Source organism: Coptis chinensis, chromosome 4, assembly GCF_015680905.1.
Source record: "Coptis chinensis isolate HL-2020 chromosome 4, ASM1568090v1, whole genome shotgun sequence".
Lineage (NCBI taxonomy): Eukaryota > Viridiplantae > Streptophyta > Magnoliopsida > Ranunculales > Ranunculaceae > Coptis > Coptis chinensis.
Window position 1 is genome coordinate 105,617,052 of NC_141459.1, and position 144,179 is coordinate 105,761,230.

The 144,179-nt window shown below is 37.5% G+C and overlaps 6 protein-coding genes, 1 long non-coding RNA gene and 3 pseudogenes across 19 annotated transcripts; 2 read left to right on the forward strand and 8 right to left on the reverse strand.

The window, feature by feature from the left end:
• Positions 1–9,515: 9,515 nt before the first annotated feature.
• On the forward strand, positions 9,516–12,934 carry LOC147506631 (uncharacterized). Of its 2 annotated transcripts, XM_086558714.1 has the most exons (5): positions 9,516–9,685; positions 10,153–10,341; positions 10,444–10,556; positions 11,891–11,967; positions 12,558–12,934. In XM_086558714.1, the coding sequence occupies exons 2-5, from the start codon at positions 10,158–10,160 to the stop codon at positions 12,823–12,825; spliced, it is 642 nt and encodes a 213-aa protein (XP_086414840.1). In that variant the 5' UTR covers positions 9,516–9,685; positions 10,153–10,157; the 3' UTR covers positions 12,826–12,934. The 2 variants fall into 2 exon arrangements, with proteins under 2 accessions (XP_086414840.1, XP_086414841.1); XM_086558715.1 differs by lacking the exon at positions 9,516–9,685 and having other exon boundaries at positions 10,076–10,341.
• A 1,000-nt stretch (positions 12,935–13,934) lies between these two features.
• Positions 13,935–20,767, reverse strand: LOC147506632 (uncharacterized). Of its 7 annotated transcripts, none has more exons than XR_015193845.1 (7): positions 20,367–20,749; positions 19,123–19,188; positions 15,893–16,106; positions 15,717–15,809; positions 15,499–15,605; positions 15,061–15,417; positions 13,935–14,162 (listed from the first exon to the last, which is right to left on the reverse strand). XR_015193845.1 is itself a non-coding variant. In XM_086558718.1 (7 exons), the coding sequence occupies exons 4-6, from the start codon at positions 16,046–16,048 to the stop codon at positions 15,325–15,327; spliced, it is 342 nt and encodes a 113-aa protein (XP_086414844.1). In that variant the 5' UTR covers positions 16,049–16,106; positions 19,123–19,188; positions 20,367–20,427; positions 20,632–20,767; the 3' UTR covers positions 13,935–14,162; positions 15,061–15,324. The 7 variants fall into 7 exon arrangements, 6 of the variants coding, with proteins under 6 accessions (XP_086414844.1, XP_086414845.1, XP_086414842.1 ...); XM_086558718.1 differs by lacking the exon at positions 15,499–15,605 and having other exon boundaries at positions 20,367–20,427; positions 20,632–20,767; XM_086558719.1 differs by lacking the exon at positions 15,499–15,605 and having other exon boundaries at positions 20,367–20,427; positions 20,607–20,749.
• Positions 20,768–22,642: 1,875 nt separating this feature from the next.
• Positions 22,643–30,359, reverse strand: LOC147506633 (uncharacterized). The gene is made up of 5 exons (XR_015220840.1): positions 29,843–30,359; positions 29,646–29,705; positions 23,147–23,247; positions 22,880–23,007; positions 22,643–22,773 (listed from the first exon to the last, which is right to left on the reverse strand). It is a non-coding gene; the product is annotated as an uncharacterized LOC147506633 (long non-coding RNA).
• Positions 30,360–42,497: 12,138 nt separating this feature from the next.
• Positions 42,498–46,358, reverse strand: LOC147506634 (26S proteasome non-ATPase regulatory subunit 2 homolog A-like; annotated as a pseudogene). The gene is made up of 13 exons (XR_015221155.1): positions 46,193–46,358; positions 45,677–45,801; positions 45,611–45,635; positions 45,364–45,471; positions 45,184–45,288; positions 44,969–45,097; positions 44,764–44,868; positions 44,368–44,589; positions 44,088–44,201; positions 43,785–44,006; positions 43,298–43,357; positions 43,102–43,215; positions 42,498–43,005 (listed from the first exon to the last, which is right to left on the reverse strand). The product of XR_015221155.1 is annotated as a 26S proteasome non-ATPase regulatory subunit 2 homolog A-like (transcript).
• A 5,018-nt stretch (positions 46,359–51,376) lies between these two features.
• Positions 51,377–85,131, reverse strand: LOC147506635 (uncharacterized). 3 transcript variants are annotated; one of them, XM_086558724.1, is made up of 5 exons: positions 84,904–85,131; positions 57,212–57,344; positions 56,891–57,143; positions 52,163–52,291; positions 51,377–51,672 (listed from the first exon to the last, which is right to left on the reverse strand). In XM_086558724.1, exons 1-5 carry the CDS (start codon positions 84,990–84,992, stop codon positions 51,548–51,550), a joined length of 729 nt encoding a protein of 242 aa, XP_086414850.1. In that variant the 5' UTR covers positions 84,993–85,131; the 3' UTR covers positions 51,377–51,547. The 3 variants fall into 3 exon arrangements, 2 of the variants coding, with proteins under 2 accessions (XP_086414850.1, XP_086414849.1); XM_086558723.1 differs by lacking the exon at positions 84,904–85,131 and adding an exon at positions 57,412–60,257; XR_015193846.1 differs by lacking the exons at positions 51,377–51,672; positions 84,904–85,131 and adding exons at positions 52,575–55,541; positions 57,412–60,263 and having other exon boundaries at positions 52,179–52,291.
• On the forward strand, positions 67,622–72,756 carry LOC147506636 (putative glycosyltransferase STELLO1). Its single transcript, XM_086603715.1, has 7 exons — positions 67,622–67,789; positions 67,930–67,986; positions 68,979–69,019; positions 69,352–69,388; positions 69,592–69,740; positions 71,221–71,347; positions 71,433–72,756. Exons 1-7 carry the CDS (start codon positions 67,622–67,624, stop codon positions 72,051–72,053), a joined length of 1,200 nt encoding a protein of 399 aa, XP_086459841.1. The 3' UTR covers positions 72,054–72,756.
• A 934-nt stretch (positions 85,132–86,065) lies between the features above and the next one.
• On the reverse strand, positions 86,066–90,200 carry LOC147506637 (magnesium transporter MRS2-4-like; annotated as a pseudogene). Its single transcript, XR_015221156.1, has 8 exons — positions 90,071–90,200; positions 89,931–89,983; positions 89,395–89,541; positions 89,257–89,308; positions 88,795–89,038; positions 88,282–88,724; positions 87,523–87,803; positions 86,066–86,566 (listed from the first exon to the last, which is right to left on the reverse strand). The product of XR_015221156.1 is annotated as a magnesium transporter MRS2-4-like (transcript).
• On the reverse strand, positions 89,686–93,281 carry LOC147506638 (putative disease resistance protein RGA1). The gene is made up of 4 exons (XM_086558725.1): positions 90,299–93,281; positions 90,071–90,142; positions 89,799–89,983; positions 89,686–89,713 (listed from the first exon to the last, which is right to left on the reverse strand). The coding sequence occupies exon 1, from the start codon at positions 93,146–93,148 to the stop codon at positions 90,500–90,502; it is 2,649 nt and encodes an 882-aa protein (XP_086414851.1). The 5' UTR covers positions 93,149–93,281; the 3' UTR covers positions 89,686–89,713; positions 89,799–89,983; positions 90,071–90,142; positions 90,299–90,499.
• Positions 93,282–108,932: 15,651 nt separating this feature from the next.
• On the reverse strand, positions 108,933–116,615 carry LOC147506639 (CLIP-associated protein-like; annotated as a pseudogene). The gene is made up of 15 exons (XR_015221157.1): positions 116,594–116,615; positions 116,436–116,527; positions 115,908–115,969; positions 115,552–115,594; positions 115,030–115,048; positions 114,939–114,978; positions 114,737–114,854; positions 114,024–114,122; positions 113,800–113,943; positions 113,564–113,765; positions 111,601–113,400; positions 111,364–111,465; positions 110,323–110,427; positions 110,033–110,101; positions 108,933–108,998 (listed from the first exon to the last, which is right to left on the reverse strand). The product of XR_015221157.1 is annotated as a CLIP-associated protein-like (transcript).
• On the reverse strand, positions 115,369–119,866 carry LOC147506640 (putative disease resistance protein RGA3). Its single transcript, XM_086605803.1, has 7 exons — positions 118,453–119,866; positions 116,698–118,374; positions 116,330–116,527; positions 116,121–116,246; positions 115,908–116,035; positions 115,686–115,812; positions 115,369–115,594 (listed from the first exon to the last, which is right to left on the reverse strand). Exons 1-2 carry the CDS (start codon positions 119,551–119,553, stop codon positions 116,791–116,793), a joined length of 2,685 nt encoding a protein of 894 aa, XP_086461929.1. The 5' UTR covers positions 119,554–119,866; the 3' UTR covers positions 115,369–115,594; positions 115,686–115,812; positions 115,908–116,035; positions 116,121–116,246; positions 116,330–116,527; positions 116,698–116,790.
• Positions 119,867–144,179: the final 24,313 nt, after the last annotated feature.

Here is a 144,179-nt window from a genome sequence, read left to right on the forward strand (position 1 = left end):
TAAAAATAGAACTTAAACCGATAAAAACCGAACCGAAACCGACCCATGAACACCCTTACAAAAGATAACTACTGTGGGGATGAGTTTAATGTAATACCGAGCCACTTCATATATAAAACTATACTAGCAACCAAGCCAATCTTTATTATCCTATCCTCAAAGACACGGTAACACAATTTTGGGTACACATACGATGGACCAAAGTGAAATACTCAATTTTTTTACGTTCCCAATTATTGAAACAAATTTCATGATATGAAAAGTGCGCTTAGAGAAGAAAAAGATCTCAACAAGCGAGGCCCCTACTCCACCACCTCAAACATGACAGTACGAGTAGCTAATGATAGACACAATTCGCCTTTTCTCAGCGCTGACCACCATCTTAAATTTTAAATACTAGTATGGGTTATTTTAACCGCCGACCCTCTCCACTCGATAGCCCGGCCCCTCCCTTATGTTTCATAATTGGAAGTTGTATAGAGGTGTGCCTAATCGCAGACTTTCTCCCCAAATTTTTTCAACCCCCCTATTAATGCGGAGCCATCTATGAGTAGAAATAAAGAAATATTAGATATTTGTTAAATATCCATAGCATTTACTTAATCATTAAGATAAATAACTACAAATGGGATGCTCTAATATTTGGCAATAAGCATATAACATCAAATTAAACAAATAAGATGCAACCTGGAATTTGATGTGTGCCATTTGTTTTGTTGCAGTAGATTGTTCTTAATGACTCAACATGTGGTGAATAATAAGCTATCATTCATAGCATGTTGCAGTTGGGTTACGTTGTGGCATTGGGAATAACATAGCGACATTCACATTGTAACGTTATATCACATGAATTGATTGAATTCCAATCCCTGAATTTTTTTGAGATGTTTTGTTTTGTCTTAGGAAGTCCAGTTCTATGATTGAAAATTATAATTTTTTTGCTAGTTAGTGACACTCTATAATTCACCAATTCAAATATATCTCACTTTATTATACTTTGTATTATGAAGTTAGATACTCCAAAGATTACAGGAAAAATACTACATTAGATTTTTGTGTTCAAGTAATTATGCAGTAAAATAATAGTTTTTTACAGACATAAAATAATGCATCAATTGGATATCTATACATGGCTACTAAATAAGCTCATCTTCTGAATAATGAACTTGATCGGCTTGTAAACTTCTGCCAATTGAGTTCTCATCTTTCTAAACTTCTTCACATGATATGATTTAAGAACAATGACCGTGTACTTCTTTTGAATTCTCAAGGCCATTTCCTAGTTTTGCTTCCCTGAGACACCGTGTAATTGAGGACGTCGACTTCATCTACATCTGAATTCCGAATGTGGTGTACCATATATAGTTCGATATTAAGGACTATTACTTTATTTTTTATGATGCATGAAGCACTTTTTCAACTTGAGTACTAATGTCAAAACACAAAATAGTCATGTAGGCATGAAGAAATCAACTACATACTTGAAAAATTAGGCAAAGAGAAAGCTTAGGAAGGAAATAAACTACATATTTGAGTTCCAATGCACCTTATTAAGGAAAAAAGAAGTTCACATGCTTGAAGTAGTTGCTACATTGTGCAGCATCTTGTGTTCTATTTTTTTTTAAGAATTGAAGAATCCAATTTACAATAGGAGGGAACATGATAAACAATTAATTGATCTTATGCTTTTAAAATATAGACAAAAAAAAACGTGAATAATCTAGGAACGATGCTAAGCAAGTGCACAAACCTGCTCGATATATTATAAGCCTTATGCATAATTAGACCGAGCTCGATTTTAAAGAGATGAAGCTGGGATGACAATTTTATCTTGCTTGTCCTAAAATATTCTCGACTGCTTAATTTTGTCGAGGTCTTGTGTGTAACAAAGCTGATTCAAATGAAGTCATGAACTAATGAATAATAGGGGATGTCCAAAAATTATAATACAGACTAGGTATATGTTAGTGAAAGAAATTCAAAATTCTCTATGAGGCATCTTTTTGAACAATATTGATTTCGCAAGGAAAAATATTGGCAAGTAAATTAAATGTAAACCAAACTAAAGCTATTATAATAATAAAAAAAAATGGATGTGTTACGTTGTAATTCACTGGGTTAGATTTCATAATTGGAAAGTCCATTATTTGTAAATGATGTTCATAAGTTAATTAATACGTTCACTTGAGTCCAGCATTCTAGTAAATATGTTGATCTCAAAACAGGCAAACTAACTTGGTACCCAAAATTCCTCATTCTAAAGAGATTAAGTTTGAAACTAACTTGGTTTCGGTCTTCTCTTCCTAAGTTCGAAACCTGTACACTCTATTTTTTTCTCTTTACCTAAACCTGCAACCATTAACACCTTAAAACTCAATTGCACTACTGCAATTTCCAGCAGTAGCGCCAAAAACTTGATTGGAAATTAAACTAATCTAATTAATTGACTAATATAACCCCGGTGCAAACGCAAGCTATCGTAAAAAAAAAATAGTTGCCACGAACAGGTCAATCCCAGAGAGAATTTGTAGAAAACGAAAAGCTTTGTTGTGTTTGTGTTAATAGAAAGTGAATGATATGATAAATGTGGCAGCAAGACAACAAGAGATATGCATACACACCAATCCACATAAATTATACTATTACCAATCAAGGGGACACTAAAATTAGGCTTAGTGCGGTGCTTCTTATGATGGGGGCATAGGAAGCGGGGCAATATTAAACAGAACAAGCTGAAATATGGAACCACTCAAGTGTCACTAGAACTATGAAACATCAAAATACCCTCATAAACCAAGCATTTTTTTTGTGTGTAGGTAAGCGAGATTTTTGTAGAGGTCCCCTACTTGTTACACTCTTTCATACTCTTTTCCTGATGCATCCTCAGTTACAATACTCCTAAGTTCCTCTGAGAAGGAACTAGACATTAAATTACTTCAATCCAGTTTACATTTGGGATATGTGATGCTAAAGCATCCGCTAACCTATTAGCTTCTCTGAATATATGACTCATAGAGAAAAGCTCCATTTGTGTCTTCATATCTCCAATGCTCTGGCCGCATCATCTTTTTTGCTACCCATGGGTGCTGAACTCCGCTCTGTAGGAAAGATACTGCATTGCTGGAATCTGTTTGTGCTGCCAGCCTTGTTATATTGTACTTCCTTGCCAGTTCCATGCCTTGTTCCACCGCCTGCAATTCAATCATAACAATGATGTGATAGTAAGACTTGCCATTTGCAGCTGCAATTACCACCCCACTGTCATCTCTTATAGCAGCAGCCCATCCTCTTGCATCTCCTTGAAGTGTGCCATCAGTGTTCAAAATGAAAACTCCTCTTTCTATTATTTCCTATTTGCATAACTTAATTTCTCTTGTGCTCACCTTTATATTAAAATTCCATCTTGTCATGAAATCTTGCAGTTCTGCACCTTGTTCCATTTTTAAGTTCAATGAGTGTAGCTTTATCTTTACATCTTGTAGCACTCTCTAGATGATGTGGTCTGCACTATTGTATTTGTTCTGAAAGATTCTTGAATTTATTTCCATCCACACTTGATAGACAAACCCATTCAGCAATAATCTGATAGCATCTTGCTTCCCTCTTTTTCCTGCACTGATTTTGAGTAACTATGCTATTTCCAGGTGCCAATTGATATGCCTCACTCTATCATATCTTGCATACCTTAATAGTTTGGCCCATATGTATCATGTGCAAAAGAACATTAAAAAAAAAACAGATGATCCTCTGTCTCCTTGTGTCGCCAACCTAACACACAAAGGTATGTAGCAACTACCTTATGCTCTTTTAGTTTTTAGCCCACCCTTTAATGCTAATTAACCAAGTAATGAAAGCATGTCTAGGTATTCTGTTGGTGAACCACACTAACTGATGCCAGATTGTTCTTTGCCTTAAACTCCTTATGTTCTCATATGTGTCCTTCAAGCTATAGTTTCCTCTCAAGCAAACAGTCCACACCATTTTATCTTCTCCTCCTACAATATCCACTACTTCCTCCATATGTATGACGATGTGTTGTGTTATTTTGAATAAAACAAGAGGTGAACTTGGGCTTGGGCTCTTTGATCCCTTATCTTCTTTTTGGTAAACCTGTTTTCTAAAACGTAGTATACTAGTAGACTCCAATCCCTATAGGGAAACTGAAGCAGTTCCCTACAAAAGCGGATCTACTAGTGCTCCACATTTCTTGTCTCTACAAAAACCGCCTCTACCAGCAGCCTATACAGTATCTATAAAACTACTTTCTAAACTACATTTTGGACAATCATAAGATCAGTATCGTGGTTCTTCCTTTTCTTCTTTGGTTTATCTGCAGTAAACAAAGGAGAGTATAACTGACTGTTGTATCCTGGAGGTTGACACGCTTTGTCTGCATAAAGAGGAACAGACGCGAAACAACCTTAAAGAAAGCATTTTGATTCGTGCCTCAGCCAGCCTTCTTTATATTCACAGTTTGTTCTTCTTGCAGAAATTATATTCCAATAATTTTAAGGTTGTTTGAACAATGAATACGAAGAAAGAATAAGGCTTGTTTCCTAGTTTTCGTTTATGGGTTAAGGCGATTATGAGGTAGGCAGAGCGATGGTGAAAGAGAATGGAGGATTGGTTGTGGTGGAAGAGGGACTTAATACAAAAGGACCAACCAATCCTATGGTGACACCTCTTCTCACCAATCTTTATCAGTTTACTATGGCTTATGCCTATTGGAGAAACGGCAAACACCTCGAATGTGCCGTGTTTGATTTATTCTTTCGAAAGAACCCCTTTGGTGACGAGGAGATCACATATCTTCATTCAACATTGCCTGCATGTGAGGATGGCTTTTTGATTATCTTAGGAGTATTGACTGTTCTGATGTTGAAGTATATATATGCTGTTACTGAGGGCTCAATGGTGTTCCCAAAGATGCCATTATTAAGAGTTGAAGGACCCGTTGTAGTGAGTAAAATTAGTTGGTTCAACTACTGGAAACTCCTTTTGTGAATCTCATCAAACTATGCTTCTCTGGTTGCAACAAATGCTGCTAGGCATCGATTTGTTGCTGGGAAGTCCAAATCATTACTTGAGTTCGGATTACGACGGTCCTAGGGACCTGATGGTGGAATCAGTGCATCAAGATACTGCTATATTGGTGGTTTTGTCGCAACAATTTTGAGATTTGGAGTTTATCGAAAAAGAAGAAATAGTTCGAAATTTGGAATGGTGGGACAGTTGACGAAAACAGATATAACGTTTTGCTCGATAATCGGATTTAGAATCCGCTTTTTGCGTTAGAAAGATAACTCAGAGATGTTTCCAACGGTGTATGGTGTGAAGTCTAATTCGTCTAGAACTGATTCAATTTTATAGTTCTTTATTGGCCAATTTCTCATCGAATGGCGAAACGTGGTAATCCGATTTTTCAATTGGATAGGTATCACATTCCTTACCAAATCTCTGAAATTTTTTGGTTTATATTGTGAGATGAATTAAAACATAGAATTACATGCTAGGGTTTTTAATTTAAAGGAAATTTAAAACCTAAGTCTATATGTTATAGTTATTTATCTAGTCAATATGTTGTGGCATTGGGTGTTGGTTAACATGCATTGAAAGTTTTTTCATTAACTAGATATATAATTGTTTGAGATTAATTTCTCTTTTGTATATATATGATCACCAAGGTTGGTGTTTTTGTTGGTAAGGGATATGCATATAAGGAGATAATGAAGTTTGTTGATCCCACATCTAGTAGTAATGGAGCTACACTTCTATTGATATAGAACCCCACACCTTAGATGAGGTCCAACTGAGGTTTAGGCTAAGTGATGGCTAAGATTGGATACAATATCAACCTTGGGTGAGACATCTATGAGGGTACCATGGATGGTCCTTAGGATTGGCCCTATTCATGCCTGACTGGTGGGACAAAGCTGATGGTTCGGTTAGACCAGTTTTAGTCCAAGGTGGAGATTGTTAGTTATATGGACCGAATTGGATGTTGTTGATCTTAATAATCTTATATGTCTACTTACATGATTTCTTATTCTGTTAATATTAGCATTGTAGATTATGTCATATTAATAGGAAATATGTTAAGAATATGAGCATATTTGATTTAATTCCTAATTTGAATGATGATGATTTTGAAGAAGATGTCTACATGGACCAGCCAGAGGGGTTTGAGGTCAAAGGCAAGGAACACCTAGTATGCAAGCTGATAAAGAGCTTGTATGGGTTGAAGCAAGCACCGAGACAGTGGTACATAAAGTGTGATTCCTTTATGGCGAAGCAAGGATACAAGAAGTCTGCTTCCGATCATTGTGTGTTTGTTCAGAAATTTCCAAATGGGGATTTCATAGTGCTCTTGTTGTATGTGGATGATATGTTGATAGTTGGCCCAAATATCAACAAGATATCCAAGCTAAAGAAAGACTTGAGTAAATCTTTTGAGATGAAGGATTTGGGTCAAGCAAAGCAGATAGTTGGGATGCGGATCACTCGTGACAGAAAGAGTAGGAAGTTGTGGCTTTCTCAAGAAAGCTACATTGAGAAGGTATTGAAGTGATTCAACATAGATCAAGCGAAGCCAATCAGTTGTCCGCTTGGTGGCCAGTTCCGCATGACCAAAGAGATGTGTCCAAAAGGTGAGCATGAGCAGAGTCAGATGGAAATGATTCCTTATGCATCTGCAGTTGGCAGCTTGGTGTGTACAAGATCGGATATTGCTTTCGCCATTGGTGTTGTAAGTCGATTTTTGTCAAATCCGGGGAAGGAGCATTGGGAAGGTGTTAAGTGGATATTGAGATATCTCAAGGGCACTTCCAAATTGTGTTTGTGCTTTGGTGGAAGTAAACCCTTACTTGAAGGCTACACTGATGCAGACATGGCAGGTGATATTGACTCGATGAAGTCCACCTCAGGTTATCTAGTTACTTTTGCAGGGGGAGTAGTTTCTTGGCAATCTAAGTTGTAAAAGTGTGTTGCCCTCTCCACTACAGAAGCCAAGTATATTGCAGCCACTGAGTGTTGTAAAGAGATGCTATGGATGAAGAGGTTCTTCGACGAACTAGGGCTAAAGCAAAAACAGTTTGTATCGTAGTTCTATGTGATAGTCAGAGCGCCATCCATTTGAGCAAAAATCCGAGCTTTCGTTCTAGATCCAAACACATACATGTGCGTTATCATTAGATTAGAGAAGTACTCGAAGACAAGCATTTGTGTATTGATAAGATCCATACCGACAAGAACGGGTCGGATATGATGACTAAAGTCTTACCGAAAGGTAAGTTTAATATTTGTTGTGCTACCGCCGGAATGGTAGCAGACTCCTCTTGTTGATTTGGAAATTGTATGGAGGTATCCCCCCTCACTGTTCGAGAGGGGGAGATTGTTGGCGTTATCCCTCACATGAGGAGAAAAGGTGTTATGCTTGCGTGCATAAGCCTGAGCGCGACCCGCGCTCAGAATATGCTTGCTCAAGGCGCGACCCGCGCTCATGCCTTGGTTGACCTCCACGCACTTTAGCGCGACCCGCGCTTCGACTTGGTCTTGCCCGAGGCGCGTCCCGCGCCCATGCCTATTTTTCAGAGAATTCTATGTTTGTGGTCCGCAAGTTTGCAATAAGGGTTGGGGTTTTTGGAAAAACCTAACACTTAGAAAACACACGAGAGATAGCACAAAAAAGTCAGAGAAAACCCTATCTTGAAATCTATCAAGATTGAGAGATAACATTTACAGATATACAACCCTGTAAAGAGAGAGGAGTGATTGTAATTTTCCTTCCCACTTTATAAAAGGACTAGCTCTTGTGGAAGTAGGCACCATTGGCCGAACCACGGTATATCTTTGTGTTGTGGTTTGCTTTTACAGTTTTACATTATTATATGTTGTTAATAGTTGTTTAACGAGTTGGGCATGTTAGTTTGGTTGTAGGGAATATTTAGATTATGAATTGGAGTTGAATCGTGTTCAAATACAAACTATCTGTGTGGTGGGGAATCGATTGGTATTGGTATTAACTAGGGGTGACTTCGGATCGGATCGGATTGGATTAACCTCCTTCGGAATTTTTCCAAATTTTTTTCGGAACCTAATATGCTAGCCAAATCCGATCCAATTTTTTTTCGGATTCAAAATATATTTCCAATTTCGGAACTTTCGGAAATTTCAGAATACTTGGTAAATTTTCTAAGATCTCTTTACTTTCAATTATTTTTGGAATATCATACGCCAATGTTCATTGTAGGGAGAGAAAACCATGTCCACAACACCAATATACTAACAGCAATACGCACTTGTTTACTGAGAAAATCCATTTTCATTCAAACAAGTGATCCAAGAAAAAATGAGAAAAATAGCATTCAACCACCAACAACAAGCATTGCATTCTGTTGAGGTTTGGGTATTTGTAATGTTTCAATCTTTTTTCGTGTGTAGAAATTGAAGTGTAAAGTGTCTGCATGAATAATGGATTATGGTCTTGGACTCTAAGTAGCTTTACATAACATTCTATCTATTGGAATTTGGCTTTTGAATTGGTTTGGAAGTCATTGTATGACTCAATGACATTTTTTTTCATATCATTGTTGTTATGGCAGACGGTGTAATGACAGTGGAGTGGTCCAATTCAAGTGGGGAAATAACGGCTAGGTTATGTTTTTGTTTTATTTTTGGAAGTAAAAAACTAGAAAATGAATCAACGGTCGAGATCTGATCAAGATCTAATCAAGTGGATAGTAAGAGAAGTATATATTTTCGGAATAAATTGGCAATAATATCGAAAATTTCAGATCGGCTATATATCGGAACTTTCGGATCGGATCGGTTTTTAGAGTTATATCCGAATCCGATCCAATTTTTTTTCGAAATTTTCGAAAATCGGAAAATCGGCCTATGAAAACTACACCCAAAGCCAGACCAATTTCAGGTCGGATTTCGGAAAAATTGGAAATTCGGCAAAAAGAGACACCCAATTCAATGTGCGTGTTACCTTTGCAAAAGAACAACCTTACATTCTTGAATAAGATGACAACACAGCGGCAACAACAATTTATTAAGTTTTACATTTTCCCTCTTGGTTTTTTCTTCTTCGTTCTGTTGATTGACAAGGGTTTGTGTGCCTTGTGAGTTAGATGAGCGCGATAATAAAAATCTATAATTTCGCAGTGTTTCAATTACGTTTTTACCCTATTTGCAAAACTTTCCAAAACTAATGTAACTGAGTGGACCAGAAACCTGCGCCACCTTAGATTTTGGCATATATTGAAAGTGTTTTAGTATCTCTGAAGAGTCCGGTTCCTCTATAACCGGGACACGAGATTCAATCTCTGTACCACACACACATCTCGAAGTATCTCACCACACACACATCACACGAAGTATTCATCACGGTGAGATATCGAGGCACACATCAACACATCTCGGTTGTAGAATCTCGAACCCATCTGAGATAACATGTTACAAGATCAAATCTTGTAACAACGGTTGTAGAGATATCGAAGTATCACGAAACATGAAACAAGTACAAATACTTGTATGACAAGGACATGAATTCCTTGAATTTTAAGCGGATTCTACTATTTAAGTTCCTCATTAGTTTGTGTGGTAAATACTACTTGTCTACTTTTGGATTCAGTTTTGGAAAGTCTTTGTTTATAGTAAATCTCATATTTCCGCACTAAAGGTATTCTTTTCTTTATTTCCCTGGTTTTATTTTATTTTATTTATTTTTATCAAAAATAGAATAGCAAAGATTAAGGTTAATTAATTTTGGTTGCCGCATGGCAGGAGAGTATTTTTCTTTTGAGTTTGAGGAAGGGTTTTATTTTATTATTATTTGGTGTTTTTTTTTTAAAACATGTGAAAAAGACCAATTAGAATTTATTAAAATTGCAAAATAGACCACCACCAAGGGTAAGTTGGTAAGAAAAAACATGGCGCTTAAGGTTATTAGGTAACTCAGGAGGTACGTGTGTCTGATTTTATTTTATTAAGAGGTGCCACATGGAGGCACTTAGGAGGAGTACAACTGAGAATGAGAGCTGTGGGATGTAAAGCATGAGCAGAATTGATGAATATTAGTAGTTGAAGCATAGAGTTTTGTTTCTTCCATATTATCTTTTTCTTATTATTGTTTGCATGTGTAAACAGACATAATGAGGATGATGGAGATTAGCTTGTCATGTAAGCGAATAGTGAAGCATCAACTAGCTTCCAGTACCAATTCATCTGCTGCAAATCATATCTTATGCCGCCATGGTAACGCATTGTCTTCAAGGTTTCTGGTTAATTCCTCAGGAGGATGGAATGCACACACTCCTTTTCGATACTTTAGCTCTGGTTAGTACTTTTTTTTTTTGTTCATTCTTACATGATTATAATATAATGATGATGATTGATGAAGTACTTGATCTCTTATGCACGTACAATTTATTTAACTAGGAGTTCCTTCCCAACAAGGAGAAGAGGGTTCCGCGAATATGATCAAACTCTGGAAAAAGCAAGAAAGCTTGGAGAGTACGGTTTTGTCATTTCTAAAATCGGAAAAGCAAAAGGTACGACTTTTCAATTAACTTTTCTTCAATCCGGGCCGTTTTATGGTTAATAAGTTCTCTACGTACTCTAGGAAACGTTTCTCTAGATTGTCATCGATGGTTCAAAAAGCATAAATATTTTAAACTGAAATATGAAGATATGCCATTGCATTACTTCGTGCTTTAGAGTTTAGAGCAAAGAGAGGACTTGAGCGCGCAGTTGAGTACAAACTCAGGTTTCCATTGTTAGGAAATAGTCATGTTGTGCATATACAAGCTTGACCTGCAAGAACTTAATTACTGGAAGCAGCAAAATTAATCTCTTATGTGCTCGTTTTTTTTTTTGGCCAAGTGAGCTTGAAATTTTATTTAAGTCAAATGGAAAAGTTAGAGGAGAAGTAGAACACGGACCATGAAAAGTGAGCTTGAAATCTCTTATGTGCTTCAAATGTGTTCTTTTCCGTTTTTTTTTCTTCCCTTTCTTTACTAGTACCTAGCATTGTATACCTGTTTACTACAATTAATGGTTTATCTAAGGCGATTCCATGTCAAGAAGAAAGGACTTGATATTGATGTTCTAAATCTGAGTTGTCACTTGTGTTTCCACCTCTCTCATCTGTTCCGTTCGTCACACCCAACCAGGTATCCCTAGATTAGCTCTTGAAGAGCCATCAGTATCTACTTGGCTACCAATTGGGGTGGTATGGTACTGAATAACAATAGTAATTTAGGGCCTTTTCCAGGTCTGGTATGCAGAAATATGTGCAAAATAGTCATGTACTAAATTACTAAGATCTTCAGTGTTGTAGGCCTTTTGGTGTTCCTCATGGCTTTGTTTACGGGATTTATATTTTGATTACAATAGCCATCTTAAACTACGAGTTACTGTTTTATGTGAAGTGCCTGTACAGACTGTGACGTTGTGTACTATGTTATGGGTTAGAGTTCCAAATGAGTCATTAGATAGGTGGGACAGTACTTTGCCCACCTTAATCCCATGACCCAAATTTTCTTGAGGTTTTCCATATTGTAAATGGACTAATTTTCAAATTTAAATTGTGTGAGAGAAGACCAAAACTAATTAAGCCGTACTCTATTTTCTCCCAAAACTTTTCTCTTTCATTAGCAATAATAAAATTTTACTTTATGCATTGCATTTGTACTTTCGTTTTGCTCTGTGTACACGACTTTGTTATTCTTTTTTTTTTGTAGTAGCTAGTATGTCTTTAATAATGTTTCAAATCTGATTAACTATCACTACGTTTTTTTTTTTGGTACATTATGATTTTGATAATTGATTAACTTATAGTCTAAAGTTAAACTTGAATTGAAGAAGCACTTATTATATACTGCAGGAACACCATTTCACTCATATGCAACGTGAGACTGAGAAGCTTCAGGAGGAGATGAAGAAGATGCGTACTGAACTGAGGTTTGTTGAAATTCCATAACTTCTTTCGTTCTTTCCTGATCAAAGCATAAGTTCCCCGCCCGTTAATTATATGTATGCTAGCATGTAGAACTATCTATTTGTTCTTCAGATCTTTTAAGGCGTGTCATTTGATTTTTTTTTCTTCATACAATTATGATTTTTTTTTAGGCTTGGTAGAGGGTGAAAAAGAAATAGTATTTTTTTTCTTCGACAGAAGGTTGTGCTTGTTTGCCAGTAAAATTTGCCATGTAATTAAACTTGACTAGGAATAGGGATGGGTTTTGAAATGAAGTATGGAGGTCCATATGTTCTTCCTCCGAATTCCTTCCCAAAATTGCAAATGTAGGTTAAAGTCTGATACGTTTTCCACTGGGAGCAAAGTTTTAACTTAATTTGCTCCGTTACAACATGCTTTATTTTAGTTCAACTTGCCATGTTCTAGACTTCTAGGTCAAGTTTCCAAGGAAAACCTTTCAAGCAAATAAGCTTAGCCTTCAATGGCATGAATTTCCTTCAGAAGTGGGTATTAACTTTGATACTGTAAGGTGCCCCCTCCCCTTTTTCCTCTAACTATTTATCAATGTTTACAGGTGCATACAGGAAGCAGAATTAGCAAAACAGAATGGAAAACCCTTCTCAGCTGACAAAGGGAGCCACGCACTGAATGAAGTGAAATCGGTTCTTGATTCTTATATAAAAATATCTGTTAAAATTCTTTTTTTGTGCCTTTTTATGCTTATCCTGCATGAGTCTTTTAATAATTCTTCAAAAGCCTTGTTATCTGCAAAGATGGACGTCCTGCATGAGTCTTTTAATAATTCTTCAAAAGACTTTTTTTCTGAAAAGAGGGACGTCTAGTAGTTGAAGGTGACATTTCCAAAAGTATCTATATATTTCGTTTTGTGGTGATGTATATTTGACTGAGGACATACACTAAACTTTGATTGACAATAAAGAGTAACAGACATGTCTTACCTGGTTTGTGTATATCGAAGTTCATACTGCTAATCTAAACAATCAGAGCAAATTAGCCATTTGAATCACATTAGGCCAGGTCTTGATGCTTCCACGTGTCAAAACACAATTTGTAGATTTTATGAACAAACAGTAGTGATGCAGCTTGTATACGATATCTTCTTCATGGTCACAAAACCCCCACCAACATTGAGTTCCAAACAACGAGGATGACGACACGCCATTTTGGTTGAGGAAGTAATTTGTTAAAGTTTTTGTTTTTTTGGCAAGCCTATTTTCAAACGAGATCAGTAACCCATTGATGTGATGGGGTTTGCACCCGAGACCTCTAGTATCATCACCCATAGAACTACAACAAAATAGATTTTTAGGGACGTAAAAAATCGTTTCTAATCGTCACCAATGGCAAATGATATAGTCGCAAATGATCTAAACCGACAAAATTTGATCGTCAATATAAGTCCACCTCTTGGCACGTTTTTTAATGTCGCCATTGTTGATAAATTCATCGCAAACACTAGTTCCCATTTGCATTTTGAACCGTGGCAAAAACTTAATTAGTTGCGACGTTATGCCAAACGTTGCTTTACTGTTAGCAATAACTACGTGTTTTTACTGTCAAATAAAGTCTTAAACTTCGTCTCTTGGGATTGGTTTACAATGTTTGAAATCGTCGCTAGAGGTCACCTTTAGTCCACGTATTTGTGTATGTAGCAAAAGATGATATATCAACAACGTTTGCCATCGTTGTAAATTGTATGATGTTTTGAAATATAAAATAGTTTTGGCTACGTTTTTTAACGTTGTTATAAGTTTATTATTTCCTATGCTTTTTGTTGTCATTAAAAGCAGGCTTTCTGTGACAGTCCAAAACGTTGCTAAAAGTTCTTAAAATTTTATGTAGCTTTCTGATTTTTTTCCCTGCTTTTGTTCAATCATATAGGTGCCACATGTACCTGCATTTTTACTACATTTTTAACCTACTAGATAGATACAAAGAAACATAAACTTTAACTAACAATATTCCAAATGTCATTTATCCAGTCTTAAACCGTACCGGTAAGCATGAAAGGGAAATATACTACATCCTACATCTAAGCTTTTGCGCCAAGTCAAAAAGATCAATTTGTCCAATTCACAAACAAAAGAAAAACTTAGTTTCTACTAGTCAGACCCACCAATAGCTCCTTCTATATATTGCTAACCGCTCACTCCTGAACCTGCAAAAAAAAGAAAGATAAATAGTACCCATTAACTCGTTATTCTGACACATGCCAACAAAATATATGGCTACATTTCAGTTTTGACCAGGCCATACCATAACTTCTGACTCCGATATCCAAATGCAACAAAAGAGGATTAATTACAAAATAGACATAAAATACTATCTTTTTAATGTAGTTCACTGGAATCTAAATTTGACAAACTATGGCAAAATGCAGCAGGAAATCAGACCAGTGCAGCTATCCTGGGGAGACTACAACACCATGTATTATCTATTTCTAAACAGTAGACTATGTCTCCTTGAACAACTGCGTAGCAGTGATTGGCGTGAGCTGGTTTTTTTTAGGTACAGACCATATCTACTATACGTGCAAAAGAAAATTTTGGCCAAGCATATGGTATAGGTGTGTATCTATTTCTGCTAACACCGTCCAATCAATAATTTCAGCAGCCTTAACTTGCATCATTCCCTCCCTCCAACTCTTAAAATCCAACAAACAACTGCAGCACCCCGACCTCACCCTCTCAAACAAACAGATACACACACACCCAGTCCCACACCCCACCTTCACACAGCCAGCATCACTAATGAGAAATGCAAACTACCCTCATTCAAATAACAAGAATTCCTACACAACTTAAATTATTCCATTACATTTAGAATAAAATCTACAAACCATGATCTATTATTACATTTGAAGTAATCTATAATCTATAGTACTGTCTTAACTTCCCACACACACGTCCATTGCACTCATTCACCTCCCCCCTTGCTGAAACAACACCTCCCCTTAGCACAATCAGACCCCAATAGACATGCAAGACTCCAATAGTATATGAACAATATCTACTTATCAGAAATGATAAAAGGGAGCAAAAGTTGGGAGTTCATACCACAATCAAGGACCACCCTAGAACTTCAACATAAGAAAGTCCAATGCATGTTGTTGCTCATCGATTCTTGCTTGTTGGGCATTCATTGTTTGTTGTTGGGCATCCATCCTCTCTTGTGTTACATTATATAACTCCTCGAGCTGGTTTTCTGCATCTGTTGCCCTCCTCCTTAGTTGTTCCATCTCTGCATTCACAAATCCACCTCCAACTCTGCTTGATGAAGCAGCATGTCCATGACCAAGGCCTCTATGATCGACCTCCGGGTCATACACCCAATACTTTGTTAAATATATCTTGATCTGTCAATGAACTGGAGCCTTCTTCTGGAGGCTGAGATTTGAGTTCACGCATTCTCTCCTGTAGTATTAGTTAGATAAAAAATTAATATAAAATAAATACCAAAACTTAGCATACAAATAGATAAGACAAGTTAATTACATATATAGTTTTCTTCTGCTTGGCGAGAAATCCAGCCTTTCTTCTCACTATAATGGGTGTTTTATATAATTCTATCTGACTAGGCTCTTGTTGGCTCTCGGGATCAGCTTGTACGATTTCCAAAGAGGAACATATTAATATCTTAGTACGGAAACAATACGGAAACAACCACAGACAAAAAAATGTCCATCATTAAAGTACTAAGCAGATGGTTATACCATGTCAGCTCGAATCCGCATAAAAGACTTTGAACCACCACGGTGGCCAGTTGTTAACCACGAGTGACCATACTTGTTTTTGGTACTAACATTCTGTATACAAACAAATACATTTTGTATTAATTATAAATGCACCAATTATCAAAACAAAACAACAATAGATGATTCTTAGTTACCATGAACTTTTCAGTCTCCCAAAAATCACACCAACTCTCCCAAGCCTCTTGTGAAACACTGTTGAATTGGCATTCACGTTTGTTTATATTGTTTGGAAGCTTCTCATAATGTGTGTGAAGCTTACACCTGAAATCTTTAAAGTGATCCCTTTGCATTGTTTCGCACAATCACCATCATAATTTCGTTCTTCACGATTAAAGCGTGTTTCGATATCTTGAAGATACATTGAACAGAACGTTAGGCATTCAGAGTCAATATAGGCTTTAACAATTGAACCTTCTGGGTGTGCTCTATTACAAACATACTGCTTAACATTTTCAAAAACCTATTTTAAGATTATAGGATTAGTGAATTCCAAGTAGTTATCAAAAATATTAAAAAAATTAAGTTATAGCAAACAAACATCACCTTTCAATTGGATACATCTAGCGATAGTGCACAGGTCCGCCAAGCTAGCATCGCTTCATGAGGCAAATGGATTGCTAGGTGGACCATGACATCAAAGAATGTTGGTGGAAATATTAACTCAAGCTTACAAAATATCACATCAATGTCTTTTTCTAATTTCTCCAGTATTTCCAATTTTAATGTCTTGCAAAATAACTCTTAGAAAAACAAACCCAACTCGATTAATGCAATGGATACATCACTAGCCAATAAACCACATAGTGCAACCGGGAGAATTCTTTGTAAAAGTACATGGCAATCATGACTCTTCATTCCATATACTTTGTTGTCTTTGACATTGACACATCGAGAGATATTCGATGCATAGCCATTAGTAAACTTTACTGTTTTCAACCATTTACAGAAACTCTTTCTCTCAGCAAGTGACATCGTATAACAAGCAGGAGGCATAACAAATTTATTACCTCTCTGAATCAAATGTAACTCTGGCCTAATACCCAATAGATTTGAGCTTTTACTGTATCTTTTGTTTTCTCTAGATGTAATAATGTTGCCAAAACACTCTCACAAATATTCTTTTCAATGTGCATGACACCAAGGTTGTGATGCAGCTCAATGGTTCTCAATACGGTAAAGAAAAAATTTGCTCTTCATTGTCCAATTATACTCAATCTCGCTCCGTTTTCAATTTTTTTTTTGTTATTTGGATTTTTTCGAAATATTTGTTATTTAACATGCTCAAGTTGTAAACATATATCTTCCTTAGTTAACTTCTTGGGTTCAGACTTGTTCCCACTAATTCCACCAGGTAATTGCTTAAGACGTTTTCTCAAAGGATGCCTTGGCTTCAAAAACCGACTGTGGTGCATGTAACATTGCTTCTGTCCGTTCTTCAAATACAAAGAAAATGTATCCTTGTTACAATTAGGACAAGCCATTTTGGACCAACCAGACAAATTCCCATATGCTGGAAAGTCATTTATAGTCCACAACATTGTTGCACGCATTACAAACATCTGCTTCATCGCGACATCATGTCTCCACCCATTTTCCCACAAATCAATTAGTTCTTCTATCAACGGTTGTAAATAGACATCAATTTCATTTCAAGGTTTTGTACGTTCAAGTATAAGAAGAGATATGAAAATGAACGACTCTTTCATATATTTCCAAGGTGGCATATTGTACGGTATAAGCATTACTGGCCACATGTTGTAGGCATTGCTCATGTCTCCAAAAGGGTTAAACCCATCACTTGCAAGGCCAAGTCGAACATTGCGAGGATCACTAGCAAAGGACTGATGCTCCTTGTCAAAATCTTCCCAGACTTTTGAATCTGCAGGATGCCTTAGTACATTGTCCTCCTTAACTCGTTTTTCTTTGTGCCATCTCATGTCTTCTGCAGTCATTCTCGACATAAACAATCTCTGCAGCCTAGGCTCAAGTGGAAAGTGTCTCAAAACTTTCTATGGTATTTTTTTACCCTTGCCTTCATTAATTTTGTACCTTGGTTCACCACAAACCCGACAACTTTCGAGATCTTTGTCTTCCTTCCAAAAGAGCATACAATGATGCACAAATGCATGTATAGATACAAAACCAAGTCCCAAGTCCCGTAATAACACCTTGGCCTCATAATGAGACTTTAGGAGTGTTTCACCAACTGGTAATGCAGCCTTAAACTTGAGAACCATATTAAATGATTTATTGCTCCAGCAATTAATTATCTTTAGATGAAACAACTTCACGAGAAAATCCAATGTACTAAATTTCTCGCAACCCAGATACAGAGGCTGACGGGCATCAAACAAGAGTTTATCAAATGGTTTTGAATTGATATCTCTTGTATTAGGATCAATAAATGGTTCTGAATGATGCACTTCCGGCTGCGAAATACCTATATGACTTGGTTTTAAATCTGTGAGCATCTCCTCTACCCCACGATAGAGTCCACTTTCACCACCCAAACCATCATCATCGTCATCATCATCATCACTTACTACTTCAAAAGGTTCATCGTGATGTACCCATCGAGTGTAATCTTTGTCGATACCTGAACTAAATAAATGATCATTTACTTCATTGATGTGCAAGTAGTACCTATTATTGCACTTATTGCACTGACATCGACATCGGCTTTTCTTGTCCAAATGAATTTTGGCAAGCACAATAAAATCTCTAAGGCCTTGTACATATTCAGGCCTATGCGGCATATTCATCAAATTTTTGTCCATATTTGTGCCTATCGACAAAAGGTAATAAAAAATAATTAACATAGTTTTGCTTCTGTTAAAAGCAGTTATCAAGACAGATACTGATTTCAAGTCCAAAACTATCCAATAGTAGAGTAACAATAGGTACAATTTTCATTACCTAAACAGTCTAAGAAGGCATGTACAATGGGATTAGTTTGGCTCAAGTGCACATTAATGCTTCCTCCTTACTAGAAATTCTTTGAAATAAAGAAAGAATTAAGCAATGCAATTTTCCTATCTTTTAGTCCTTCCTTCAACCATTAGGAAATATTCTTTATGATTAATACATAGTCACCTTTAGAAGAATAAAAATATCAAGTAGATTAAAATCCTAGTTCTCCTTGTAACATCCTAAATTTTTTATCCGCTCTTTTACCTTGTAACATCCTAGTTATCTAATTCATGCTTTAAAATGTTTATACAACCCATTGACAATCAACCCATTACATCAGCAAATAATGCTAATGGAACTATTAAATAAAATGGAACTAACACAACAAAACCCAATTTTTTTTCTATCAATTAAAAAAGAAACACGAAAAATATATGTTAAAAAATTGACTTACCTAAAACAGGAGAGCTTGGTCTTCAGCAAAAGAGGAGCACTTGGTCTTTAGCAAACGTTTTTATTCCTGCAAATAAAACGAAATTTGAATCTATTAAGAGCCTCAACTTTAGCAAAAGCGAGATGTTTAAAGACTACCAATAAAGAAGTACTTCAAGACTATGCTTATAACGTGCTTCACATACCAACAATGATACATATATATAAATTAAAACATATCAAACTTCATATAAACAACTGTAGCTCAGCTCCTAGCTAGGAAAAGTAAGAAAAATATATATTGAAGATTTCGTAAACACGAACAACATTATCCAAACTGATTAGCAAACATAAAAGAAAGAAAAAATACTTCTCAAGAAGCGAGTGGTCAACCCAGAATTTATGCAATAGGAAAACAAGAAGTTGGAGGAATTATTGAGGTGTATCCCTCGCTATGCATGCTTACACATCAAACGCTAGGAGAACTACTATACCTTTGAATGATAACCTGTTTTTAATTGGCTCCTTGATTGAATAAGGAAGTAAGTAAATAACACGTAAAAACTCAATCATGAAAAAAAAACTTTCAACAATAATAATAAGATGAAAGACATGAGACCTATAAAACAAATAAAAACTTATATATACAGTTTGCACTAGCATTATCTACAGTTCAATTATCAATGCTAGATACAGAGTCAAAGGCATACACACACATATATTCCTGACATAAAAAGGTTCCTTCTTCTTTTCCATATTGAATAGAAAGGTCATAGGAAGACAAAATAATAATAATAATCATTTCATATTATAACCATATATACTTGTTTTAGAATCTAGAGATCTTGCAATCACCTGGACATGTTTTTTATAAACGAACCAAATCCCTAACCTATCAATACAACTTATACAAGCATGGCTACAATCTTACTTTTACAAAGAAAAAAACTGTATAGGAACATCTCCTTTTATATATCAGGCCAACTCACATTCTAGATAAACTAAAATGAATTTTTGTCTCCAACGAAGAAGGAGATCATGCTATCCATTTGTTATAACAGTCATACCAAACTTAAACTAGATACATCAACAACCCTCAATGGCTCCAAACCTTTTTTTCAAAAATCTCAAAACCACCTCCTTTTCCTCCAAGATTCGGTAAATACAACGTCCCCAAAATAATGAAGAACAGAGAAGAAATTTTAAATGTTGTTCTCTACAAGTATAAAATTCATCGAAACGAAACAAACAAAACGTAGTTAGCACCTTTTTCGAGTTGGGTTGCTTCCGGTTTAGCACTTTTTCCAGTTGGGTAGTTCAAGTTTCCCTGCCAAAGCCAAAATACAATTATAAATCAGAGAAAGAGACGTCAGATGTAAAACTATGGAGGAAATTGGTAGAAAACTATAGAGACATTGCTACTACCAAACAATGTTTCAATAACAGAATTGGTAGAAAAATAAATATTTTAAAAAGAGAGAGAGGTGGGGAAAGTTCGGCAGCTACGGAGGAAGCGGAGAGAGGAAGAGACCGTGATATTTTCTGGAAAATCAAATTAAGCCGCCATGAAACATTTGTGCGGGTTTTAGCAAATACGCGCGGAAAACAATTTGCCACGAAATTCTTGAAAAACGCTGCAATTGGATACCCTTTTTTTTTTCGATAGCCATTTGGCAGGACTTGCCACATATATAGCTAATAAAGTCCACTTGAATAAATAATATATATATATATATATTGATAGCTAATGATTTATTGTTTATATGCTGGCTATATTAATAGTGGATGATCTTATGATTAAGTACATTGCATCCTACCTATATTAATATCCGTTTCTCCCAAGATGCTCATAGTGAGCCACATCAGCAAAGTTTTTAAAATAGTCCCTATTTGAAAAATAATTACTTGCCTTCTTACCAAACTAATCCTGAATTTGGCCTACTCTCTAATTTAATATAAATTAAAATTGTCCTTTCATGTGTTATGCTAAAACAAAAAACAAAGCTACGCATTATTTCATTATTTCAAATATACGCATGAGATAAAAAAAACAAATTCTAAAAAACAATGGATTAGTTAATTGATATGTATTAGTTATTGGATATGGATATGGATATGTATTAGTTAATAGATATGGATATGTATTAGTTACTAGATATGGATATGGATATGGATTACTTATTGGATATGGATATGTTAAACTTCCAAGTGCTATGGGTTTAAGAATAACAGACCCGGCCACAGGTCGGGCTGCATGGCTAGTAATATATGGTGTCACTTTAAGCCTTCAAAAACAACAAAAGGACCAAGTTTCAAAGCTAATAAAGTAACATCACAATACAAAACAATGCAATTATCTACCAACTTCAGAAAGAAAAAGAAGAATAAGAGAAAAAAAAAATCTTATGCTTTACATTCCTAAAATCAAACAATACCCAAATCAATAAAACATCACTATTATCAAATAAATCATACATAAGCTACAAAGCCAAAAACCAAAACTCTCCAAAAAAAAAAAAAAATTGAACCAAATAGTTGCACTGTTCCTTGCACAGATGAAAAAGAGAACAAATAGATACACCCTCACATGGAATCACTTGCTCAAACATATACATGGTAGTGCATTGTTATTACATTGCAAACACATATTTTAAATGTTAAGAAACGAATATAGAACTATAACATTTTATTGGGAACATTTGATCCATATACCTTCTCGAAAAAACTTCAATATAAAAGGAAATAAAATATGGTTTACTTAAGACGGACCTGCTACATTGATATGCTACATTGATAGATGAAAAAGCCCATTAATTTTCACATGCTTAAGTCTCTTATTCATGTGTATTGGGCTTTAAAATTATTTAGGTCCGTCAAGACTTTTGTAGTTGTAAAGCCCATTATTTGATAGTGATTTTCCTACAATTTAACCATATTTTGCATACGGCTAGACTACGTGATTTTTTTTTTCCAATTATATCAGCAATTTGGTCTTTTTCATTTGTACTGATTCCTTTAAGGTGGAATAAGTATATAGAAATTGATCAATTTTTATTTTGGGCATCTCTTGAAAAACCCAAGTCCACTAATCTAATAAGCAAACAACAACTGTTGATGTCAAAACCACTTTCATTTCTCATGCTCCTCGTTTGGTCCATAAGGAGATGAATCAAAGGTCAATTGTTAGCAGTTAGCTACTATGACCACATCACCAAGGAGACCATGCCCTAACAACAAAAAGTCCATTATGGAGTTTTATCTCTTCATGCAAAGTCACTTTACCGAGCAAAAAATAACAAAGGAATATTGTTCTTTTGTTCATAGAAAAACTGAGACATATTTTACGTGAGGTTGAGACACCATTTTGTGATACCATAGAGAAGCATTGTTCCTCCATGTTAGGGTACATGATTTTGCCCACCTTGCGCTTGAGGAGATACTTGGTACTCACTTTGCTCTACTTGACATTGGACATTATTCATATTAACTAATTGTGGCTGCTGGTGCGAGAAGTTATTCTTCTTCTTTGTTGTCTTTAATAAGCCTCAGTGTCCGAACTCTTGGTTTTTCTTCACTTCGGGAAGGTCTGGCTTTATTTTTAAAATGTGTCCTCCAGTAGTTCTTTATCTCATTATCAGTCCTCCCAGGCAAGCATCTTCCAATCATAGACCATCTATAATACAAAAAGTATCTTAGCATTATGTTCGTGTCATTCAAATTAAGAAATACTACATATACATGATCAAGTTCTTCAAATAATACAATAGCTATAGTCTTACTTGTTTCCCCACATGGCATGCAGCTCTGATAATGTTTTCTTCTTCAGGAGTTAGTTGACCCCTTTTAAGGCTAGGCCTCAGGTAGTTAACCCATCTCAGCCTACAACTCTTGCTATTCCTGTTCAAGCCTGAAGACCAAGTACTCAAACGATCAGTACAATGAGTACAAACTCAAATACAACGCTTATTAATCATATTCTAACTTTGGTAAGCAACCATTTTCGTTTGTTGTTTTTTTTTTTCAGATGTTGATTTAAGAGTGATTACCTGCTTACTTAGCCACTATACTCCAGCTTCCTCCCCATACACACTAACATAGCCAATAAGCAATTTATCTTCTTCAGCAGTCCAAGGGCCCTTTCTCCAACCTTGTTATGGAATTCCCCAACCACCAAAACCAACCATTATTGTACTGTTGAGATTGTAAGAATGTTTCCTAGTTATGTGACAATATGACATTGTTGCATAATGGATATATCTCTTGTATTTATATACCTTGAATAAATGTCCTTATCAAATGAACACCTCTGTCTCCACTTCTCTAAAGAATGATGTCCTCAAATCTAAGATCGATTCCAATCTAAAAACTTAAATTTGCATAGATCCATCTCTCATGACAATAACTCTCTCTAAAGTAATTAACTTCCAACCATGTCTTGACCATCCTAGTCACTTAAGATATATATGCCGGATTATGATCATGATTCTTATTGTATACTACCTAATAAGATCAATATATAAGCACGCTACAAAACTGCCATTACTAAGGAAGTGACCCATATCAAATGCACCCCACCTATTTTTTTCTCTCCAATATATATAAAAGTATCACAACCAAAGAGATATTTTCAAAATTGTAAAGGCCTTATTTACATTCATTTATGGTCCCAGTCAATAAGTCCATATTCATTTTATCCTCAATTTTCCTATATCTCAATTCTAACAGCCATAACGGCCGAGACAATTGAAGGCCAATTTAGTTATAGTTCCTTCTCTTGTTTGCAATTTGGTACTCATAGAAAGCGTCTAGTTGTGTCTTTCATACTGCCACACTTTTAAGGAGGTGAAATTTCATGTCAACTTCATTTGTCTTAGTTAAAACAGGAAGATAAAAAAAAAAAAAAAAAAAAAAAAAAGCTCCTCATAGACATACATTCAATCCATGATCCAAAACATTCCAATTAGCACTCCTTGTAGCATGCATCAATAGATTTCCATAAAATGATATTAATTGAGTAAAAAAGAATGGGCTTATACCCAGAATCAGTAGATCAATACTTGAAAAGCTTTCCTTTAGTTGAGAAAACAATCAAAGAAGAATTGAGATCTCATGAGCCTTATTCAGTAACCTAGACCTTCTTTTCGGAAACGTAACTTGTCTGTTAATCTTGTTTTCATTCCTCTTCAACTGAACCCTACCTCTTATGATACTCGTTTTGATTTTCTCTGCAAGAAATAGAGAAATGTAGATTGATTGATTTATAGTACAAAAGGTTTCTTTAGTGATTTTTCTTTTGTTGGACCGAGGTTATTTGAGAGAAAGAAACGATTGTATATTAGAAGAATGGAGGCGAACTCAGGAGGACTTGCTAATGGTAAATGGTTTTGATGTATATGCCATGCCAAGAATATACCACAAATTGCATTGAAATACATGTAGTGGTCACATCCAGATAATAGAAATCCAAGGAGAGTCAAAGCTATTTTGTAATAATGTTTGGTCTTTGGCACGTCCATATTCTTATGATTCCAGCTCCATTGATGAATCAAAACTTAGACGAACACATTTCTATCTATCTAATAAGATAGGGTGTTTTTCCCACTAAAAGACAAAATTATAATAAAGGACGGCCCAGATCATTTCTACCAAAATCCCATGGCTACTGAGTAGTTATTAACCTGACCGTCCAGAAGGTGTTTTGTTTTTTCGAGCATTTTGCACACAAGTCGCGGGTTCGAGCCAAGAGTTTGGTTTTTTTTTTTACTTTAATCTTCTTAAAACACAGTCGACTCCACTACTTACCCTCCACTCCGCCAGAGCTAGAAACACCCTCCGCTCCAAAATGCTTACTGGATAAACAAAGTTTTTCGTCAGAACTGCACCCAGAGGTCATTGTCAGCCCACAAGAAGCCTCTCTCCAGATTCAGAGGCACCAGTAAAGCACCACTTGAAAGTCCAGCAGTTCTAAAGCAGATTATATTGACCGGCTACATTCGCGGGATGCTAGGAGAGTGGCAGGAGGCAGACAATGCACTGCTATAAAGGAGGATAGACGTGATTAAAGTTGCAAAGGTGAATTTTATTGAACCCTCTAGCTTATTTGTTTTTTCTTTTCGAATTAAGAAATTGATATCAAAGAAATGTGTACTATTTTTTAGCTTTGTGCTGGCGTCGTTGCTGGAGGTGGAGACAACTTCCGAGAGATCGAAGCTGCCGTCGTTGCTATTCTACTTGATCACAAAGTATTTTCTTTGTTCGATTCGAGAAATTTAAAGCCGTTTAAGGTGAAATTTATTGAACCCTCTAGCTTATTTGATTTTTTCTTTTTGAATTTTATTAAACCCCCTAGCTTATTTGTTTTTTCTTATTGAATTAAGAAATGAGTATTTGTTAACTTTGTGCTGGTGTCGTTACTTTGTGCTGGTGTACGTGCTATTTTTTTTTTAACTTTGTGCTGGTGTCATTACTAGAGCATTTAATGGGGTTACTTTCGAATTCTTTTTTTTACCATCGATAGTGGAGAATGACAAAAGTTAAAATGTAGACTTAATTAGAATTAGAATTTTCTTTGTTAATTCCTAGAGATATATCAGTAGTGGAGAATAGATGGTTAAAATGTAGACTTAATTAGAATTAGAATTTTCTTTGTTAATTCCTAGATATATCTCGACAACTCAAACTCTTACCAATTTGTTATAATTTAAATATCTAATAGGAAGTGGAGAATCCTTTTATTTAATAGGAAGTGATTTTATTTAAATTGACCGTTCAGAAGTAAGTGAAGGCAATTTCTTACTTCGTTCCACTGGTGGTCTTACTTTAGTGGGAAAAGTCTACAAGCATTGCTGGTTGGTTTCCTTTTTTTTATATTTACATCGATAGTGGAGAATCCACTTCCTGTTATTAATGCAATTTGCATGTTTTTGATGAAATAGTGGAGAATGTAAATAAACTAACGAACTCTTCTTACTTCTTACAAAAGAACAAAAGCTGAAAAAAAGACTTAATTGAATTAGAATTTTATATGTTAATTCCTAAATATATCTGAAAGTTAATGTATTTCAGTGCTTTTCAATTAGGTGTTCTACTATTTACTACTTTGAGTCTTCGCTGTGCTCTTTGATTAGAGCTCCGTTTTGATTCTTTAACTTTGCGTGTTTCCAAATTTTTGTGAATTGACGCTTCCTAGGCAATCATGGTTAAAGAGCGCATTGAAGAGAGAGGAAGGGAATCGTTAGTTCACCCAGACAATTCCATAGCAGAACCTCCCAATCTGGTATATGTGCCTCCACATCGAAGAAATGTTGTGTCTCCTAATCTGGTATATGTGCCTCCTAATCGAATATCAACTGCGACTCCTAATATTTTATTTGTTGTGCCTTCTAATCGAAAATCTCCCGCGGCTCTTAATAGGTTATCTGTCGTGCCTCCTAATAGAAGCTCTCCTACGGCTCTTAATAGGTTATCTGTTGTGCCTCATAATCGACGATCTCCCGCAGCTCCTAATGTGTTATCTGTTATTTCTCATAATCGAAAATCTACTGCGCCTCCCAATCTCTTATTTATTGTGCCTCCCAGTCAAAGCTCTATTGCACCTCCTAATCGGAGATCTATTGCATAACGTCTTCGAAGAGAAAAAGATATCGATCAAAGGACTATAGCACAACAAAATCGGAGACGAAGAGAAAAAGATGTTATGTCTGATTACATATCAGATTCCTTTAAGAAGACGAGGTCAACGTACGAAGTTGGGTCCTCTTCATCTACCACGGAAGATGTCACAATGCAAAGTTGTGAGGATAACACTATGTAACATACCGTAAAACGTGATATATCATAGGTCTATTTTTGCAATGATCATGATATGACTGGATTTGATGAAAGTGAAGAAGAAATTCTTAATCCTCATAAAGATCATGTGCTTCCTGTTCCAAATCGCCGCCACTTTATGGGAAAGATGAATGTTCTCTGTCCATTTTGTTTGGCCCTTCATTGGAAAGATGAATAGTTATCAAAATCAAGGCGCAACCTACCATTATTTAGAGCTTGCTGTTTACAAGAAAAAGTTAAGCTACCGCTTCTTTCTCCACTGCCTCCGGCACTTAAATCTTTATTCGAAGGATCTAATAAACGTGCAAGATTATTCCGTGAGCAGATTCGGCAATACAATGTGTGTAATGCCTTTACCAGTCTTGGTTGTAAATTTAACGATCGTGTGTTACATGGGCGTGGTCCTACCTCATTTACTGTTCATGGGGAGTTGCGGCACCAAATCGGTTCATTGTTGCCTGATCCGGGGATGGAACCTAAGTTTTCACAACTTTATATTTATGATCCCCTAGCTGCTTTGGATCACCGCCATAATCGCAACCCGAATTTGTCAAGGGAAGTGTTGAAAACTGTACAAGAAACTCTTCTGCAGACTCACAAGTTTTGTGATATCTATAAGCAAGCATTTGAGGTTTTAACTGAAAATGCTTATGAGAATAACAATGTTCCGGTCCATCTACACTATGATCCGCGTTCAGATAGACGAAGGTACAATCTTCCGACAACTGATGAGATCGCAGTGATATTGCCTGGAGATGGGAGTAAGGTTGATGCCATAAGTGATATTGTACTTCGTTTGAGAGGAGGGCATAAGTTGGAACGGATAAGCGAATGTCATCCCGCTTATTTGCCTTTGCATTATGTTCTTCTGTTTCCTTATGGGGATTTGGGTTGGTCACCTGATTTGAAGTTGTGGGACGTCAAGAGAAATGCTCCAAGCAATGCAAGACTCACCCAATTATTGTATTACGCCTACCGTTTGTTTGAACGACCCACGGAGTACTCATCTATCTTGCTGGGATGTAAATTGTTGCATGAATTTTTGGTTGATGCTTGGGCTGCATATGAACAGAATCGGCTGCGATACATTAGACTAAATCAAGACACCATCCGTTCGGATGTGTACAAGTGCTTGACAGATGTTGCACTTGAGGGATTAAGTCCTGATCAAATTGGCCAACGGTTCATTTTGCCTTCCTCGCATGTTGGAAGTCCAAGGCACATGTACTAGATTTTTCAGGATTCAATAGCTATCACCCGACACTATAAGCACTCATATATTTTTCTTACGGTGACTGCAAACCCTAATTGGCAGGAAATTAAAGATGCGCTCAAGGAACACCAAACTTCGACACTTCGGCCTGAAATAGTTGCACGGGTATTCGAGCTGAAACGAAAAGCAATTATGAAAGAAATTTTGAAGAATGATATCTTCAGTCGGGTGGTTGCATATGTCTATACCATTGAATTTCAAAAGCGCGGTCTTCCACACATGCATTGGCTTTTATTTCTTGTGCATGATGACAAGATCCGAAACAGTGAGCAAGTTGATAAATTTGTATGTGCTGAATTCCCAAACCCCGACACCCACCCTACATTGTTTGAAACAGTGAATAAGTGCATGCTTCATGGCCCCTGTGGTGATCGAGATCCGAGTGCTTCATGTATGGAAAATGGTCGATGCACCAAAGGCTATCCAAAAGAGTTTGTGGAGGAAACAATTATGGATAAAAAAGGGTACTCCATTTACCGAAGACGCGACACTGACAAGAAATATTTTCTGAAGAGGAAGAATAAAATGGTTAAAGTTGATAATGGAGATGTTGTTTGATATGACAATCAAACATTTCAGACAGATATGCATTGTAGGTATGAGAACTGCAAACTTTTGTCATGATTTGCATCCTGTTTGGTAGGATTTAGGTGGTCGAAATACATACCAAGTCCTTGACCCCAATGTTTGGAAAAACATATAAGACCCTTGAGGCGCTAAGCCTCTTAGAGGCTTAAGGCAAGAAAAAAGCAGAAGAATCCAGAAAATGTAAATAACTAAATAAATTATGAGATACAACATGTCATATGAATAAAAGAAGTAAAACACACTTAAAAACATAAGCCTCTTGCACTAAATGTGAGGTTATAAGCCTCGCCGCTATGTTGGGTGTGAGGCTCTGAGGCAACCCTCAAGGTGTAAGCCTTAATGTGTTTTTTTCAAACACCGATACAACGCAGCTTAAGTACATATAAATCATTGTTTTGTGTTGTGTGTAAATCCAATGCATGTTATGCATTTCTTAGTTTTGCGTACTAATTGCAAATTAACTACCTAGCTCAATAAACTAAAATTTGAAAAAGGAAATAAGAAAAACTAGCTTTCCAGGTTATTCTAGCCATAAAGGGCCTTTTTCGCCATTGGAGCAATGCGTTTGCTATGACCACTTTGTTGCAAGATGCGAGGATATTATGTACAGATCCTTGACTAAGGGGCTTGTAATCTGCAAATTTTGAAGATGTATTTTTCTTTTCCATACTCTTTCGTTTTAATGAAATTATTCACTTCATTAGAAAAAGGAAAGAATGCAGAATCACTTGATTCACTTTTAAGATCCAAAAATAAAAAATAAATCAATCAAAATGTGATAGACAAATAGGGTCCATGCAGCAATGTGATATACGCAAGTGTATTTGTTTAACTAAACAAGAACAAAAAAAAACCTGCTTGTCTATCCTGGAAGGAAGATTGCCAACATATACTCGGCGTGCATGCCTCATATCCTATATAGACAATAGGAAACAAACAGATTCTTACGTATTTAAAGAAAAAAGCAATGAACAAAAAGGACATCAGAAATTCTATTAATCAACACTTCCATGACATAAAACAAGAAAACTAAATCTTTCAACATAAACACCTGAGATGTCATGTTCTTCATTCCTGCTGAACTTGAACTCCTGCAAGTCAAAAATCGATCAACACCAAACATCATCTGACTCTTGCTCTTAGTAAACATTGGGCACAAAAATATGCTTATCTGAATCCATCTGGGATTTCCTTGTTTAATGCATCTTTTGCTACCAAACGCCAATGGCAAAAAGAGAGAAGGGGGTTCATGATGTTGGCAAAGAACTTAAATCCCACAACACAAGTTGGATACATTTTTAGAAAGTCAATAATACTCAAGATCAGTACACGACCAACAAAGAAATAGAATAAGAGCAACTACTTGCTAAGAAATGTCAACTTTGACAGGTCTATTAAAAAAAATATTGTGGAAATATGCTCGTTTATTAAATTTCATGTGCGTATTCATTTAGAAAAGAACTTGACAAAACATTTCAACTTGAAGATGTTAAATAGATTTGCAACTCCAAAACCTATCCCATGCCCCAGCAATGTGCAGTCATCAGAAAGAAAGGTTTGGATGCCACTCAACTTTGAGTAAATCCAACATGTTTCATTTGTAACTCATCTTATATGAGGAAAGGTCAGTTCTTGCATTTACAAAATGTCCCCTTTCCAAATAATTGTCAGTCCGAAAAAAAAACAATAAAGTTGCCTGGAAGAGAAGAGATAGAAATAGCAGCAGTACGGTGACCTTTTCCAGTAGAGCTGATTTATATTTCTATGTGCTTACATTTCCAAGCAATCATAGATATCATAGGCATGTTCCATAAAATAAGAATCAGTTCCATAAACAACAGCATGAAAGTGGCACTCGTTTTCCTCAACACGAAATTTCACGCAAATAATACGAATACCAGGAAAAAGTTGTTCACACATAACCAGGCATAGGTCTTGCTCCCTAGATGAAAGAGAAACCATGCATGATCTGCTTCTGTGGATGTAGGATCAATGAACTTGGTTGGAGTTGTTGCCTCCTCTAAGCAATTGAGGACTGCACTCGTCTAAATTGTAGACAAAGAGTTGTCCAAAGTGTTTATATACGTAGCGCATGTCGTCTACAATGAGAGGTCTCCCAGGAGTGCATGCAAATACGTATTTGAGTATTTCCGCAAAAACATTAAAAACTTAGTCCCACATCGGGCGGTTGGATGTGTTTCTAATCGTATATAATTCAATTATTCACAATATGTATTGCCGAGCTTGGTAACTCTAGCTTGTAACCTAAGTAGGGGCCAAAAATTGGATGTATGGTACACGTAGTTGCCCACTTGAGCACGCACAATATGAGTCCACTGTCACGCACCTAGGGGGAGGACTCTGACCCTGTGATTGCCTTGCCCTTCTGACGAGGGGGCTAGCTTCACCACTGCTGTACGGAGTCTACGCTTAGGCCAGCGGGTGGAAACCTCCCAATATCAGCATCCAACTTTTTATTTGCTTGACTTGAGTACTTACGCGCACTTGCGAAATTGAAGCATTTTGTAGTGTAGTTTTGATAAATTGTAACCAAATTAAGCTTATTTATCGAATATCTTAAGGCCAACTCCATATACGAATGTCCTTGTAGAAAACACTAGTGGACATCACACAAATCTTAAAAGTCTTGAGTTTGATCAACACCTGTTTCGTTGGGTTTTATGTTACAATAGTTTCTCAATACAAAAAGTGGTCAACAACTGTGAGGGAGTAGTATTCACATCCAATAAATATCATAGACATGTCCAATACAATTATAAATATCGCACCGACTTCATATCCAGCTCACTTCATAGCAACTCACATCATCAACTCGCACACCCAATCTAAGGCATTCATCCTCCGAGCTCACTCCAGAGTAGCTCAACTCGCACACCCTCACGCAGAACGTTCCACCTAGATACATCATCCATTATCCAGATGCAATCATTACCAGAGCCGTACTAACACAACCCAACCACTCCCCATCATTGCGGACTTCCTACCACCACCAATCCTACACGCATCCCTGATCTCGACCACACATCTGTACTCGTCAGTACACGTGTAGCGTAGATCTTCACGCTCAACAACTATAAATACCCCCCGCTGGAACTACGTCAGACCTGATTCTTCTCTCTCCCCAAAATCAAGAGAAGATACATAGGCAATTCGCTCAACAACGAACTCGGTCTTTACTCTATTCAATCCCATTCTCCCTCTACCTCCTTGTATGTAAAGGTGAACTAAAATACGCCTTTATATTGGCGCAGTCTGTGGTCTCGATTCCTTGAGAACCATTTCATAAATCCTACCACCAAAAAGAAAAATTCTCAAGCCCACGAAGAATGGAAAGCCTCGAAGCTCAAGTCCAGAGTTTAGTCGGTCAACTAGGCACAATGAACGGGCACTGATCTTAGCACTTTTCAGTGTTTTTAGAAGTTGATTTACTACGTGCTAAAACTCAATAATTCCTTACTCACTGTTTTTTTTTTCTTTGAAAATGTCAATCTAGTTCGAGTAGGGATTTCGTTCCAACTTCTAAGACAAGAATTTAAATTATCACAACTGAAATCTACACTTTGGGGAACTAAGTGAGAAGGATTTTATAGATAGATTTTTTTTTACACAAGTTATCTAAAATTTGTAAGTTTGTTTATAGTTAAATGAAAGAGAGAGAGAGATAGGGAAGGATTAATCCTACTCATGCAAGGCCTAGCTACAAGTCTTTTAGAAACAGGTCACTACCATCTCAAATCCCTAACATAATATACCTATCTCTAAACATATCATGCTAGCATGTAGAATTGAAATGATATTTCATCTCTGAAATATCATTCCAACTCCTAGTTCTACTTTACAACAATTGATCAGATAATTGTCAATCTCTGTCATTTTGGGACAGGATGAAAAATAGAACCTAAGTCTTTTAAGTAGTGATTTTGGAATCGTAAATTTGTAGCATGATCCTCACATGAGCATCATTAACCCTCCCCTTGGGAGAGTTTTAGCTCATGATCCTAGGATTGAATTAAACTACAAGAAGATATGTGAAATGAAAAAAAAAGAGAATGAAATAAGAAAACTACAACTGTTTACCTAAATGAAGAAGAGTTTATTAAAAACTAGAGAGAGTTCCCCATTAACAAGTTACAAGCTTTTTCTCTAAAAACTAAGAACTAAAAAAACAAAATTAAAGACATGGAAGTAAATGAAAAGTAAAAGTCAAGGAAGTAAAAGCTTCCAACTCCCAAAATCAGCCCCCCTTTACATAAGAGAGTCTTTTTCTCCTCTCCCACGTGAAACACTCTCCTCTCATTTATTTTTCACTTATCCACAACTAACCCCCATTTGACACCTTTCATTTTTTTAGATAATCATCACCTAAATCCAACCAACTCATTAACTTCATGCAAGGTGTCAAATTTGCACCAATTATTTGCACCTTTGTCTTGACTTGCATGATGACTCATCAAATCTTATGGGCCCGCCTAGTGGGTCCACGCATAAATGTCCATGGCGATCCGGTCTTTTGGCATTTTTACAACTTTCCGCCTATTTGTAGAGTTCATCGCACTGATCGTCGGAGCAGCTCACTCGTCGCATTTGGAGTCCTGGTTCAAGAGATATGAGCTTCGGAAGTTTGATGCTTTTGTGCATGTAATCCCGTTTCTGACTGGATTATGTACTATTTGAGTCTTTGGGCTTTAGTCCGAATTTGTTGGGCTTCACATGGGCTTGATCGGAAGGCATGTGTATACTCCCTATTCCGTGCTTAAATTTCGGGCTTTATCATAATTTTTACATTAGTTGCTCAAACCTGCAAAAAGCACGAAGATGCGATTATTTCATGATTATTAAGCACAAAATTGACCGAAATGTTATGTCTCTACAGGTTTTTATAATACAGTTTTGGGTGCTTATCAGGCACATTACCCTGCTCCGACGGGAAAAGTTTCCAAATTAACAGTTTTTTGTTCTAATTTCTTTTGGATATTAGTTCGATCTAGTGCAGGTCAATCAAGCTCCAATGCACATTGGGGGCTAGCCAAAACCATCTCCGAACTGGGGCTCATTGTTGCCATCTAAACAAGTTCAATTATGTTATTATGATCCATGCATCTTCAAAATTACTACTGTTAGTAATGAGACATCAACTCAAATTACAATTCATTTCATTAACTTATCTGTTATTACACTTGCTCTTTATATACCAGAGACTTGTAAGTTGTTACAACAGAATCTGTTAGAGCACAACTGAAAACTGTTAGAACTAATAACTGAATTAGTTAGAAGTTAGTTATGCTGATGTGGATAGAATTTAGTTATGCTGACGTGGACTGCTGATGTGGATTATCTCTGATATACCCCCTCAAGCTAATGTTTGGTAAAACACATAGCTTGGCTGAAGTAGAGAAAATCTTACTGAAGAAAGCCCCTTTGTAAAAATGTCAGCAGTTTGATCCTGTGTGTGAATGTAATGCAGTTGTATAGCATTTGAAGTGACTAGTTCTCTGACATAGTGAAAATCTACCTCAATGTGCTTTGTACGTGCATGAAAGACTGGATTCTTGGACAGTGAGATTGCACTTACATTATCACATAATAGAAGTGGTGGTTGCTTGAGAAAAACATGTAAATCCTTCAAAAGTATTAAGAGCCAATAGAGTTCAACTGATGTGTAGGCAAGAGATCTATATTCTGCTTCTGTAGAAGATCTAGAGATTGTTGGTTGCTTCTTAGAACTCCAACTAATAGGATTATTACCAAAGTAAATACAAAAGCCACTTGTAGATCTCCTTGTGTCTGGACAACCAGCCCAATCTAAGTCAGAATAGGTTGTTATCATTGAGAAGCCTTTTGTGAGTTTTAGGCCATGAGTAATAGTACCCTTCAGAAACCTCAGTATTCTTTTCAATGCCAACATGTGTGATGTTCTTGGGGCATGCATAAATTGACAGACTTGATTTACTGCATAAGCTAAATCAGGTCTTGTCCATAAAAGATATTGTAGGGCGCCCACTATTGTTCTAAAAACTGTAGGATCAGGCAATATGTCACCAGAGAAGTTATTTAGCTTTTCTGTTGTGGAACATGGTGTAGAACATGGCTTTGCATTTTCCATAGAGGCTTTCTTAAGTACCTCCAAAGCATATTTACTCTGACACATAAACATTTGATCACTTGTTCTATGTATTTGCATTCCTAGAAAGTAATTAATGAATCTCCCCAAGATCCTTCATTGCAAAATGTTGACTTAAGAATCCAAGCAGAGTGTGACAATATGCATCAGAATTTCCTGTGAGTAATATATCATCCACATAAATCAAAATGAAGGTGATTGTATCATCTACCTTTCTCACAAATAAGGATGTGTCTGCTTTTGCCGGTTCAAAACCATATTCCAGTAAAGCTCTCATGAGTTTTTCATACCAAGCACGAAGTGCTTGTTTCAGACCATATAAGGATTTCTGCAGTTTGCATACATGTGTAGGCTTTTGAGGATCAATAAATCCATGGGGCTGAGTCATGTAAACAGTTTCTTTTAGATCACCATGCAAGAATGCATTTGACACATCAAGTTGTTTCACAGACCAGTTGTAATGTACTGCAAGAGTTAGAATGAGCCTTATGGTGGTTGATTTTGCAACATGATTGAAAGTTTCATTGAAGTCAAGGCCAGCTTGCTGAAGATATCCTTTAGCTACTAGTCGAGCCTTGTGCTTATCTATTGAACCATCTGCTTTCTCTTTCAATCTAAACACATATTTATTATCCACAAGATTCATAGAAGGATCAAAAGGTACTAGTATCCATGTCTTATTTTGAATGAGAGCATTATATTCTGATGCCATTGCTGATCTCCAATTGGAATCCTTCATGGCTTGAGTGTGGCATGTCGGAACTTGAATGTGAGCATTGGCTTTTGAAATGAGAGCAGTAATAGGATGCTTGGTGGCTGAATAAACTTTCTTTTTAAAGATTCCTTGTTTTGCTCTAGTAGTCATAGAATGACTTGGTGGTTGAGGTTTTCTGAGAGTAATGACATTAGGTTGAACATGTACAGGAACATGAGAAGAAAAGACATTTGTGTCAACTGCAGTTGTGATAGCAACTGGAGAGCTAGTTGAAACATTTACAGGTTCAGTTTGAAAGTCATTGGCAGAAAGTTCAGAATTGTGAACATCATTTAATGGACTTGAGTTTGGAGTAACTGCTGGTGAGTATAAGGATGGAACAAGAAGTTTTGTAGTTGATGGAATTGAAGGAATAGAGGTTGGAGTATTAGTTTTAAATGGAAAAGAATGTTCATTGAACAAAACATGCCTAGACACATAAATTATATTTGTAATAGGATCCAAACACTGGTAACCTTTGTGATCATGACTGTAACCAAGGAAGACGCATTCTTTGCTTCTGGCTTGAAGTTTATTTGTGTTGTAAGGTTTCAACCAAGGAAAACATAAGCAACCATATACTTTAAAAAAAGAATAATTTGGAGACTGTCGAAAGAGAATCTGAAGTGGAGACTTGTAGTTTAGAAACTTTGTAGGTGTTCTGTTTATTAGATAAACACAGGTTTGAAAGATGTTGACCCAAAATCGAGGAGGTACATTGCTTTGGGCAATAAGTGTCCTAGCCATTTCTGTAATATGCTTATGCTTCCGCTCGGCCATGCCATTCTGTTCAGGTGTATGTGGACAAGAATATTGAGTAGAAATGCCTTGTGACTGAAGGAAACATTTGAGTCTTTTACTAATGTATTCACCCCCTCCATCAGATCTAAGGATTTTGATTTTGCTATTGAGAAGGTTTTCTACATTTGTTTTAAAAGATTGAAAAATTGTTAAAAAATCAGATTTATGAAACAGAAGAAAAATCCATGTGAGTCTAGACCAATCATCAATAAATGAAACATAATACAGAAAACCATTTGTTGAGGGAATTGAAGATGGACCCCAAAGGTCAGAATGTATTAACTCCAAAGGCTTTGAGCTTACAGATTGTGATAAAGCAAAAGGAAGCTTGGTCATTTTACCAAGTTTACAAGCAGTACAAAAACTGAATTTATTACAAGTGTCAGATGACAACTGAAAATTAGAAATGATTTTATTCAAAACAAAAAAAGATGGATGTCCAGTTCTTTGATGCCAGACAGATGCAGTGGCTTTGGCTCCAAGAAATGTAGTATAAATTACATTGTGAGACTGAGATAAGTTTGAATGAGGTGAAGAAGAGCTTGAGCTAAGCTTGAATGTCAGAGGATAGAGTCCATTCTTATGGTTCCCTTGGAAAATAATCTTGCCTGAATTGTTGTCCTTGACATAAAAAGAGGATGATGTGAATGTGATGGAACAATCATTATCTTTAGTGAATTTGTGGACAGATAACAAGTTTTGTGCAATAGTAGGTACATGTAGAATGTGTTTGAGACTAAATGATGAATATGGTGTATTAAATATAGAGTTACCAATATGAGAGATTGATAGACCTTTACCATCTCCCACAATGACCTTGTCATTTCCAGCATACTCATTTGATATAGAGAGAGTACTCAACTCAGGAGTTAGATGATGTGTTGCTCCAGTGTCAGCTATCCAATGTGACTCATTTGCAGGAGTAGAATTGTTGTCTGAGATGTAAGCATTATAGTTCTGATAATAAGGATTGGAAGAAGAGTTACCATCATAGCTTTGAGAGGACTGTGAATTAGAGCTTTGAGACTTTGAAGAATATTGTGCAGCCATTGCTTGAAGTCTGGAAGGTGGAATTCGCCCTTGGAAAGAGTAATTCATGCGATTGTAGCAATCTATTGCAACATGTCCAGTCTTGCCACAGATTTGATAGACAAGCCTTGAGCTCTTAGTTCCATTTTGTTGCCATTGTGAAGGAACTTGTTCTTTGGTTTGAACATTGGAACTAGAATTAGATCCAGAACCTTGCATAGGGTAGAATACTCTACCAAAATTTGATCCTCTCCCTTGATTAGAGTTCCTTCCTCTTCCTCTGTGATAATAACCTCTTCCACGACTAGTATTGTAGTTTGAACTAGTGTAGTTCATAGCAAATGCTTGTGGAGCAGTTTCAAGTATCACACCTTGTCTATCACTGACATTGATCTCTTCACTTAACAACAGACCATGTAATTCATCAAATGAGACTTCTTCAGTTCTCAAACATATTGAAGTACAAAATGAATCATACTCATGAGTTAGTCCACGAAGAACTTGATCAACCAAATCACCATCAGAAATAACAATTCCAGCTGCCATCAAGTTGTCTGAAATTTGTTTAATTTTCTGTAGATAATCAGACATAGTAGATGATCCTTTCTTTATGGCTTGTAACTTGTTCTTCAGTTGAGAAATGTGAGAACGAGAACAAGCTGAGAATCTTCTTTCAAGAACTAACCAGAGTTCACGAGCAGTAGATGAACCGATAACATATGGTAAAAGACTTTCAGATATTGTGGCATTTAACCATATAAGTAGTGTTTGATCACTCTTTTGCCAAGAAAGATACACGGGGTTTATAGATGTAGTCGCATTTCCAGAATCATCAGTTAGAAACATAGATGGACAAACATTTGATCCATCAACAAAACCAAGTAGAGCATTACTTCGTAGAATTGGAAGAAATAATGATTTCCATAGAAGAAAGTTATCTTTGTTCAGTTTGATAGGAATGAAATGAGTAATATTGATCGATGTCATTGAATGATTGTTTGAAGGTTCCATTAATGGAGATTGATGAAAAAGAACAAGTATTGAAGAAAAAATTGAAGATTTAGTTGCAGAAAGAGAAACTTAACTGAGTCTAATCAGTGAATTTGATTAGTATTTGAAGTAGTGAAGAGAAGAATCACTGTTAACTGAAGCTTTGATGAGCATCAATGGTGGATCGCATAATCGCCATTAAAGCTTGGCTCCGATACCATAATGAGACATCAACTCAAATTACAATTCATTTCATTAACTTCTCTGTTATTACACTTGCTCTTTATATACCAGGTAGTCTCCGCTCCTATTGTCAAGACCCCAGAGGTCGCCTCCGCTTCTGTTATCAAGACCCTAGAGGTCTCCCTGCTCCTGTTATCAAGACCCCAGAGGTCACCCCAGCTCCTGTTGGCAAGACCCCAGAGGTCGCCTCCGCTCTTGTTGTCAAGACCCCAGAGGTCGCACCAACTCCTGTTGCCAAGATCTCCATTCCTCCGGTCGAGAAACAATCACTCGAGACCATCTCCGCTAAGGTCGCTTCATCTTCTACAGCAATTCAGCATGAGGAAACAACTCACAGCTCGTTCTCTACAGAACAAACACTCTCAGGAGTTCAAACGTGCTCAAGCACAAAACGCTCTCTTAAGCTCATAGGCTCTATAGCCTCTCCAATTCTCACTAGTTGAGGACCTATACTTCTAGGATCAACTCAGTGAGAACGCTCTCCGTGAGCCATACGCTTTCTTAAGCTAACACGCTCTCAGCGGGCAACACGATCTCCAGTAGCAACACGCTTTCTTAAGCTAATACGTTCTCCGCGAGCAGCACACTCTCTTGATCTCATAGGCTCCATAGCCTCTCTAATTCTCACTAGTTGAGGACCTATACTTCTAGGATCAACTCAGTGAGAACGCTTTCCGTGAGCCATACGTTTTCTTAAGCTAATACACTCTCCGCGAGCAGCACGCTCTCTTGGGCTCATAGGCTCCATAGCCTCTCCAATTCTCACTAGTTGAGGACTTATACTTCTAGGATCAACTCAGTGAGAACGCTCTCCGTGAGCCATATGCTTTCTTAAGCTAACACGCTCTCAGCGGGCAACACGATCTCCAGGAGCAACACGCTTTCTTAAGCTAATACGCTCTCCGCGAGCAGCACGCTCTCTTGGGCTCATAGGCTCCATAGCCTTTCCAATTCTCACTAGTTGAGGACATATACTTCTAGGATCAACTCATTGAGAACGCTCTCCGTGAGCCATACGCTTTCTTAAGCTAACACGCTCTCAGCGGGCAACACGATCTCCAGGAGCAACAAGCTTTCTTAAGCTAATAAGCTCTCCACGAGCAACACACTCTCTTGAGCTCATAGGCTCCATAGCCTCTCCAATTCTCACTAGTTGAGGACCTATATTTCTAGGATCAACTCAGTGAGAACGCTCTCCGTGAGACATACGTTTTCTTAAGCTAATATGTTCTCCGCAAGCAGCACGCTCTCTTGAGCTCATAGGCTCCATAGCCTCTCCAATTCTCACTAGTTGAGGACCTATACTTCTAGGATCAACTCAGTGAGAACGCTCTTTGTGAGCCATACTCTTTCTTAAGCTAATACGCTCTCCGTGAGCAATACGCTTTCTTCAGCTAACAGGTCTCTTGACCTACGCTCTCTTGAGCTACCAGACTCCATAGCCTCTCCAGTTCTTGCTAGTTGATGACCTACACCTCTAAGATCAACTCAGCGAGAACGCTCTCCATGAGCAGTACGCTTTCTTACGCTAACAGGTCCCTTGACCTACGCTCTCTTGGGGACTACCAAACGGTCACTCGATCTAAAATAAGGAGCAATTTAGCGATGGAGCAGCCACTCAGTCTACTGAAGCACCACTCGACCTACCACACGATCATTCGGCTTACAGAAACGCCACCTGACCAACCAAACGGTCACTTTATCTAAATCAAGGAGCAACTCAACGTTGGAGCGACCACTCAATCTACTGAAACGTCACCCGACCTACCAAACGGTCACTCAGAGAACATCTCTCCAACGAGCTCAAGACAGCTCCACTCTCCCCAACCACACCAAATCATCCCTACATAAACTACGTTTGACTTGATTCAGGTTCCCCCAGAGAGAGCTTGATACGTAGGCAGTTCGTCCGGAATGAATTCAGTCGAAACCCATCACAAACTCTGTAAAACGAGGCAGTTACTATGTCCGTTCACAATTACTCGCTTCCTCACATGTGCTAAACACGTGCTATCGTTCTCTTTCAGCAGATCGCTTCGCTGTACAAAGCAACCTACTGAGAGGGGGATGTGTGAGAGAGTAGTATTCACATCCAATGAATACCACACACGTGTCCAGCACAATTATAAATATCACACCGACCTCATGTCCGCAGCTCGCTTCATAGCGACTCACATCATCAGCTCGCACACCTGATCTAAGGTATTCATCCTCCGAGCTTGCTCCAGAGTAGCTCAACTCGCACACCCTCACACAAAATGTTCCACCTAGATACATCATCCATTATCCAAATGCAATCATTACCAAAGCCGTACTGACACAACCCAACCACTCCCCATCATTGCGGACTTCCTACCACCACCAATCCTACACGCATTCCTGATCTCGACCACACATCGTCTTTCGTCCAAGACACGTGTAAGCATGAGATCTTCACGCTCAACCGCTATAAATACCCTCCACTGGAACTACGTCAGACCTGATTCTTCTCTCCCCCAAAATCAAGAGAAGATCGTGAGGCGATTCGCCGACAACAACGAACTCGGTCTTTACTCTATTCAATCCCATTCTCCCTCTCCCTCCTTGTATATAAAGGTGAACTAAAACACGCCTTTACAACTTTTCTCTTTTTCCTTTTGGGGGGGGGGGGAAGTCGTGCTCCAATCCACCCAAATTCGTTGTGGCTCCCATACCCTCCCATGCATCACCACAGCCAACTTCTTCACCCCTTCCATGTTGCAGTCCCACCAGCCACTTCCATTTGCATTTGAAAAACAAACCGACAGAATAACTATTACGTTTCTGAGATGTAATCAGACAATGTAGACCACAAACTCCACTTTTCTGTGAAGATAACATTGGACAGTTTCTTTTGACCAAATAGTAAGACTTGTTATTCCCGGTAATTGCAAAACATTGGACAGCTTTCGTCGGACGAATTTTGGATTTACATGGTTTCTATCTAAAGTGTCATGCTGCAAGCCTCTTTTTGACAAGGTTACAACACGGTTAAACACCTTTGCAAGTCCAAAATCTGCAACGCGAAGGCAAAAAATTTCATTCAAAATAATATTGTTTGATGAAGATATTTTAGTCCCTGGGCTGGCTGCTCCAACCGTATTGTAACCTCTTAGGCCAATCCAGCAACACCCCACCTTTGTCCCCATGCAAAACTCCTACAAGCTCCCATTCTCCATGTAGTCAATCAAAGTTCTATCACCTTCACCCACGCAGCCAAACAACAATTTCACAATATTGTCCTGGCGAATCATTCACAATATCTCCTCTGATGGAAAAGCACAATTAGTTCAGGCTGCCAACCCCAATCCTTTCAACCACAACTGTTTGACCGGTTTTAAGCCTCCTCTTGTAAACATTACCAAACCTTGAAGACCCAAGACTAAATTCTACTATGTGCATAAAAAATATATACTCTTCATTGAATCCCAATCTATAAAATGATGACAGCTTCCATGCACTACACCAAAACAGCTTTTTTGTAACGCCTATTTGGCGTCACAATTTGCGTCACAAAAATTTATGACGCCATATTGGCGTCAGTAATTTTATGACGGTATTTTGAATTTGTGGCGGCATTATGGCATCACTTATCATATTTTCATTTTGTTTTTTAAAAAAACATAATAATGCACCTGCTGCCATATATTTAGAAACCACCTGCAAGTGCTCTAATCACTACTATACAATTGTTTCCATTCATCCATCCACATCTGATTACCACACAAATAAAAGAAGAAATTTTGCATTAAAAATATTTAATATATATAACATTGTATTCTCAACAAACAATATAATTGTAACCCTGCTACATGTATAGTCCCACATAGTAAATTTCACTCAACAATTGTATTAACACGCCTACACTTACAAAGAACCAGTTCTAACACTTACAAGGAACCAGTGGACAACGACTTATAAAACGACAAGAAAGACTAGCCCACCATAGTTTATCTTCATAGCTTTCTTTTGAACTTCTCTCAGCCAAACTTAATGCAGACTCACTGCAGAATCTAACATTGAAGAATTGACTCTATACATACTGCCTTGTAACAAACTTGAATTGAACCACAGATCGAAGCTTCTCTCCTTTACGGTTGAAGAGTGAGACTGCATCAAAATATCTAGCTTTTTCGCATAAGTGGGCAGAGACCAGCCGTTTTACCTTATTTGCATCGAAAAGCCCTGGATTTGTAAGATGGGTAATCTGGGTCAAGAGACCTTGAGCAATCCGTACCTATACATACAAGATAACAAGAAGCGATCAAATAATTAAAACAACCAAAAAGTAAAATAAATGAACAAACTAATATAGTTTAAAGTAGCATCATACACAAAAGAGGAGACTAGCTTCTTTGTAGTAATAACTAGAGAGGTTGCGAAGCATGCCATCAATTCGAGCATTGTTGGTACCAGCGCCAATTAAACCCAGTGATATGATTGCCGCCTGCAAAATCAACTCTATAGTCAATATTAAATCATTATAAGGTCACAACATGGATGGTGTTTTATGCTACAATAGAACAAACCATGGCTACATCTGAATCTGAGTCATGACTAAGTCTGCTTAGGGTGTCCATAACATTGACCTGATCCAGCACCCATTTAACATGTTAGCAAACCAGAAAACATAAAAAGAGAACGTAAAGGAGTAAAAAACCACATGTTTCTCTACCGCAACTAGAAGTTGGTCCAAGTTAAATTTTTTAAAAAAAAGTAAGAAGTGCTTCGAATATTGAACACCGAGTTGAAAATTTCAAATAACATAGTGAGTAACAACCTTGATCAATTTCTCAACTCAAGCAATGTAGTCCTGTTTGTATTGCTCACCCCAGGCCTTGCTAAGGTGTGCAAGAGAGGGAATGCCTATACCCAGTCTCATTGGTTGTCATGTAATTTCCATTATCAAGTTATCAATGGAATGTCATAATAATAAAACCGATTAAAAAAGAAACAAAACAAAAAATCTGAAAAACAGCCTTAAATGTTAGTCGAAGCAAAAATCATTAAAACCACCTTTGGGTTGGATATGCAAAGTGGTCCAAGAGCCAAAGGAACAGCTCGACGAATATTATGCTCTCCGTACTGCAACAGATGCTCCAGTGAAAGTATCGCCATCTCAAGACCTAGTTCCTCAGCCATAGCAACCATAGCAATCCCAAGCACAGCAGGCCCCTAATGGGTCTCACCCTTATCCTTCTCCAGATGTTGTGCACAGTGTCCGAGAAGATTCTGCACCTGTTTGGATAAAGAAAGGTATCTTGTTAACGAGACTAATGGTAATCTTTAAGAAATACTTGGTTAAACAAGAAGGAATACCTTTAAAACATTGCCAGTTCTAGCATATGCACAAGACAAAAGAGTCATATCACAATATTTCCTAATCTTCTCATTAAATGTCTTCGAAACTTCAGCAGTGGCTTCCACCCTTTCCTGACAGCAACAAAAGTTACGGTGTAAGTGCTCGTAAAAACACCTCGCAGTTCATAATATTTATGTTATATCTTGAGTACATTTTGCACGAAAAAACATGAAGGATAAACTGAGGCAGACAGACTTTCGATAGAACTATTGAAGTGAAAAAAATTTAATTACTTACCTGCTTCCCAAGGTAAAGAAGGCCCAAGCCCAGAGGTAAAAACCTAATGAGCGGCTCGACCAATTCAGCCTCACTCTGGTCCATTAACGAGAAAATAATCGACTGTGCAACCTCTTCGTTGCAGGAGCCCACATATACCAAGCCCAATGAGATTGCAGTAAATGCAATTACGTCTAGTGGTGCTTTGGGGTCGTTAAGAATGGGTGACAACTTCTCGCGTATCTGTAAATACATTTGTAGTCAGTATAACAGGAAAGAGTTAAGCACATGATATTTATCACAAGGGCAAGAATAACACATTACAAGTTATGATAATTGTTCTTCCAAGTAGATCTACCATGCTCATCTAATTAAATGGCACATCCCAAATTGTGAAATTTCCTCATAGTAGCTTACCTGCTCATTCTGGGACCCGGCGTATGCAAGACCCAGTCCCATAATGGCTCCAATACGGACGGTTGAATCTTCTCTATCTATATAATCAGCGAGAAGTGCCAATGCCTAAAAGATGAGATTCAAAGGTCAAAACAACTACAAAAGAATAAGAAAAAAAGGTATCACAAAATATTTTAATGAATATAAGCAGCAGTGAAGTACTAACAGGATCACAATCATTGTTGACGATGCCAACTCCTAGTAATGCACCAGCAATAATATGGTTGTCATTGCTGTGGAAGTACTTGTCAATTTGTGCAAGACAAGAGTCAACATCCCGTAACAAAATCATACCCTACAATCACAAGTATAAACATTTATTAATTTTTTTCGATTAAAAACACAACGATAGGCAAACTAATTGGTGATGAAGCAACATACAAGACTTGCTGCAGCACTAGCTTTCCCATGTTCCTTGTTCTTGAAAAGCCAACTTCCTGCAGAGCCACCACTTGAAGAATCGGAAGGTACTGTCATCAACTTATCCTGGAGAGCAAGGAAAAGAGTCAGCAAAATGTCTATGTAACATTATATTGGCATTCTACTGAGGTCATATCTTACCTGACCAAAACCCGCATTCACAAATGCATTAACAAAAGTTGCTGCCAAGTTTTGTCTGGCTGAATCAACACTAGTACCAGCACTTGCCCTTCCATAAATCTAGTGCACCTAACAAACAAGACCACCAACAAAAAACAATAAATCTCTGACAAACGACATGAATTTAGATTACGGTTTAAATTAGAACTCTTCTTCTAAGAGATTTGGTAAATAGTTTGGAAGAGAAAGATGAGAATGTAAAACCAACTGCAAAATGATTTTTTCTAATAGATCTGAAAAGGATTAATAGTTCCATTCTTTAGAAAACCAATACCTTATAATATAGCGAGCAAGGTTAAGATAGCCTTCACTCAATTTAGCGCTGTTAATAATTTCTTGCATTACCTCCCTCTCATCATAATCCGCAACCATATCTTCATCAAGCACGAAATCAACACCCTGGACCACAAACAAGTGTAAGCCAATACACAACTGAAAACATCCTATAAAGTACAAACTACTAATAAGTGTCCGCTGATGTCATTAAAATGTATGTCTCTACAAAATTAACCAGCTAGAAGGAATATCAGAGGTCCTGGATTACAAACAAGTGTAAACCTACAAGACATCATCAATAAATTTTCTAGCAATGTTTATAAACAGCAGAAGCTTAGTCCACCTTTTGGAATAATATTTGTTAGTTAAACATTTATGTCATACCATTTCTTCAAAATGATATTTATTAGTATTTCAGCATATTGAGGTCAGCACCTAGCAGAAGTATAGTATTTCAAACGCAGTCTTAACTGTGAAGTATTAGCAATAAGTCAATAACAGAGTTAAAACTTACATGTCGAGCAAGAATATAGCAAAACTGCTTCTTCTGTAGCAATCCTATGACAAAATATAGCAGGTTGAAGTTTTGTCCGTGTATTTTTAATCTACTCCCCAATGTGTATAGCATAAAATAATACAGCACAAATGTAACATAGAAAGTAAAACCAATAAATAGTCCAGCCTACCACCAACTCTTGCCCATCAACGTTACATTTGCTTCGCATGCGTAATGCACAAAGAAGACCTTCGGCGGACTCAAACTCACAAAACCCAAAGCCTCTTGGAGCTTCATTGCTTGGATCTTGGGCACGTTTCCAACTCTTTACAGGTCCACAAAGCTACACGAGAAATAGAGACAATAATATTTAACGGCAAAAATCTTCATTACATCCCACCAACCATTACAACATCCTGTCATGGATACCACATGCATCCCTTAGCTAACCCACCAAGAGGACTTTCCACTCCCTCTCCGTATCCTCTCTAATTCAACTTCCATCCCACCAACCATTACAACAATAAAACAACACACCCATTACCCTATTTAAACTTAATTTCACATATATCACAATGTCTAACAATCATATAACACAATATAAACAATAGAATTATTATTAAACTATAATGAGAGGCACGAGGCGAAATGAAAAAACCCACCTGGAGGAGGAATTGGCCCTTGCATATTGGAATAGCCATTGGGCATTTGTCCACCATATTGCATTGTCATCATATTAGGATTGTTCTAATAATAAGTAACACCTCCACCCATAGGTGGCCTTAACGAAACAGTAACAGAACCAGCAATGCCAGGTGGCTGTACTTGAACTTGAAATTAGGGTTTTGAGGATTAATAGGAGTGAATTGAGGAGGATGTGGGAAAGGAGTATTTATGGGACGAAAAGAAGGTGGTTGAATGAAGGAAGGAATTGAGGATTAGGGAAAGGGATTGAGGGTTGTGGAGGTGGGGAATTAGGATCTGGTGGTGCGGGTTGTGAATTTATGATCAGTGGGGTTTCGTTAGTTTCGGTGGATTCGGGTTTTGGTGTTAGGGTGATGGTGATGGTGACACCGCCATTAATTTTTTTTTTTTTTAGAAGAAACAAGGAGGAAGAAAAAACAAACAGGTTTTCTGTAGGTACGTGTGTACGTGGAATTCGAATAGATCGAGAAAGGTGGAGAAGCTCATTTGGTGTTCTTAAGTTGAGGTTGAGAAGAAATCGAAGTCTTCGGACACAGTTTCATGTTGATGCCTCGTCTTGTCGGCACATGCCCAACACGTGCGTTGGTATATTATTGAAATTAAATTCTTTGACACCCCCTTGCCGTCAGTATATTTTCTAAACATTTTTTAAAGAAATTAAATGAATTATTTGAAATTGTGAAGTCTTCGGACACAGTTTGACGCCATAATATGTCACCCCTGACGCCTATTTGGTGTCACAAAACGAAAAAAACCCCTGTCACAAAAAAAACTGTTATGGTGTAGTGATAGAAACTTTCTTTTCCCGTCAATTGTTCTTGTTTTCTTCTTAACAACAAGAAAACCAAAACATGAACTATTAAAGATAAACAAAAAATTACCCCAATCAAAAACCAAGTGCTGCCCTTCGTTTTCAACCATGGAGGGAATGGTTTCAAATCTGGACTACAAAGACCTGCATTTCCAGTTAAACTAGAAACATGCAAACTATGAGTAAAAGCAGGAGGAATTCTTCATTCAAAACTGTAAAAAGAGAAACTATATATTTTCACTTCAAATTCACTAAATTGGTCGGAATCTCTCAAGAAAAGTTCTTAAAATCATCAAGATAGTTTAAAATAGGTAAACTCCTGATTTCACTAGAAATTTCACCAGAAAATCTGTGTCCTGACAAATTCAACCGTGCTAACGCAGTCCTATAGCTCACTCAACCTGGACTCTGTTAACACTCCACAAATATGGAGCAGACTGGTTAACAAACCCACAAGAGGACCGCGGGTCACACACATACGACAACATATCTGCCCCCATCCAAGTACTAATGAAAATGCTAAACTGTATTTGCAAATAAACCCAATTAAAATGCAACTAAATTCATTTGTGAATAAACCCCATGTTTTACTCATACATTTTAAATTCTTATTCAGCAGTTATCGGGCCATTTGGCAACCATTATAATAATAATACATTATATGATTAATAATCCATTATGATCATCATAATTCATGTTGCATGTATACTCGTTTGGTACAAATATTTAGAAACCAATACCTCATTTTCAAAAAGAGATAATTCAGTAAGACATAAACAAAAAAAACTAGCTTAAAGAATGAAAAACAGAAATTGTGGAACTTCCCTCTTGACAGGAGTTACCTTATCTCACTTATATTTTTGTTTTTAGCAGTTTCTCTTTCCAACTTTATCATAGTCAATAATTAAAAACTAATCTAGTATTTCATTGTTTGGTACAATTTATTTCACAAAGATTTATATCAAAATTAACTATATTAAAAATGATTTTGAAAAAATAACTAATAAAAAAAAAACATGAATCTGGGGATTGATTCAAAATAACCAAAAAAAAAAAAAAACAAGTGAAACTGAAGGAAACAATACAAACGAGGTGCCACATAGCATCGTTGGTGAGTTTGTGGTAGGGCGTGTCGTACACATGGGTTAAGATAACAACCCCAAGCACCATAACAAATGACCAAGTGACCAACTCATCACACTAAAGGAATTAAAAAAAAATAGTCAACATATGCAAAACTTACCCTGGGGAGATTGCAATCCTTTAGCCATGAGGAAAACTTTGTTTCCCAAAGTTTGAACCGCAGGAACCAATTTTGGGTTGCAGTCAGTAGGACTACGAAGTTTCAATTGGGCACCCTGTGTAGATAAAAGAACATTAGACTGAACAGCTTTCAAATATCATTCGAGTGACTAAACATTAGTTTGTGGGAGAATCTGACATACTTGCTAATGCTATACTCGAACAGATAGAAAAATAAACAATGTGAACCACAAGGCAATATGGCGCACTTAAAGTGCATGGCGCAAAAATGATGTGGCGCCTTAGTCTGTATGGCTTAAGGGATGAAGAGGTGAAAAAGGAATTAAAAACAACAACAACAAAAGAGCATCATTAGGCAAGGTCACTAAGAAACTTTTGTCATGATTTGCATCCTGTTTGGTAGGATTCAAGTAGTCGAAATGCATACCTAGTCCTTTACCCCAATGTTTGGAAAAACATATAAGACCCTTGAGGCGCTGAGGCTTAAGGCAAGAAAAAAGTGGAAAAATCCAGAAAATGTAAATAACTAAATAAAATATGAGGTACAACATGTCATATGAATAAAAGAAGTAAAACACACTTAAAAACATAAGCCTCTTGCACTAAATGTGAGGTTATAAGCCTCGCCGTTATGTTGAGTGTGAGGCTTTGAGGCAACCCTCAAGGCGTAAGCCTTAGGGTGTGTTTGTTATGATGGAAACACTATGGAAAGGAAAGGAAAATAAGAGTGGTCCACCTTTTCCATAGTTTTTAAGGCGTTTGTTTACCTATGGAAAGGAAATGGGCTTTTCCATATGGAAACAAATGGAAAAGGTTTTGTGTCTTTAGCTAATCCCTGAAAATTTTGTGGAAAGAAAAGGAAATGAAATAAATAAATAGGGACTTACTACTAATACACTCCACTCAACAATACAATTATTCATTTCCATAGCTTTTGTAAACAAACATGATTATTCCTTTCCCCAGTTTTTACTTTCTTTTCCCCAGTTTACCAAACACATACCATTTAAAATTATTTCCTTTCCATTCCATTCCATAGTGGACCACCCATTTTATTTCCTTTCCTTTCCATGAGTTAAAATTTAACAAACACACCCTTAAATGTGTTTTTTTTCAAACACCGATACAACACAGCTTAAGTACATATAAATCATTGTTTTGTGTTGTGCGTAAATCCAATGCATGTTATGCTTTTCTTAGTTTTGTGTACTAATTGCATATTAACTACCTAGCTCAATAAACTAAAATTTGAAAAAGGAAATAAGAAAAACTAGCTTTCCAGGTTATTCTAGCCATAAAGGGCCTTTTTCGCCATTGGAGCAATGTGTTTGCTATGACCACTTTGTTGCAAGATGCGAGGATATTACTTAGAAATAGAATAAGAGCAACTGTGATTTTTCAAAAGTAATTTGCTAAAAAGTAATTACTTAGAAAATTGCTACTTTGGGGGGAAAGAAATAAGGATCTTGATAAAAATAAGTCAGTCTAATCGGTCATATTATTATTTATAAATAACAGAGTTGCACATAGCAGCAGTAGTTAGCAGTAGAAAAGACACAAATGTGTGACAATAGAATTTGACTATTGAAGTCTCTTGTGAAGTGATTTATATTTCTATGTGTACACATATAGAGAGAGGAAGATGAGATGTGCTTACATTTCCAAGCAATCATAGATATCATAGGCATGTTCCATAAAATAAGAATCAGTTCCATAAACAACAGCATGAAAGTGGCCCTCGCTTTCCTCAACACGAAATTTCACGCAAATAATACGAATACCAGCAAAAAGTTGTTCACACATAACCAGGCATAGGTCTTGCTTCCCTAGATGAAAGAGAAACCCCGGTGGCTCCCCATAATCTGCTTCTGTGGATGTAGGATCAATGAACCTTGTTGGAGTTGTTGCCTCCTCTAAGCAATTGTAGACAAAGAGTTGTCCAAAGTGTTTATATACGTAGAGCATGTCTTTTAACAATGAGAGGTCTCCCAGGAGTGCATGCAAACACGTTAGTGGCAGAGGTGCTTTCAATTCGAATGTGTATCCAGGGGGGGCATACGTATTTGAGTATTTCCGCAAATACATACAAAACTTAGTCCCACATCGGGCGGTTGGATGTGTTTCTAATCCTATATAATTCAATTATTCACAATATGTATTGCCGAGCTTGGTAACTCTAGCTTGTAACCTAAGTAGGGGCTAAAAATTGGATGTATGGTTGGGGCGTGCTTTGTACACGTAGTTGCGTAGTGAGCCCAATATGAGTCCACGCACAATATGGGGTCCACTGTCACGTGATTGCCTTTAGCCCTTCTGACGAGGGGGGCTAGCTTCACCAGTGCTGTACGGAGTCTAGGCTTAGGCCAGCGGGTGGAAACCTCCCAATATCAGCATCCAACTTTTTATTTGCTTGACTTGAGTACTTTACGCGCACTTGTGTGTTTCGCACATTCAAATCTTAAAAGTCTTGAGTTTGATCAGCACCTGTTTCGTTGGGTTTTAAGTTACAATAGTTTCTCAATACAAAAAGTGGTCAACAACTTTTTCTCTTTTTCCTTTTCTGTGGGTGGGGGAGAAGTCGTGTTAATTCACAATCAATGCCACTCCAATCCACCCAAATTCGTTGTGGCTCCCATACCCTCCCATGCATCACTACAGCCAATTTCTTCACTATCAACCCCTTCCATGCCGCAGTCCCACCAGCCACTTCCATTTGCATCTGAAAAACAAACCGACAGAATAACTATTACGTTTCTGAGATGTAATCAGACAACGTAGACCACAAACTGCACTTTTCTGTGAAGATAATAACATTGGACAATTTCTGTTGACCAAATAGTTATAAGACTTGTTATTCCTGGTAACTGTAAAACATTGGACAGCTTTCGTCGGACGAATTTTGGATTTACATGGTTTCTATCTAAAGTGTCATGCTGCAAGCCTCTCTTTGACAAGCCTTCTTTACTCTCACATTATCCATCTACATTCAGATATATATACAAACTATCATGCATATATAGGAATGGATCTACTGCAGTAACACTTTTCAAAAGACACAAATTAAAGAACACCAGATGACCTTTTCAATTATTAAACACACTCGAATCATTGGGATATTGCGAAAAGTCCAAGGGTTGTTATATTCTGACGCGATCATAACTATATTTCCAATAGGTTTGGCAAACTGACAGCTAGAGAAATTTACTTACAATGATTATAGAGGGGTTTTTGTTTCTCATCCAGGACAAAAGTAGCATCTCTTCTCCTCTTTGGCTTGGGCTTTGGATCATCTCCAAGAATCAATAAGTGCTTTGAAGCAGCAGGCCTCTGTTCTCCACCTTAAAAGAAAAAAACAGAAAAGGAAGAAAGATAAGTAGATAAATACATGATTTCCATGTAAAGCAAACCAAGTTAGCAAACTCATGTAAAATGAGATGAGATCTTAAGCATTACTTCATCTCAAGCATTACTTTTGATTCAATCAGATAAATTAGGTTTTTTTTATAAGTAATCTTTATTCAGAGGGTGTGCAAAGCACAAAAAAGTAACTGGTGAGTGAGATCCTCACTTGAACATGAAAATAAAGAAAAGAAACTACAATTCTTTACACAATAAACCTACCAGTACACATCACACGCCATTAATTACATCCAGCCAATCTAAAGCAAGGTCTCTAAACTGATAGCTGTCCCTTTGAAAATAAGTGGACATCCAGTACCAAAGCAACCTTTTCACTTCTAACACTGTTTTGAGCAGAGAGGAACTTGTTCTAAAGATGTGGTTATTCCGCGTCTTCCACAGCACCCATATCGTCGCATATGGTGATAGCCTCTATAATTTGGTTCCCTCTCCTTCACAGGCAATGCGATAAGAAGAACTCAACTGAATCAGCTTGAGCAAGCAATGGAAACGCCAGTACCATTGGCTGTAACAGGTGTGCCCATACCTCCAAAGCAAAGGAGCAATGCAAGAAGAGATGGCAGATGTTCTCCTCAAACCAATCACACATTGGGCAAGTTGGAGAAACAATAGTACCCCCGTGTAGTAGCTGATCAGCAGTTAAGATGTGGGCCAATGCACTCTCCCAGTAGAAGATTTTCACCTTCAATGGTACCGAGATTTTTGAAACCAGCTTGGTAGAAAAGGAAATGAGCGTTGAGCCTAATTTTTGTTCAGGTGGTGAGAGAGCTTCATAAAAGGAGCTTATGGAGAACACCCCATTCTTTGTCCAGTGCCACAAACACCTATCGTCTTGGTCAGTTAGGGTCACATTGCTGAGTAGCACTTAAGTTAGCATACTGTTGCACTTCCCAATCGTTACTATATCTTCATAGGAACAAGTTCCACGCCAAGTGACCATTATCACAATGAGCAAACTCCTGAACAAGTCCCCTAGCATTAGTAGAGGCCTGAAATGTTAGAGGGAATTGTTCAGCCAAAGGCTTGTTGCCAACCCAAGTGTCCAGCCAAAAGTGACATTTGTTGCCGCTTCTCACACTAAATTCAACACCATTCTTGAAATTTGGGCAGGGCATTCAGAATACCTTTCCAGAGACTGCAGCCATACGCTCGAGTGGTTGGGTTAGGCCACCGTGTTGATCCACACCATATTTAGCTACAATCACTTCATGCCACAATGAGGCAATGAGCCTTCTTCTGTAAGTATCTCCATAACCACTGACCTAGAAGAGCTTGGTTCATGGTTTCTAGCCTTCAAATCCCAAGTTCACCCTCTAATTTAGCCAAAGAAACTATATCCCAGGAAACAAGATGGTATTTCCTACGATCTTCAGTAGATCCCCAAATTAAATCTCAGATCAATCGCTCAATTGCTTCAGCCACACCCACTAGAATAACAAGCAGAGACATGAAGTAGGTAAACTTGATAAAACACTACTTGCAAGGATCAACCTGGCTCCTTTTGAAAGTAGTTTCATCCTCCACCCTCCTAATCTTCTCTGAACAGTTTCAATGACTGGGTTCCATACTGATTTGTTTTTGTAAGTGTCCCCTAATGGCAGACCCAAATATCGCCATATCGGCAAGGTAGCTGATCAACTGCACACCCCATAGCTTGTGCTAAGGAATCCATGTTATCTACTACGCCTTCTGCAAATAGAGATGTCTTAGACATATATTTGTTTTTAGGCCAGATACAGCTTCAAAGATGAGGAGTATGGCTTTGATAACCAGAACTTGGGAAACTGAAGCTTCGAGCAGAAATAAGGTGTCGTCAGTGAACTGAAGCACTGCCACTTCAGGACCATAAGGCGCTGGTTTAAAATCTCTAATATAACCCAGATCCAGTGCTTTCATAACCAATTTACTAAGAGCTTTGATGACAACATTAAAGAGAAAAGGAGATATGGGGTCGCCTTGGCACAACCCCCTCTGACTATGAAAGTAACCTGCCGGGTCAACTGGTCCTAGCTCAATCTTGGTACGTTTTTTTGCCCCGAACAATTCCATTAGTACAGTTGATTGAAAGAGGATAGGCACTATCCATTGAGTAAAGGGAGGGTTTGGCCCAGTGATTCGGGAGGTTGGTGACCCCTTCGAGGGTTGCAGGTCGAGCAGCAAATATGAAACATATATGGCATCTGGTCAGCAAGATAGAAAGGCACTCTATGGGTACAGTTGGTGCGCAAAAACTTAATAATGAACAGGAACTTCTGGCAGCTCAAAATCCCAAATGACTGTTCTTGGAGCTGAAGGAACACACTCAAAAACAGGAAAGAAGCAACTTATATTGCTACCAGATTGGAGATGGAGGTAACACAAAGCTATGGCTCTCTCCAAATAAGGGATCAAGAGGGCACTAACCAGTCACTAGTTCCAGTAACACAACTCCAAAGACTCTTCTCGGGAATTTACATTGTAACACAGACTCAGGCGCAATATACCCGTAAGAACCAGTGACGCATGACATGGCACTGTCACTACTTCATCTTCATGGTTAAATGCCTTTGCTAGTCCAAAATCTACAACGCGGGGGCTAAAATCATCTTCCAAAATAAATATTGTTTGATGAAGATATGTTAGTCCCTGGCTACTCGAAACACTGTTGTAACCTCTTAGGCCAATCCAACAACACCCCACCTTTGTCTCCATGCAAAACCTCCTACAAGCTCCCATTCTCCATGTACTCAATCAAATTTCTATAACCTTCACCCACACAGCTAACAACGATTTCACAATATTGCCATGGTAAATCATTCCCAATATCTCCTCTAATGGAAAAGCCCAATCAGTTTCAGGCTTCTACCTACCAGCCCCAACCCTTTCAACCACAACCATTTGACCGGCTTTAAGCCTCCCCTTGTAAACATTATCAAACCATCAAGACCCAAAACTAAATTCTACACTGTTAGTGCATAAAATATACACTCTTCATTGATCCCAATCTATGAAATGATGTCAGCTTCCATGGAAGCAGTCTTTTCCCGTCAATTGTTCTTCTTTTAGTCTTAACAAACCAGAAAACAAGAACCGCTAAAGATAAACAGAAAATTGCCCTAATCAAAAACCAAGTGCTGGCCTTCGTTTTCAAACACGGAGGGAATGGTTTCAAATCTGGACTACAAAGACCTGCATTTCCAATTAAACTATAAACATACAAACATAACTAAATGCAGGCGGAATTCTTCTTTCAAAACTGTTAAAAGAGAGCATTATATATATTTTCACTTCAAATTCACTAAATCGCTTGGAATCTCTCCAGAAAAGTTCTTAAAATCATCGAGAAAGTTTAAAACAGGTAAACTCCCGAGTTCACTAGGATTTTCATAAGAAAATATATGTCCTGAGTCCTAACAAATTCAACACAGTTCAATAGCTCACTCTACTAGGAATTTTACCAGAAAACATATTCCCCTGAAGTTTCACAAAGATTGCAAATTTTCATTCCCGTCATATATTGTGTTGTCGCGCACAAAAACTGATTCCTACTTGCATCACAAAGGTTTCATCACAAGACACAAGAAGATCAAATTTTCCATGTGAACTATGAAAGAGTATAATCAGTGCATTTCCAGTCAAAATGAACGTCTTAGAGTAGCTATAGATGTAAACCAGGCTGTAAGATACTCTGACACACCCCGATCCCCCTCCTTAAGGTATCACTGGGTCTTGTACATTGCAAACAGCCAACAGAGCTAGAACCTACAAGAGACCTGTTTCATCAAAGGCAAGGACAAGGTCCAAAAAAGGTCAACAATTCAATTGCATTCTTGAACCACCCTATGCTTATTTCTATTTGGTGATTGGGTACTCATGTTGGTGTGGCTTCAATACAACTATTTCACTGTCCAGTAGGGAGGGAAGGGGGGTGTTTAAGGACGTTTAACTCCAAATAGCAACCTAAACAAGAAAATTTTCGGTGCCCAAGCAAGTCTATTTCTCTCCTTTTACCATTTTCTCCAACCTTCATGAAACTCAAAAATCCAAGCGAGTTCACATAGCAACTGGACCCATTTTTACACTCCTATAGGCACTTATAAAATGTCTAATATCTCCACATCAAACCAACCAAACAACTAATCAGAATCCTAATAGGAAGACATCTCAAGCTTCCATCAAAACCATCCAGAAGCAGCTTATACCTCCTAGTGATGGGCGATGGTTATTGATAGTTCCAATGTATATCGTTTAATCAAAGACCTTGTTAATCGTAATTGAACAAGAACATAGCAGTACTATCAACTCCCTTTTTATTGCTACTCATTCTTACTAAATATTCTTCACATGCTTCCTCTTATATTTCTTCTGCACCCCATCTTCCATTTTAACAACATGGGCATATACTAGTCAATCATCATAAATGGCATTGTAATAATATATTTATCATGGTAACTTTCTTCCTAGAAAAGAAACAATACTCTTAAAGCAGGTAATTGAAACATAGGTAATCAATCAATATAGGTAAGACTAAAACATACCAGTGGACGAAACTCGAAAAGGATTCCATTGTCTCGAATCTTTCTCTTCGGGTGTCGTCTCAGACTCTCCAACTTCATTCCCACTACTTGGACCATCACATTGTTCTTTCTCTATTCTAGAATGTTTAATAAATTGCCGAAAAACAGTTTCGTCAATACAACTATCATTCTTCACTCCTCTTTTCACCCCAATACATTCATCATCAAACACTCCAACTACATCTCTCCCTTCCCCCACCAACGAAAAGGGTTTCTGCATTATAAATGTTTCTTAAAACACGGGGCGTAAAATGAATAGAAAGTTGAAATGAGGGAATATACCTGGACTGTTTTTGGTTGGGTAAAATCTTTTTTTTCCAGTTTACGGTTCAGGAAATCAGACAGAGAAATGCATGAGCTCTTTTTTGGTTGTTGTTTAGTCTTTGACAAGGCTTCCTGGTCAGTGTCCTTGCAACTTTAAAAAAAAACAAATAATTAAGAAATGAAAATGAAGTTGGGTAAGAATGAAGAAAGAAAGTTACCTGTTAATAATGGATGGTTTGAAGATGAAAGATGAAGGAAGAGGAAGCTGGCCAATCTCTCTAACCGCTGCTAGTTTTTTTGACTTCATCTCTTTTTTCGCGCTTCTGTCTTTTGAGTTTTCAGACTACGACTCAATTTGCCTCACTTTTTCAATTACAAAAGCGGTTTTTATCGGCCCACGTATACACGTGCATCCAGATTTGGACCAATGAGAAACTGCTAGGAATAATCTCAATATATCTAACAGATGGAATGTTAGATGCTAATGAGTCCACAAGTCTGTTACTTTCTCTATATATGTGCTGGATAGAGAATAAGTCCATTTGGGCTATCAACTTTCGAATCATTGCTATTACAGTATGCTTTGCCTGCCATGGAAACTCCTTAGACTTGAGAAAGGACGCTACATTAGTGGAATCTGTTTGGGCATTTATTTTTCTAATGTTGTGCGTCACTGCTGGTTGTAACCCCTTTTCAACACCTTGAAGTTCAATGAGAGCTATTGAAGAAAAATCAGATTTCCCCTTTGCTGCACAAATAACCTCACCTTGATCATACCGGATAGTTGCTGCCCATCCTCTTAAGTTGTCTTGTACTTGTAGGGCGCCATCAGTGTTGAGTGCATACGTCCCCAACTCTGGTTTAGCCCAAGTACAACATTGATCCTACTTTTCTTGAAATGGGATAGATGTGAATATTCCATATGTGCATTTGTTGGTCTCTCTCAGGTCCATTTTGCATTTTGTAGTTGACTGTGTGAAGCTTGGTCTTAACATCTTGGAATATCAACCGAGCTAACTGTGCTGCTGTACAATTCTTGTTGCTGAAAATTCTCTCGTTCCCCTCCTTCCACACCCAATACATGAACCCATTAAAGCTCAATCAAAGTGCATCCTTCTTAACTCCTTTCCCATATCCATGATCAGTTACCCATTTCAATTCCTCCAACCAAGTTGCTGCCCTCGACTTGTTATATCCACCCCATGCCAGTAAGATTGCCCACACTGTTTGAGAATAAGAACAACTAAAAAACAGATGTTCTTCAGTTTCCGCGTGCTGCCCACATAGGATACACATATCATCAGTAACCACATGCCATTGCATCAGTTTCTGCCTTGTTTTCAAACCATCCAGTAAAGCCATCCGACATATGAAAGAGTGCCGGGGAATTCTGTTTGGAAACCACACAAGTTTGGACCAATTTACATGAACAATGCTTAGTAAATTTCCTGAATAGTTCTGCCACATGTCGAGCAACAGTGTGTGTAAGGCCATGCTGAAAACTTAAAGCTATCCAAGTGTCTGACCTGAATATTTGGAGCAATCCTGTGAACTCCATAATCTGTCCACCAGGGAGGCACAAAGCACCGCACTTTAAACACTTCACTTCCTAACCATAACTTGCATCACACCCCAATTTGTAAACCTTTAACCATAGATTGTAAACCTCATCCGTAACTTTGAAAATATCCTATCGAAAGAAAAAAAAAATACACTTTGAAGATGATGTTCAGGTAAAAACATCTACTCATCTACATTTGTTTTCACTTCATTACAAACCGTCCTATTCGTTTCCATATCTCAGGCTTTACGTTTGAAAACTAAGTTACCAAAATATTCCCACCACGACTCTAATTGACTGGACGGCGGGGTGTTACTTCCTTGTATATGGTGAGTGCTTGTTCCATGACATGAGCTTGAGCCAAGGAGTTTCCTCGTTCCTCATAAGATGGATAGTAAAGATCTCCTTTTGAAACATCAGGATTACTCAAACTGATAATCTTCCAAAATTCTACTGCAATTCGAGGATTATATCCTGCTGAAGCCATCAATAGTAGCCCAATGTAATCTGCTTCCAATTCTATCTTACATCTACTTACTAACTGTGGGATTTCATTAGGATGTCGAGCTACAATATGCCCAACTTCATGGGCAATGACTGTTGCAATTTCACCATCGGTAATCTCTAGCGTTCCTCTAGAAATACAAATAGTTCCCCCAGCGAAAGAGATTGCATGAATCCCTAACTCATCCACTACTAATATATTCCAATTAAATTTATCATAATGATTAAACCCCGAAGCATTACTATTTGGATTACGCTTCACCTCTCTTTCTAATCCTTGAATAATATTTTTCAGTATCAACTTTGCCCTCACACTATGAGGCTCCTTCTCATCTAAGAGTTTTCCTTTATATTTAGTCTTATACGCTTCCAACCGAAAATTTGCTTGTTTCTCCTTCATAGGGGAACAACGAACGAAATGTTTCCGATTTGTATACGGAACATTTTCAATACGTCCACCAAGATAACAAAAAACATAATATAGAGTACCAATCCAATAAGCAACCAAAATCCCAGAAGCAACCAAAACTACAGAAGCACGATCAGACAAGTAATATCTTTGAAAACTAGTAGTGGAACTGGGAGGCTTACAAGTAGGAATAATAGTCTTACCATAAAGTTGAGTAGTTGAATTAGTGAGATTGCGAAATGAGGTGATTCTGATGTTTAAAACTTGTTTGGGTATTAAGGGTGTGGAGTTGGAGTTGGAGTTGGAGAGAGAGGGTGTTCTAGAACTAGGGTATTTGTTCTAGAAGTAGGAATATTACCATGAAGTTGAGTAGTTGAATTAGTGAGATTGTAAAATGAGGTGATTCCAAGCTTTGTTCTCCTGTACCAACTCATGATTCTGATGTTTAAAACTTGTTTGTGGAGTTGGAGTTGGTGTTTTAGATTTTAGATCTTGGAAAACTACAAGTAGGAATCTTACCATGAAGTGAGATTCCAACTCATGATTCTGATGTTTGTGGTTTGTTGGAGTTGGAGCTGGAGTTGGTGAAAAGTGAAAAGTGAGAGGTGAAACAACTTTTGTTTTTCTTGTTAGACGAGACAACAAGCATTGTGGATCCGTTAGCTCTCTTCGGCCCATATTAGGCCCATACTGTTATTACTAGATAACTACAAGGCAGTGGGGGCGTGAACGGAGGTAGAGAAGAGAAAGGGAGAAATGAGTTTGTGATGGGGGGAGAGAGAGAGAGTTGGGTTTGGTTGAGAAGGATGGAGGGAGAGGAAGAGGGAGAGAAAGACTGAAGGAGGGAGATTGAGGCTGTGTAAATCACTCTTAGATTGTGAGTAGATTGTGAGAACAGTTTAGAGGAGAGATTGGGAGAGGTTGGAGGCGAAGACAAGAGAAAATGAGAGAGGGGTATAACACCCGGCCTTTTCTTTTGTTTTCATATAATAATAATAATAATAATAATAATAATAATAATAATCTTCTATCTTCTTTCTATCTAATAAAACATGGAAGTGTGGGGCCGAAGAATCCAGATCCAATGTACCGCAATTCGGTTTCAACAAAATATGACTGGCGAAAAAGGCGGCTCAAATTTGGTATGTTGCTTCATTCCACAACATCCGGATCCATGCGACTTCGACTTTCTTTTTTTCATCTCACAAGAACACTCGACTTTCTCGACTTTCTTCTTCTTGCTTGAACTTTCGACTTTCTTCTTTGCGCTGAACTTTCGACTTTTCGACTTTCTTCTTGCCCATAACACTTTCGACTTTTCTTATCACAAGATCATCATCTCCCGGTGGTATTTTCCTCTCTCGGTTCTTCACCGGTTTTAGTTCAGCATTAGTCATTTTTTGCCTTTTTATTTTTTGTTTTTTAGTTGGCACATTACTTAGTAGTAGTTTTAAAACTCCAAAGGAACAACCTTTTCCACCATTCCCCATCAACATAATCCACTTTGTGGTAATGGGTAGAGTTTCATAAAGAAGGGGATGGGCCGGATGGTTATGGCCAAGTTGTAAAAACAAACAGAGTCGTGTTTGGCTGCATGGGTTCTATGGTTAAGTACTTAAGTAATGGTGTGGTTGTTAACAATCATTGACTTGAATCATAACACAGATTGTTGTATTCAAATTGTTTGACAAAATGGCTTCTTCCTAAATGTTGAGTGGATGGAAAGCAAGTTGAAATGATTCTTGCATTGCTATAATAGTTTATGTTAGGGTTGCTATCTTTTTAAATTTTGTATGTATTATCTTGTGGTTTAGCTTTTGTACAGGACTTGAGTTTCATAGAACATGCTATCTTTTATCTTTTTTCTTACAGGACTTGTGTTTTTCTTACAGGACTTAAGAAGTTTTTTCCTCACTCACAGCTCTATGAAACCGCTTACTCGAGGCATCACTCCATTTGAGTGTTTGAGAATCGGGACTTCGTAGAAGCTAGGGATCTTGTGGAAACGGGGAAAGTTCGGTTGGCGGTTTTTTTTTTTTGGTGTTTCATCCTCTCGAGCCAATTCGACGATTTTGAACCAAAGCTTTCCTTCTTCAAATGGTGGACATTCGGCGTTTTCTTTGGGACACTCTTTGCTAACACCATCCTACGTATGTACAAGACAATGTGGGTTGGAGCGTCGGCTATGGGCTTACAAAATTTGGGTGACAATTTCAATATTAATCTTTTTAGTTGGAACACCATTCTATAGACACAAGGTACCCTTGGGAGTCCCTTTACCGGTATATGCGGGTGTTGGTTCTTTGCTATAAGGAAATGGATGATACATTCCAAGTGATCCAAAAGAACTTTATGAGCTTGACATGGCTGAATATGCTAAAAAGCGTATACGGGATTGATTCCACACCTTCTTTGAGGTTAGTTTTTCTACTGCCAGGTTTTTTCTTACTAATGGATAACATACCGAACATAATAAAAAGCATAAAATGAATTCAAACTTGGACAAGTCCGACTTGATTCAACTAACTTAGCAACTTGACTTGGTATATCAATTACTAATCGTCGATACTTCTATTATAGATCAAATATAGTGTCGACTAGACTTGACGAATGTGTTTTGTAGATCAAATATAGTGTCAACTTGACTTGGCAATTTAATGTGTCGACAAACTATGAAGTGCACCTTGACGAATGTGTTTTGTATTTTTCAGAGCTTTTCGATATCAAAACAACAGTTAAAGCCGACTTTCTATGGTTCCATGGTAGTGCGTGCCAAGATATCGCCACGCCCATTGCAAAGTCCAAACTTCCATTTCATTTGTTTATCTTTTTATATTTTACAGGATCGCATGGATAAGGGTAAACGCCCAATGGACCCTTCTAAGGATCAATCAAACAAGAAAAACAAATTTTTGTTCGGTCCAAGATAAACTCTTCCTCCAACCACCTACTCCTCGGCGACACGCCGGCTCCCGGGTAATCCTATCACTGGCTCCAATAAATGCTTATGTTGTCCGTTCATTATCATTTCTTTTGAACCGCTTATTTGGTTTATATAGCTTCCGACGCGACCAATTCTCAACAAAGGGAAACGCCCTTTGGACCCTTTTTAACAAAGCAACAAAGAAATAGCCCCCCAAGATAGGCTCAATCTTCAACCGCCTCTTGGCTTTTCGGTATTTCTTGCCGACTATTGTATTTATTTCCCCACTTACGTTCTTTTTGTTTATTACCATTTCTTGCTTTATTCATATCCTTCGGTCCACATTTTTTAAAAATTATGACTACCATTTCTTGCTTTATTCATATCTAATTTATTCCTCTTTCTCCCCATCCGTCTACTTACTTAAGAGAACAACCCCTTTCTCCGACAAAGAGGTAGAACTAACAAAAGCAATACTAGGACAACAGTGCTTTCGAAGGGAAAGAGAAAGGATCACTAAAGAGAAAGGCATTTCAAACTTCGCCAACCGAGGTGTACAAGCACTCACAGCGTCGTCATTAGCCACCGGTGATAGGTTCAAAGATTAAATGCCTCTCCTTCACTTCCACGAACTCCATCTAAATCTAACGGGCGGCGAAAGCACAAAGTACTACTGATTACACCTCATGCGACACCATGCGGGGCGCCTTTCTTCTTCTCGAGTCTCTTCAGAAATCTCTATCGTTCCTTAATCCTCGTCGGGGTTGTTTACGCTCCCGAAGAACATGTCGCATCGAGTGCCCATGTTGATTCAATAAATCAAAACAATGAGATCTTCGTTAACGCAGACTCACCAAAATGCAAAGGTTAGTACGGGGTTCAATGCACCTTTCTCTTGGTTCTTCCGGTTTACATTTTAAAAAAAACTATAATATTCTTCTACATTCTTTGCGGTCTTGTAATTTGCATGTCTACTACCTCATCATTAGTCCATACAATACCACTTCGTCAAATGCACTTCAACTTCGCGATCATCATCAACTACCGAAATTCACGGTATACTTCTTCACATTTATTAAAACAAGAATACAAAAAATTAGCTCCTTTGTCTAAATAATTCTTTCCTCATACGAGACCACAACCATTTGGAGATCCCTCCGATCTTGTGAGGATATTCACCGTAATGGTTTTGACCGTCCATTTACGCTGCTAATAATGCCGACATCGGTGATGATGAAGACGGTCGACAATATTCTGGCGACCGTCCCGATTGAACAAGGAAGACACTCCTTAGGGAGAATGGATGTTCAATGCCCATTTTGTAATGCACTCCATTGGATGGATGAGCGGCTAACCAAATCATCATTATCACATCCTCGATTTGGGACTTGTCGTTTTGCAAGGAAAGTCAAATTGCCTCCACTACGACCATTACCACCGGCTCTTAAAGCTCTATATGATGGAAATGATCGCAAGTCAAAGTCATTTCGCAAAGTACATGAGGCAATACAATCAAGCTTTTGCATTTACGAGCCTTGGAGGAAACGGCGTGTGTTTATTGGACGAGGTCCACGACCTTTACTATCCACGGTCAATTTGCGTCATGGAATTTGGAGCTCTAATTCGACTTTGGTGCATCCAACTTACTCTCAACTTTACATATATGATCCCGTCTGCATTGGAGTTACGTCAACTTCGTAATCGGGTTTGAACACGGATGTTCTTAAAATCATTCATGAAACTATGCTCCGGTATAATCATTTTCTCGCTATTTTCCGCCATGCATACGATGTTCTTAGATCGCCTCTCTTGACCATGGTGATAACTTCAACATCCCTGCGTATTTGCATTCGGATTGCTACTAGAGGCGGACGTCGTTACAATTTGCCAACATGAGATGAGATTCTTTGTCATTTTACGGGGATGGCGTGAACGGGAAGCATGCGAGATATTGTCATCTATCTTAAAGGAGGGCAAGAATTCATGCAAATTAGTGAATGTCATCCAGCTTACTTGCCTTTGCATTATGTGCTAATGTTTCCTTCAGGAGATCTTGGGTGGTCACCTGATATGAGACGTTCAAACAGTTTAACTGCAGCAGCCACTAATGACCGATTGACACAGATGGATTTCTATTCTTATCGGTTGTTTGAGGCATACGGAGAATATTACGCAATCTTATGAGGGCACAAAACTGTTCCCAAGAGTTTGTGGTTGATGGGTGGGCAGTGACTGAACAAAACAAAATGAGATATTACAGGCAACAACAAGACAAGCTTTGGGCCGAACTTTATCAAGGTATCACTGATGTCGCAGCTGAAGCTTTCGACCCAAACCAAATAGGAAGACGAGTGGTCTTACCAGCATCTTGTGTCGGCAGCCCAAGGCACATGTTCGAAATTTTTCAAGATTCCATGGCCATCACGCGTTACAATAAGCATCCTGATATATTTCTCACTATGACTGCAAACCCACACTGGGAGGAAGTTATTGATGCATTGTCTACGCACCAAACCGCAACTCATCGGCTTGAGGTGGTGGCCCGTGTCTTTGAACTAAAGCGAAGGGCCTTGATGAAGGAAATTAAAAAAAAAAAGGTGTGCTTTGGTAATGCGGTTGCACATGTCTACACCATTGAGTTTCAAAAACGGGTTGCCACATATGCATGCACTTATATATCTTCAACATTCGACAAGATCCGCGTACTGCCGGGTTGATCGCATTGTATGTGCAGAGTTTCACGATCCGGAAGTTTAACCCGATTTGTTTGGACCGTCCTCACATGTATGGTTCATGGTCCATGTGGACTAAAAATCCTAACTCTCAGGTGCATGGTAAATGGTCAATGCAAGCATCACTACCGGACTTTTGCGGATGTTACCACCATGGATAAAGATGGATATCCCATCTACCGTCGCATTGACAATGGTAGATCATATATTAATGAGAGGGCATACAGTTGATAATAGGGATGTTGTTCCTTATAATCCTTATCTTTCTAAAATGTTCAACCGCCACATTAATGTCGAAGTTTGTCTTTGGGATCCGTTGTGTTAAATACATTCACAAGTATATATTTAAAGGGCATGACAGACAACAATGGTGTCTGATGACTTGGATGAGATCCAACAATACTTGGATGCGAGATACATTGGACCCCGAAGTTTGTTTGGAGGTTGTTAAGTTTCCATCTGCACGAGGAGATTCCCACGGTTATGCGCTTGGCACTTCATCTCCCCGAATGCACCACGTAGTTTATAAAGCGATTTAATCGGTAAATGATATACTATCAAAGAGTCGAAGCATCGAAGTCAACTTTATTTGCCTTCTTTGAGTGTTGTGCATCAGATCCAAGAGCAAGCAACCTCACTTATCAAGAGTTCCCGGAATACTACGTCTAGAACAAACAATCACAGACTTGGACATACAGAAGACAAGAAGGAAGATTTGCTATTGGTAGAATGTATTTTGCCAGTCCCTAACTCCGGTGGCGATTTTACTTGCGGCTTACTTCTCACGCGGTTGTAAAAGGACCCCATTCATTTGATGATCGAAGAGGATTGGAAATGGTCCGCCACTTCCAACTTTCAAAGATGCCTGTTGTTGCGCGGACTTCTGGAGGATGACAGTGAATGGGTGCAATGTCTACAAGAGGCTGCAATTATGCAAACTGGATATCATCTTCGCCGACTATTTTGTGTTATTCTCGCAGAGTGCAATCCTTTGCAACCCCATACACTGTGGCATGATTTACGGAAAAATATATGTGATGACCTTCCACACAAGCTTTCGCGACACTATTCAACATTCAAGAACCTACCCCCTTCTTTGAAGTGCAAGATTACGGTTTATTTCTCTTAAATGAGATTCTAATAGAGTCGGGTAAATCACTAGCTAATTTCCCTCCGATGCCGATGCCTCGTTAACTACCGGATGGAACTTAGTACATTTGCAAATCGTCTCATATATGACCAACGGCAATTTCAGTTTGACCCCTCAAAATGAAAAAGCACATAGCAATGGGGTACTCCTTAATGCGAGCAAAATTCTCGTGATAAAGCGTTGATAGATTCGGTTTCCAAAGATGAAGGGAAGCTATTTTTTTTAATGGAGCGTGCGGGAACAGGGCAAAACTTTTGTCTACAACACAAATCGCCGCTCAATTGTCGTCTTTGAGGGCATATTGTTATTATGGTTGCTTCATCGGAATAGCTTCATTATTGGCGGGTGGTCGATGACTCACTCAACTTTTCGCGATCCCAATAGATAGTCTTGATACCTCGTTTGTGGGTTCAAGAAGAATTCAATACATGCGAATTATTCGGGGAAGCTAAACTTATTATTTGGGATGAAGTCCCAATGCAAAACAAGTTCTGTGTGGAGGCAGTTGATCGGACACTCCGGGATACTCGCGACAATAATAAACCTTTCGGTGGAATAACAGTGGTGCTTGGTGGTGATTTCCGTCAATGTCTTCCAGTTATACCCAAAGGGGTTCGGGAACAGATTGTGCGTACTTCCTTGCGCTCTTCCTTCCTCTGGAATCACATTCATGTTCTAACTCTTGCCCAGAACATGCGATTGGAAAATGGAAACTCTGCAAATATTGCGTTTGCAAGTTTCTTAATGGAGGTACCAAACTTTGCATTTTCCTTTCTACTATTTTCCTTCATTCTAATATTCATTTGCATCCTTCTGTGTACTATTTTTATTCGTACTAATATCATTACTATTTTCTCCTTGCCACGCTTAGATAGGAACTGACCCAAGCGAGACAGTTGAACTACCCTCCACAATTCGACGATGTGCAAATCTTCAAGATCTTATTTCTACTACATATCCTCAGCTTGATCAAGCTTCCATTGTTACACCTGAATATTTAACTGATCGCACAATTTTATCAGCACGCAATGATGATGTCAACGACATTAATGCAACTGCTTTAAATATGTTCCCAGGGGAAAGCACTCTCTTTCTAGCTGCAGACAAGATGACAGACGAGGATGCAACCAATCCAGCCAATATTAATCAATGACTATAAATAAGTCACAAGGACAATCAGTGAAATATGTGGGAATTGACCTTCGCACTGAAGTTTTCAGTCATGGTCAATTATATGTTGCCCTATCAAGGTGCACTTCTTCAGACAGAATCAGTATTCTGCTCCCTCCAAATTCGGGAAATCATACCCCAAACTTTGTATACCCAGAAGTCTTACTATAATTCGTAAGTTCTTTTCCCATTTACTTTGAGTAGTTTCTCATTTATTTCATGGTCATCAAATTTATATATTTGTATTGGCTCTGACTTGGTTAATGTGCTTCATTCTATTTATGTAGTTCTGCGACTTGGAGTGTATTTCCATTTTGTCCGTTTCTGTGCTGGAGACTTATCCGGTGTGTTCCTTCCCTTTTCTATGTTGAAGTGCCCTTTTTATGTTACTGACTTACTGTTCTTATTTGTCATTCTTTTATTATTGCAGGTTTGACTGTGCAAGATTTTTGAGCAAAAAAATGGAATTTTGGGAGCCTTTCTCATTAGGAAATTTTCCTTTTGGAGATTTATGGTTTTTTTCATCGAGTGACTGAAGTTTTGAATTCTCAGATGATGGAATTTTCTTTATTTTTGGTACTTGAAACTTTTATGCTGCTAGGAATCAATATGTAGTTTGATACTGCTAGGAGTCAATATGTAGTTTGTTTATTTCTGTTGTTTCTACTTTTCTCGATGGAGATTATGATATCCCAAGGTTCACTTTTATTTTTTTTTTGTTGCGGTGAATTTATGATTCCAGAAGTTACCGTGTTTTCATCCAAATAATGAGGTTTTCCTTGATATGCCGCCTAAAGCATAATACTAGCATCTGATGTGATTTCATAAGCTTTACAGGACTTGAGCTTTTACAGGAGGCTTGTGAGTTGTGTCATGCCTAGGAGAAGAAAACCAGGATAGCTATTAAGAAGTTTTTTCCTCACTCACAGCTCTATGAAACCGCTACTCAGGCATCACTCCATTTGAGTGTTTCACGAATCAGGACTTGTAGAAGCTAGGGATCTTGTGGAAACGGGGAAAGTTTGGTTGGCTGAGGTATTTTTTTTTTGTGTTTCATCCTCTCTGAGCCAAGCTAGGGACTTCCCGTAGAGATTTCCTTTTTGTTTTATTAGATAGATTGGTGAATGCTATGTTCTGCTCTGGGAATTGTTTAAGGGAATGCTTAATGGGCTTACACTTTGTCTGGCCATTGCATTTTCCATACCGCAAGTATGCTCTTTCCATATACCCACATTTCATGGTTTCCATTTTCTTTTTCCCTTTTTAAGCATCACTTTTTAGTGCTACCAACACAATAATTTAACTGCTCTGTGCTTCTGTTTGACTGCGGGTGCAGGTTACTGGTTCCATCCATCGAGAGGTTGCAAATTGCTGCCGGTAATTACTATTTATATATTGACTTTTCTCCCTTCTTATATACCCCTTGGTTTCTTTTTCTGTTATCACATATCTGTTGGGTGGATGAGACATCTATTGTTCTTCCTTACCAACTATCTTAGTGGTACCATAATATTTTTTCTGAATTTTCTTTGAAAACTAAGGTCTCATCGTCAATGCAAAAGATTGTCCATTTATTATCTTTTCTGTGCGACTCTTGCATTGACGAGTTTTTTAACTGAAAACATAATGTAGTGAGTAGATCTGGTATTTATAGTGTCTGTAATTTTTTTATGTGCTGAGTGTTGATAATGTAATTTTTCTTTCATTAGGTACCTTGCAATGGTTCTATATCATGCTGGAGACATGGCAAGAGCAATAATGCAGCAGCTCAAAGAACTTATCATAAATGACCGCAGCCTCGGATTGGACCAGCCAGATACTGCTCACATGTACCAATTAATCTGTCAATCCCCTCATAATAATAGTTGTAGAAGGGAAAACTCCTCCATAAAGCAGCACACAAAGAGCTTTCAGATTCCTTATTTAACGTTCACATTGGAATTGGGTAGGCCCCGGGCGACTATTGGTCATGGAGATCGGATACTGCATTAGAGTGGAGACTACTTTATGGCAGGATATTTAAAACTGTGATTATTCTATCTGAGCAGAGCAATTCAGAGCTTGCTGTTGAGCGTGGCCAATTGGAGCAAGCATACAAGTAAGTTCTCACTATAGTACTTGTTCTTTGATGTGTATATACAGTATCAAAATAGTGGCTACACTATTCAGTTAGGTTTAATATAAGTCAAATTCTGGGAAGTTTTGACGTATAACAATCTCTTACATTATTCTTTCAGGATTGTACATTGTAGTGCTCTTATTTCTTGCTGATCTTTTGATTTTGAAAAGTTTAGGTGCTTTTATGTGTTTATTAACCAGCCAATACTCGTCATTCCTCAAAAGCCCAAATAGTCAAAGGAGCAGAATGCTAAATACTTAACCTAGGATCCTAACATTTCATCGTGACTTCCTCGTTGACAGGACTGTATCAACACTAACCTGATGGTAGTCCTATACTCATATGTACTCCTATCAGTACTCATTGACTTAGTGCAAAGGCCATGCATGGTACCAAGCCGTTTTAGTCCAGCCTATAGACCCCCCTCTCAAGACATGAACCTTGAACAAGGGATTGGATCCAATACCAGATGCTAAGATTTAGAAGTTACAGTATAAGCATGACATCTTTTCATAGGGTCCAAAGAAGCTTTACAATCGAATAACATAGAATTAGATTAAGTGAGTCTCCAACTGAAAGTTTATGTAGAGGTCACTTAATAGGCAAACATTGAGGCTTGATTGTCCTTAAGTGGATTGCTGTAGATTTAAACCCATTTTGCACACAGTTGTGGAGGGATTTGGCAAGAAACTGCATTCATAAAAGAGGGAGTACCTATTAAAGAGCACCTACTCCTAGCCTTCTCATCTATTTTTGTTGTTTATGCTTGCCTGAGACATATGTTAAGTTCATTGCAAGTACTTTTTTATGTGGGTTGACTTAACGACCACAAGAGATTCCACCTTTCAGACCGTCTTTCATTCTTGTTAGCGTGCGGTTTAATAGCCTGTTTACTGTAGTGCTGTATGATGTCTAACCTATCAAACCAATTCCAACATGCTTTACTGCTGATACTTGATAGTGATAGAAGTGAAAAGCATAACATAAAATGGCTATGTTATAGTTACTCTTACACATTGAGGATTTCTTGGACGTGTACCTGAATGTAATGCTACTGTTATTTTTTCGAAGGTGGCTTCAGTGTACTGCTTCTTTAGTTTTAGTTTTTTTTTTATTTTTTTCCTTTTGTTCTTTTTCTTTTTTTTGCTGTGTGCTGTTTAGGGTGTGTGTGTGGGACTGTGGGGGGGATCTGGGCCTGTTTTGGGTGTGGTTGAGTGCGTTTGTGGGCGTGTGTGTGTGTAATGCTACTTTATACTTGTTTTCTTGGCTGAAGGTGTGAACAACTCCCTCACCATCTGTTTATTTAGTAATGCACCAAATCTTTAGAAATCTTTACTTCTCGAAAACAAGGCACCTGAGTGATACATAGTGTGGCATAAAGTTGGCAGTTTGACTTGACTTCAGTACTCCACCAATGCTACTTTTCTTCTAATGACATAGTTGTTATTGGATCTTACAGATATCTGCCCAAGAAATTTGACCGGTATACAAGTGCAGAAAGATTCCTATTCCTCCAAGATGACACCATTCTTAACTATTGGAATCTACTACCAGCGGACAAGAATAAGCTATGGATTGCAGACCAGGTATTAAAGTCTTAGACTCTTAGTAAACACTAAATGGTGTGACACATGTGATGAATATTTTTTATCTAACTTTTTGTTCTATCAGGTCTCCAACTCTTGGTTCGCTGTTCCTACAAGAGGGAACGACCCAGCATGGTTTTCAAGTCAGGCAAATAAGATGGTGAAGAAAGTAGTGAATACAATGCCAGCTCATTTTCAGGTCAGTTACAAGGAAAATGGCCCCGCCAAAAACAGCCTAATTCTCTGCAGTTCTGATGTTTTCTATGTTCCCCGACGCTTTTTGGGGGACTTCAAAGATCGGGTTGGTCTGGTGGGAAATTTAGAGATCCATCACAAGTTTGCCATACCCATGTTCTTTTTGGCCATGGATTCACCGCCTCACTTTGACTCCGTGTTCAATAAAATGATCTATCGGACAGATATTCCTTCCAAAAACTCTTCAAGCATTTATTCGGCTCTAGCACCCGCTGTGCATCCATGGAGTGTGGCTAATGAGCCTGATTTCATAAAGCTGGTTAGAATCATGGCAGAAGGTGACCCTTTCAGATTATTGTTGGCTTGTGTATGTGTGTCACTGAATAACTGGTTTCATTGTTACAGCTATGGCAATATGGCTCTCTTCTATCCTGGTCTAAACCAAACGGAGCTCGCTCTACGGCATATGCCCCGTGACATTGCTCCTACAAAGTTTATCATGTGGTCCTGATCATCCTGACGTGGCTGCAACTTTCATAAATGTAGCTATGATGTACAAGGACATAGGAAAGATGAATACAGCTCTTCGTTATTTGCAAGAAGCCTTAAAAAAGAATGAGCGCCTTCTTGGTGAGGAGCATATTCAGACCGCTGTATGCAATCATGCTTTGGCCATGCTATCAGCATATTTATGGTTTTTTTAATCAAGTGACTGAAGTTTTGAATTCTTGGATGATGGAATTTTCTTTATTTATGGTTTTGGCACTTTGTTTATGTAGTCCGAGAAAAATGAGCTTCGTGATGAGAAGCAAAGGCTGAAAGCAGAGAAAGAGAAGCTGGAACAGCAAGTTAAAGCCATGACTTCTCAGCCAAGCTTCATGCCTCACCCTTCTGCCATTCCAACTGCATTTGCTCCCCAAGCTGATGCCATTCATCGGCTACCCTGGAGTTTCCATGTGGCAATTCATGCCACCTGCAGCAGTTGATGCCTCACAGGATCATGTTCTTTGCCCTCGGGTTGCTTAAAATGGCATTCTTCAATGACTATGTTAATTGTTATCTGTGTGACTGTTAATTGTTGACTATGTTAATTGTTTAAAGTCAAATACTTGATTAGTGGATGATGACTGCTATTAAAAATGGTTGAACTCCTATTTTAGTTTTTGGGTTTATGTGGATCATTTGTAAATGCTAATAAGGAGATTTTGACTTCAGTTATTGGGTATTGACATCTTTTGGAATTTTTCAGCAAAAAAGGACATCTTTTGGAACCATCTACAACTAATTTGTTACTGAGTGGTTTTGGAGTAGGCGAGTAGTCTGATACTCAGATGTGTTGCTCCCTTTCTATCTCTGTTTTAGGAGCATCTTCATTTGTATATTTTGGCATAGAGCAGTCTGACATATGCCCTACAGTCACAAAGTTTCCGTATAAACTTCACTTCACAAACATCAGAGAAATGTTTTTATTCCCATATGAACATTATTTTGCTTCACATAACCTTTTCTGCTTGGTACATAACCTTTTGTTGTTTGTGATGACTTGGTACATAGTTCATGAACAATGGAGATCAAGTAATAATGGCAGTGAATGCATATGCATTTGAATTTGCTAAACCGGAATATATAAACCTTCTTTGACAGTCTTCGTTGTCTCACGCCAAAGCCTTTAAAAACATGATTTTATAAGATTGCAAAGAGCATCTACATCGGACTCCAAACAACGAGAATCAAATAGAATGTAAACGATTATGAAACACCTAAACCAAAACATTTTATTCGAAAAGCAATTGCACCTTATCTGTTAGGAACTGACCACTCAAGTCACCTCTGCTTATTCTTCTTTTTCTTTCGATAATCAAGTTACCAAGTAATGTTTTGGTGTAAATATGTACATGGGCATGCAAAGGTACTAGGTAGCGTGCGTTGAAGGCATGGCGAGTTGTTCAGTGCCGTACGGCACGGGCAAACCCTAGTATCTAACAAAACAGGGAGGAGTGGGAGGACATATTCCACGTCATAAGGTGAGACGTGGTCGACACACCCCCTAACCATAACCACTCAAAACTCATAGAGGGTGAATTAAAAAGTTTTTATAGGGTGAGTTAAACAGTTTTTCTCACCTTACCCACCCCACACAAAAAAGTTAATATTTGACAAAATTTTTATGGGTTGAATCTTTTATGGGCTTGGAACCATGAGCATGGGCTCAATTAAAAAAAAATGGTAATAGTGGGGGTAGGCATCCAAAAATCAGGCAAAAGGCTGGACTTATAAACTGTTGAGCCTCCAAATTTGACATGATACTGTACAATTGGCTGACCCAATTGATGTTATTGGGCTTATGGATAATGGGCATTTGGGCTGGCCTTGCGCCGCTGACGAGTTGTTTCGCGCCAAAGGCGCTCATACATTTTACCGGAAAGGCGTGACGAAGTTGTTTAAGTACCAAAGGCGCTGGCCGGCCTTGTGCTTAGCGACATGTTGTTTCGCGGTGGAAGGCGCTGCGTTCGCATCGCCAGTATGCCTTGCGCCGAAGGCACAACGAGTTGTCGGGTAGCACGACAGGCACGTTGAGGTCTCACGGGCCGTAGGCACGGGTATACCCTAGTAATAGATAAAGCAAAAGATATGATAACTATCAGCTTAGGGATAAAAGTTCCGTAAGTAAATAGATAAGTTTCAACCCTTGTTTTTCGGGGAGAAAAAAAAAAAAGGTATTCTTTGGTAGAGTTTTTGGGGAAAAACACAGCGAGAGTTTTATAGAGAGGAAAGAAAAAAAAAATAGGGGGGTTTTACTGACAGCAGAAAAAGAAGATTTTTCTGATAGCTGGTTGATAGTCGGAGCGCACTAAAGGTGAGTAGATACCTTCAACGATATAAAAGATTACACTTTGAAATCTTTAAAACACTGTTTTATTGTTGGATCATTGTTTTTTTTTGTCGACTATAAAATTATTGGAAATTTGGTTGTATACGCATGTAGCATGTATTGTTTTGAACTAAATGGTCTAACCAGAGAAAAACTAAACTTATAACGCAGAACAGATATACTGCAACTTCGTCGTCTGATATCGATGGAAGGTTGAAGACTTTATCTTTTGTTTAACCATGAATGGAGTCGAGTATTTCATTGTTCTTAGATTAAATCAAAACTTGTTGTGAGTGTAAACTGTTTTCATTGATGTCTGAGGAATTCTATATCTTTGAATTGTTTCTGAAGATTGAATTGAATGGTGGTTGTGGTAGATTTTAATTGGTTGTTAGTGTCGCGAGTTTGGGGCTGTTGAAGCTCGGGAGGAGCAGCAATGGCGTCCTGAGTTTTGGTGGTTTGAATTATTGTTTTAGTTTGAATTTGGTTGTGAGATTGTTGTTGGGTTGAGATGGATTGTTGGTGGTTGATTGGGTGCTGGAGAGGGGACGATTGAAGCTTTACAGAGTGTTAATAGCAAAAAAAACGATTTTTCACAGTATAAGGGAATCACGAATTGTTGGTATAGGTACATGGGGTTTTTCTCCAGGAGTCAAACCCGTGGATTTTATATTGGAGATAGATGGCCGGTGGTGGCTGCTGTAGTGGTGGAGGCACCGTGAGGAAGAGGAAGAAGAAGAACGTCCTGTTCTTTTTTTTTTTTTGGCTGTTGGGCTTAGGCTGAGTCCAATGGCTCCCTATCCCTTTAAAAGTAGTGCTAAAGTCAATAAAGTAGAGCTAAAGTCAACAAAATAGAGTTAAAGCTAGTCAACATATTTTACTCTCTATATTTATTTTTCTATGTATATATACAAAGGATTCTACTCTCTATCTCTATTTTACTCTCTCTATATATAGAGAGTAAAATAGAGATAGAGAGTAGAATCCTTTGTATATATAAAGAGGAAATTAATGATAGAGAGTAAAATCTGTTGACTTTAGCTCTACTTTTAAAGGGATAAGGAGCCATTGGACTCAGCCTTAGGCCGATATAAATGGGTGGGCTTGAACTTTTTTTTAAATTTTCATTTTTGGCCTTAAGTTTAGACTTTGGGCCTTAGTCTCTGGGCTTTTGGGTTAGACGAGTTTAGGTCTAGTTGACTGCTGTTGACCTGGCTGGTTGACTGCTGTTGACCATTGGCAGGTTGACTTTGACTGTTGACCAGGGTTGACTTTGACCATTTGACCAAAATTTGACTTTTAACTCGGATTATGATTCGGTCTATTAGGATAGGTCTAGGGCTATTAGCAGGTTTGTCTTTAGGCTAAGACCCTTCTATATACGTGTGTACGTGTATTAACTACTATGTGATATTTCAGTTTTATACACAACGTTATGACACTTATACATCCATGAAATTAATAACACGTAAACCAAAAATACATGAATCAAGATACTCATTCGTTCTCTGAAATAATATATGCAATAAAGTTCAATAATGCGTAAACAAATTTACCACCTCTTTTAGAACTCTCCATGCCTCAAGTTTTGGAATTGAGTTTTATGACTGTTGATGTCATATGTTAGGTGGACATTTATTGAATGTGTCATAAATGGCCCGTTAGCGTTATCTATGGGTATTCATTGAATGTGCCATGAATGACCAGATTGTTTGGACTGCCCTAGAGATGAACTAAGGTATTCGTCTTGCGGGTTAGTTGTATTGATTTGATTATGCGAGTGTGTTTGGGCTTACTTTTGAATACCTATAGGATATCTACATATGTTATATAGAAGTTCTAACTTTCTTTTGCAGGAGGGTAGGACTTAATAACATTTTGTGTAGGGACGCGGTCCTACCCTTATACAGCAGTGGATATCGGTAAGTTTTAATTCAATGACTTAGTTATTAAAACAAGTTATTATAATAAGTTAATAAAATGGAAGTCTTGCTTGGGAAGAAACTATGCCGGTTGAAATAACGGAACTACCTATCTTCCAAGCTGAGAATGATTAAGTTAGGATATATTTAAAGTGATAGTTTGATAAGTAAAGACTGGAAATGTTTTTATGTGGTTAGTCTACTCATACCAGCAAATTTCATTTTGCTGACCCATGTTTGATTTGTTTTGGCAACGTGGGTGTGTTCTTGGGAACATAGGTGGAAGGCAGTGGAACCGCGGCGTGTGATTTGGATTCTTGCCTGGAGCAGTCCGTTAGTTCTTTTATTAGGTCTGATTCTAATTGGAATGATGTAATAACGTAGTTTACTTTTTAGCATGACATGAGAACATGGTAGTGATGACTTTTATTCAGAGAGTTTGTTTGATGTTTTATTTGGACGGAAGATAGTTTAATAAAGTGATGGTGGAAAAATTATGGGGATTGTGCAGTTTAAGTTGATTCTTTTATGATATGGCTGTTAGGGTTTTGTATGTGTTGTATCCACCCCGTCATAGTCTGGGTTTCTAAACAAGTGAACATAGTGATGTTTGAGATATTTATATTTCAAATATACACTTTGTTATTGTTTAGAAATTCGGGCTGTGACAGGGGGGTACGGTTAGACACAAAGTAAGGGTTATTTGGGGGTACGGACAGACACCTGGGAGAGTGACACGTATGAAGTGGTTTTTTGTGAGTGTTGAATAGTGACCTCAAGAGTTCGCTCACTCTCACGGATTATTGCATTCATGGGTCTAACTGATAACCACAATTTAGCCCAAGTCATCCACCAAACCGAAAGTCAATGCCAAAATTTAGCTTCAATTAATTAACCAAGAAATTGGGCCAGAGAGCCTGGTTTTAAAAAAAAACATCTTAAAAGCTGGACTAATAATTTTTTTGGGTTTTAATACCCTTTAATTTCTTTTCATCGGTTTTATAGAAAATCATTAGAATTTGGGCTTTTGACTCGAGACCGCTCGCCAACTGTGATATTTTTGAGATAATTTTTTTTTTTTTTTTTCCCTTGCAAAATAACTACTTAGCAGATAAATAACCACTTTTAAATTATTTTTTCTTCTTCTTCTTTACATAACTTTTTTAAGTTTATGCAATCACCATTCTTTTAATCTCCTCTCAATTTAATCTTTTCTTAAAAGCACATGATGCTAATCCATGAGCCAAAACAATTCCTAATCATCTAATGAGCAAGGCACTGTTTGGAGAGCAATGAGCAAATCTCCTGCAGTAGAGGCAGCAGTGAAACCCACAATGATATCTCAGATCCTAATTTTTCTTTGGGTTCACATCAACAAGTTCGGACTCGCTGATATAGATTTAATGGTTTGTAGGAGCGATCGAGAATCATGAATGGAAAATCATTGTTTGAAAAACTACATTTGTGTGTGTGAATTTATTAAATTCCTTTACATTACCCTTTGTTTGGGCATAGAATTATACAGAGTTATAAAATGTGAATTTACTTTGACAAAATTGTGGGAGTGTGTAATTTTTTAGGGAAAGTGTAGGAGAACACCTTACTTTTACCTGATTGATGTTCAACAGTTTCGGTTTGTGATTATCAATGGTATTAATGGTGTATTCTTTTCTTTTACTTGACTGTACTTCTTCCTCAACACCTCGTATCTTTGATGTTTGCCATGTTAGTTTTGATGCACATGACTCTCCCCTTATTTTATAGGTTTGTAAAAGCCCCATCTTAAATCTTAAAATCAGTGATTTTGAATTGTATGGATAATTGGATATACTTGCAGATTCTATGAAAAACGTTTTACTGAATGCAAACATTTTAAAATGTAGAAACACCACGTTATAAACTTATACCTTAAATGATTTATATTTCTATGTGCTTACATTTCCAAACAATCATAGATGTCATAGGCATGTTCCATAAAATAAGAATCAGTTCCATAAACAACAGCATGAAAGTGGCACTCGCTTTCCTCAACACGAAATTTCCCGCAAATAATACGAATACCAGCAAAAAGTTGTTCACACATAACCAGGCATAGGTCTTGCTTCCCTAGATGAAAGACAAACCCCGGTGGCTCCCCATAATCTGATTCTGTGGATGTAGGATCAATGAACCTTGTTGGAGTTGTTGCCTCCTCTAAGCAATTGAGGACTGCACTCGTCTAAATTGTAGGCAAAGAGTTGTCCAAAGTGTTTATATACGTAGAGCATGTCTTCTACAATGAAATCGAGGTCTCCCAGGAGTGCATGTAAACACGTTAGTGGCGGTGCTGGCAGAGGTGCTTTCAATTCGAATGTGTATGCAGGGGGGGCATACGTATTTGAGTATTTCCGCAAAAACATACAAAACTTAGTCCCACATCGGGCGCTTGGATGTGTTTCTAATCCTTAATAAGTCAATTATTCACAACATGTATCGCCGGGCTTGGTAACTCTAGCTTGTAACCTTAGTAGGGGCTAAAAATTGGATGTATGGTTGGGGCGTGCTTAAATTGAAGCATTTTGTAGTGTAGTGTAGTGTAGTGTAGTTTCGATAAATTGTAACCAAATTAAGCTTATTTATCAAATATCTTAAGGCCAACTCCATAAACGAATGTCCTTGTAGAAAACACTGGTGAACATCACACAAATCTTAAAAGTCTTGAGTTTGATCAGCACCTGTTTCGTTGGGTTTTATGTTACAATAGTTTCTCAATACAAAAAGTGGTCAACAACTTTTTCTCTTTTTCCTTTTCTGTGGGGGGGAGTCGTGTTAATTCACAATCAATGCCACTCCAATCCACCCAAATTCGTTGTGGCTCCCATACCCTCCCATGCATCACTACAGCCAACTTCTTCACTATCAACCCCTTCCATGTCGCAGTCCCACCAGCCACTTCCATTTGCATCTGAAAAACAAACCGACAGAATAACTATTACGTTTCTGAGATGTAATCAGACAATGTAGACCACTTTTCTGTGAAGATAACATTGGACAGTTTCTGTTGACCAAATAGTTATAAGACTTGTTATTCCTGGTAACTGTAAAACATTGGACAGCTTTCGTCCGACGAATTTTGGATTTACATGGTTTCTATCTAAAGTGTCATGCTACAAGCCTTCTTTACTCTCACATTATCCATCTACATTCAAATATATATATACATACTATCATGCATATATAGGAATGGATCTACTGCAGTCACACTTTTCAAAAGACACAAATTAAAGAACACCAGACGACCTTTTCAATTATTAAATACACTCGAATCATTGGGATATTGCGAAAAGTTCAAGGTTGTTATATTCTGACGCGATCATAACTATATTTCCACTAGGTTTGGCAAACTGACAGCTAGAGAAATTTACTTACAATGATTATAGAGAGGTTTTTGTTTCTCATCCAGGACAAAAGTAGCATCTCTTCTCCTCTTTGGCTTGGGCTTTGGATCATCTCCAAGTATCAATAAGTGCTTTGAAGCAGCAGGCCTCTGTTCTCCACCTTAAAAGAAAAAAATAGGAAAGAAAGAAAAGGCAGAAAGATAGGTAGATAAATACATGATTTCCATGTAAAGCAAACCAAGTTAGCAAACTCATGTAAAATGAGATGAGATCTTATGCATTACTTTTGATGCAATCAGATAAATTAGGTTTTTTTTATAAGTAATATTTATTCAGAGGGTGTTGTGCAAAGCTCAAAAAAAGTACGACTGGTGAGTGAGATCCTCACTTGAACATGAAAACAAAGAAAAGAAACTACAACTCTTTGCACAATAAACCTACCAGTACACATCACACGCCAATACGCCATTAATTACATTTGGCCAATCTAAAGCAAGGTCTCTGTCCCTTTGAAAATAAGTGGACATCCAGTACCAAAGCAACCTTTTCACTTCTAACACTGTGTTTTGAGCAGAGAGGAACTTGTTCTAAAGATGTGGTTATTCCACGTCTTCCACAACACCTATATCGTCGCATATGGTGATAGCCTCTATAATTTGGTTCCAAATCCCACCCCGCTCCTTCTCGGCCAATGCGATAAGAAGAACTCAACTGAATCAGCTTGAGCAAGCAATGGAAACGCCAGTACCATTGGCTGTAACAGGTGTGACCATACCTCCAAAGCAAAGGAGCAATGCAAGAAGAGATGGCAGATTTTCTTCTCAAACCAATCACACATTGGGCAAGTTGGAGAAACAATAGTACCCCTGTGTAGTAGCTGATCAGCGGTTAAGATGCGGGCCAATGTACTCTCCCAGTAGAAGATTTTCGAAACCAGCTCGGTAGAAAAAGAAATGGGCGTTGAGCCTATTTTTGTTTAGGTGGTGAGAGAGCTTCATAAAAGGAGCTTATGGAGAACACCACATTCTTTGTCCAGCGCCACAAACACCTATCGTCTTGGTCAGTTAGGGTCACATTGCTGAGTAGCACTGCTAAGTTAGCGTACTGTTGCACTTCCCAATCGTTACAATATCTTTATAGGAACAAGTTCCACGCCAAGTGACCATTATCACAATGAGCGAACTCCTGAACAAGTCCCCTAGCATTAGTAGAGGCCTGAAATGTTAGAGGGAATTGTTAAGCCAAAGGCTTGTTGCCAACCCAAGTGTCCAGCCAAAAGTGACATTTATTGCCGCTTCTCACACTAAATTCAACACCATTCTTGAAATTTGGGCAGGGCATTCAGAATACCTTTCCAGAGACTGCAGCCATAGGCTCGAGTGGTTGGGTTAGGCCACCATGTTGATCCGCACCATATTTAGCTACAATCACTTCATGCCACAATGAGGCAATGAGCCTTCTTCTGTAAGTATCTCCATAACCACCGACCCAGAAGAGCTTGGTTCATGGTTTCTAGCCTTCAAATCCCAAGTCCACCCTCTAATTTAGCCAAAGAAACTATATCCCAGGAAACGAGATGGTATTTCCTACGATCTTCAGTAGATCCCCAAATTAAATCTCAGATCAATCGCTCAATTGCTTCAGCCACACCCACTAGAATAACAAGCAGAGACATGAAGTAGGTAAACTTGATAAAACACTACCTGCGAGGATCAACCCGGCTCCTTTTGAAAGTAGTTTCATCCTCCACCCTCCTAATCTTCTCTGAACAGTTTCAATGACTAGGTTCCATACTGATTTATTTTTGTAAGTGTCCCCTAAAGGCAGACCCAAATATCGGCAAGGTAGCTGATCAACTGCACACCCTATAGCTTGTGCTAAGGAATCCATGTTATCTACTTTGCCTACTGCAAATAGAGATGTCTTAGACATATATTTGTTTTCAGGCCAGATACAACTTCAAAGATGAGGAGTATGGCTTTGATAACCAGAACTTGGGAAACTGAAGCTTCGAGCAGAAATAAGGTGTCGTCAGCGAACTGAAGCACTGCCACTTCAGGACCATAAGGCGCTGGTTTAAAACCTCTAATATAACCCAAATCCAGTGCTTTCATAACCAATTTACAAAGAGCTTCGATGACAACATTAAAGAGAAAAGGAGATATGGGGTCGCCTTGGCACAACCCCCTCTAACTACGAAAGTAACCTGCCGGGTCAACTGGTCCTAGCTCAAGTTTGGTACGTTTTATTGCCCCGAACAATTCCATTAGTACAGTTGATTTTGAAAGAGGATAGGCACCATCCATTGAGGAAAGGGATGGTTTGGCACAGTGATTCGGGCGGTTGGTGACCCCTTCGAGAGTTGCGGGTCGAGCAGCAAATATGAAACATATACGGTATCTGGTCAGCAAGAAAGACACTCTATGGGTACAATGGGTGCGCAAAAACTTAATAATGAACAGGAACTTCTGGCAACTCAAAATCCCAAATGACTGTTCTTGGAGCTGTCGGAACATACTCAAAAACAGGAAAGAAGCAACTTATATTGCTAGGCACCAGATTGGAGATGGAGGTAACACAAAACTATGGCTCTATCCAAATAAGGGATCAAGAGGGATCTAAGCAGTCACTAGTTCCAGTAACACAACTCCAAAGACTCTTCTAGGGAATTTACATTGTAACACAGACTCAGGCGCAATATACCCGTAAGAACCAGTGACGCATGACCTGGCATTGTCACTACTTCCCCTTCATGGTTAAATGCCTTTGCTAGTCCAAAATCTGCAACGCAAGGGCTAAAATCTTCTTCCAAAAGAATATTGTTTGATGAAGATATGTTAGTCCCTGGCTACTCGAAACACTGTTGTAACCTCTTAGGCCAATCCTACAACACCCCACCTTTGTCTCCATGCAAAACCTCCTACAAGCTGCCATTCTCCATGTACTCAATCAAAATTCTATAACCTTCACCCACACAGCTAACAACAATTTCACAATATTGCCATGGTTAATCATTCCCAATATCTCCTCTGATGGAAAAGCCCAATCAGTTTCAGGCTTCTACCTACCAGCCCCAACCCTTTCAACCACAACCATTTGACCGGCTTTAAGCCTCCCCTTGTAAACATTACCAAACCATCAAGACCCAAAACTAAATTCTACACTGTTAGTGCATAAAATATACACTCTCCATTGATCCCAATCTATGAAATGATGTCAGCTTCCATGGAAGCAGTCTTTTCCCGTCAATTGTTCTTCTTTTAGTCTTAACAAACCAGAAAACCAAAACAAGAACCGCTAAAGATAAACAGAAAATTGCCCTAATCAAAAACCAAGTGCTGGCCTTCGTTTTTGAACATGGAGGGAATGGTTTCAAATCTGGACTACAAAGACCTGCATTTCCAATTAAAGTATAAACATACAAACATAACTAAATGCAGGCGGAATTCTTCCTTCAAAACTGTTAGAAGAGAGCATTATATATATTTTCACTTCAAATTCACTAAATCGCTTGGAATCTCTCCAGAAAAGTTCTTAAAATCATCGAGAAAGTTTAAAACGGGAAAACTCTCGAGTTCACTAGGTATGTCCTGACAAATTCAACACAGTTCAATAGCTCACTCTACTAAGAATTTTACCAGAAAACATATTCCCCTGAAGTTTGACAAATATTGCAAATTTTCATTCCCATCATATATTGTGTTGACGCGCACAAAAACTGATTCCTACTTGCATCACAAAGGTTTCATCACAAGAAGATCAAATTTTCCATGTGAACTATGAAAGAGTATAATCAGTGCATTTCCAGTCAAAATGAACGTCTTAGAGTAGCTATAGATGAAAACCAGGCTGTAAGATACTCTGACACACCCCGATCCCCCTCCTTAAGGTATCACTGGGTCTTGTACATTGCAAACAGCCAACAGAGCTAGAACCTACAAGAGACCTGTTTCATCAAAGGTAAGGACAAGGTCCAAAAAAGGTCAACAATTCAATTGCATTCTTGAACCACCCTATGCTTATTTCTATTTCACTGTCCGGGGGCGGGGGTTGTTTAAGGACATTTAACTCCAAATAGCAACCTAAGCAAGAAATTTTTTGGTGCCCAAGAATGTCTATTTCTCTCCTTCTACCATTTTCTCCCACCTTCATGAGAACTCAAAAATCCAAGCGAGTTCACATAGCAACTGGACCCATTTTTACACTCCTATAGGCACTTATAAAATGCCTAATATCTCCACATCAAACCAACCAAACAACTAAGCAGAATCCTAATAGGAAGACATCTCAAGCTTCCATCAAAACCATCCAGATGCAGCTTATACCTCCTAGTGATGGGCGATGGTTATTGATAGTTCCAATGTATATCGTTTACAGTCAATCAAAGAGCTTGTTAATTGTAATTGAACAAGAACATAGCAGTACTATCAACTCCCTTTTTATTGCTAGTCATTCTTACTAAATATTCTTCACATTCTTCCTCTTATATTTCTTCTGCACCCCATCTTCCACTTTAACAACATGGGCATATACTAGTCAATCATCATAAATGGCATTGTAATAATATATTTATCATGGTAACTTTCTTCCTAGAAAAGAAACAATACTCTTAAAGCAGGTAATTGAAACAAAGGTAATCAATCAATATAGGTAAGACTAAAACATACCAGTGGACGAAACTCGAAAAGGATTCCATTGTCTCGAATCTTTCTCTTCGGGTGTCGTCTCAGACTCTCCAACTTCATTCCCACAACTTGGACCATCACATTGTTCTTTCTCTATTCTAGAATGTTTAATAAATTGCCGAAAAACAGTTTCGTCAATACAACTATCATTCTTCACTCCTCTTTTCACCCCAATACATTCATCATCAAACACTCCAACTACATCTCTCCCTTCCCCCACCAACGAAAAGTGTTTCTGCATTATAAATGTTTCTTAAAACACGGGGCGTAAAATGAATAGAAAGTTGAAATGATGGAATATACCTGGACTGTTTTTGGTTGGGTAAAATATTTTTTTTCCAGTTTACGGTTCAGGAAATCAGACAGAGAAATGCATGAGCTCTTTTTTGGTTGTTGTTTAGTCTTTGGCAAAGCTTCCTGGTCAGTGTCCTTGCAAAAAAAAAAAAAAAAGCAAATAATTAAGAAATGAAAATGAAGTTGGGTAAGAATGAAGAAAGAAAGTTACCTGTTAATGATGGATGATTTGAAGATGAAAGATGAAGGAAGAGGAAGCTGGCCAATCTCTCTAACTGCTGCTAGTTTTTTTGACTTCATCTCTTTTTTCGCGCTTCTGTCTTTTGAGTTTTCAGACTACGACTCAATTTGCCTCACTTTTTCAATTACAAAAGCGGTTTTTATCGGCCCGCGTATACACATGTATCCAGATTTGGACCAATGAGAAGCTGCGGTCCACAAATTCGCTCTCTTTTTTGTTTTCTCCTTTTTATTCTTTATTCTTGGGCTTGGCTGTTAGGCTAAGTCCAATAATGCGCCAAAACACCACATATTACGGAAATTTTGATGGAATGGTGCGTCAAAACACCAAATATCACCGAAATTCTGATTTAATGGTGCATCAAAATGCTAACCGGGGGCCAATTTCGGATCGGGCGGATAATGTAAGTTATAGTTTTTGGATAATATATTTTTAATCTAAATATATAAAGCGCCAGAGTTTTAACGAGATAGTTGTGAACCAAACAAGTCTAACCAAACAGGCAGCATGAGTGGTGGGTAGAAGAAATCTAAGCCAAGATAGAATTTATTTTTTTTTCCACACGCCTTTGAGAATGGCGGCTGGAGAGTCCAAAAATAAAAATCATTTTTTTTATTATTTTTTCTTCTAAATCATCGCATTTTAGTATTTTCTTTTAGGTAATTGAGAATGGATTTAACGGAAACATATATGTTTAAGGTTAAAAATAACCACGGGTTGATGATTGGGAACTCGGGTATACTACGGGTTATTAGGTTAACATGGTGTGGTTTAACCCAAACCATTTATTTGATGGGTTTGGAAAGGTCAACCCTTAAATGACCAAAAACCTTTTTCCCAATCCAAACCCGCTAATTTACACTATCGGATTATTGTGGTTTAGGTTCGTGTACAAAACTGCCAAACCATTGAAAAGAGAGTCCCAAATAAATAAAACAAATCCTAGGCACTTAGCGAAAAGCACCTTGGGAACTGTATCGCTCGTTTGTATCTGTTTGTGCTATGCACCTTTCTTTCCGTTCATAAAAACTACTTATCAAACAAAAATAAAAATAAATAAATGGGTAACGTAACGTGTAGGAAAAAACACGGTACAATGGTTGCTTCTAGTGCGATTCAATTCTCCACAACCAGATAAAGATTCCCATACCCTTAAAATTTTCATGTAAATGGCGCTTAGCCAACGCATGAAAACTTTCACAATCAACCAATGGCATGTACAGAGCAAACAAACTAAAATCTTGACGCGCCTCCTCAACTCCATACTATACAATTCTAAGTTATCTCAACATTAATTATAATTGATGCCTTTTGTTTGAGATTACACAATGTCTTAGCTGATAATGCATCTAAATTACGAACTCAACAGCTTCTTCCATCTGGCATAGCCAAGCAGGAGCAGAAAGATCAAGAAACAGATAGCCGAGATGACATCTACAAAGGGCCCAAAGACACCGTTGATTTCAAACAATTCGCAAGGAATGTTCATACAAAATATTCCGGCTATAAGAGTCTCGGCAGCTATGGCAAATGATGCAATGGTTAATGTCAGCTGCAGTTGAATCAGTTCATTTCTCTGGTTGTCAAGTTGAATATTAACATTGTCTTCTGTGTCATCAATGTACTCTCGCATCTGGGGATTTAGCAAGAAACCAAGTTGAGACATACAAAAAGGCAACACTTTCAATAAGCCAAATATTAATCGTTTTGACAGTGAATAGTAAAGTAAATTGATACAGCCATGCACCTTTGAAAATATTTTCGCAAAACAACAATTCATTATAATAAGGTACTTGGTGATAAATATGCAGAGTGGGGATAACAAAGAATGCATGTAAACATGCTTAAAAAACCTATTACCTACTATCTTCATTAGCAGAAAAAAAAGTCTATGGCTCCTGAAAGCGGCAAGAGCAATGTGACCAACAGGGCTTACATGTTTCACCAATTACCCGCTAAGAAAAAGAATAAAGAGTGTCAAAAATTAGCATACATGGGCTTAACAATGTAAGTGAGCATGCAAGGAACAATCTATGGGAGCATGCATGCAAACCGTTTCACTCTGTTTTCTGCATTGGCATTTTAGGATAAAGGCGTGGATCTTGTATCACCACAGATCACTCTGATTTCTAAAGAACACCAACTTCAGCTTCCAATTTCATCACTCACTTTTAGCCAATGGAAATGTAAAAAAAAAAGAGAACCTAAAGAGATACGTGGCTGTCATGGGAAGCCATGCACTCATGATGTGCCAGAGAATCGATTGCATTACATAATAGAAACAATTTATCATAATTATAATGATACAGCCGAGAAGTCATATTCGGAAATCTCAAACAATATTTGATAAAGCAACAAGGGCAAAGGTGGCAGTAAAAATTTGGAACAAACACTTCCCAGATGCGTGAAGCTCCATACACAATTTTTTTTCCTGCCTAACCGCTTTATGCAACTATGTTCTCCACATATTTTTTTTTTATAAAACCAATCAACTTTACAGAAGACATTAACAATAATTCGTCCAAACAGAATACAAAACTTCGTACACCAGTGACCAGTCAAACTATATTACCAGAAAACAGAACTCACCAACAAAATTTTGTTACGAGTCCCATCCAGCTGCATAAAATATGCCTCAAGCAACATCTCCAAATCTTCCACATCATTGTCATCTGAATGGTTGCTAGCAATCAAACTTGCACTCATATTGGAACTAAGACGACGCAGATTCGGAGCAGCACTGACAATAGTATTTGAAGCTGCAGGTCCCATTAACGCTTCAAACTGTGATTTTCGATCCATTTTCTTGTCAAATATAATTGTGCCATATCTTCATTGTCATCTAAAAGATGTTCAATTTCATCTCTAACCTGATGAGAAAAGGTATGTATTAGCCTCTGAAGTAGCTGAATCGGCAGAAACAGGGAAAAGTACACCACACACTTTTAAATTAATGCTACATTAGAATATAAAAGTAAATTATATCATCATCCCCCAAAAATCCACTTTAAAATTGTGATACTGTTTTGATCAATCAATACAAGGTCTAACTACTATCAATACTATTTACATTTCACTAAACTAAGCATGAACATATTTTCGAAGCATTAGGAAAAATAAAAACCAGTCTATGAAAATTGAATATATACGTATACACTAAGTCTCTAATATATAAAAACTTGAGCCTATTCTTTCTATCTTCATTAGATGAACACAGAGACATAAAATGGTCATGGCGTTAAAGCAAACAAATTATTTGTTATTGTGTACCATTATGCTACATTGCAATCTCTACAAAAGGTAAATATATACAAAACATCATCCATGTACTGTACACAATAAACACACCTTTTGCACGCGAGCCAGAAGACAGGTAAGATTGCTTTTGAGACTCCTCACAAGTTCAAGATTTTTAGTACTAACATTTCTAGACAATTCATCCAATACAGGATAAGCATCTCTCTCAAGATCAGCTACACTAGAATCCAAAAATGTACATACAACTTCTAATGTAATCTCAAGTACTTGAAACTCAAATGGTAGCTCACATTGCAAACCATCTGCTGCTTCAGGTACCGGTAACCATTGCCCACCTGTCGAAGAGACCAATTCTTTCCCATCTATTTGACAATCCTCATTATTCTTGGGCTGGTTTTTATGTAAAAGCTGTTGCCTCAATTGATCGATGAATGGTAAAACTTCTTGGCATAAAGGATCTAATAACAATACTTCTTCCGCTGTCACTATCGCCTTTATAAACTCCAAATTTACAACCATTGCTTTTTCTCTAGCTGCCATCAAAATTATCATATAAGTTTTTTTTTATTATTATTATTTTTTCTAATGGGGAAGAAAATTTACCAAGAATGTTGGAGGATTGAGAGAAAACAGGACCAAGAATCCTCAAATCTCTAGCAGGTATGGAAACGCATTTGATGATGGTGCTTTTTTCGCATTCATTCGACGACTTCTGTCTCGCCGAGTCGATTGAACCGCATCCATAATCGGGCACCACTGGCTTTCTTTTTGGCTTTGGTGGTGGTTGAGGAAGACACGACGGCGTTGTCAATAAGTGGTGGCGGTGGAAGTGGTGGCGGTGGCGGGGCTGATTAGGAATTTCTATTAATTTTTTAGCACAATCAGCAATTTGAGGGAGCACACGCACAACTTTGCAGTTACGCAACATCTGAAATATGAATATTATTTTTATCAAAAGTAGCATATAGATTAAAAGAAAATAGAAAATTATACAAACAATTTAGTAGTACCATCTTTAAGCAGTTGTCTGCAGATTCAGCAATCACAAGTACAGCTGAATGTAACCTTGGGCTTGTCTATAGAGTGCCTTAACATTCGTACTATCAAGTTCTAGCACCTACAAAATTTTTATCGCAACATTAATCCTCAGGCCCCTTGGTTTGATGTGATTTGAGTTGTAGGTATAAGTTAATCTGCAGTTACCTTTGAGCAAAGCTTCTCTGCTTGTTTGTAGTCCTTTAGCTTCAGCTTGCAAGCTGCATTATTCAAATTGCAGCTTACCTTCAGAACCTTGGACTGTTTCTTTTCCTCTTCACTGAAGTTGGTGTCATATTCAATAAAATTTCCAGCCTGATTACAAGGAGATTTTCATGCAGTTGCAATAAAATGAAATCATCTCTAAGATTATTCGATCCTACTAAAAACTTTCTTACCTTTTCATATCTTTTTGAAGCCTTAGCATATTTTCCAGCTTTGAATGCTACATTTCTTTCCTTTTTCTCATGTCCCACGATTCTCTCTCCTATTGATAGAAAAGGAAAATTTTAAATTCGCTCATACCAAGCACAATGCAAGAGCCGTACAAAGAGAAATCACACTAAAGATACCTTGACAAAGGATTCAAGCTCAACTTCATAGTATAGTATAATGTGGAATTAGGGGGAAGAACAACCATTTCTTGCTTGGATTCAGATGAACCGAAACCATCCATATTCTGGAGCAATAGTTGACTCTGCAACCTCCCCTTTCTTCATTGTCATGACAGCTCTATCAAGTCCATCAATAACTTGCTCTGCAAAATGTAAAGACTACACTTCAGTATCAAGTTTAATCATGATAACAAAGAAAGCATGCCAAATCCAGCCACATGAAAAATTACCTTCATCCATCTTGAACTCAAATGGCCCCTCATCAATCTTCAGGTAAACACAGTTCCATCTTGCAAAAGAACCTGAAAGCAAGATGACAATGTCAGACAAATGAGATAATATTAAGCTTGGAATGAACATTAGCACATGAATACAGATGGCAAAATGAAGAGATAAAAAGGTTTATTATTAAGAAAAATAAATAATTAATCCTTCAATTGAAGAAAAAGGGGAAGGACCTCTTCGTAAAAAACCAAATCTTCTTCATGTTTTCGTTCAATTGTGTAATAAAAATGAAAATTAATTTTCCGCCACAAGAACTAACTCAAGTTCCTGCCCCTTTTTATCCCAATCAATTTCAATGGTGGGAATGTGGGTTAAGATGCTCCAGTCCTCCTCTCCCCTACGTTCTCTCCTAGTAATAATAGGGCAGCCGTTGATTACCAATTCGCGAAGCATGTAAGTGGTTTCAACTCCTCTGGTTTGAAATCAAGGTATTGGCAACCCCGAAAAGTCAATTGTTGAAGTGACGTGAGTTGGTTTAATCCTCGGGGGAGAGAGGAATGCGGAAAAAAATAGATTGAAAGAGATTTGAGGTTGTTGTTGTGGGTGAGGGACATTAACGATTTTGAAAGAACACCTAAACGGCACTGTAATACCAGAGTTTCAAGCCAAGGAGGAAAAAGGTAGTGCGGTTCCACCTTCAAATTTGGGCAATTACAAAGGTCCAAGTATGTAATATTGGACATCATCGTCCAAGTAGTAGGGAGCGTGGAGCCAACATAGTTATATATTTCCAATCGTTCCAAGCTTTCTTTATGTGGTTGGAGATTTTCAAGAACACCTTCCATCCTTAGTATCTCCTCTTCGCTGCTGACGTGTCCAATATATGGCCTATATAACTCATATCCGAAATTCAACATCAAGGTTGAAATGTTTTTCTTTTTCTGCAATTCTGCCTGCTTGGCCTCATTCACACTTTTTACATGCCTTAACCCCATAATACATAGCCTTCCTTTTAGAAAATTGAGATTTCCTAGTTCCTCAATCCCGGACCCTTTGATGCTTCCATCACTCACAACAAACTTACTTAATGTTCGAAGCTGACTCAATCGCTCAATGCCTCCTCGCGGATAATACTTTAAATTCCCAGTGCTTTCAACTTCCAAATGTCTTAGGTTAGAAAGCTCGCCAATTCCTTCTGGCAGTTTGCAAAGATCATAACACTGGTTAAGCTTCAATATTTGCAAATTAACTAGACTTCTCACTGTCTCAGGCAATTCCTTCAATCTTGTGTTGAAAGACAAATTAAGGTACCGAAGATGTAATAATCTACTCACTTCACTTGGAAGTACTTCAAGGCCAGGATCACTATATTTATAACTCAAGTCCAAGGTCCTAAGACATGTCAACTGGTGTAATGCACAAGGTACCAACGTGGACGATTTGGCTACCAGCGTGCGTAACTTTTTGGCTTCATAGATAGATGGATTTTCTACATCATCAACTATCAAATGACGAATCTTTTGACTGATAATTTTCTCATTATTCACCAAAACAGAGCAATCAGCTTTTGTGAGGAACTGGGCAAAGTCATGTACGAGATCATGCATCTTGCATTTGAAATTTTTTCCATCATCGTCTTTCTCAAAATCTTGGAAGAATGAACGCATCGCCAGAGCATCAAAATACTCGACACCAACCTTCTCTAGCTCTCTTGCTCTATCAGAACCGAGATAACCTTGAGCCATCCATAGCTTCACCAACTGATCCTTCTCCATTTTGTGGTCTTTTGGAAAGATTGCACAGTACATAAAGCATCGTTTCAAAACTGATGGCAAAGCGTGATAGCTCAACAGAATAGCAGGTAAAAAACCTTCTACTTGTGTTTCCCAAATGGCACTTTCTAATACACCCATCCAATCTTCTTTTGCTTGTTTGCATCGCATTAGACTTGCTAATGTCTTGACAGCTAGTGGAACACCTCTGCACTTCTTTGCGAGTTCTTGTCCAATTCCCTTCAGTTTTTGGCACTCTTCTTCCGATCTTCCGCAAAAAGCTATTTGTCTGAACATGTGCCAACAATCATCTTCTGATAATTCTACCAGCCTGTGTATATAAGTTGAACCGATCATCTTCGCAACTTTCTCATTACGTGTGGTAATGATGATTTTGCTTCCTCTCTCACCACCATTCAGAGATAACTTCAATGGCTCCCAACAGTTGGAATCTTCAGTCCAAACATCATCTAGCATGAGCAAAAATCGTTTTCCTTTTACGGAGTTACACAAATGCTGATGTAGAAGTTCCCACCCAACCACATTTTCTGGTAGCTTCTCTGTAGTAGCTTGTGCAATGATTTCTCTGGCAACCCTTTCACGATCAAAAGGATCAGAAACACAAACCCATATTTTTTTCAGCTCAAAGGCGGTCGTGATAGTTTCTTCGTTATACACTAGCTGCGCAAGAGTTGTCTTGCCAAACCCAGCAGTTCCAACTATTGACAAGATAGGTGTTGGAACCTGAGTTTCTTGTTGACGAGTCTCACATAGCAGCTTGCCTAGTATCTTTCGTTTGTCATGATCCCGACCAAATATCACTGATACATCCACAACAGAGCTAGTGAGTTGTCGAGGTTCCTCATGACTATGACTCTGAACGAGGCCTAGTTGATCCTTGCTAAGAGCAATCACATCTAGTCCTTCTCTTATGCCTTTAATCCCATGAGCAATGTTGTGGCGTACACCAAGATGTTTAAAGCAAGCACACAGAGATAACAAGTAGAAACGCACCCTATTGGCAACGTGAGGGCCATTAGCAGAAATGAGAATTCGTGTGTTCCATTCATCCAAAACATCCTCTGCATCATACATCACATCTTTGAGCTGTCCCAACCAAACCTTAACTGCATTATCATGTATTTCCTTCTTTTCAGCGTCTTCAAGCACCGCTTTAACCAAACGGAGCTTAGTCTCGAGGTTTTGTAATTCTTCACGAACCCCCACCACTAACTGCACCTCTTGTGCAACTTCTATTCGGATGAATGAGGTCAACTGATCCAGGACAACAGAAAGTATCGCTTCAGCCATTTTTTTTTATTGATCAACAAAGAAGAAATGAGATACAAGAAGCTTAGGCTGCTTTAGTAGATTTTGAAGTGTGAAGACTAATAATGGGAGAGGAAGACCAAATCAAGAGCCAAATGAATGTACGTGTCTGATAATAGCGTCATGATGTTTTCTAATTTGTTGGTTTCTTGTTCATTGCGATACTTTTAAGTCTTTTAACTGTTAACTCTATTTTGGTAAGTGCCAATGTTTTCTGAACTTTCAATCACATTTCGCGTAAAATGTCGACATTTCTTATTATATTCAAAATACCCAAACAAATGTCTGGCAATTACTTTTGAGACTAGAGTAAAAAAACAAAAAACCAAGGTAATTAAAGGCTCTGTTTGGCATCGTGAAATTCTGTAGTACCTGACCATATTTAGGCTATGTATAATTTGTAGTGGATACTCCAAAAGTAATCAGTATAGAGACTGTTTGGTCCTTCAGATTTGTCTGGTACTGTTCTTCATTTTTTTTTTATTAATTTTCCAAATTAAATGAAAATAACATTAAATTTTCTAGAAAAAATAACCACAAATCAACCGAAAGATAATCTAGATTAGTAATTTCAAAATGACAACCAAATTTCAATTCAACATAATTCTAACATAATCTCCCTATAATTTGAAGTCCAACAAAAAGAAAAAAATAATTCAAAAACACTACCAATAGAATGTGAAGATAGAGAGAAGATTGAAAGTATAAAAAGGAGGAAATTGTGAAGATGGTTCTTTAAATACCCAAATTCTATTTGTGGGTAATGCTTTGGTTTTTGTTTTTCAAATACACAAAAGAGAAAATGGTGGGAGTTATAACTTAAAATGGAAGAAGTGACAAATATTTACGGTGGTCGGTTGAGATCGGAATGGAGACGGTGGAGAAGAAAAAGTCATAGAGTGGGTGAAAAAGAAGGCTTATGCAAGTTCTCGGTTTTTTTTTTTTTTTTTTTTTTGTTTTTTATTTTTTTATTTTTTGTGATTAAGTTGAATGAATATCGTTATCTTACATTTCCAAAGAGATAACATAATCCTTGTTATCGGGCCATTTTTGTTCTCCTTAATCACAAGTTGTGGCCCATATTCTGAAAATGGACTGGACCAAACAACTAAACATTTTATAAAAGGTCTTATACATTATACAGGCTACCGAACCATGCTGCCAAATAGGCCCTAAGGGTCTACTTGTCGTTTTGATTTGTCTACTCTTTAAACTTTTAAAGAGAAGGTTTTGGTCTAAGCAGTTACAATCGGTTTTCGGACCTAATCGATCGAGGAGCCATATGTGATTAATCAGTTAATCGGTGATTAATTAATGATTTAATCAGTTATATCAAACAATAAATTGGTCCCAAGGCTCAATTTTGGGAAAAATAAAGTCTAGAGGACACGGTTTTTTATGAGTAACTCACAAGGACAAATTTTGGAAAAATTAACTCACGAACCCACTATTTCAAAATTAGTAACCCTCAAGGACAAAATAAGTTGGCCCCGTCTTTTTACATTTTTTAAAATGCCAATTATACCATTCAGTAAAAATAACCCTAAGAACAAATGGCCCGGATTTAAAATAAATATTTTCCGATTTTACCTTTCTGTCATTTTACTATGAACAATAAGTGTTCATACCTTCTGCTGGTATATGAACAATGATTGTTCATATCAAAATAGGTGAATGTACCTCATACAATATATTGATGTATGAACATTGAATGTTCATACCAAAAGGATTATGAACATTCAATGTTCATACCTAAAGGACCAAGGACTATGAACATTGAATGTCATACCCAATCAATGTTCATACCCAAAGACTATGAACATTGAATGTTCATATCCAAAGACTATAAACATCGAATGTTCATACCCAATCAATGACTATAAACATCAATGTTCATATACCCAATCAATGAACATATCATAGTCCTTTGGGTATGAGGACAATGTATGAACATTCAATGTTCATAGTCTGGTCTCCTTTTAAATATGAACATTCAACATTCATAGTCCCTCAATTGCATTCAGAATGGTCATGGCGTTAAAGCAAACAAATTATTTGTTATTGTGTACCATTATGCTACATTGCAATCTCTACAAAAGGTAAATATATCTGAGAACATCATCCATGTATGCGTACCACAATAAACACACCTTTGCACACCGTTTTAAGGCGGGTAAGATTGCTTTTGAGACTCCTCACAAGTTCAAGATTTTTAGTACTAACATTTCTAGCCAATTCATCCAATACGGGATAAGCATCTCTCTCAAGATCGGCTACACTAGAATCCAAAATGTACATACAACTTCTAATGCAATCTCGAAAGTACTTGAAACTCAAATGGTAGCTCACATTGCAAACCATCTGCCGCCGCCAGTACGGTAACCATTGCCCACCTGTCGAAGAGACCAATTCTTTCCCATCTATTTGACAATCCTCATTATTCTTGGGCTGGTTTTTATGTAAAAGATGTTGCCTCAATTGATCGACGAATGGTAAAACTTCTTGGCATAAAGGATCTAAAGTGAAATTTTGGAGTGAAAAAATATAAGAAAGAGAAAAAGAGATCAATCCAGAATAAACTGTTCTTGCTCTATCCCACTATTTATTATGTCTTAACAAGTATATTTACACCCACAGGTACACCACTTAACAACCACACAATGCTACTTACACCCATTACTAAAAACACCCAAAATAATAAAAACAATACTCTCACACTCCCCCTCAAGCTGGAGCATAGAGATCAAACATGCCCAGCTTGGCACACATCCGAGAAAAGAGAGCTCTCAACAATGGTTTGGTAAGAATATCACCCAACTCGTCACACGATTTGACATGCGGAGTGACAACCTCTTTGCTCAGCATAAGATCCCGAATGAAGTGGCAATCGACCTCAATATGCTTTGTATGCTCGTGAAAGACAGGGTTATTAGCAATAAAGATGGCGGCTTGATTGTCACAAAACATTTGCATAGGGTTAGAAGAGCTAACACCCATCTTTTCCAAAAGTGAGCGCACCCATTTCATCTCGCATGCGGTATGGGCCATAGCTCTATATTCCACCTCAGCACTAGAACGAGCAACAACACTTTGTTTCTTACTTCGCCATGTCACAAGGTTCTCCCCAACAAAGGTACAATAGCGGAGGTAGATCGCCTATCGTAGAACTACTACCCAATCAAGATCGAATACCCACGGATCTCACGGGATGGTGAGGGTCGATAAAGGAGGCCCTTGCCAAGTGCACCTTTTAAGTATCGAAGAATGCAAAATATAGCATCCCAATGTGGGTAGCGAGGGGCATGCATAAACCGGCTAACAACACTAACAACAAAGGTAATATATGTGGACGTGTTACGGTAAGATAAATCAACTTCCCAACAAGTCTTCTATAACGACTAACATCAAAGAAAAGGGTCACCATGTTACGCATCAAGTTTCATAGCGAGAATCCATAGGAGTATCAAAGCGGTAGTGAGCCAAGTGTGCCCGTCTCGAAAAGTAGATCCATCACATACTTCCGTTGACATAAATATATACCTTCTTTCGATCGTGCAACTTCAATACCGAGAAAGTAACGAAGAATGCCTAGATCCTCGGTATGAAATTGTTGTCCCAAGCAAACTTTAAGGTCTTCAATACCAAAAACATCATTCCCATACAAAATAATATCATTCACATACACAATAAGAACAATAATCCCAGAGGAAGAGTGTCGAGTAAAAACTGAATGGTCAGAGCTAGAGCGTTGAAATCCATACTGAATAACAACAAAACTAAACTTATCAAACCAAGCTTGTGGGGGACTGCTTGAGCCCAAAGAGGGCTTTCTTCAAATGGCATACTTTATGTTCATTACCAGATATAACAAACCCCGGTGGTTGATCCATATAAACCTCCTCATGCAAATCTCCATGTAAAAAGGCATTTTTAATGTCCAACTGATACAAAGGCCAATCACGACTAACTGCTACTGCAATAAGTATTCTGACAGAGTTAAGTGGAGCAACAGGTGAAAATGTCTCCATGTAATCAACACCATAGGTTTGAGTAAAACCTTTTGCCACCAACCGCGCCTTGAGGCACTCCACGGAACCATCTGGGTGATACTTAATGGTGAACACCCATCTACAACCAACTGTTTTCTTTGTAAATCTGAGATCCCATGTCTGGCATAAAGAGCACGCATTTCTTCTTCCATGGCTAGTTTCCAGCCCAAAGATAGTAAGGCTTGCTGGTATGAACAAGGAATGGAAATAGCAGACAAGGACAAGGCAAAAAATTGCAAAGGAGGGGAAATTCTATGGAATGAAACAAAATTGTAAATAGGGTGTTCTGTACATAAACGTTTACCTTTATGAACTGCAATTGGCAAACTAGGACTAGCAGATGGAGGTGGAGTAGGTGTAGCAACCTCAGGTGAAGAAGGCGATTGTGTAGGAGCAGGTGCACAAGGACACAAAGGTATCAGCGATCGCCGCTTGGCGGCCGATATACCCGCAAAGGTTTTTCAATAATAGGTGGAGGTTTAAAAGGAAGTGAAGTTGGGATGGTAGGAGATGTAGGACTAGAATGGCGGATGTTGGACTAGAGGGGGCGCGGTTGAGCAACTTCAATTTTGGAAGGTGATTGGGTGGAGGTGATGCACAAGGCATCAACTGAACCGTCCTTCAAAAGCGCCTATATATATACCCGCAAAAGTTTTTCAATAGTAGATGGCAATTTAAAAGGAAGTGGAATAGGGACGGTAGGAGATGGATGTAAAGGCGGACTCCCCCTCACAAGAAGCAACTAAATCTAGATTGAGTTGTTTTCGAGGAAGGAGTGAAGAATGAAGTAGACTCGAAAAAAGTAACGTCTGCGCTCATATAATATCGACGAGTCTCTGGACTATAGCATCTATATCCTTTTTGTGTATGAGAATATCCAACAAATACACATTTAATAGCACGGGGGGACAACTTATCTCGACCAGGACCAAGAAGATGGACAAAAGACACACAACCAAACACCCTAGGAGGGAGACTAAAGGAAGACACACCAGGATAAAGAATCGAAAAAGGAACTTGATTGTTTAAAACAGATGATGGCATGCGGTTAATTAAATGACAAGCTGTAAGAACAACATTTGCCCAAAACAGCTTAGGTACATGCATGTTAACCATAAGGGTACGAGTCACATCTAACAAGTGGCGTAATTTGCGCTCAACAACACCATTCTGTTGAGAAGTTCCTGGACAAGTTGTTTGATGGATTATACCATGGCAAGCACAAAAGTTTGCATACAAGTCCGAGTGTACTTTCGGTAGCATTATCGAGCGAAATATTTTAATCGCTTTATCAAATTGTGTAACAATTTCATTATAGAAAGTAGTGACAACTTTAGGTAACTTCGAGCGATCTTTCATTAAATATAACCAAGTCATTCGAGAGCAATCATCAACAAAACCACAAAATACAAGAAATTCCTCAAACTTTTAACTCTTTGTAGGACCCGGATATGCGTAGGACTACATCAAACACCCCTAATTGGCGGCTTTCTAAGCGGCGGAAACTACTACGATGATGCTTGCCTAAGCGGCAAGCTTCACATTCCAAAACACTTACGGGACTCAAACTAGGAATAACATGGCGTAACTTAGCAATAGATGGATGACCCAATCGATAATGCCACTGAAGTAGGGCTATTGTAGAACTGAAAATCGATGCAGAAACAGTAGTGCCAACATCCAAAAAATATAGGCCATCTCTCTCATGCACCGAACCAATCACCTTCTTCATCGGAGGTCCTGAAATATACAAGAAGTAGGAGAGAAACTCACCGAAACCTTTGTAATGCCTTTGTAAGTTGACTAACGGATAACAAATTAAAAGGAAATTGTGGAACATATAGAGCCGGACGATAGAGACATGGATGTTGGTAGGATTAATATCACCTTGGCCAAAGCACCGCCGAAAGGAACCATCGCCAAGGTAATACTAGACTTTCTTGGAATGAAAATGATGAAAGAGAAGGTATGCCGGACATGTGGGCACTAGCTCGAGTCAATGACCCAAGAGGTAGATGGGTCTTTGGACAATACCACGCTGAATTACTTGAACTAGCCCGCGGTAGTTGTAGGTATAGAAGAAGATGCACGCATAGAACCAAGCTTCTGGATGATTTGGTCAATTTGAGCAGAGACATCGGGAGATCCAGCTGATCCGCTGAATTCAGAAGTAGTTACACCTCTCGAGGCTAGGGGTGACTTCGGATCGGATCGGATTAACCTCCTTCGGAATTTTTCCAAAATTTTTTCGGAACCTAATATGCTAGCCAAATCCGATCCAATTTTTTTGGATTCAAAATATATTTCCAATTTAAGTAACTTTCGGAAATTTTGAATAACTTCGAAAATTTCGGAATACTTGGTAAATTTTCAAAGATCTCTTTACTTTCAATTATTTTTGGAATATCATACACCAATGTTCATTGTAGGGAGAGAAAACCATGTCCACAACACCAATGTGTAACAACAAACGCACTTGTTTCTTGAGAAAACCCATTTTCATTCAAACAAGTGATCCAAGAAAAAACGAGAAAAAGAACCGCGACCACCAATAGCAAGCATTGCATTTTGTTGAGGTGCGGGTATTTGTAATGTTTCAATCTTTTTTCGTGTGTGGAAATTAGGCGTGAAGTTAATGCATAAATAATGGATTATGGTCTTGGACTCTAAGTAGCTTTACATAATATTCTATCTATTGGAATTTGGTTTTGGATTGGTCCAGGAAGTCATTGTATGACTCAATGACATTTTTTTTTCATATCATTGTTGTTATGGCAGACGGTGTAATGACAGTAGAGTGGTCCAATTCAAGTAGGGAAGTAGCGGCTAGGTTATGTTTTTGTTTTTTTTTTGGAAGTAAAAAACTAGAAAATGAATGAACGGTCGAGATCTAATCAAGTGGATAGTGATTAGTGAGAGAAGTATATATTTTCGGAATAAATTGGCAATAATATCGGAAATTTCGGAATTTTCGGATCGGATCGGATTTTAGAATTATATCCAAATCCGATCCAATTTTTTTTCAGAATTTTCGGAAATCGAAAAATCGGAAAATCGGCCCATGAAAACTACACCCAGAGCCAGACCAATTTCGAGTCGGATTTCGGAAAAATCGGAAATTCGGCAAAAAGAGACACCCCTACTCGAGGCAGTGGCAAAAAGAGAAGTAACACATGAAACTTGATTGGCATATGCAGGTTTTCCATGCTTGTCCCAACAATAGTCCTCTGTATGTCCAATCTTCCCACAAAAATTACATTTTCGATCCTCACGAGGAGCTGAACCCCGACCACTAGGGGAAAAAATAGCACCATGGCCAACACAGCCCCCACGACCACCACTACGACCGCCCCCACGACTACCACTACGGCCGCCACCACGACTACCACTACGGCTGCCACCACGGTTTTCAGCACTAGAAATCAAGGCAGAAGCCTCAAAAGGGGCTGATGGAGTTGAATGCTCAACAGATGCACGAGATAATCGAGAAAATGCATTGGATGATGTAGGCAATTTTTCTCCAACCAATATTTGATCTTTAAACACTTTATACTCTGGATCAAGACCATATAGCAATAATGCCACATGGAACTCCTCCCTCTAAGCCTTTTGTACCTCAACATCCCCATTGAAAGGTTGATATAAAATAAGTTCCTCCCATAAACCCTTAAGAGTACTATAATACTCGGCTAAAGGTCTACCAACTTGTTTTGTGGCAAACATCTTCTCGAATATCTCGTAAATGCGAGAGATGTTTTTCTCTTGAGAATAAGAATCCTGGAGAGACAACCATATCTTCTTTGAGCTATCAAGAAACTGAACATTGGACGCTACTTGTGGTTCCATACTACATCACTATGGAGTCATCACTCAACCAATCCTTATAGTTACTATCTGTTTTAGGTGGGGGGTCATCTTCTAAATACTTCGACTTTCTCTTGGCTCGCAAATACACCTTTACAACATGTGCCCATGGTAGATAATTCTGGCCATTGAGTTTCATGGAGGTTATTTGTTTGGCCATGTCATCATTCACATGGTATAAATTAGCTTTCTCATCATTACCAGTCTTCAATGGATCAGTTGATAAGTACCCAAAAACTGTGTTTTAAACCCCGTAGAGACATTACAATTTGGTTAATTATGTGTTTAATAAATATAAATTAATTGTATTTTCATGTTTTCACAGATTTCAAACACACAACGATAAAATACACATATATAGAACCTGCCTTTTAGCATGAAATACAACCTAATAAAGCTTGGACTTGAAAAGCTTCAGTATCAGCTCATTTAAAGCTCCAAACTACTAGGAAAACTCATGGACTCAGAAACAAGTTGAAGAATCTAGACTTGAGTCCCTAAGTCAGCTAAAGAATCAGCTAGAAAGTCAAGATAAAACTTCAAATGACGATATCTCCCGTATCCTAACTTTGATTCAAGCACTCGACCAGCCAAAATGATCAGCGCAGAAAACTCTACACAACGGTATAAAGCTTCCAAAAAATGGTCGTACGGTTTGGAATATGAAGACAAAGCCAAAGCCGGTTACTATTTAAGCCCAAGCCAAATCCCATTACTATTCCAGAGAATATTCCTAGAATATTCCCTATAGAATATTCCATAGAATATTCCTATAATATTCTCTAGATGATATTATATTTTATTTGTAACCGTTAGATTTATATTAGATGGATTGAATCCAGACCATCAGAAAAACTATAAATAGAAGGTCTGAGTTTTAATTTTTTTCATGGAATAGTTAGCATTCCATCAATAAGGAGTAATGTAGAATTTCTTTTTTAGGTTGTAATGCAAAATTTTTTATTTAGTTTATAATATTTAGTTTAATTTTATTTCCTTTTAATTAGTTTAATTTCTTAGTGTTGTGATCTCGGAGCAGAAACTCTGCCCGAGTGAAGACTATCTCCATTAGGGAGTTTTGTCTCGACAATCCATAAAAGACTAGGAATTGAGTAAGTTCACCCAGAGTTAGGGTTCTTAGTCAATTCCACCTGCTAATAACACTCGCTCAGAGATGACGAGTCGTTATTAGGGATCAAAAGTCGAGATAGACTCGTTAACGGAGATGGGATTCGCTTGTGGGAGAGAGATTTTGCAGTTTTAAGGAAAAGTGAACGAAATAATGGAGATGGGATTAGATCAATGACGCTTGTTGTTGGGGATCGAACTTCGGGTTTGCGACAAAGGGAATACTAAACCTAAAAAAAAAAAAAAAAAACCCTCCCTCGTATCTTTCTTGTGACCTGTGATAAGAATTTAATTTTGACGTTACTCCAACTCACACTTATATCAATTGTCTTACTCTCAAATTATGTTGAAATATAGCTCGAGTAAAGGTATCGTCCCATGCCTAACATTAAAGCACGTGTTCACAATTAGGGGTGTTCATGGGTCGGTTCTTATTGGTTTCGGTTCTGGGTCTATTTTTAGCGGTTCCTATCGGGTTCGGTTCTTTCGAGTTTTTTCTTATATTTTAAAAGCCCGGACCCATACCCATTAATTAAGTCGGTTCCGGTTTCGATTTCGGTTCCTTATCGGGTTATACATTTTTATTGCTAAAATTATTATTTTTAGTTATATAACCGATATAAAAGTTAGTTTACGGCGACTATAACACTTGTCATCGATATTTTTGTCCTCTCAAGAAGTAATGATCCTAAATTTAATAATATTTGAAAGTTATCTAAAAATTTTAAATAAAACATTATACACATGTGTATATTTTAAATCGAACATATGTATATTATACTATCGTATGTCGTCATATATAGAATAAATACTACATGTACCACAATTGTTAGTTAGCATTGCATTATTTGTTATCTAATATATATACATGTAATATATCAAGCACGCATTACTGCGTTCATGCATTAGTTAATATAGGCAGTGCATTAGTTAATTCATAGTATCTGTATAAACATTATTATTAATATTTATAATCATATTTAATGTAATATTATAAAAGATGTATTTAATAACACATATTCACTATTATGCTAAATGTTATATATATTTAATATAATTTTACTCCTAACAAATATAGACTATATATAATAATAATGTTTGGGTTTGTCTTTATTTAGTGTAATATAATACTAAATTCTATATATCAAAATCAAACTAATCGGTTCCGATTTCGGTTTGGGTACCCATCGGTTTTTTACTATTCGGTTCTAACGGTTTCGGTTATTTATCGGGTCGGTTCTTAAAGACCCACTTTAAATGGGTCTAATATTTTAGGACCCAGAACCGCTATAAACGATTCCGGTTCCGGTTTCAGTTCGGATAATTGGGTACCCATGCACACCCCTATTCACAACTTAGCTAGACTAATCACAAGAAACCTTTAATGAGAGAAGGCTTTAGATGGAAGTTTTTACACTACTCTTAGATTATTTTACCTTAACTTACAAGTTACGTAAACTTTATTTGTACTTACTTACACAGAGAATTTAGAGAGAGAGAAAAATATGTGGAAAATTATATGTGGAGGATTAACTCCACTCTTGCAATGATAACTATCATTTTTAATCAATTCATTACAAGAACTATAATCATTATTGGGTTCATAGACAAACCCAAGAATAATACCAAGTTTAATTCTTAGTGGATTTATCTTTATCTCTAAGACAACCTACTAACATGTGGACTTATTATGGTACTCTATTTCTAGAATACCATAACAAGTCCTAGTTTGTTATCATCATAAACTATTTTGGAGTTCATGTTGATAACAAACTTGTGAAAATTTGAAGTAATGAAATACTCCATTAATGGAGCTTCTCTTCACATGAGTATTATCAACCCTCCACAAAAGAGAGTTTTAGCTCACGATCCTAGGACCTATGAACTACTTACAAGATAACTAGAGATTGAGAAGAAGAATAAGAAGAAAAAGAAGTTTTATTACTAAAATTATAGCTACTTCTACAACTAATTTAATCTTACTCCTACATACTAATTTAGAGAAAGAGAAGAGAGTGAAGGGCTACAAGGCCACAAATCACAAGTGAATTAGCTAGTTTATTTAGAGCATCACCCCTCCTATTTATAGTTTCATAGGAGTGAGATGGGTGGCCAAGATTACATCTTACATTTTCAATCCAAAGATTAAAATTAATCTACTTTTATAATAGAATTTACTATTCTTTATTTTAATTTAAGTGAAAAAATGGGTGAATAGTAATTCCCATTACAAGATAAATAATTAAGAATGGTTTATGCACTTATTAAGTGGAGAAAGTAGGTGATTATAAACTTCCACTTAATGACATCATGATGAATAGTAATTAGATTTTTACTTTGTCTTGGTTCAGACCTGTTTTATCCCTAGTCCATTAAATTGATGGAAACTATATACCATTGTGTAGAGCTTGTTACGATGATCATTTTGACAGGTCACACGCCCAAAACGGAGTTCGGAGTCAAAAGATATGATTTTCCGAAGTTTCGTTGATTTTTCTGCAAGATTTGACCCGAAATTGACCATTTTGACTAGACTTGCTTCATGGGTTTGATTTAAACTTCCAATGGGCTTCTTTTGGACGTGATAAAAAGGTTTTGTTTCCAATTAGCATATTCACCTTATTTCCATGCCAAAATACCGATTTTTTTTGAAATTTCATCATTTACGTGTCGAAACCTGCAAAAGTATGAAAATACAATTAATTTGCATTTATTACACACATAATTAACCAATATGTAATGTCTCTACAAGGTTTATATTACAATTTTGGGTGCTTATCAACCTGCCTGTTAGTTTATGCCGAATAAATCTTAATCATATTCTAACAGTATTTAGGAAACTTGAAAGTTGAGGTTACTTAATTAGGACCGTGCTTGCACGAAACCCTCCCTCGTATCTTTCATGTGACATGCCTTGTTAGTTTATGCCATCGAAAAAAAAATAAAAAAAAAAAAGTTAGTCATATTTAGTAATAAAGGTCTTGATTCCTTTTATGTAATGAATATTGTCTAGAAATCTTACATTAGTATTAGAATTATGATTGGTTCTTAGAAACTTGTGTTGATATGTACGCAATAGTTTTTACATCTTTTCATAAATTTTCATGCAATGAGTGTCAATGACTGTACATAATAGTAAGTTTCTGAGACCCACGGTTAGAATACTTAAATTCCAAATCCTATGAGAATCTAGCCATAAAGCCTCAACATAAGTGTATTTGAGTAATGACCCAAGGATAAACAATTCCGAGTAGAAAAAATCATATGTCCATTTGTTTGATCACTATAGTTTATCCTAAGCGAAAATTTAGGCATTCTTTGGAACCGATATAGCCAAATAAAAAAATATACAAACCCAAGAATAATGTATTTCTCCTAGTTTTCCCTGTTGAGCTTTTATATTAGCCATTTCATTTTTCAACCATAATTTCTTTATCCATATCCATATCTGATGAGTTTGAGAAATATGATGAAGAGCATAAAAGAGAAGAGAAAGACCTATACAAATACGAAAATTCGTTCTATCAGTTGGCGCCGATTGATAAATCCAATTAGTTGTGTCAAAACCAAGAAAAAGTAAATTCCATAAAAGAAAAAAAAATCAAAGTTATAAACTCCAAAAATAAAATCAGATGGAGTAGAAAAGCCAAAAAGGGCAAAGTATGGAACCGTTTTGAAACAAAAGAACACTAGATTTTCTCTAGTAATTATATATTTGAAGACCATATTTTCTCTAACTCATTATTTTGTTATCCCTTCCATTCTTTCTAAACCATTTCCTAAGCCCCGTAATACCTAATAAAAGTCATTTAGCTCAATTAGGATATGTTAGTGTGATAGTAAGTGGTAGACGTGATTGATCGACCTTGGCTTCCTTGGACGTCATTGAGAATGTGAGGAAACGTGTGCCCACTGCATTGGAGTGAGCAAAATCTGAGTGGTAAAAATTATGAGAGAATTTGTGTTTCGACACATACCTGTGAGAACCTACTTAAAGACGCTCTCCAAAAGATTCAGAAACGACCCTACTTGTACATTTCATTGTAAAGTTCCCTGCACGCATATTCATCTGTAAATGTTTTGATTATTGTATATTTATTAACGTAGGCTTCAAAGGAATTAATCTTTGTTCCCCGCTTGTGAGATGTATAGATATATGATATCTAATTTAGGGAACAAGTCTTTATTACTGAGTCGTTGTAGTATAAATGAAGTTTGTGGGTATTTTCTCTGAAAAACTCTCACGAGGCTATAACTCGTCCACTAGGGAACTCCTGGTAGTTTAAGGCCTTGTTGCATACGGTTAATGCAATAGCACTCTGAAAAACGAGAATTAGCTTAGGACTACACATTTTTTGTCACTTATCTGTTTAGTGTCTCTCCTTTGCTTGAGGACAAGCAAAGTGCTGTTTGGGGGTGGTTGATAAATACCCAAAAACTGTGTTTTAAACCCCGTAGAGACATTACAATTGGATAAATAATGTGTTTAATAAATATAAATTAATTGTATTTTCATATTTTCATAGGTTTCAAACACACAACAATAGAAAATACACACATAACATGCCTTTTAGCATGAAATACAACCTAATAAAAGTTTGGACTTGAAAAACTTCAATATCAACTCATTTAAAACTCCAAATTGCCAAGAAAACTCATGGACTCAAAACAAGTTGAAGAATCCAGACTTGAGTCCCTAAGTCAGCTAAAGAATCAACTCGAAAGTCAAGAGAAAACTTCAAATGGCGATATCTCCCATCTCTAACTTTGATTCAAACACTCGACCTGCCAAAATGATTAGCACAGCAAAAACTCTACGCAACGGTATAAAGTTTCCAAAAATGGTCGTACGGTTTGGAATATGAAGACAAAGCCAAAGCCTATTACTATTTAAGCCCAAGCCCATTACTATTCCAGAGAATATTTCTAGAATATTCCCTAAAATATTCCTAGAATATTCTCTAGATATTATATTTTATTTGTAACCGTCAGATTTAGATTAGATAGATTGAATCCAGACCGTCAGAAAAACTATAAATAGAAAGTATGAGTTTTAGTTTTTTTTCATGGAATGTTTAGCATTCCATCAGTAGGAGTAATGTAGAATTTCTTTTAGAGTTGTAATGCAAAATTTTCTTTTTAGTTTATAATATTTAGTTTAATTTTATTTCCTTTTAATTAGTTTAATTTCTTAGTGTTGTGTCTCAGAGCAGAAACTCTGCCCGAGTGAAGACTATCTCCATTAGGGAGTTTTGTCTCGACAGTCCATAAAAGACTAGGAATTGAGTAAGTTCACCCAGAGTTGGGATTCTTAATCAATTCCACCCGCTAATAACACTCGCTCAGAGATGACGAGTCGTTATTAGGGATCAAAAGTCGAGATAGACTCGTTAACGGAAATAGGATTTGCTCATGGGAGAAAGATTTTGCAATTTTAAGGAAAAGTGAACAAAATGACAAACCGACCGCTGTATCTACAGTTAAATCATCAGCCATTAAGTAAAACAAATTTCTGAACTTGCTAACAAGCACCAAACACTAGAGTTTTCTCAAGCACTAGGAGTGCAGAAAAATCACAACACTTGCTAGGGACTTTTCTCAAACACCAACTATGTAGGAAGAGAACCCAAAGAACACAAATCACAAAGAAAAGTTCGTCGCCATACAACACGCTTAGGAACACCACAGGAGTATAGCTTCAAACAAGGCACACTTGCCTTTGACTATCAACAGAAAATAGGAGAGTAAAGTACCACAACTTTAACAAGACAGCCCACCCAATATACATATAAACATCACCTCACACACACAAACAGCTGCACACCTTCACAATCACCACAACACCCTAGATTTACATCTAGGGTCACACACCAAATATCAACCCTTTTTAGGTTTTCTTTACCACAAACTTTTTTCAAACAAGACCAAAAAAAAAAAAGAAGAAAAGAATAGGAGTTAGAACTGAACAAGAGTTCTTGTTCTGATACTAAGTGAAGTTTTGAAATGGAAAAATATAAGAAGGAGAAAGAGAGATCAATCTAGAATAAACTGTTCTTGCTCTAACCCACTATTTATTATGTCTTAACAAATATATTTACACCCATAGGTACACCACTTAACAACCACACAATGCAACTCACACCCATTACTAAAAACACCCAAAATAATAAAAACAATACTCTCACATCTAATAACAATACTTCTTCCGCTGTCACTATCACCTTTATAAACTCCAAATTTACAACCATTGCTTTTTCTCTAGTTGCCATCAAAATTATCAAATAAGTTTTTTTTTTAATTATTATTTTTTCTAATGGGGAAGAAAATTTACCAAGAATGTTGGAGGATTGAGAGAAAACAGGACCAAGAATCCTCAAATCTCTAGTGGGTATGGAAACGAATTTGATGATGGCGTTTTTTTCGCATTCGACGACTTCTGTCTCGCCGAGTCGATTGAACCGCATCCATAATCGGGAACCACTGGCTTACTTTTTGGCTTTGGTGGTGGTTGAGGAAGACACGACGGCGTTGTCAATAAGTGGTGACAGTGGCGGGGGCTGATTAGGAATTTCTATTAATTTTTTAGCACAATCAGCAATTCGAGGGAGCACACGCACAACTTTGCAGTTACGCAACATCTGAAATATGAATATTATTTTTATCAAAAGTAGCATATAGATTAAAAGAAAATAGAAAATTATAGAAGCAATTTAGTAGTACCGTCTTTATGCAGTTGTCTCTGCAGATTCAGCAATCACAAGTACAGTTATGACAACAAGCTTGAAAAGAACCTGAAAGCAAGATGACAATGTCAGCAGAAATAGTAGCAGATAGAGAGAGAGAATTTGTCCAAGAAAAGGCAAACTTACTGGAATGAACATCTGAGCACATGCCTAAAAACCTCCCAGAAGCTCCTTCGATAATAAGCACAACAGATGGCTAGCCTACAGAGAGAAACCCAACCAAAGATAAAAAGGTTTATTAATTGAAAAAATTAATAATTAATGAATACTGAAATGAAGAAAAAGGGAGGGACCTCTTCTTCTCGTTCAATTGGGCTTCTGTAAAATACGAAATCTAATGGTCTCTCATATAAATACCTTTGTCAAAGAAATTGATACAAGTCACAAGATTCTTCTCATCTTCACTTACTAATAGAGGAACAATAACCTGCAAAGTTAATAAAAAGGGTAAATTGGAGCAAAGGAAAAATTTATCAAACAAAGGCAAAGGCACACTGTAAGCAGTAAACGAAAACAAATATTATATTATTTATATATGAAGGGAAAACTGAAAAGCTTGATACTACAAAAGTGAAATTGAGGGATAGTGTGTACACATAGAGGCATTGTCATGTGACAGAAATTATGTACTTTTCAGATTAATTTAATGTCATAACTTGTGATCCACGAGATCTATCAAATAAGACTAACAGTAAATAACAAATTCAAAACAACAGTTTTATTTATTTCTAAAAGACATGTGATGTGTTTAAAAGCACAAAAGCATGCCCTGGAGGCACAAAGGTTGTAGAAAATATGATTCGACCTATTGGGTTGGCTGGGAGTGACGCGGGCACTGGCAACCACTAGTGTGTAAAACACACTGTAACAGGTATATAAGGACTTGTTACACACACTGTGCTGCGAGCATTTTTGGGTATCTACATTGAGTCCTTTGCATAATGAATGAAGGCGTGCAACCACCCTTCTGTTCAGCATTCAGTGATCAGAGGCTACATTCAGACATACATATATATGACAAACGGAATCAACACAAATATTAAAAAACTTGTATACAACATAATTTTTCTCAATTGACTTACAGTTAAACATCTGAATGGATCATACTGACATAATACAATGGTCAAACATCGCTCTGCTTCACTAGAAACCTGAACAAAAAGAGATTTGTCAAAGTATGATTTAAGTATTAAAAATCGAGGAAAAAAAATGATTTGAGTATTAAAATCTGTATCCCCGAAAAAAAATTTACCTGTTAGCACAACCTCAACAAAAAATGATTTGAAAGTATCAAGAAAAATATTTAGGATTAATAGTCTTAGTATCCCAAATGAACATAATTAATCCAGCACGGATCTGGAAAAACAAAGACCTGATTGGTGAGCATTTCAACTAACAATGAAAGTGCAAGTTCTCGGATCAAGGAATCAGGATCATCCAGCACCTCCAATACAACTGTGAGAATCTGGTTAAAATACTGCCCACAGACAGTCTAAATAATATTAGTAAGAAATGTAATGATTAAATAGTCTGTGCTGATAAGTACGTTCAGGTCACAAAGAATATTTGTTGCTCTTGAAAAACCATGGATAATCAAAAGAAAAGGAATACGAGAAAATTCTAGAGATTCCAGAAGAACACTGAGAGCTGGACACTTAAGAGTCTATGTAATCAGTATCTACGTTCCAGAACCATCATAAACCGACACTTCTAAATAATATAAGTTCCTACTATTTGATTCTCTATAGCATTAAAAGGGTAATGTTGACAACCAATGCATTTAAGAACCTCTTAAGACGCTGTACACATATATTATATTGTTTCAACTGTAATGTAATCATGTACCAATATGTTTTTATATCCGTCCTTAAGGAGATGAGGTTTCATGATCATGTGTGTAACTGTGATACAATTATGTTGCAAGTTGAATCTTCTATGAAGGAAGTCTTTATGAGGGTTGATTACTCTTGTAGCTCCTTCCCACAAGTAATCTATTTTACTCCTCCCCGCCCCCAGTTCCTATACTCTAGATAAGTGGAATCATGTTTTAAATTGCTCAATAATATCTCGCCAGTCATAAGAAGCTTCAAAGATATTGATTCTGGAGCAGAAATCGTTAGGCATTTGGAATGGGGATATCAATCTTGGACTGGTAACACAATGAAGTAAAATCCTCTAAACACCAACAACATGACGAGTGAATATCTATCTTCTACACAGGATTCAATTTTGCCTATGGAGATTATGAAGGGGAAAACAGAAGTAATGAACTCAAGCACTGAAGATTTCGGATGAAAAAGAAAGAAAGAACCGAAACAGGAGAAAAATACATTGAATAGAAGATTTGCGTAGCCTGGTAATAAAAAAAACTACCATAAAATCAGAACAGAGCTTGAATGCAAGGAAATGGAACCTTGCTCCAGACTAATTGATCATTAGCCACTGAAAGATCGATCAGCTGCTGAAGTGCAACACGCTTGCTTACACTTTCATTCTCATCACTGCCATTGCAAATCTGCACGTAAGTACAAAACATGATTTCAGAAAGGAGTTTTCCAAACAAGTGATGAGTTTCACATATTCTCATGTACATGAGCAAAAAAGCATTTCTCTAAGAATATATTTCTAGCTTCATATTTTCAGGTCTTACCTGATGCAGAATTTGAGGGATGCTAGTCCCTACATCTGGAGTGGAACTGGTTTTGGTAACTGTTAGCTTCTCATGATTAAGGTCCAGTTCTGAACTTCTGTTACCAAGCGTTAATACTGGAACTTCTCCATGACCAGAGCTCCCCATTCCATTAACGTCTAATCTTGGAGTTGATAATGAACTCTCTAAACCCATGACTGGATCAGTATTTTCCAGATGGGTCGTCCACAATCCCATATTTTCAACCACACCATTCACATTTGATGTCAGATCCATGCTTTTGGAAGTAACAACCTCCAGATAATAACTAGAATCAAGACCCTGATATAGCTGATCCCGAGTATCATGTGAACCTTCATGCCCAATAGAGCCTAAGATCAGAATCGATTCCTGCATGGAATTCCACTTCCTTCCACCTTCACTATCGACGGAACCAGCAGAATACCTTCCGAAAAATTGACTTTTCTTTGATGCTCCTGCATATCCTTCTTCAGAAGAAGTTCCTACAACATCAGACTGCTCGAAAAAAAAATTTAGAATGCTGTTGCTCTCTTCTGTTCTGCAAAAAGTTCATGAGGTCGACCTCTATACGAGGCGTGAACTGTTTAAGCACTCGCCTCAAGGAATTTTGTTCTTCAATTGACAGACAAAGAATGAAATTCAGGACAGATGCTGAATCAAAATGGGAATAAACCGCTATGATACATGTTATAGCTGCTTCCTTAAGTTTTGTATTCTTGTCATGGACCAAAGGTGCCAACTTAGCAAGCCACAATTTCAGGATGCCACTGTTACCAGAACCTTCAGAATTTATTGAGTTCTTGTTGAAGGAGTTGATAGCAAACTCAATAACAGCCAACTTCGCCTTTGGTGAACGTTGCTCATCAAGAGAACGAAGCAAAGCAGGAAGGAGAGAATCTATACCATAGGTCTTACTCACAGTTTCTAGAGTTGTTGAGCAAGACTGGCGAATTAACTCTTTTTGGTCGATTAACCTTGAAAAAACATGAGGCAGGATCCTCTCGATATAACTTTCAAAAGGCTTTCTGCAAGAAGGAATCATCTCAGCAAGTGTTGAAAGAGCTGCCTGTGCAACTTTATGGTGAGGATCATCCAAGTGTTTGAAAAACAACTTCATAACCTTCTCGAAACTCTGTGTAATTTCTTGGACACCTTTTGCCCCTTGCTGCAGCAAAGTTCAGAGATAATTAAAAGCAGAAACTCTGGCAGACCAGTCAGAACTAGAGCTCAAACCCTCCATCAAAGCATCATTAAGAGACACTGGACCCTCCATGTAACTTGGCATTTCACCAAGTGCAAGTTGGCTATCATCAAAACTATTTCTATTGTTAGCAGATACCCGTCCAGTCACATGTTTTCTCAAAAGCGGCCTCTGGAAATTGGGGATAAAATTGTTTTGTGAATCCCTGAAACAGGGATCTTTATAAGGTGTGTCTAGATATTGCCTATCCATATGTGTGTTCAAATATCTTCAGTTGATCCTCATATCAGTATTTTCTTCAATGTGACTCTCATCCTGCAGTCTCTCAGAAGTTCTCTTGGCAGTATATGATGAAAAAGGCTCAGTTGACAGGCTGCTGTGGTAGGAAAACTTGCTGGGATCTTTGGAAGCATGAACCTGAGCACTGATAAGATTGGATGTTATTAAACAACTGCTCTGACTACTACCTCTAGAAATATTGGAGGCAGTTGAATCTGCCAATACTGAATCCATGAGATGACTTGAAGAAGAAACAGCAAGAGGAAATGGTGGATCACGAGCTGATGGAGTGTCAACTCCTGCACTAGGGGAACAGTGATTAAAGCTTAGACATTAAAGAAATGGTTAATAAATCCATAATGCAGTAAATTGTTAAAATAAAGTTCTGTATGGATAAACTTATTCAGAATGAATAATTACAGTGTAATATTAAGTATGTAGTTGAGCTGAAACATTCCGTACCATGGTCCAAACTAGTCGATCGCAAAGGCTTGTCAGATATATCCAAACCTCTCAGCATGCTTTCAATAGTACTAACTTTTTGTTTACTTGCATGCAGCACACTTTCAAGACTTCTCTCAGTACCTTTTCCTAAAGATTTTGCTTGCGATAAAACAAGACCAGAAGTGAGAGGTGTTCCTGAGGGCAGAGTTGCACTCCTGTCTTCTTCTTTTTTGATAACAAGTTGCACTCCTGTCCATTGCAACAATTGCAGAAGTTCCGTACCCAGGTACATTAGAAGTAGGTGTTTGGGATGGAGTACGCAATGATTGCACCCCTCTATCATGAAGTGAAGGAGAAGCATATCTCCTGTGGACACCACCTTCTTCTTCATTTATAACCTATACAGAATTGCATCACATCAAGCACTAAGTTTTCATATCATCACTAAGGGATCCCATGAATAGATGGAAACAAATACCCTTTGAATGACAGGATCAAAAGATGAGAATAGACGCCTGGAATGTTCTGGCCAAGTTTTTGTAAACATCCGATAACAAGTTCTCGCAGTTGATCGCACCTGCAAAGTTTCATTTCCCACTAGGTTTATATTAACTGACAAACTAAAATATCTACTTTCCCTAGTACGTAATTGCCACAAATAAATTATTCATCAGCATCTTTTCTACCGTAAAAGAAGATGTAATTCAAAATTTTAAATGTGTAATTAAGTCAATAGCTAAATGCCAAGAAAGCAAAAACAACCAACTATAAACCAAAATACTTGTCTTTACTTATTTTACGTAGGTAAAGTTTCACTAACTGTTGAATTCACATTAAATCATAAGGATCTTTATTTCTAACTAATTTATCTGGAGAAAACGTGTTCCAAAAAAGACCTACATGCAAAAGGTGGGGGAGAATGAAAAGCTTTAAGACCAAAATTTAAAGGTCTTAACAAACTTGGTTCTCTTAACCAAGTCGTGTACATAAATGTGTGCACACTCATTTCCACAAAACAAGGATTTATGACATTGAAAGATATATAAAATCCTATTCAACTGCATGTACATTAGTCTCTCCCTAAGACTTTACATAAGATTTTACTAGACCCGACACTCCAATAGTCTTAGTTAGAATTCAAAATTCTCATATAAAATTGTAGTCATAACCCATCAACCAGAAAAATAATACCTCAATCATTGCGTCTGCTACACAGCACTTTATTAGATCTTCATAAAGATCTGCCACTCGTTGTATTTCTGGTGCATCTGCCCAGTACTCGAGTATCAGAAGTGCATAGACACAACACCTGCAGCATAAAATGTAATTATTTATTAAATAAAATAAATAAATAAAACCTTCCACCTTAAACAAGAGGCACAAATAAATATACCTGGCACGGAGCACTGCATTGCGGTCATTTTTATTTATGACTTATGATGCTGTCTTATGAAGTTATGATTTGTGCTTTGCAGACTAATCACTTGAGCACTGAAAGAGAATCTGAGAATGCAAACCAATTTTGAGCAGTTAGAATTCTGAGGTATCACCTTGGTCATTCATACTTCCTCAAGAATCAAGATCATCCATCTAACGGGCTTCACCATGGCACAAATTTCACATCTGTTGCAATACATATAAACCTAGCAAATGAAATCTGGGTTCAAAGGGAAAAAACAAAGCAGAAAACACACTAAATTTCAAGACACCACCCCTAGAGCAGAGGGGAGCTAATAAAGCTAAGGAAATACGTAGTATCCTTTCATCAATAATCAGAAATATGTAATGAGAAAATATCCTTTTCATCAATAATCAGAAATATGTAACGAAAATATCCTTTTATCAATAATCAGAAGAGTTTTACAAAGACTCTAGACTCAAGACCGTAACCCTACCAACTACAAAGATTAAGAAATGTTGCAGCTCTAACTACTAAGACGTCAACCAGACACACAACCCAGCAAACAGAAGACATCAATTGAACTGAACACAGTCGTCCATCACACCTCATTGTCAATGCTTGAGCTCTGCAGCTTATGCTGCTGCTTTCTGCAGATAGATAATATTCGTCAGGAGAACAGTCAACTTAAACCAAAGATAAGTGGCCCTCACAATTTTTTTTTAAAGGCCAGCGACTTACATTAGTATCAAGTGTTTCTAATTTGCTCATCTTGGCAAATATGTTGCCATAAAACTGAGCGCCTCCTTATTGAACTCCTTCATTTTTTCCTTCAAGACTTTATAGTTTATACTCCAGCTTTACGTCCCTAATTCCACAAAGATTCCACCCCAACATACCTTTAGTCAAGAGACATTGGACATCAATGAATTAGCCGATACAATAAAAAGGCACAATACATACCTGTTGTTGGGATCAATTTCCAACGCCTTCTTAATATCGATCTCAGCAAGGTCCAAATCAGCCTGCCAAATGTAAGCTTGGGCTCGTCTATAGAGGGCCTAAACAATCGCACTCTCAAGTTCTAGCACCTACAAATTATTATCGCAACACTAATCCTCAGGCCTCTTGGTTTGATGTGATTTCAGTTGTATCTAGAAATTAATCCACAGTTACCTTTGTGCAAAGCTTCTCTGCTTGTTTGTAGTCCTTTAGCTTCAGATTGCAGCTTACCTTCAGAACCTTGGACTATTTCTTTTCCTCATCACTGAAGTTGGTGTCATATTCAATAAATTTTCCAGCCTGATTACAAGGAGATTTTCAGTCAGTTGCAATAAAATGAAATCATCTCTAAAATTATTCGATCCTACTAAAAACTTTCTTACCTTTTCATATCTTTTGAAGCCTTAGCAGCGGCTTCAATTTTTTCAGGTGTGTTCATGTCCCACGATTCTCTCTCTTAATGATAGAAACGGAAAATTTTAAACTCACTCGTACCAAGCAAAATGCAAGATCCATACAAAGAGAAATCACACTGAAGATACCTTGACAGGTACAGTTATGACGACAAGCTTGAAAAGAACCTGAAAGCAAGATGACAATGTCAGCAGAAATAGAGAGAGAATTTGTCCAAGAAAAGGTGAAGTTACTGGAATGAACATCTGAGCACATGCCTACAGAGATAAAAAGGTTTATTATTAATTGAAAAAATAAATAATTAATGAATACTGAAATGAAGAAAAAAGGGAAGGACCTCTTCTTCTCGTAAAACACGAAATCTTCTTCATGTTTTCGTTCAATTGTGTAATGAAAAATGAAAAATTAATTTTCCGCCAGAAGAACTAACTCAGTTTCTGCTTCTTTTAATATCTTCGCCATCAATTTCAATGTTGGGAATGTGGGTTAAGATGCTCCAGTCCTCCTCTCTGTCCTCCTCTCTCGTAATGATAGGGCAGACCCAGATTACCAATTTGTGAAGCATGGTGAGTGGTTTCAACTCCTCTAGCTTGAAATCAAGGGATAGGCCGACTCGAAAACTCAATTCTTTAAGTGACGTGAGTTGGTTTAATCCTTGGGGGAGAGAGGAATGCGGAAAAGACGAGATTGTAAGAGTCTTGAGGTTGTTGTTGTTGTGGGTGAAGGACATTAACGATTTTGAAAAAACACCTACATCGTACCTCAAGTCCAGAGTTTCAAGCCGAGGAGGAAAAAGGTAGTGCGGTTCCACCTTCAAATTTGGGCAATGTAAAAGTCTCAAGTATGTAATATTGGACATCATCCTCATCCAAGTAGGGAGCGTGGAGCCAACATAATTTTGTATCGACAATTTTTCCAAGCTTTTATGTGGTTCCAGATTTTCAAGAACACCTTCCATCCTTCGTATCTCCGCTTCGCTGCTGACATGTTCAATATCTGGCCGACCTTCTTTATATCCGAAATTCAACCCCAAATATGAAATGTTTTTCTTTTTCTCCAATTCTGCTTGCTTGGCCTCATTCACACTTTTTACATGCCTTAACCCCTTAATAGATAGAATTCCTTTTAGAAAATTGAGATTTCCTAGTTCCCCAATCACGGACCCTTTGCTGCTTCCAACACTCACAACAAACTTCATTAATGTTCGAAGCTGACTCAATCGCTCAATGCCTCCTCTAGGATAATAATTTAGATTCTCAGTGCCTGCAACTTCCAGATGTCTTAGGTTAGAAAGCTCACCAATTCCTTCTGGCAGTTTGCAAAGATCATAACAAAAGTTAAGTTTCAGTGTTTGCAAATTAACTAGACTTCTCACTGTCTCCAATTCCTTTAGTATTTTATTGCGAGACAAATCAAGGTACCGAAGATGTAATAATCTACTCACTTCACTTGGAAGTACTTCAAAGCCAGGATCACTATATGTATAACTCAAGTCCAAAGTCCTGAGACATGTCAACTGGTGTAATGCAGAAGGTACCGACGTGGATGATTTGGCTACCAGCGTGCGTAACTTCTTCGCTTCATAGATAGATGAATTCTCTATATCATCAACTGTCAAATGACGAATCTTATGACTGCTAATTTTCTCATTATTCACCAAAACAGAGCAATCAGTTTTTGTGAGGAACACAGCAAAGTCATGTACGAGATCATGCATCTTGCATCTAACAATGTTTCCATCTTTGTCTTTCTTAAAATCTTGGAAGAATGAACGCATCGCCAGAGCATCAAAATACTCTACACCAACCATCTCTAGCTCTCTTGCTCCATCAGAGCCGAGATAACTTTGTGCCATCCATAGCTTCACCAGCTCGTCCTTCTTTATGTTATGGTCTTTTGGGAAGATTGCACAGTACATAAAGCATCGTTTCAAAATTGACGGCAAAGCGTGATAGCTCAACAGAAGAGCAGGTCGTAAGAAACTACTTTTCTTGTGTTTTCCAAATGTCACTTTCTAATACACCCATCCAATCTTCTTTTGCTTGTTTGAATCGCATTAGACTTGCTAATGTCTTGACAACTAGTGGAACACCTCTGCATTTTTCGCGAGTTCTTGTCCAATTCCCTTAAGTCTTTCACAATCTTCTTCCGATCTTTCTGAAAAAGCTATTTGCCTAAATATGTGCCAACAATCATCTTCCGACAATTCTACCAGCCTCCGTATATAAGTTGAGCCGATCATCTTTGCAACTTCCTCGTTACGTGTGGTAACGATAATTTTGCTTCCTCGCTCACCACCATTTAGAGATAACTTCAATGGCTCCCAACAGTTGGAATCTTCAGTCCAAACATCATCTAGCACGAGCAAAAACAGCTTTCTCTTTACGGACTTGCACAAATGCTGATGTAGAAGTTCCCACCCAACCACATCTTCTGGTAGCTTCTCTCTAGTAGCTTGTGCAATGATTTCTCTGGCAATCCTTTCAAGATCAAAAGGTTCAGAAACACAAACCCATATTTTCAGTTTAAAGGTGGTCGTGATAGTTTCTTCGTTATACACTAGCTGCGCAAGAGTTGTCTTGCCAAACCCACCAGTTCCAACTATTGACAAGATAGGTATACGAACCCGAGTTTCTTGTTGACTAGTATCACATAGCAGCATGCTAAGTATCTCTTGTTTGTCATGATCCCGACCGAATATCTCTGATACATCCACAACAGAGCTAGTGAGTTGTCGAGGTTCCTCGTGACTATGACTCTGAACGAGGCCTAGTTGATCCTTGCTGAGAGCAATCACATCTAGTCCTTCTCTTATGCCTTTAATCCTATGAGCAATGTTGTGGCGTACACCAAGATGTTTAAAGCAAGCACACAGAGATAACAAGTAGGAACATACCCTATTGGTAACGTGAGAGCCATTAGCAGAAATGAGAATTCGTGTGTTCCATTCATCCAATACATCATCTGCATCATACATTACATCTTCGAGCTCTCCCAACCAAATCTTTACTGCACTATCATGTCTTTCCTTCTTTTCTGCATCTTCAAGCACCGCTTTAACCAAACGGAGCTTAGTCTCGAGGTTTTGTAATTCTTCACGAACCCCCACCACTAACTGCACCTCTTGTGCAACTTCTATTCGGATGAATGAGGTCAACTGATCCAGGACAACAGAAAGTATCGCTTCAGCCATTTTTTTTATTGATCAACAAAGAAGAAATGAGATACAAGAAACTTAGTGCCAATGAGATTAAGATTACAGAAGTGTTAAATTGAATGTCTCGGCTGAGCAACCGCCGGTTCATTAAAGGTCAAAGTGTTAAATTCGGTTTCTTGGTTCGGTACTTTTAGAATCGGGTTTGGGTCATTTGGGTTTGGGTTATTGGTATTGGGCCTTAGCCATTTGATGTAACGGCTGAGATCAAAATTTGTAACAGCATTAAGTCCACGGTATTCAATGGCTGCCATGTCATATGTTGTTGCTGCTTCTTCCTGTGTAGCTGGAAGTAAAAGCAATAAAAGGTCAGGGGTAAATCGAGAAAGATAATTAATTTGAAATTCGGTGGAGAGTTGAAACTTTAAAAAGCCGTTCGGGGTTGCTGATCTTCTCTCCAACTAACTAGTTTGACTGTTTTCTTAATTGAAAATGTTTAAATAATTTTTCGAAAGTAACCTTACATGCACATTGTAATCAACAGCTGTCTAATTACCAACTGTCTACAATGTAACTGTATTTCATACTGCAAAATTAAAATCCCTGAAGACATGGGAATTTTGTGTTTTCACGTATTTGTACTTTTGTATGCTAACTTAGGAATAAGAAATTTCTATTGTCATAGAAATGAGATTTTGAACTTAGTGCCAATGAGATTTAGGAATAAGAAATTTCTATTGTCATAGAAATGAGATTTTGAAGTGTGACGACTAATAATGGGAGAGGATGACGAAATCATGGAGGGATACACTGGAGTCAAGTATGCAAGTTTGTGAACCATCCAAGCCAAATGAACATGCATGTGGATGCAATGAATGCACGTGTCTGATAATAGCGTCATGATGTTTTCTAATTTGTTGGTTTCTTGTTCATTGCGATAGTTTTAACTGTTAACTCTATTTTGGTAAGTGCCAATGTTTTCTAAACTTTCAATCACATTTGGCGTAAAAAAAACAAAATTTCAATCACATTTCAATCAATTTCAATCTATTTTGGTAAGAGAATACACGTCCTTTTTGCTGGACTGGACAAGAGGATCGTATTCACGTCTTATTTAAGTGTGAATGGACTAAAACTATCTGGTTTGCCTCAAATTTGGAGGGCATAAGAGCAAGTCCAATGGAGAGTAGTTATAATGGGCTGCTAAAAGATGTCACATAGGCCTTTTAGCAACTCCAACCAAATTTGGCAGTCGAAATTCGAAAAACCAGTCCAATTGACACTTTTAGCAGTTGTTAAGTTCAGGATACAGACGGCAGAGTTTATGCCGTCAACAAACGCTATAACGCACAAATATCTTCTCAATCTCCCCTCACTACCAAAAACAAACTCGAGAAACTCCTCTCTCCTCACTCCTTCATTTCTCAATCCCCATTTTTGTACTCAATACTCGTAAGTTTCACTCTCTCCTATTGAAATTCGATTTTAGAAATAGTTTGAATGTTTGAATGTTAATTGAATTGAGGGTTAATTGAATTGAATGTTTGAATGTTAATTGAATTGAATGTTTGAATGTTATAATTGAATTGAATGTTTGAATGTTGAATGTTGAATGTTCTGCGATACTATTGCTCTGTATGAGATTGCGATATTGTTGATTGTGAGTTATTTTGATTAGTCTAATGTTGAATTAAAATGTTGAATTGTTTGTTGAATTAGAACGTTGGAATTGTGAGGTTAAATGGATTAGTTTAATATTTGTTGAATTGTTTGTTGAATTAGAATATTGGAATTGATGTTAGAATGTTAGTTTGAAATTGTATGTTTTGTTTAAATTGAAGTTATAAAGAGGATATTGTTGATTGAATTGCAGGTGCCATGCAAAATGAGTAACAAGGGTAAATGATTTTTCGATCGAAAATCAGTTACTAGATTGACACAAGAGTTGATGTCAACGTTAAACGTCGATGAAGAAAACGAAGGGTATAGTTTGCAAAACCCTCCAGTAATTCAATTTCCAAACCTAGTCGATCCACTAACACATACTACATTGGTTAGAAGCTCTGAAACTCACATCTCTCATCGTGTAAATATGGTAAGCATTTGATCGTTAAATTTGATTTCTTTAACATCATAATTTGTATTTTTTTTTTAATTTTAATGAAGTGTTTTGAATAAATGTTTAGAGAAGGGGGGGGGGGGGGGAGAGATGAAATTGCGATGTTGTTGGGCATCCGTGAACAATTGGTGGAAGATAATGCTTGACAAAGGAGATTGTTTTGAAAGCATAAGAAATGAAATTTTACAATCTCCATTTGGGTCATTGTTTCGATGTGGTTATCAAAATGCCGACCGTGGTTTGATATACACTTTGATCGAGCGGTGGTGGGACACAACTCACACTTTCCACTTACCACAAGTCGAGATAGGCATCACTCTAATGGATGTTACTATGCTCACGGGAATGAGTGTAGGAAAGGGAAAGGCCGTTACGTTTGGAGAAAGTCATTTCACGACTTTTGATTATGCATGAGTAGCTCCTAAATGTGCGTTTTATTATCCGTATATTGCTGCATTACAGCCTTTCTTACGCTTAATGAAAAGACAACTCATAACTTTTATTGCCTTTTTCAAGTTATGGAGTATTTCAGACCACTTATCATAAAAGTTGCGTCTTAGCACCAAAAGGAGCCTTAATCACGCTTATTATAAAGACCAGTAGCTGCTATGGAAAAATGCTGAGAAAGTCAAAGTCAAAGGTCAATGTCAATAGTCAAATCCCTCAAATGAGAAGACCAGAGATGGTGGCCCTTATCTCAAAATATGATGACTTTCTCCCTAATCTTATCTTGGTCAAGAAGGCACTAAAAAGCAAAAGTAAAAGTGAAGTGTGAGGTGTATAGTTTTTAATGGAGAAGGGCAAATCTGTAGAAGGTAAAAGTAGGGGTATATAATCAAAAAGCAAGAGAGAGATACATTATCCATTGTCTTAGGATCCAAACCATTTGGTTTGTTTAATTTCTTGTCTTGTTTTTCAATTAATGTTTTTATTTTCTTGTTTTTTTATTCCATTTCAATCAACTTGTTATTTCCTTGTTCTTATTTCAATCTTTAATTTTTTTTCACTTGTTCTCATTTCAATGTTTTAATCAATCTTCCCTTTCATGTTTTCAAGTCATTTCAATACAACAATAAAAAATTTCAAGTTTTAATTAGCTTAGAACCATTCTAATCCATACAAGAGTCTACCTTTCTTCTTCACATCTCCCTCACTCAAACTCTAAACAATTTAGGATGAACCTCACTCTTAAAATAACTTTTTGAAGTATACTCACCACAATCTAAAACTTCAATACACAACAATGTTGGCCGAATATAAAGCCGGAGCATTGGGCTAAAGGGGGTATCAAACCATCCTTTTTTGTGAATGAATTCATGGGAAAGAAGAAAGAGAGTGGCGAAGGTTGGTGCATGACGGGTACAGATCGGGAAAAATATTTGTAAACATTCTATTTTTACTTAATCTCGTAGTGTTTCTTCCCCACGGGTGATAATTCACTGAGATTAGGTTGGATAGAGTGTTTGGTTTGGTTAGAATACATATATCAGTATAATTGGGGTGATGCTATGTTCGGAGCTTTGATTTACGTATTGGATCAAGCGTGCCGAGTCACAACTAATATTACGGATGGTCAATGTGGTGGCTTCACCCTTCTTTTACAAGGGGTCTTATATTAAATTACTTACAAGTTTGATTTTGATATTTGTTTTTATAATAATATTGGTGGCATGAGTACGTCAAGGATATGGACCGAATATGGCTCCTCTTTTGAGACCGAATATAGACTGAGATATCGTCCCACATATTAGAGCATGGATGAATGACTTTAAAGATTGCCAAAGTGGTCAAGGATGCCACAACATTCACTTAGACCGAAACCAACTCGAGACTAGGTCGGCATTAGCGATACCAGTGTTATCAGACTTGGCCAGGCCGGCAATTTGACCCAATAAACTGGTGAACCGATCCCCTAACCGGGCTAGGTTTATGATCAGATCATTTAAGCAATTGACCCAGTGTGGAACCGGTTAGCTTGGGCGGTTTTCTCATAAACCCAGCTGAACCGGACTGTTAACTAGTGGGCCGAGCCAATGCCAGTCTGACTAATTCTGCTATTCTTAGTAAATCAAACATAAATTGTTTATAAGCATACTCGAACCTTGGTCCCAAGGAAACTCAATCTTACCCATCAACTCATCTGCCACTTTTTCCCCAAAGTGTTGCTGATATATGTAGGTATATACATATATTTAGTACAAGTAATGACCCATTTGGTCACCCGGTAACCCTCTTGGTTGAACCATTAACCCGATGACCCGGTCTTTTCACCGGGTTGACCTAAAATTGGGTCCGATAACAATGGGCGTCTGATGGACACCATGATGTACTACTCGATATATGCAATTAAATGTTGATGATGTGGAGGGAGATACCATGGATGATGTTTGGTTATGTGAGGCGATTCACCGTGTACATCATTCGTATAATCTTACAATGCGCCGAATCATCTTTGAGTTTGGAGGTATCATCGTGTGGTACCTGGGCGATAGGTGTTGACACCAAATTTTTGGGACACCTTTCATCCCACACCCTCCTCCGGAGCATATGTGCCCATTGAGAAGAGCTAGTTAGTCAGTGGAGGTCCTATCTTAGAAGCAATCAAGACTTGTGGCCACAAGCTTATCTATATTTAGATGTGAATGGTGACTACGATAGTTACTGGGATTGCATCTCAAGGGGTCTTATATTGCCTGCTAACATGTACAGAGCTGCTAGCATGGACTTTGTGGGACATAAGACTATTAGAAGTGATTTGTGTATCCCACACCCTGCACTCTTCATCTCAAGGTCCTTACGAGACTTTTGCTCCAGCTCCTTCTGATCCGGATAACCGATGGAGTTATGGCATAGTTACATCTCAGGGAATGCATGTCGCCATACCTATACCTTATGTTGATCAAAGTTATCTTCCGAACTGATAAGCACCCAAAACTGCATGTAATATGAAACCCCATTGAGACATATAAATTTGGTTAATTATGTATTTAATAATCATGAAATAAATATATTTTCGCACTTTTGCAGGTATTCGCAGTAAACATGAAAATATTGGTTAAACCTGCATTAAAGCACGGGGAACGATGTATATATGAATTCTTCCAAATCAGTCATGTAAAACCCAACAAATCCGCACATAAACATCAAACTTCCGAAGCTCCTACCTCTTGAACCAGGACTCCGAATGCGACAAGTGAGCTACTCAGACAATCAGGGCAATGAACTTTATGCATAGGCGGGAAGTTATAAAATTGTCAAAAGACCGGACCGCCATTGGACTGCACGTGGACCCACTATGCGGGGCCGCAAGATTTGATGAATCATCATACAAGTCAAGACAAAGGTGCAAATAATTGGTGCAAAAGTGACACCTTGCATGTAGTTAATAAAGTTAGATGAGATTAGGTGTTAATAGTGAAAAAAGATAGGTGTCACTTTGTTGTGGATTGTGTGGTTAAGGAGGAAGTAAATATAGTTTGGTGTTTCATGTGGGAGGAAATGAGATTTCTCTCAAATGGAGAAAAAAACAAAACAAGGGGGGGACACTCCATTTACTCCCTTGTCTTCTTTTCCTTTACCATGTATTATTTTAGTTCCTTAGTCTTAGTTTTTATTTAGTTTTTAATTTTGAAAAAAAGCTTGTAATAGTTTTTAATGGAGGAAACTTTGTGTTCTTCTAGTTGAAATTAAATCTAAATGCAAGTGAGTTTATATAGATAGTTTCTTCTTCTTTTTGTTCTCTCTCTCTTTTTACATTCTACACTTGTCATCCTTTATCCCAAGGATCATGAGCTAACCTTCCATTTGTGGGGAGTTAATAATACTCATGTGAGGGAAAATCTTTGTTATTTGGTTTAGTAAGTTGTTTAGGAAGAACAACTAGACCTACATCCTATCCCAAAATGATAGTTGGTGTAGAGTCTAGTTAGGAATCAAAGTGATGAGCTTAGAGATAAGTCATTGCTTTGGTTCTACATGCTAGCATGTATGATCTTAGAGATGAGTCATATATGTTAGGGATCAAGTTTTCTTTTATTAGGACTTGTCTAAGAGTTCTAGGAAGATTAAGATGCACTTACTTAAAATCAAATAATAAAAATTATCTTCACATGAGGAAAATTAACTCTCCACTTTCATTTTAGTAAAATTTTATCTTGTCTTAGTTGCATGTTTACGTAACTTAATGTTTTCAATTTTTGTGTAGTAAATAAACTAAGTATTTAGTATTTATACAATCATAGCTAAACTTACTCACTAGTTTCCTAAAAGAGTAAAACCAAGTTGTAAGTGGTCCTAGAATTTAGGTTGGTTCGGATTCCTACTCCAAACTATATGAACACGAAGATCGTGAGTAAGAAAATATCTTGAATTCGCACTTTGTCCAATAAGAGGTTCAAATCTCGAACATACAAAAAGGTGAATATCAAAATGGAGCCGCTGCCATTCTAAAGACCCAAGGACCTGTGCTTGCAAACTGGAATTGCTCCATGGGGAAGCCCCCCACGGCCATCCTTTTATATATTTCTTTTTCTTATGTTTTCTTCGTTTTTTTTTTAAATTTCCCGCGTTTTTGCTACTGATCCGCATACTAGTTTTAGTTTTACCGACAAGTTCCAAATACTAGGACCTGGAAACTAACAACAACCACTAAGCTTACTGTAAAACATTTGGTCTGCTGTGCACGTTTCTTTTATTTGGTGGACTTGCGGGAAGCTTGCAGGTTCCAAATTTTCAATATTTTTGCATGCTTCACATGTATGTAGTTATTATGTCGTAGTTAATGGACTATATTTTGCGCATTAGGTTAGTAATATGCCTAAATCATGTGAATACGTCTGGAAATATATATATGCGGTTAAGTGGTCATGAATTACATATTAATGTATATATACATAAAAATGGTACTGTTTTGCATGGTTATCTATATATATATATATAGATATATAAGTCACATGTTTAGTACATATATTACCGTATGAGTGGTTATTTGCATGTTGGCATATATAACTTAGGAGTTATACATAGTAATTAGGGTGTGTTTTGGTATTTTGGCCATAACTTTGGCTACGGTTATCTGAATCACGCGTATGAGCTCAATTCGGAAAGATCTCGACGGCGCGCACACTGTTATCACCTAGCTTTTGCGTGGTGGAGGTCATTTTCGAGGTCAAAATCAACTGTTTTCCCCTCCAAAATCATCATTTTAGAAAATTATGTTGTTTAATAAGTCGATTTTGTCATGAAAGAGGAGAAAATTCCAACGAAGGTTAAAATCTAAGTTGGGTAAGTTGTTTCTAAACCCTAAGGGGTGAAACTGCTCTCTATATGACACTTGCAATCTCAATGAGTATTGACGAAATCGAATTATTATGCAATACAAGAGTCGTATTTTAGTCTAGGTAAAATACGTCGCCTGTTTAGTTTACGTTTTCACATATTAGTATATATATGCGTACGTATAATATTTTCACATGCTACCATATCTAAATACGTACGAGTAATTCAGATTTGCCTGTAACTGTAGATATACGTCTATGTAATATCTATTTACAAATTAGCGTACATATACGTATTACTGATGTATATTTGCCTGTACGTATGGAAATATTTATCGATGATACAACCTTGCCTATTCGTATAGCTATATATATGAGTAGAGTATCTTCACATACTACTACATCTAGTATTGTATGAGTAGATCGTATTTGTATGCTTGTATTTTCACCATTGCATAAATCTTTAAAAAAAGAATATTAAGAACGACCTTGCATAAATTTTAATTCCATAAATCTTAATCATATTCCAACGGTGTCTAGGAAACTTGACATATTGAGGTTACTTAATTAGAACCGTGCTTGCACGGAAAGCCTCCCTCATATCTCTCTTGTAACCTGGCCGTTGGTTTATGCACACGATTCTTTCGCTTCATCGCTACATTAGCGTGACTTAAAGCCTACGTTGTCCAACTCTAATACTTCAAGAGAATCATAAAACTCAAGTACTAATAAGTTCCTTCTGTAAATTAGATCTAATTTTATGCTTGCATGAGATCAAGGTCTAGTTCCACTAAAGAATTTGAACATACCTATCGCCGAAAAAATACGATAAGCAATTGCGCAAGTTCTCACCTAAAAATTGTTCTTTCTTCGTTAATTACCTTCATCAAGATCCTTCGCCGCCATTAACTTCGTCGTGAATGGCCGGCGATCCTCCATGGTGAGAAGCCCATGTCGACTTCTATCTTCGCATGACATGGGAAGGACCTTCTTCCTGCATCAAACTTGAGGACATTGTCGGTGATTTTCAGATCCGCCAAACGCTTTTAGTTTGTTACCCGTGGTATCATGGTTTGGATCACGAAAAACTGTACAATCATCTTCGTAGGCTTCAACAAGTGGCGACAACATTTCACCATCCAGCCGTCTCTAAGGAACAACTCTTGCTTCGGCTGTTTCCATTCACTTTAGTGGAAAAAGCGTCAATTTGGATAGCAGGACAACATCCACAATCCATAGACACATGGAATAAACTTGTTCAAGCTTTCATGCTTCAATTTTACACTCAGAAGAAAACAACTGAAATGCTTCAGAAAATTTAATTCTTTCGTCAAAATCCTCATGAATCCTTTACGGAGGCATGGAGTCGCTTTATTGATATTCTTTTAGAATGTCCTCATCACCAACTAGACAAAGCTGTCCTTGTTCGTTCATTCTTTAATGGACTTTTTGATCATCAAAAAGAAACTCTTGATATCATGAACGACGGTTGCTTCATGGACAAAGGCGTTACTGAAGCATATACTTTTCTTGAAAATTAAAACAAGCGAAAAAAGATACACACTGGGGTAACACTGAGTCGTCTAGGTCATCAAAGGATACTATTACAAAAGCTACATCTATTTTTGAGGTAAAACTAGATCCCAAGTTAAAAAATTTGATAGAATCCCTAACTAAAAAAGTAGATGCCCTTGCAGTTCAAGTAAACGATCAACTCCCAAAATAGGTCATGAACGTTGACACCTCCCCATGTGTTCTTTGTCTTAGTCCTGACCATCCTGATGCGTATTGTCCCTTGTTATATGCTTCCCCTACTCAACCATCGGAGGAGGCATGTGCATTCACCATTCCTAATGCACCTTAGAGACAACATCTGAATTTCGCTTGGCGCCAAAATCACCAACAGATGGGGGCTCCTCCAGGTTTCGGTAATCCACCTGTTCGACCAACCAACAACTTTATTCCATACCGCCAAGGAAATAATCAGCAATACCAACAAGGTCAATTTCAAAATAATTCTAATGCTAACTATCAAACCAACTGCAGCCTTGTTCCAGCCAATCCAGATCCCAACTATAATCAACAACTTCTCAGCAATAATCGTGAACTAGTACATGTTGCACAACATGCGCCACTCGTTACGGATAGGACAAGTGAGACTTTCTTAGCTTACATGAACCAACAATCTCAAATTTTAATGTCTATCCAACAATCACTTCAACAATTGGTGTAAGAAAAGAGTCAGAAAGGCGTGTTTCCTGGACAAGCAGTTCCAAACCCTAAGCCAACAAACACTGCCTTTGAACTCACCAATGCACCTAGTACAAGTACTGCCAACCAAGATGAGGTGTACACAATCACTACTCTTCGATCTGGAAAAACTGTAGACAATCAAATACGTATGCCAGATGATCAACCAAAGGAATCCGAAGGTTCCAATAAATCTATTTCCAATAATGAACCTACAGAGGATTCACCAGATCCAACAAAGTTAACATCTCAAAATTTAGGAAACAAGCCAGTAGACCCCTTTGCCAAATTCACTTTTAAGGCACCGTTTCCTCGCACGCGGCTTGCAAAGAATAAACCTGATGAGAAATTTGATGAAATTCGAGAAACTTTTCAGAATTTGACAATCAACTTACCTTTTCTCGATGCCTTAAAGCTATTGCCAAAACATGCAAAATTTCTAAAAGATATGTGCACCACAAAACGAAGAACTAATGTTCCTCAACAAGCATTCCTCACTGAACATTTTCCATCCATCTCCGAACACAATGGTGTAGTCAAATACAAGGACCCTGGTAGACCGACAGTTCCATGCACCTTAGGTGACAAATATACAGCTACTGCACTACTAGACCTAGGAGCTAATGTGAACTTACTTCCATATTACTTATTTAAACAACTAGGTCTTCATGAGCTGAAACCTACCACCATGACTCTACAGTTAGCCGATCGTTCCATTAAGTATCCAAAAGAAATTGTGGAAAACGTCCTTGTCAAAGTCCAAGACTTTTTCTATCCTGTAGACTTTGTTATTTTGGATACAGAAGTTGCATGTGATTCTATTCCTATCATCTTAGGACGTCCGTTCATGACAACTTCTAATGCTCTTATTAACTGTAGGGATGGTTCCATGACCATGTCCTTCGGGAATCTTTCGGTCGAGGTGAATGTGTTCAAGTTGATGAAGCAAATTCTAGAGCCTGACATTGATGGTGAGGTGAACAGAGTGGACAGCATTGCGCAAGAGTATTTAACAAACTCTTTTTTTGAAGATGAAGTATACTAATTTCTTTCCTTTAGCGAATCTGAATTTGAGGACGATGATTATACACAAGAAGTAAACGAGTTATTAGAGTCAATACCATTATTTGACCCTACGACGGTGATGTCCTGTGACTTGGATGAACATCAATCTGTTTACTCCATGGAAGACGGCTTTTCTCAAGAATCTTTAATACCCACTCCACCCACCCCTGACTTAAAACCTCTTCCTTCGGAATTAAAATACATATAGCTTGATCCAAATGGTCGTCACCTAGTTAACATTTCTTCACAATTGATTAACGATCAGAAAGCTCGTTTAATTAATGTCATTCAACAATATTGTTCTGCTATTGGATGGTGCCTCGATGACATTAAAGGCATTGAACCTACTGTGTGCACCCATTGCATACACCTTGAAGAAAATGCTAAGACGTCGCGTGAACCGCAGCGTCGACTAAACCCTACCATGAAAGATGTGGTACAAGAGGAAGTTTTAAAAATTACTCGATCGCGGGTATTATTTACCCTATCTCTGATAGTGTTTGGGTGAGTCCAGTACACGTGGTTCCCAAGAAATCTGGCATTACAGTTGTGCGAAATGATAAAGATGAATGCATTTCTACTCGTATTCCAGTGAAATGGCGAATATGCATTGACTATCGCAAACTTAATGCAGTCACTCGTAAAGATCATTTCCCACTTCCCTTCATCGATCAGATGCTCGAACGCTTAGTGGTCATGCATATTATTGTTTTCTTGATGGTTATTCAGGTTATTTTCAGATAGTCATAGACCCTACTGATCAAGAAAAGACCACGTTCACCTGTCCATTTGGTACATTTGCATATAAATGAATGCCTTTCGACCTTTGTAATACGCCTAGTACTTTCCAATGCTACATGCTTCACATTTTCAGTGATATGGTTGAACGTTTTATGGAAGTATTCATGGACGACTTCTCAATATATGGAGATTCTTTTGATAGTTGTCTATCAAATATTGAAAAAGTCTTTACACGTTGTGAAGAGAAAAACCTTGTTCTTAATTGGGAAAAATGTCATTTCATGGTTATAAAAGGAATAATTTTAGGACATATCGTTTCAAAAGACGGAATCGAAGTCGACAAAGCTAAGATAGAAAAAATTGCTTCACTTCCTATACCAAAAACATTTCGCGATATTCGCACATTTTTAGGACACGTAGATTTCTATAGGAGATTTATTCAAGATTTCTCAAAGGTTGCTCGACCTTTAACCAATCTCCTACTTAAAGATTCCGTTTTTGACTTCACTTTCAATTGCAAACAAGCCTTTGAGACTTTAAAATCCGCCTTAACTACCACTCCCATAATTCAACCACCTGATTGGTCTAAACCTTCTGAATTAATGTATGATGCAAGCGACTATGCTATTGGAGCTGTATTAGGGCAACGCCGAGAAGATAAGCCAATTGTCATTTACTACACAAGTAAAACCCTTAATGAAGCTCAACGTAACTATACCACCACTGAGAAAGAGTTTCTTGCCATTGTATATGCCTTTGATAAGTTTCGTCCTTACCTAGTGGGTTCTTCCACAATTGTCTACACTGACCATGTGGCGCTTCATTACCTATTAGCGAAAAAAGATGCAAAACAAAGGTTGATCCGATGGATTCTCCTTTTGCAAGAGTTTACCCTAGAAATTAGAGATAAAAAAGGTTGTAAAAATGTGGTTGCAGACCATTTATCAAGACTTGTCAGTGATGTTGATACTGATACCGAACCTATTTGTGATTCCTTTCCGGATAAACACTTGTATTCCGTTTTTTCGTCTCCTTGGTACGCTGACATAGTAAATTACTTAGTTACCGAGGAAGTCCCTTCATTTTGGTCTCGTAATGACCGAAAAAAGTTTTATCCACTGTGAAAATTTATTTCTGGGATGATCCCTACCTCTTCAAATATTGTTCCGACCAACTAATCCGCCGTTGCATTCCCGACTGGGAACACAATGTCGTGTTATCCTTTTGCCATGAACAATCTTGTGGTGGGCATTTTAGTGGTAAGAAGACGGCAACCAAGGTTCTACAATGTGGATTTTATTGGCCAACACTTTTTAGAGATGCACATGAGCATTGCAAAGTATGCAACCGCTGCTAGCAGCTAGGACGCATTACTCAACGCAATATGATGCCCTTAAATCCCATTTTAATTGTGGAAATTTTTGATGTATGGGGCATCGACTTCATGGGTCCCTTTCCAAATTCTCATGGCTTCCTATACATAATGGTAGCAGTTTACTACGTGTCTAAATGGATTAAGGCATTGACATGTCGTGCTAATGATCATAAAACGGTTGTTTTGTTCATAAAGGAATATATTTTCTCTCGATTTGGTGTTCCCAAAGCTATAATTAGTGATGGGGGAAAACATTTCTGTAATAAAATTTTTGAATCATTAGTAAAGAAATATGGAGTCACGCACAAAGTGGAAACTCCGTATCATCCTTAAACCAGTGGCCAAGTAGAAGTCTCTAATAGAGAGATCAAATCCATTTTGGAAAAAACTGTTAATCCATCTAGAAAAGACTGGTCTCTATGATTATCTGATGCCTTGTGAGCATACAAAACAACTTTTAAGACACCTATAGGGAAGTCTCCTTATCGCCTCATTTTTGGGAAACCTTGTCATCTGTCGGTTGAACTTGAGCACCGTGCTCTATGGGCCATCAAAAGCCTCAATTATAATACTAATGTGGCAGGTGCAAAGAGGAAATTGCAGTTAAATGAGCTTGAGGAAATTCGGAGTGATGCCTATGATCTCTTGAAATCCTATAAAGCCAACATGAAAAGAGTGCATGACAAGCACATATTAAGAAAAGATTTCAAAATTGGTCAAAAAGTTTTGTTGTACAACTCAAGATTACACATTTTTCTAAGAAAATTAAAAACTTGATGGTCTGGTCCTTTCATTGTCTCTGCTGTCACCCCTTATGGGGCTATATCTTTGAAAAACTTAAATGATGACAGCAAATTTCAAGTAAATGGCCAACGCCTTAAACATTATCATGAGTTGCACTCTCCAGATGTCGAAGAGACTCTTCTCAAAGATCCAGTCTACACAGACTAATAGATTCGCTGGTGTACTTCTTTCCATGTGATTTAAACAGGGAAAGTACACCATTAAGGTAGTCGGGCCCTCTTCTATTTTCTTTTCTAAAAATCCCTAGAGTGTGTGGTTGCAAGCGCCGGAACCTTAGTCCACAAAAACTCTACTTCAGAACTGAGTATAAATGTCTTCTGATAATCAAGAAAAAACGCCTTCTGGAAAACAATGGGTACCAAAAATTCCCTCTCCTTCCTTCTCTTCCCTTTTTCTATTCTCTTCCTCGCGAACTTCAGCTCATCATTTGGTGTAAATCTCACCCATCTCGAATAGGAAATGGTTGTAGTACTTTTGCTTGAAAGCGACGTGCGCGAATGATGGGGTGGTGTATGAATTGTCAAACGCCTTTCTGTCCAGGTCTTGATCTATTATCCGAGATGAGCCGGTATAAGGTATATTATTGTCTGACACCGCAGCAGCAGAATAAACTTCGTCGTCGCCCCGTTGTTCCCACAGGTTGGGATTAGTCTTGATGATCTGACGTTAAAAGACTCACATTCGTCTTGAGGATCTGACGTTAAAAGACTCACATTCGTCTTGAGGATTTGACATTAAAAGACTCACATTCGTCTTGAGGATCTGACGTAAAAAGACTCAACATGTATATATTTGTGTTTTTTTTTATCTTTCCCTTAGCACCAAGCATAGTGCCCAAAGAGAGTTGTGATATGCAACATCGGACATTTCCAAGTTCGTGCGGGCAATGGATTCCACCCAGGCCAACCCCGATCGGTTTTCTATGTGACTCTATTTCAGGGCGGTTTGAGGTTATACTATATGTACTAAGGGTAATATTATTATTAGACCATTGCACATTGGCCAGGGATGGTACCGTCTTGAACCCTAGGCAAAACATAAAAGGTTAAGCTACAAATTTGGATTGGGTTAAGCCTGAGTCGACATGAAAGTTGCCTGATTTAAGCTGTTTGTGGTGTTTTGTTTTTTTTGACTGCCGGTGTTGTTGACACGTTCCTCTCGACTTGTACATTTGTATATAAAATTTGTAAATAAATAAAAACTTCTTTAAAAAAAAAAAAAAATGGGGGGTTGCGTTCTGTTTTTACAAGATTCAACCCCCCCAAATACAAATAAAATGGTTTGAATATGCCTTAGTCATACTCCATTGGATGGCATTTTTAATGCCGATCATTTTCACATCTCATTCTTTCAATTTGGAGTTAAAACGAAACGAAATTTCACGTTTGAAATTTTAGGACACTTCCGGACATAAGGGGAATTTCTGGAAATCATTTGGGCTTGGGCCAAAAATTAGAACCCGACCCAAATCATGAGTCAAACCCCAACGGACTGATCCCAATGGTTAGATGCCCAACGGTCAGATTTTCCATTATAAATCCAACTCTCCTATTCCACTTTCACTCATCCCCTTCTCTCACTCTTCACAAATTCCTCTTCATAAATTCTCATTTTCTTAAACATAATGAATCCAATCGAGCGATGGGAAAAGGAGCAACGCGAATGGGCTATCACAATATTCGTGATAATAGTGTTTATCATTGTTCTGCTATCGCTCACATGATCCAGAACATCTAGATCTATGTAATCGACATCTCTCTTTCCGTCTGTCGTTTTGTATATTAGTATGGTGTGTTAAATAATTCTCACACATTTGTATGTGTTACGTATTAAATGGAGAAGTTCCGTATTAAATATTTGTGTGTATTAGTTGTTTTTTTGTTAAAATTCTTGAAAAAAAAAAAAAAAAAAAAAAAACCATAACAAAGAAAACACCATCCAAAACTCACCAAAATAATTAAATCACTACTCATGGTGTTCAGAGAAGATCGTGCATGCTACACGGTACGCATAACACTTGTCACACATGCAGCTCGATTATTCTATCCATATTCTATTACTGAGGTATGATCATCACTTCTGAAACTATGTGTAAGTCTAACTACCCTGTGAAACTTTCCTCCGTATTTTCTAACATTGAAACATCTCATTAATTGTTTTTGGAAATCTGACATGAAAAGACTTACTATGGATCCCATTGTTGCTGTTCATAAACACATGCGTCATTAACTACACTTGGAATCCAGATTGGTACAAACTCATAGATTGGCTATAAATCTCTTATTTTCAGCCATTCTCATTTCAAGCATTCTTCACTATCCTTCCATCCGTAATACTTCCAAATGGATCAACCAAGAAAAATAACGCCTGAGAAAGACTACCTGAATTTTTTTGAAGATGGCCGGTTTTCTCCTTATTTTGACACCGAAATTGTACGTTGAGGATGGACGCCTCTTCTATATCATTCAGCAGCTGGTTATTCCCGAGAATTGGTTTTGATGTTCTACCAATTTAGCGGACCTGAAAATAAAAAATTCTACTTCAATGCCTATGGACGACGATTGGAATTGACTAGGGAAATTATCTCCGACATACTTCAAATCCCAATGAATACCTAGGAGTTCCTTTTTCCAGAGTCATCATTTGATTCCGTCAAAACTTTACTATGAGCTACCGTATCTCATGGTGAAGTCGGAAATAGACATCACGTTGTTCTTCAACGCTCTTTGAAACAGAATCAACGAGTTGTACTCCACTGGTTGGGACACAATGTGGTGGGTACATCACACCAATCAGGAGTCACAAAGTCTCAACTTCACCTACTTTGGATTTTGTAGACTCAAAGGGATGAATTTTGTCTAATCCAACACCTATGGAATGTGATCACCAGGAAAACAAGAAGGGCAACACCTCTACCTACTTTAGTCACGCAAATTATGATGCGTTGGGGTTTTCCAGTAATTTCTCCAAAGACACCCCTTCAAAGAGCATATATTAGTGTACTCTAAACAGACTACTCCATTGGTTTTTGGACTCCTGATACTCTGACAGATGAATAGAATGACCAAAGCTCAAACTCTAAACATTTCTTTGATGAAAATGCCATGCTAAACATTTTTAATCCCATGGAAGGCATTCAATTTCTTCAACAAGGCATGCGGAAATTACACGCTCGTCAAAATATCATCATTACAACTCTTAAGGATTTCCAAGAATGTCAAGCAATGCATGATGTTGAACAGAAAGAAATCTTAGAAAATCATTCTCAGTCCTTGAAAAATCACGCTCTCCTAATGGAGAATCAAACTACACTCTCTGCCAGCCAAGGGGACATTCAGATGCAGCTCGGCCAACAAATTGAAGAACTAAACAGTCTGGTGCACGATATGCGTCTCTAGAATCAACATAATAATCCATGATTTTCTAATAATACTAAATCAATAAATAAATAATTGTATATATTATTACGTTTTTCGTCGTATTATGAATTTTGTTCTTATCTTTGTGTCTTCTTTTGTAAGAAATGCTTACTAGGATTGTCATCATTTACGTTGTGACTAATATAATTTTAACATGTGATTTTCAATGTCATTACAGGAGGTTCTATTTTCTTACATACCCATTTATCCATCCAGTTTGCCTTTATCCTTACCCATTTCTTTACTTCCTCCACCATGGCATCTTCATCAAACATGACACCTCCAAAACTCATTCCTGACCAATCATTTCAGTTTATGATGGATTCCAATACTTATGGCCATCTCTTCCGTGACTACATCACAAACATTGGGTGGTCTTCCTTAGTTCTTCAACCTGACCAAACTTATTCTCCGAGTTTGGCTGCATACTTTTATGCTAATATGGAGGACACACCAGCATTCAATCATGTGCATGGTTTCTACTTAGACGGTTTCACAATCCTAGTTGGTGACACACATCATATTTTTTCTGAACAATAGCTTGCCCTAACTTTGGATCTTCCATATCACGAACCGGCCGCATCATGGCATTACATCTATCATAATTCTTACCGATTTCCTTTTGGATGGCAAACTTTTGGTGGTCTTACGGTGAAGGAGATGGTTTTGAGATTAAACGAGAAGGAGATGACCATGTGCCATGGCGCGACATCACCATTCCCTTAGCAAGCATGACCATGAACATGGGGGCTGCGATGTTGTTTATACTCCTAAACATCATGGGAGATTGACATTTTTACCGCCAATGAGGTCGCTGCGCGTAGTATTGATTAATCGGCTCAAGGTCACACATTATTTAACATCTTAGGTTGTGTTATCTCCAACCTAAAACGAGCTCGCACTTTTCAGGATCAGTATATACTTTTACCTGTAACCGCTTGCCGAATCATGAAGACACATTTCCCACAGTTTGCAGCTACTTTTCATGATTGGCTCAAGGTAGATTCAATGTGCCCAGCAAGCAAAATCATTCGTTCATTAAGGTTTAGGCAATGGAACGCGTCATTTCGGTACACGAGGCATGTTCGTTGTTACCCGAAGAATGAAAATATGAAAAAACATTTGAACAAATCCGGAGACAAAGAATGGGCAGAAATTTGGCAGACTATTATCTTTTGGCGTGATGCTAAGGAAATGCATTTCCTTATTGAGGACGCCAGACCAACACATCCTGATGGATGGTAAATTTGAGCTTACCATTGTACATATTTCTAGCTAAAAAAATGTTTAGTGTGCTATTGTTTTTCATTGTTTCATGTGCTATGTTTTGTGTGTTATTGAACATTTTATTGTTTCTTTCTGTATAATATATTATGTTCTCCAACCTTTCTGTTCTAGCAATCCAGCCCCAATTTTGCTCACGGTTCTCAGGTAATTTCTTTATTTATCTATTGATACTTCGAGGACTAAGCATCATTCTGTTTGGGGGTGCTTTTAACCTGTAGCAAAAATTAGGCAAATTATAGCTTGTAGATAGTTTTTATTTTCTTGTTAAAAATGGTACTTAGTGACAAAGTCTTGTTTCATTTTCAATTTCAATGATGAAAATTGTCTAGAAATCACACATTAGTATCCGAATTAGGATTTGTTTTTAAGAAACTTAAGATAATACATATGCAATAGTTTATACATCTTTTCATGAACATTCATGCACTGAGTATCATCGATTGTACATAGCAGTAAGTTTCTGGAACCAACGGTTAGTTACTTAAACGATCAATCCTGTGATAATCTAACCAAAAGCCTCGATATGGGTGATATGTGTGTGATGACACAGAGGAGTAGTTTTTCCGAATAGAGAAAATCACACATCTACTTACTTGATCACCATCCGAACCCTAGGCGAGAATTTATGCCATCTTTTGATCAACATAGCCAAAAATTCATACATGTTAAAAAATTTACCGCTAGTCACTCCACTGAACCTTTCATCAAACCTTTCACTTTCACCAAAAATTCCTTACCCATCTATTAAACCAAATAAAAGAACCTACCTAAGTGATGAGTATGAGAAATAGGATGAAATATAGAAAAATAAAGAGAAAGACTTGTCCCAAATAAAAGTCAGTTACTTGCTTCAGGAAAGAAAAACAGAATTATGTTCTTAAGCCATATATATATATATATATAAAATCATCAGTATCTAGAGGCTTAAGAACAAGGTTGGAAAACTCAGTTAGAAGAAGGAAAGAAAACAAGGATTTCTCTAGTGTAAATATCTTGAAGACCCTATTATCTCATATTCGTAAATTTTGATTATCCATTTTCATTTTCTACTACACCATCACCTAAGCCCCACAATACCTAATAAAGACCTCTAGCTCAATTAGGAGTAGGAAGGTGTGATAATAAGTAGTAGGCGTGATTGATCGACCTCGCTCCTCCTCATTTGTCATTGAGATGTGAGGAAACGTGTGCCCACCGCATTAACCGGAGTTAATGAAACCCGAGTGGTAAAATTTTGAGTGAATTTGTGTTTCGACACATACCTGTGAAAACCCATTTAGGTACGCCTCCAAAGGATCGAAAGCGACCCTCGCTAGTACATTTCAATGAAAAGTTCTTTGCATGCATGATCATATGTAGATGTTTTAATTATTGAATGCATATTAACTTGAGTTTCAAAGAAATCAATCCTCGTTCCCTGCTAAGGAGATGTATGGATATCCGAGATTAATTTAGGAAATGAGTTTTTGTCACCGAAGTCGTTGTAGTATAAATGAAGTTTGTGAGTATCTTCTCACGGAAAACTCTCCGCGAGGCTATAACTCGTCAACTAGGGAATTCTAAGTGGTTTAAGGCCTTGTTGCATATGGTTAATGCAACCGCACTCTGCGAAACGAGAATTAGTTCGGACTACACATTTTGGCCACTTATCTGTTTTAATGTCTCTTCTTTGCTTGAGGACAAGCAAAGTGCTGTTTGGGGGTAGTGTGATAAGCAACCCAAATTGTAATATGAAACCCCATTGAGACATATAAATTTGGTTAATTATGTGTTTAATAATCATGAAATAAATATATTTTTGTACTTTTGCGGTATTCAAGATAAACATGAAAATATCGGTTAAAACTGCGTTAAAGCAGGGGAACAATGTATATATGAATTCTTCCAAATCGGTCCATAAAAAGCCCAACAAATCCACACATAAGCATCAAACTTCCGAAGCTCCTACCTCTTGAACCAGGACTCCGAATGCGACAAGTGAGTTCTTTCGGACAATCAAAGGCGATGAACTCTACGCATAGGCGGGAAGTTGTAAAATTGCCTAAAGACCGGATCGCCATTGGACTGCACATGGACCCACTATGTCGGCCTGCAAGATTTGATAATCATCATACAAGTCAAGACAAAGGTGCAAATAATTGGTGCAAAAGTGACACCTTGCATGTAGTTAATAAAGTTAGATGAGATTAGGTGTTAATAGTGAAAAAAATAGGTGTCACTTTGTTGTTGATTGTGTGGTTAAGAAGGAAGAAAATGTAGTTTGGCGTTTCATGTGGGAGGAAATGAGATTTCTCTCAAATGGAGAAGAAAACAAAACAAGGGGGGACACTCCATTTACTCCCTTGACTTCTTTTCCTTTACCATGTATTATTTTAGTTCCTTAGTCTTAGTTTTTATTTAGTTTTTAGTTTTGAAAAAAAGCTTGTAATAGTTTTTAATGGAGGAAACTTTGTGTTTTTCTAGTTGAAATTAAATCTAAATGCAAGTGAGTTATATAGATAGTTTCTTCTTCTTATTGTTCTCTCTCTCTTTTTACATTCTACACTTGTCATCCTTTATCCCAAGGATCATGAGCTAACCTTCCCTTTGTGGGGAGTTAATAATACTCATGTGAGGGAAAATCTTTGTTATTTGGTTTAGTAAGTTGTTTAGGAAGAACAACTAGACCTGCATCTTATCCCAAAATGATAGTTAGTGTAGAGTCTAGTTAGGAATCAAAGTGATGAGCTTAGAGATAAGTCATTGCTTTGGTTCTACATGCTAGCATGTATGATCTTAGATATGAGTCATATATGTTAGGGATCAAATTTTCTTTTATTAGGACTTGTCTAAGAGTTCTAGGAAGATTAAGATGCATTTACTAAAAATCAAATAATAAAAGTTATCTTCACATGAGGAAAATTAACTCTTCACTTTCGTTTTAGTAAAATTTTATCTTGTCTTAGTTGCATGTTTACGTAACTTAATGTTTTCAATTTTTGTGTAGTAAAGAAACTAAGTATTTAGTATTTATACAATCATAGCTAAACTTATTCACTAGTTTCCTAAAAGAGTAAAACCAAGTTGTAAGTGGTCCTAGAATTTAGGTTGGTTCGAATTCCTACTCCAAACTATATGAACACGAAGATCGTGAGTAAGAAAATATCTTGAATTCGCACTTTGTCCAATAAGAGATTCAAATCTCGAACATACAAAAGGTGAATATCACGAACCTTGTCCCGTATTTTGACACTCTAGATAAGGTTAGTATTTGGTTTACATTTTGAAACTTAAATTATATTTGGTTTATAGTGATAATTTTTCTTAAAGTTATTGATTTTTTTGTAGGCTACATTTAGAGCGCGATATGCCGAGTCGTAGCTAATGATGCATGGGTTGCACGATTCGGTTATGATTAGAACTGACGAATACTATCATTATTTGGTGGTCAAGCGAGAAGAGAAGCAAAAGGCATATGATAGAGTCGCAGAGTTAGAAGCGCAGATTCTATAAATGACATTGCGAGAATCACGACGAAGGAATAAATCAAAGAAGAGGCAGCTTGGCGAGGGTCCGAGTCGGAGTTAGTTTAGATTTTTTTTTTTTTTATGTTTGTATTGATTGATGTTTGTATATATGTATTATGTTTAATGAATGAATTGAATTATGTTTGTTTAATGAATGAATTTTGGTTAGTTGAATGGATATGTGGATTATTGTTGAGTTGTGGAATGAATGGCAATGGATTGTAGAGTGAGTGGAATGGAATGGATATGAATTTTTAGAGAATTTGTATATGAAAAGAAGAACAAGATTTCTCAGTTTTTACGTTTCCCAGGTGACAAGAGGAGATAAACTAGATGTGAAAATAGTAGTTCTAACATGCTAAAACTCTTATTTATTATAAACATAATTGGCCTAAATAGAATACTATTAAGGGGTTTAAACTACACTTTTGGGTACTTATCAACCACCCCCAAATAGCATTTTGCTTGTCCTAAAGCAAAGATGAGAAATAAAAATAGATAAGTGGCAAAAAATGTGGTATTAACTAATCTCGTTTCGCAGAGTGCGATTGCATTGACCATATGCAATAAGGCCTTAAACCACTAGGAATTCCCTAGTGGACGAGTTATATCCTCGTGAGAGTTTTTCAGAGAAGATACTCACAAACTTCATTTATACTACAACGACTAAGAAATAAAAGTAATTGTCCCTAATTTATCTCAGAATCTATACATCTCACTAGCATTTAAACAAGGATCATCAATCTAACTCCTAAATTAATACATGCATAATAATCAAATCATCTTAAGATAAATAACTATACAATGAACTATTGGGTAGCGTGCCTTAAGTAGGTTCTCACGTACAAAGAATGTGTCAAGACCCATAACACTCTAATTTTTCCACTCAAGTTTGCTAACTCCAATGTGCAGTGGGCACACGTTTCCTCACAATCTCAATGACAATCCAAGAAAGTCGAGGTCGATCAAACACATCTACCACTTACAATCACACTAACCTATTCCTAATTGAGCTAGATGTCTTTATTAGGTGATACGGGGCGTAGGTGTTAGTTAAAGAATGAAGGAAATGGATATTCAAAAAGACAAGTCTGAGAAAATAGGGTCTTCATATTATATAACTACAGAAAACTTTGTTCTTACTTTGCTTCTACATTTTGTTTCCATCGTTAGCCCTTTTATTTTGGCTTTTGACAGCTCCTTTGATTCTGTTTTTATAGTTCTACTTTTTATTTTATTTATATTTTTCTTTTCTTTGGATGGAAGTTTTTTTTTATATATATATATTTCTTTTTCTTTTGAAGCAACTAACTAATTTTTGGTTTAAATTACACAAGTTTTTTTCTTCTCTTTCTTCACACATCCTATTTCTCAGACTTATCCAAATAGGTAGGCTGATTTTATTTTTTTTATTTTGTTTTATTGGGTAGAGGATTTGTGGTTTGTGAAAAGGCTCAATGGGGCGACTAGCGGATCTGAAAATATACTTAGGTTATAATTTTTTGCTATATCGATCTAAAGAGGGCCTAAATTTTCACTTAGGATATGGTATGGTGATCAAGCAAGTAGATGTGTGATTTCTCTACTCGGAATTTACTTCTCCCTTATATCATCACTCAGATATTTCACTCTTGTGAGTTGAGGCTTTTAGGCTAGATGCTTACATGATATGTATTTAGTACTCTAACCTAGGTCTCAGAAAAATATTGTTAAGTACAATCATAGATGCTCATGCAAGATGTTTATGAAAAAATGCAATGACTATTACCTACATATTAATCTAAGTTTTAAAAATTATATCCTAACTTAAGTACTATGTGAGATTTCTAGACTAATATCATCATAGAAAAAGGAACAATACCATTATAACTAAGTGCATCGTATAAACTATTTTTATGATTTTTATACTTTTTATACGACAATTGATATGCAATATACAACCTATTATGTGCTTAAATATTTACAACATGTTTCTATACCACCCCAAACAGAATCATACTTTGTCCCCAAAGTATGTAATAAAAATACATGATAGAGAGTACCATAGAAACGTGCTTGTAAATGGTAGCACCTGAAAAAAGAAGGTTAATCTATATTAATATAAAGAAGTAAAAATATACGCAATTCTATATGAGTTCCACCCGTTATGAGGATAACATGAATTAATAAATAGCTCTTGGGACATAAGCGGACTCTAACATAAATAAAATAATACCATACGTTTACAAATCAAGCATGCGCATATAGTGGTTCTTATAGGATTAGCTTCCGAAATTTGGCGAAATAGTAAAATTTCACGTAATCAAGGTACCTAATTACATTATAAATCAACAACGCCATGCGTTATATATTTCGATATTTATACATGTAATTTTAATATGTGAACGTACAATATGCTAAAATTAAATTTACCACCCCCAAAAAATTTAGGAGAAGGGGGGTGGGTAATTCAATAACACAATTAAATTACATGACTAACTAACTTAGACTTTATTGGAGTAAATATGATAGGCAAAAGGGTGACAAAAAGTGTTGAAATGAAAGACCAAAATAGTCACCCCCAAACAAAATTTGAAAATGTGTTGCCTATACTCCATTAAGGTGGTATTTTACAAAAACATGGGTCGTTTAAAGTCAGATTCCCTGGACTTACTAATACATCTATTAACATGCAGTTTACCATATATCAACAACCTAAAAAGTTAGGGGTCTTTCCATAAATAATTAACACGGAATGCACCCCCAAACAGAATCAAGCACCAAGACTTCCTATGATGTGGATTAGCGGGATGAGAGTGAAGTCTAATGGACCTATAGCCTAAT

Coding starts and splice junctions, on each gene's coding strand:
- LOC147506632 (XM_086558718.1), bottom strand. CDS start 16,048: ATGCAAAGGGATCACTTTAAAGATTTCAGGTGTAAGCTTCACACACAT. Junction 15,810..15,892: donor GGGAGACTGAAAAGTTCATG/GTAACTAAGAAT, acceptor GTTTGTATACAG/AATGTTAGTACCAAAAACAA. Junction 15,418..15,716: donor TGCGGATTCGAGCTGACATG/GTATAACCATCT, acceptor CTAATACTACAG/GAGAGAATGCGTGAACTCAA.
- LOC147506631 (XM_086558714.1), top strand. CDS start 10,158: ATGAGGATGATGGAGATTAGCTTGTCATGTAAGCGAATAGTGAAGCAT. Junction 10,557..11,890: donor TAAAATCGGAAAAGCAAAAG/GTACGACTTTTC, acceptor TATATACTGCAG/GAACACCATTTCACTCATAT. Junction 11,968..12,557: donor AAGATGCGTACTGAACTGAG/GTTTGTTGAAAT, acceptor CAATGTTTACAG/GTGCATACAGGAAGCAGAAT.
- LOC147506640 (XM_086605803.1), bottom strand. CDS start 119,553: ATGGCTGAAGCGATACTTTCTGTTGTCCTGGATCAGTTGACCTCATTC. Junction 118,375..118,452: donor AACTCGCGAAAAATGCAGAG/GTGTTCCACTAG, acceptor TGGGTGTATTAG/AAAGTGACATTTGGAAAACA.
- LOC147506638 (XM_086558725.1), bottom strand. CDS start 93,148: ATGGCTGAAGCGATACTTTCTGTTGTCCTGGATCAGTTGACCTCATTC.
- LOC147506636 (XM_086603715.1), top strand. CDS start 67,622: ATGACTATAAATAAGTCACAAGGACAATCAGTGAAATATGTGGGAATT. Junction 67,987..68,978: donor CTGTGCTGGAGACTTATCCG/GTGTGTTCCTTC, acceptor CTGCGGGTGCAG/GTTACTGGTTCCATCCATCG. Junction 71,348..71,432: donor AGCTATGGATTGCAGACCAG/GTATTAAAGTCT, acceptor TTGTTCTATCAG/GTCTCCAACTCTTGGTTCGC.
- LOC147506635 (XM_086558724.1), bottom strand. CDS start 84,992: ATGAAGTCAAAAAAACTAGCAGCAGTTAGAGAGATTGGCCAGCTTCCT. Junction 52,292..56,890: donor TTTTCGAGTTTCGTCCACTG/GTATGTTTTAGT, acceptor TTTTCTTTTAAG/GTGGAGAACAGAGGCCTGCT. Junction 51,673..52,162: donor AAAACCCCTCTATAATCATT/GTAAGTAAATTT, acceptor TTTGTTTTTCAG/ATGCAAATGGAAGTGGCTGG.